The sequence below is a fragment of the Dermochelys coriacea genome, chromosome 9 (genome assembly GCF_009764565.3).
Source record: "Dermochelys coriacea isolate rDerCor1 chromosome 9, rDerCor1.pri.v4, whole genome shotgun sequence".
In the NCBI taxonomy this organism is placed as follows: domain Eukaryota; kingdom Metazoa; phylum Chordata; order Testudines; family Dermochelyidae; genus Dermochelys; species Dermochelys coriacea.
The window spans coordinates 64,483,907-64,628,085 of record NC_050076.1 but is presented as its reverse complement, the minus strand read 5'-3'; the positions used below and the strand labels follow the sequence as shown (position 1 = coordinate 64,628,085).

The following is a 144,179-nucleotide window of genomic DNA, read 5'->3' as shown; positions in this document are numbered from 1 at the left end:
TGCTTGACTTGTACAATCCAACAGAGTTGGCTTTGACTTTTCCACAGCCAGATATTTCTTGGAGTCTTTAATCCTTCTCCTCTCTCAGCCCCTAACTCTATCACTTCCTCTCTTTCCCAGTGATATTGTCCTGCTGCTGGTACAATACCTAGCATTTAACAATCCCAAGATCTTAAAGCATTTTATAAAGCTGTCGGCATCTTTCTTCACATTTAAAGGTGAGGGAAACTGAGGCACAGAGGTGAAGTGATTTGCAGAGGTCACATGGCAAGTTAGTAACCACTGGAAATAAAGCCCAGGTCCTCGGACTTCAGTCCAGTGGCTAAAGCATTGGACTGGCACTGCCTCCCTTACGGAGGATGGGTGGGAGTCAGAAAAGGAGAGCAATCTAGTACCTAACAAATTAAATGTGTGTTGCTGGCCCCCATGCAGTCTGAGCACAGTCATATTGTTTTTCTCCCAGCAATAAGAATAATGTTTTTCTTATCAGTGGCACAAGGTGGTGGGGAGGGGGGGCATTTTAATCTATCCAACATTTCCCTGATCGGCCAATTGCAAACTCTTGCCTAGTCGTCACTCGCTGCAGCATTCCATCATTGCCATAGCGACGGAGATTGCCATTCCCCCAGCATTGTGGGGGAATGCTCCTTGATTACTAGAGACCTGGGAGAGGGGTGGGAAGCAGAGGTGCCAGTGCAGAACATATGCTGACCCCTAGCCTTGGCTCTTTCCTGGGGCTTCCAGTGCCGGCTGATGATTTATCCCACCCCTCCCTTCAAGATGTCATCACCAGCGCCTGACTTAATCAGGACACTTCAGTGTGATAAACAGCCTTCTCCTGACCCCAGCACTTCCACTGCAAATATATATATATAAACCAAGCAGCCCTGTCTCTCTTTGCAGCAGCTTCCTTCTCCTCCTGCCTGTGCTGCACCTGCTGGATAGATTGAGGGACAGTGGGGCAAAGTTTCAGGATCCTCTGTGTATGAGGGTGGAGGGAGCTGGGAATTTGAGGAGGGGGAGAGTTTTCACTTTATTTTCGTTTTGACTCTGCAATTTCTGCCAGTCCCTGGGAGCAGTGGGCATGAATTCCAGACAGCTTAACAGTGTCTTGTTGGGATGGTTTCCTGCAAGGCACGTTTACATAAAGGATCTGCTCTCTGGGGTGGTGTTCATGGGAGGCATTTGGGTGGCTCTTGCATCTGCCCAAATGTCCCCCTACAATGACTCGTTGGGGATGGAGAGATAGCAGGGGAAGTTTGGTCCCCTCCATTCTTTTCCAGCCTGGAAATGCCGCTCTCAGAAGGACCATGCAAATCAGATACAAATGCCTTCTTCCAGGGCTCCTAAATAGCAGTTGAAGGTATCTACTGTAACTTGGGGAGGACTTTGAAGGCAGATATGGAGCATGCAACAGATGGGGCCCTCAAACAGCCCCCATCTCCCACTTGCACAAAACACACTTGTTAGCTCCCTGTTCAATGAAAGGGGGCATCCTGACTAGTTGTGGCTAGTCCAGGGCTTAAGCAGGGAACAAAGAAGGAGTGACAGCTTCCCAACCTCCACCCACTTGAGACACTTCAACAAGATGCCACCCACAGGGGATTGCCCCTCTCCTTTTTTGTGTGCTTCTGTCTGTGATGAAATCACTTACAATGTTGACACTTGTGCATCTTTATTATACTGTAGAGTCAACGGTCCATTGTGGAGAAACTTTGCACCACTCTGAGCTATCAGTTCTGGCTGTCTTTAGAGGCATGAATTGCAGCACTAGTTACACTTGGCGCATGTTGTGAATGCTTTCTTAAGATCAAGAAGGCAGCCTACTGAGCTGTTGCTCTTCTTTGGAGGCTGATACGAGCTGGCCGGTCTGACCCATGATCCATTCCAGGTGGCTGCAGAAATCCAGGTTTGGATTTTCTCCTGAAGTTTTTCCTGACGCCCATTCCAGGTGGGCACAGATATAGAAGGCTGTGAGGAGTGGTTCTTTTGGAAAACCAGGTTCTGCATCCCCATTCATTATCTATGATCGCCCTGCTATGTGCTAGGCCATTTCCAAACACTGAAGAAAGATGCTTCTGCTTTGAAGAGCTCCCAGTCTAAGGACAGGGCAAACACCTAGATAGGGATTAGGGGAAGGGAAACAACCATAGATAATTTATATAAAAGTCAGCTCATTTCACCATAGATTGAACCATTCAAATAGGAATTTAAGAGGAACTTAAACATGGGGAGGATAAGGGCTTTGCGGATCAGTTCAGGGAGATGTGTAGGGTAGGGGCTGTGTGGAAGAAAGCATGGAGGTCATTGTGCAAGAAGCTAGCAAGCAGGTGACAAAGTAGGGAGCAATGACTGAGATCAGAGGATAGGCGTGCAATGCCAAGCTGGGCTCCAGCCCAAGCCTAGACATCTACATGTCTGACAGCTCATATCCCACAAGTCCGAGTCAGCTGATGCAAGCAAGACAATGGGTGTTTAACTGCAGTGCAGACATACCCAATGAGTCCTAGTAATTGAGGCTACTCTAGAGGATTGAGTTCTGGGAGGCAGGTTCCCCCTCAGCCTACCTGTGCTCTAGTGATGTGTCCATCCAGGTTTTGAAAAAACGGTTTCTTCCACCTCCTTTGAATTCCAGGAAGTGAGCTTCATTCCAGCTCCGAGTTTTAGGGAGCAGGCTCTCATGAGGGCCATCCTACTTAGTGGCAGCTGCATTTCTCTTGAGTTGAGCTCTGGCAACTGAGTGTACCCAGGATTTAGTTAAGCTAAAATTTCTCTCAGCACTTATTTGAATGCTGAGGAATGGGTTCCCTGTTCGCCTATTTGAGTCACTTGGATTGGATTCATTTGAGTTCTGGTGGTCAGTGTCCTCCTGGGACCATCTCAAGTGCGGGGAGAATGCATCCTCCTTGAATTCTGGGAAATGGCCTCTTGCATCATCCCTAGTGTTCCCATGAACAGGACCCCATGCAGCTCATTGGAGATGCTGATGTAGCTCTCCTGAAGTTTGAATTGTAGTAATCCTTTCTTCACATCTGGTGAGGGAAGAAGGCAGGGAAGGAGAGTCCAGGTAACAAATATAAAATGTGCTTTTGCAGAGCGCAAGTCTTGATAGGTACTCAAGCCATTCCTTGAAAGTCTCTCTTGGGTGTGAACTTCTTAGGGGAGGGGTATATGGGTGTGAGTAGATCAGTGTAAAAGCATTTACATGTGCTTCTATAACAGCGGCAGTTCATGGGGGCTGGATGCAGGTAACAAAAATCCAGGGACCTGCAGATAAAGCTGTACTATAGCTTGGATGCATCTGAAGAGAGATTGCAGTTTTAACTATGAGGTGATTGCAGCTGATGTGTGACTGATATGAGTACATAGGTACAATACCATACCTTTCCATTCCTTTCTTTCTCTTGCTGTTACCTCTCTTGTATGCTCTCTCTCCTTATACCCTTCTCTATGTCCATCCTCTTCTTCTCTGCCCCCTCTCTCTTCCCATCCTTTTTGTGCCTCCGTTTCTGTGTATGTATCTGTTTAGGTGCTTCCCTCTCTGCTACTCCATTATCTGAATTCCCGCTCGCATTCTCCCTCTCCGTTACACACACACACAGACATTACATCTTGAAATGATTTTTTCAGCTCACAGGCTTGGAAGAGAGCTGCTCTGCACTGCATCAGCACTCCCAGTCTGTTGCTAAGTAACACAGCATCAAATAGAGGTCCCCCCTCCCCGCAATACATATATAATGGTATATTTCCCCATGTCTCCTACAGAGAGGATGCTCCCACACCTTCTCTACATTCAGGACGTGCCAGGTCTGAGCAACGGAGAGCTCTCCTGTCTCTGCCTTTGGAACTGGCCTTGGCCCAGAACACCAAAGGGAGCAGAATGCATTGGCTCTTCATTAAATACACTGCACTCATTCTCTCTTACAAAACAACAGCTCCCACGACCTCCAAAGCCTGGCCAATCACCTCTAAGGTGAGGGGAACATTTGGCACTTGGGAACGCAGGTACTGAAGGGAGTTCCAAATGGCTTGTGCCAGAGCCTCTTAAAGTCACAGTTCTTCACAACAGTCACCACCATGGGCTGTTTCAACTGGCCACTGGAAAATAGAGGGGCAGGGACTAGAGCTAAGATACAAGTGGCTTGATGTTTTATTTATTTTATGGTTTGGCTGAGTTGCACCTGGCTCTGTACTGTTGTGGGGAAAGTAAAGGCAGATGTAAGCCACATTTATGCCCCTGCCCCCAATCCTGGGGTGGGCTAGGGGCTGGCCGAGGCTCAGTTTGTAGCTAATCTAATTTATGCTTCTCTGCCTCCAATCCCCAGGAGACATTTCAGCTGCCAGGGATAAGAAGGGTGACATGTGGCCCTTGTCTCCCATCTATATTGCAGGTCTGGATGGGGGTGTAATAGGGCCATTGTACTGACCCTAAACCCTACTCCCCCAGGGATTCCACTCACAACAGGGGGAATCCTGAAGCACCTGGACCTGCCAGGTTTATACCTGCCCTGGAGTGTTGCAAAGCAGCTGTAATGGAGACCCTAGTCCAACAGCCAAGTATTCTAAAGCCAAAGGACCATATTCTGCTATGGTATACTGGTGTAAATCTGGAATATTTCTGCTGAAACCCATGGAGCTACTCCAGTATAATAGGGAGCTGGACTTGCCCAGTAATGTAGATGTCTCTGGTGGTTAGTTTTCATGGAACAGGGGTTTTCATATGAACCCCCATGAGTCACCCAGACCATTTCTCCCCCTTTTACTCCCAAAGCTTCATATTCTATAATTGTTCTGGTGAAGGACAAGGAGACCTGGATTTAGATCCCTTTAGAAGCCATCTGCTAAATAGATCATTGCTAAAGCCAGTGCCAGAAGCTCCCCCATCCCTCCCTCACCAAAGACCCAGGAAGAGTGGGCAGCCAATCCTGGGTCTTGAGTTCCAGTCCTCAACCCAGTAATTCATTGAACAGACTGACAGGTATAGGGGCTAAGGACTGGTTAGTGTAGGGGCCCAATCCTACAGAACAGCTTATCCATAACCCCTACTGATTTACATGGGACAGTTGGATGCACCTGGCATGAGATTATCAGGCTCCGAGGCCTTCAGAGTAAACACTGACATGACTATCAGAATCCAGGTGTGACCAGAGCTGGTTTGCTGACTGGCTGTCAATGGGGTTGTACCTATTTGAAGAGCACTCAGCAAAGACAGAAGTATCACTGTCTTCATTCCTGCTGTCCTGTTGTCATGCATAAATTCCATTTTGGGAGAACAATCGAAAGTGAAATACAGTACAATTATCTCCCCTCCCACATGTCACTCAGCCTTTGATCTCCTGCTCAGTGGCTATCAGCCAAAGCCAGTTGCAATCATTAGAACTGGGCAAATGCCTCAGAAAAGTGTAAGTGAATCATCACTCAAATAAGAGATTGAATTTGCTTAGACCATACTCACCCCTTGAGTGTTCACCCTCTTCAAATATCCTGGCACATTAGTTACTGGCAGGACTGCTCCCGGAGGCTGCGGATTTTACACACACCATAAAGGATGACTGCAGAAAGCAAATTTCAAATGGGTTGTTTCTGTACTGGAAACCTGACTCGGTGAGTTACACTCATCCAATCAGGGAAATGGAAACATACCATGTAATTTATGGGTTTCAGAGTAGCAGCCGTGTTAGTCTGTATTCGAAGTGAGCTGTAGCTCACAAAAGCTTATGCTCTAATAAATTTGTTAGTCTCTAAGGTGCCACAAGTACTGCTTTTCTTCATGTAATTTATGTGTCAATCAAAACCAAACATCAGAGCTCAAAGTGCAGAGGCTTTATACTCACAAGAAACTGCCTGTAAACAATGCACAGGCCAAGACTGGTTCCAGAAAGTATTCAGCATGTAGTTCTGAATAACACATTTTTGGGGCCAGTTAACCTTTGTTTCAGAAGCTGGTTCAAAGGTGGGGTTGTGGTCTGGCCAGGTGAAAAATGCATACATAGCCTCCTCCCTGGGTCAGATCTTGGGCTGCATTAGAGCAGTTTTCTATTACTCTGCAACCACAAAGGTGCCTAAAGCCAGCTTACTTCTGCCTCTCCAGAGCAGGGAGGTCCTCAGCTGGTGCAAAGTTGCCATCCCAGCACCTCCTCAACTGGTGCAGGGGGCATGGCTGGGGTGGGGGGAGGGTCCTGAAGGATGACACTCCCTCCCAGCTACTATGATTGACATTGTCATGGACCAGGACTCCATTTTACAAACACAACAAATGGGTGATCCCTGCCCCAAAGAGGTTACAATCTCTATGTAACACCCCAAGAGGGCTGTTGGCAAGTGGTGTAAATTAGAGCTTCAGGCTGGTGACTGGACCACAATAATGCAGAGTGGCACCCAGGCAAGCAAATGCTAAGGTGGTGGAAGCCCTATTTGTATCCCACCCTTCCTGGCTGAACCAAGTGTCTCTTGGCTGAAACTGAGGCTCTGGCCCTTTCTTGTGTGGTTGCAGCCAAATCCCTTTGCCAGGCTTTAGAAGATGGTGGCTCCTACTTGCCTACCACTCCTGTCTTTACTTTTCTCTATCCCTCTTCTTTAAGGCTCTTCTCTAGCCACTTTTGCCCCACCCTTTGTATGTCCCCAGGCTCTTTCTTCTCAGTGCCCAGGGGGCATCCTTTCCCAAACTTGGGTTCTAATACTCAGCAAAGAAAACTGCGTAATATATTTTAATTGCTGGGATGAAGCAGAACAATCCCTTGTTTACTGAAGTAAGAGACCAGCACGGTGAATTCTCACGACTGAAGGTCACCCCACGCAACCAATGTCTGTTTGTTCTCACACTTCTTCCATTTTGTGTAGTGACCCTTGAGTAGGTGAACACTTCATTTCCAGCTTTGGAACAATTACATCTCCTGCCTTACTTTGTGTGTTGTAAATACCTGTCACTTACTGGGCACATTCTTCAAAACTTAAATTATGCCTAAAGGGTGGTTGTGTGGTCTAGTGACTAGAGCTCTGCATTGGGAACCTCTACTCCTGGGTTCTAGTCTTGGTGCTGCCATTAACTCACTGTGTGATCTCGGGCAAGTTATTTATTCTCTCTGTGGCTCCGTTTTCCCATTTCAAAACTGGGATACTGCTGCTTACACAGCCTATTGAAATGCCTTGATTTGTATGGAAGAAAAACTCTGTAGAAATGCTAATGTGACAGCTGCCACCTTGGCTAACGCACTGGGGATTGAACCTAGGGACATAGAGCGCTGAAAGTGTGAGCTGTTTGAGCTAAAGAGCCAAGGCTCCGTAGCCAGGGGCTGTAACAGCTCATGTCTTCTACAGAGTGGGATGTGTACTATATTTGCCAGTGTGTGACACTAATATTATTTCATAGTATGATTTTGAAGCAAACCCCTGCAAGAACTAAGCATTCAAAGTGAAGTAGAATTGTTTAGAGTTTCTATTATCTCGTTTATGGTTAAGGGAATGAGGGGAAGCAGCAAGACATTTACATGAGCAGCAAACTACACAGCAGTAACTTATATCTAAACAGACCTTGTGGTGACCTGAAAGCTTCTAGCACCAGCATCCTTCCCTTAAGTCTGGTGACTGCATACTTGCTTCTCTTTCACTAGCTGCAGCCACCGCACTCTTCTAGAAGCCTCCCATTTTCTCAGGCCCTGGGACATCGCTCCCCTGCTGCTGCTCTCTTCTGAACCATCTCACTGGTCCCACATGGATGCCAAATGATTTATTTCATGATCTTAAGGGAAGGAAGGAGTGGGAACAGCGAAATAGAGCTAACAGACTTCAGTCAAGCAGACATTAACAAGGACTGAAAACTTGTAGGTAAGGTCCAATGGGAGGAAAATCGAAGGGAAAAAGGAGTTCTGGAGCGTTGGCAGTTTCTCAAGGAGTCAAATATTAAAAGCACTATTGCTATTAACAAGAAGTGGGAAGGAACACAAGCCAGAATAAGAAAAGAACAGGTTAAAGAATATCATAGTGGCGTGGAAGCATCACTGTAGTTAACGTCGCATCAAAACTTGGTTTAATGGTTGACCATTCTAAACCCTTTAAAATTGACATGCTTAGTCAGATTCTTTTGAAATGTGGTATGCCTTGGGAAAGTTCAGGGCAGGGCTAGTGACACAAATTTGGGGTCAATTGAGCTAAATGCTGTGGAGATATAAGCCACACACTCACACACATGCAAAAAGCTATTTTTCAAAAAGTTTCTAGGGTTTTTCTGCTCAGAATTAAGATCAAACTATCAGTGTGATGCAGGTCAAAATGGTATCAGTCTTTCGAGTTTTACCCAATGTAGTGCATGGCACCCACTAAATCTTTGGGAGACCTCAGCTGAGAATGATATTTAAGAACATGTACCTTTTTAGTGTGTATGTGCCAATACAGAAAAATGGCTACAGAGTTTCCATTCCCAACACTGAATATACTTTAAAGCAGTTCTTTGAATCTGAATTGTTGCTCAGATTGCCTGGAAATTTGGTGTGCCATATTCCAGGAGGTGCAGGGCAGTGTTAGTGATCCAAATTTTGGATAATTTGACTGAGGGAGTTCCCGAGTTACAGAGTCCTCAAAAAACCTGGTTTTCTTCTGCTGCCTTGTACTGTTAACCTGAAAGGTACTAATGACTGACCTGGTTGGAATTGATGGCTGTGAACTCACCCTTCAATTAACATAAATGCAGATAAGTTAATCACAAGCTGCCACCTAAGACAAAATGAGTTTTGGACTGAGTGACTGGAGGTTGGTACAGTTTGTGATTCAGGAGCAGCAATTTTATTTCAGAGGAAATGTATTTAAAGTCTTTGGGGGCGGGGGGGGGGGAAAGCGGGGGGTTTAGGCATGTTAATGATTCCGGGGAGGGGAGGGGTAATTAGGGAGTGGAGAAGTCAGGGAATAGAGGGGAAAGGGGTTTGGGGCTGCAGTGAGGGGAGGAGAGTTATGGGGATGGGTGGTATGGGAGGGGAGAGAGCCTGGGGGCTCAGGTGTGGAGTTAGGGGAATCAAGGGGTGGGACAGTGCGAAGGGGGGATGTGGAAGTGAGTGGCAAGGGGACTGGAGAAAAAATAGGGCTAGAGGCACCTGTCAGCCACACATTCTCCCTTCCCATGGGTGCCCCGCTCTTGCCCCCGTTGGGGCATCTAAGCCCACATATATGAGCTGAGATATGGGGGGCCTTTCCCCTCTGGGGGCATATGAGGCCCTCTCACTTTACCCCATGTGTTGCAGGATCTGGGGGGCCTGTGCCCATCTACAGGAGTTGGACTCCCACTTTACTCCCTAATGTGAGCCAGGTTTGGGGGACTGCCCTTTTGGGAGGATCTCAGGTCCCCTCCCTGCCCCTCATATGAGTCAAGATGTGGCAAAGTCCTGCCCCTTTGGGTGGGGCGCTCAGAAGGGGTATATTTCATGCTATAACAGGCTCTAACGCACACGCAAAGGACAGTAATGAATGGCTGATTGTTAAACTAGTGGGATCCTGAAGGGGTCAGTCCTATGTCTGGTACTATTCAATATTTTTATAAATATCTTGGATAATGGAGTTCAGAGTGTGCTTATAAAATTTGCGAATGACACCAAGCTGGGAGAGGTCACAAGCACTTTGCAGGGTAGGATTAGAATTCAAAATGACCCTGACAAATTGGAGAATTATTCTGAAATCAACAAGACGAAATTCAATAAAGACAAGTGCAAAGTACTTCACTTAAGAAGGAAAAATCAAATGCACAACAACAAAATGGGAATAACTGGTTAGGATAGTACTGCTGAAAAGGATCTAGGGGTTATAATGACTCACAAAGTGAATGAGTCAACAATGTAAGACAGTTGAGAAAAGGGCTAATATCATTTTGGGTGTATTGATGGAAGTGTGGTATGTAAGACACAAGAGGTAATTGTCCTGCTCTATTCAGCATTGGTGAGGCCTCAGCTGGAGTACTGTGTCCAGTTCTGGATGCTACACATTGAGAAAGAGGTGGACAACTTGAAGAGAGTCCAGATGAGAGCAACAAAAATGATCAAAAGTTTAGAAAATCTGACTTAGGAAAAAAGGTTTAAAACAACTTGGCCCATTTAGTCTTGAGAAAAGAATGCTGAGGGGGGACCTGATAACAGGCTTCCCATATGCTCAGGGCTGTTGTCAAGGCTGATTCCCCACTCTGGCACTTCAAGTGCAGAAGGTGGAGGCCCGCAAAGATCTAAAAATTAATACTGACTACTCCAGGCTTGTATTAAACTCCCAAGGTTACAGCTTCTCTCTGACCTTGGATGTGTAGATGCTTCCACCACCCAAATGCAAAACCCCTTGGAACCCAGGAAGGCACACTTGGGAATTCCTTTCTGTGGGATATCCTCAAGACCTTTCACACCCCCCCTCCGGGGAAGAGCTGAGAAAGAAAACAAAGAAAATTAGCTGTGGCCCCCAGCTAATTAAACAACATATGCACGCACCTCTTAGGAAACCAAAAATCCAATCCTGTTTTTAAAAAAAGGTATATTTTATTAAAAACAAAAAGAAAGAAAATACATCTGGAACTTAGGCTTTTGCTAGATTTAAAAAACCCACTTTCAAAAATTAAACATCAAGAATAACCTTCTTGAGGTCCAGCTTAAAGGTTACAAGGAAAACAAAAAAACATTTGTGGTTAGCACAGAGGAGTCCACAAGCCAATAAGAAATAAACAGAAATAAACCTAATCACGTCTTTCTAAACATTCCTGATCTACTTACATATATGGGTTGTTAAATAAATAGTTCTAGATATGATCTGATGATTTTCATATCTGGTCTTCAGCTTCTCACGGCATAACTGCTCCCTGTTCCCCTCTTTCTAGCACACAAAGGGGAAGTTTTTTTTCCAATTTTAAAAAGTTCTAGCCATCCCCTTGGCTCTTTTGGTCAGGTGCCCATTCTCTTTCTTTTACCTAAGCAGGGAGATTTTTTAACCTTTGTGATGGGGCAAGGCCAGATGGCTATGGAAGAGTAGTCTTATTGGGATCCGGGAAGTGGGCGGGCGAAGCCCGTCCCCTGGTAAAGGATCCCCCCCAGCCTAAAAGGGGGATCCACAGGACCTAGATACCCAAAACATTCCGGGGGACAACTAATGAAATAACAGGGACAGGAGTGCAGTCAAAGGGTCAAACGAAGGGAACCAGATGGGGACACTGAGCAGAGAACCCCGGACAGCGCCCACTGCTCCTCAAAGGTGTCAAGGGAGTCAGAGGACGCTGCCCAGAGGAACTCTGCCTGGATACGTGAACGGACCGAGGATTGGAAATAGGCCCTACAGTCACAGGAGACTCCATCGGCCAACCTCCTCACTCTGGTTTTACAGATGGCCGTTTTTGCTAGGGCCAGGAGGAGGTTGACCAGGAGATCCCGTGACTTTGTGGGGCCACGGATAGGGAGTGTATAAATGAGAAGGTGAGGGGAGAAGTGTAACCAAAAACGTAATAAAATATTGGTGAGGAGCCGGAATAGGTGCTGCAGCCTGGCACACTCCAAGTATATATGTGCCAGGGTATCCCTCACGCCGCAAAAGGGGCAGGTGTCTGGGATTGAGGTGAACCGTGCCAAGTACACGCCCGTGCTCACGGCTCCGTGAAGGAGCCGCCAGCTGACATCCCCGGCGGGCCTCGGGACTAAGGTGGAATATAGGCTGGCCCACCGGGGCTCCTCACCTTCCAAAGGTGGCAGCAGGTCCCGCCATTTTGTATCGGGGCGGGACACGAGGGTGCAGGCATGAAGGGTGTGGAGCACGAGCGTGTAGTGATGTTTTCTTGGCACGGTTTGAAAGCAGACTGGCTGCATCTCGTGCTGCCGGCTTCCAGTGAAGGGGTGAAGGGGTCGGTTGGGTCCACGGGGCAGGGGTCCAATTAAAAGGTCCGGCGGGCCTGGGGTAGCAGGTGGGCGGGGCATGCCCTCATGCAGGACCCGGTCGAGATGAACCCGAGCAGCGGGGCTATGGAAGAGTAGTGGGAGATAGATATATTAGCTCCAGGCTAAACAAATCCCTGGTACCAGGATAAGTGAAATGGCAGCTGCTCCAGGTCAATTAAGACACCTGGGGCCAATTAAGAACTTCCCAAAAGGCAGGGAGAAGGCTAGGTTGATTGGGACACCTGAAGCCAATCAGGGGCTGGCTGAAACTAGTTAAAAGCCTCCCAGTTAGTCAGGTGGGTGTGCATGTCAGGAGCTGTGGGAAGAAGTTGTGCGGTTGGAGAGGCTGAGTAGTACACACCATATCAAACACAAGGAAGGAGGCCCTGAGGTAAGGGTGAAGTGGAGCTTGAGGAAGTGAGGGCTGCTGTGGGGGAAGTAGCCCAGGGAATTGTACATGTCATGTTTCCAAAAGGTCAGCTACCATAGCTGATACTATTAGGGTCCATGGGCTGGAGCCTGGAGTAGAGGGTGAGCCCGGGCTCCCCTCCCAACCTTTTCCCCTGATTAATCACTGAGACTGGGAGACAACAGAGACTGTGCAAGAAAGGATAACTTGTCACCTCCCTCGCTGGCTTATGATGAAAATGGCTCAGTAAACTGTGACCCTTGTCTTGAGAGAAAGAAGGGTTACATGGAAGGTCACAGTGAGGCTCTGAGGCTAATAAAATCCTCCAGGAAACGCGGGACCCACAGAGGCAAGGACAGAGCTTTGTCACAACTGGTGTCAGGAGTGGGATTTCGTTCACAGTATGGCGGAAGAAAGAGGTTTTTTTTTAAAAAAAAAATGTGCACCTGAGGTTTGGATTTTTTTTGTTTTGGTTTTTGTTTGTTTGCTTTGTACCACAATGGAGGAGGTGGTAAGAGCTCTGGTACAAGCCACGGCAGCCCAGCAGGAGGCCACCCAGGTTCAGGCAATGGCACAACAGGAGTCTATGCGGCTACAGCAGGAAACCAATCAATTATTGATGAGCCAGGCGACCCAAGATCGGGCTCTCTTGAAAGAGGTGGTGGACCAGCTGAAGATCCTCACCACCCAGGCCCAGGGGTCCGACGGGACGCAAACCCTGAGGACCACTGGTTGTCTGCCAAAGCTGACGTCAATAGATGACGTAGAGGCATATCTCCTCTCATTCGAAAGGTCTGTTCAGCGTGAGGCGTGGCCCCAGGAGCAGTAGGCCAGCATCCTCGCCCCTTTTTTGTGTGGAGAGGCCCAGAAGGCCTACTTGGACTTGCCTGCCATAGATGCCACTGACTATACCCGTCTGAAGGCAGAGATCCTAGCACGAGCAGGGGTAACAGCAGCGGTAAGGGCCCAGAGGTTCCATGAGTGGAAATACCAGGAGAACAAACCCCCGAGGTCCCAGCTATTCACCCTCATACACCTTGCACGGAAGTGGTTACAGCCCGAGGTGTGCAGGCCGGAGGAGATTTTGGAAACCCTGGTCATCGACCATTACATGTGGGGACTGTCGCCAGATTTCCGTAAATGGGTAGGCCAGTACGATCCATCCACGTACGATGAGATGATAACACTGGTAGAAAGACGGATGACAGCCAGGAGACTGACCCGACTACCCAAGGAAAGCCCCTTTTGAAGCAAGTACCTGACCCCAACCCTGGAAGGTTGGGCAGCCAAACCCCTGGGGAGTGATTAAAAGCAATTATAGATGTTATGCATGTGGGGAGTGGGGACACATAGCAGCACAGTGTCCCAGCACCGAGGAACCTATGCAATGTAACTTGGGGGACTGGAAGGTCCCATGCTCCCTTATCCACCTCGCGGGGGTCGCATTAGCCCCGCATATTACACCAGGCCAGTGAGGACAAATGGAGCAGAGACTACAGCGCTTGGGGACTTTAAAAGTGCTATCACCCTCATATCGGGTAAGCTGGTAAAAAATAGTCAGCTGCTACAAACCAAACGCATAGCAGTAACATGCGTGCATGGGGCCATGAGCCATTACCCCACCATCCCAGTGGAGATAGAGGTTCAGGGAAACCCCATTGAGGTGACCATGGGCGTAGTTCCTAAACTCCCATATCCTGTAGTCATTGGGAGGGACTATCCAAGGTTTGATAATTTACTCAATTAAATTGGAGCCTGGAGAGGTTGGAGGGAGGTGGGGACCCTGAGGACAGCGACTCTTCACTGGGGGAATGTCAACCCCCGATGTTCGCTGAAATTTCTCAGGATCTGTTCTCAGCCCCCCGAAAGACCCGGAAGACAAAAAGAGGAGAGGAAGGCCGCAAAGGCCTTGGGAACCCGGATCCTAGCCCAGGTCCAGAAGACATCCCTAGTAGGCAGATGGACGCAAGCAGCCAACAGAGAAACTTTCACCACAGAAGGTGAGCCAGAAGCTGCCCCCAGCCATGACGGCGGAGAGCCATTGGAAGAAGCGGAAGCTGGCCTCTGGGAGCTTGGACAGGTTAGTCCCGGGAGAGAGACTTTTGGGTGGGACCAGGCGGAGGTCCCCAGGTAACGCCAGGAAAGAGGTGGCCGAGATTGATGGGATACCCGTGGATGGGAAGGTCCGGGGTCCCAGACCTTACTTTATAGTGAAGAAAGATCTCCTGTACCGCATGGTGCAAATGCAGGAGCAAGAGATACAACAACTTCTGGTGCCACGAAAACATCAAAAAGCCATATTGAGTCTCACCCACAGTCACCTGTTTGGAGGACACCTAGGGGTAGAAAAAAAGCAGGCAAGGATCCTGCGGAGGTTCTTCTGGCCAGGAGTACATGAAGATGTCCGGCGATACTGCACCTCTTGTCCGGAGTGTCAGTTACATAGCCCTCGCCCGTGCTTGCGGGCTCCTTTGATACCTCTTCCAATAATAGAGGTTCCTTTTGAACGGATAGCCATGGATCTGGTAGGGCCCCTAGAGAAGACAGCTCGGGGCCACCAACATGTGCTTGTTGTACTGGACTATGCAACCCGGTACCCGGAAGCTGTTCCCCTGCGCAACACAGCTTGCAAGACGATAGCTAAGGAGCTAGTACAGATTTTTGCCCGGGTTGGGCTACCCAAGGAGATATTGACTGATCAAGGGACACCTTTCATGTCCAAGTTGATGAAAGATCTCTGTTCATTGCTCCATGTATAAGCCCTACGGACCTCTGTATTCCACCTGCAAACAGATGGCCTTGTGGAAAGTTTCAATAGGACCCTCAAGGCCATGATCAGGAAAGTAATGAGCCGGGATGGGAAAGATTGGGATACTCTATTGCCTTACCTCATGTTCACCATCTGGGAGGTTCCGCAATTCTCTATGGGTTTCTCTCCATTCGAACTACTATATGGGCGCCACCCTCGGGGCATATTGGATATAGCCAGAGAAGCCTGGGAAGAAGAGCCAAATCCTGGAAGGAACATAGTTGAGCATGTACTGCAGATGAGAGATTGGATAGCCCGTGTTATGCCCATTGTACGGGAACACTTAGAGAGAGCACAGGAGACTCAATGAACCCATTATAACCACCAAGCAAAGCTTCGACGGTTCCAACCAGGGGATCGGGTGATGGTACTGGTGCCCGCAGCAGAAAGTAAACTGTTGGCCCAGTGGCAGGGACGCTACGAAATAATCGAAGCCGTGGGAGAGGTGAACTATAAGATGCGGTAGCCAGGCTGCCAGAAATCGGAGCAAATTTATCACATCAATCTTCTAAAACCTTGGCACGATCAAGAGACATGCTTAGTCATGCAGGAGACCCTTCCCCAGGAGGATAACTTACACGAGCAAGTGAGGATATCATCCGACTTGACGCCAACCCAAAAGATCGAGGAAGCCGACATGATTAATTGCAACAGAGATGTGTTCTCTACAAAACCAGGGCAGACAACTGAGACCTATCACCATATCCGCATGATCCCCGGAGCCAAGGTAACATTGAGACCCTACCGAATCCCAGCAGCCAGAAGAGAGGAAATCAAGGCCGAAGTAAAGAAAATGTTAGAATTGGGGTTATTGAAGAATCTTACAGTCAGTGGTCCAGTCTAATTGTTCTAGTGCCTAAACCTGAGATTCTGTAATGACTTTCGCCAACTGAATGAAATATCCCAGTTTGATGCATACCCCATACCACGCATCGACGAATTGGTTGACTGACTGGGTAGTGCCTGATTCTTGACTACACTGGATCTGACAAAAGGGTACTGACCAAAGAAGCTAAAGAAAAGACAGCATTCTCCACCCCGGATGGGCTATTCCAGTACACTGTCCTCCCTTTTGGGCTACATGGGGCCCCAGCCACATTCCAGCGCCTCATGGATAAGCTGCTGTGCCCCCATACTAGTTATGCAGCTGCATACCTAGATGATGTCATCATCCATACGCTAGACTGGGGAACCCACTTGGAGAAAGTGGAGGCAGTACTGCGCACCTTAAGGCGGGCTGACCTCACGGCTAATCCCGCTAAATGCACCATAGGGCTAGCAGAGGCTAGGTACCTGGGATATATTGTGGGAAGGGGCATAGTGAAGCCCCAAACGAATAAGCTAGAGGCAATTCAAAACTGGCTCCGGCCAACCCGAAAGAAGCAGGTCTGTGCATTCCTAGGCGTGGTAGGCTACTACTGATGGTTTATTCCCCACTTCGCCACTAGGGCAAGTCCCCTAACGGACCTGGTGAAGGCCCAAGGTCCAGACATGGTAAAGTGGACCGACGCAGCAAAGGGGGCATTTACAGACCTTTGGACGGCCCTCTGTAATGACCCCGTACTCATACCCCCGGACTTTAACAGGGAATTTGTTTGACAAACTGATGCTTCCGAGGCGGGGTTGGGAGCAGTTCTGTCACAAATGGTGGGAGAAGAGGAACACCAAATGCTCTATCTAAGCAGAAAGCTTTTCCCAAGAGAACAGAAATATGCAGTCGTCGAGAGAGAATGCCTTGCTGTCAAATGGGCTATGGAGACACTGTGTTATTACCTCTTAGGCTGGCGATTTACACTTGTGACGGACCATGCACCCCTCCAGTGGATGCAGCGGAATAAGGAAAAGAATGTAAGGGTCACCAGGTGGTTCTTATCCCTCCAACCATTCCAGTTCCACATACGGCACAGGGCTGGATGCCACCATGGCAACGCTGATGGTCTGTCACGAGCAAACTGCCTGGCGTCCCAAGTTGCCCAACTATATGGTGTTGAGTGGAGGGGGGGGGATATGTGACGGGGCAAGGCCAGATGGCTATGGAAGAGTAGTGGGAGATAGATATATTAGCTCCAGGCTAAACAAATCCCTGGTACCAGGATAAGTGAAATGGCAGCTGCTCCAGGTCAATTAAGACACCTGGGGCCAATTAAGAACTTTCCAGAAGGCAGGGAGAAGGCTAGGTTGATTGGGACACCTGAAGCCAATCAGGGGCTGGCTGAAACTAGTTAAAAGCCTCCCAGTTAGTCAGGTGGGTGTGCATGTCAGGAGCTGTGGGAAGAAGTTGCGCGGTTGGAGAGGCTGAGTAGTACACACCATATCAGGCACAAGGAAGGAGGCCCTGAGGTAAGGGTGAAGTGGAGCTTGAGGAAGTGAGGGCTGCTGTGGGGGAAGTAGCCCAGGGAATTGTACATGTCATGTTTCCAAAAGGTCAGCTACCATAGCTGATACTAGTAGGGTCCCTGGGCTGGAGCCTGGAGTAGAGGGTGGGTCCGGGCTCCCTCCCCCCACCTTTGCCCCCTGATTAATCACTGAGACTGGGAGACAACAGAGACTGTGAAAGAAAGGATAACTTTTCCTCACCTCCCTCGCTGGCTTATGATGAAAATGGCTCAGTAGACTGTGACCCTTGTCTCTAGAGAAATAAGGGTTACGTGGAAGGTCACAGTGAGCCTCTGAGGCTAGCAAAATCCGCCAGGAAACTTGGAGGCAAGGACAGAGCTTTGTCACACCTTTTACAAGTAAAGCAAGCAGAGAACAGCCACCAAGAGAGACTTTATAGCTAACTGGCTGGCTGGGTGTCCATAAAAGGAAGCTACTCCCCCACCTTCATTTATTACAGCTGTTATAAAGAGGATGGTGATCAATTGTTCTCCATGTCCACTGAAGGTAGGACAAGAAACAATTAGCTTAATCTCCACTCAGGGAGATTAGATAGTAGGAAAAGCCCAACTATCAGGATAGTTAAGTACTGGAATAGGCTTCAAAAAGGTGATGTAGAATCCTAAAATATTTAAGAACAGATTAGAGAAAACATTTATCAGAGAAAGTCTAGGTATACTTTTCCTCAGTGCAGGGGGCTGGACTAGATGACCTGTCAAGGTCCCTTCCAGTCCTACATTTCTATGATTTAATTGCAGTTCTACAGTGAAGAGTGATGGCATTTATGACATTTGGGGATTCCCTCTTTCCTCCCTCTCCAGCACAAATGTGCTCAATGTTCAAGCAAAAACAAACCTTTTGCCCAGCAAATTTATCCTGGGATCTGAGAGTCAAGCTGGGCTTTTCCTGGCTCAGGTGGTAAAATTGATGCACTGGGAACTGTTTAACCATTTTGCTGATGATGGTGTGCAAGAAGGACTGGACTCGAGCTCATTCTTGGGGCTATAATGCAGGGTTAGCAGGAGGAAATAGTAAAACATTTTTTTTAACTAATATCAGCAGATCTGACTGGGGCCTGATTGTCTTCCCATGCAAGTAAATTGGGAGTAATTCCACGGAAGACAGTGGAGTTAAACTTGTGTAAAACTGATCTGCGTGAGGGGAGAATCAGTTCAACCAGACCTACTGAATTAGGTGGCACATGTCAGAACCCATCCACATCATAAGCAATAAGGAGCAGGGAGGCATTTCCTGGCATCATAATTGTCTGGAGGGCATTAAGGCCCTTGTCCCTTCCTTGGACCTTTGACCAAGCCAGTCACAATATGATGGGAAATTCCAGTCCCCAAGAAAATTACTGCTATTGCAAACCATGATCATATAAATGCAAAGAGGAAATAAAATAATGATGGTCTGTTATGTGTGAAGTTCAGACCTGAACTGCCCATTGCCACAGATCAGGAGTTCTGCTTACAGCCCGGAAGCCAGATCCTCTAATGGTGTAAGTCAATGCTGCGCCACTGAAATGAGGAGAGCTACACCAATTTACACCAGTGGAAGGTCTGGCCCATGCTATTGCGTAGCAGTTAATGACCTGGGGGAATACAAGAAGAGGGAAGGGTTTAAGTTTGGAAGTTCCTTTAGCATTACCCATAGACACCTGTGGCTGGAAATTGCTTGGGGCCATGAGGCAAATGGATAGGGCCAAAGAAATGTTGATCTTATTCAGTACAATTTTACAAACTTGTAATAAAGAGAACTGCCCTAAATACCGTAAACAAAGTGAATCCAATACTCTGTGATGGGGCAAGGGTCAGACTAGGGCAGCCCTCTGCATGGGCATGTTGGTGCTTGGGGAGGAACAAGGGCTGCTTAAGTATAGTCCCCTGGAATTGCTCACCTCTCCTAAAGGGGCAGGGCCATGGCTGCTTGATGAACCCTAGAAAGGGATGTGGCAGCAGCTGAGCTCCAAGAAGGTGCTGTGTTTCCCTGAAGCACAATGCATCTCAGAGCTCCCGCTACTCTAGTCTGTGCCTCAGTGGCATAGGAACGTGAGAATGGCCATACTGGGTTCTATCAATGGTCCATCTAGCCCAGTATCCTGTGTTCTGACAGTGGCCAGTACCAGGTGCTTCAGAGGGAATGAACAGAACAGGGCAATTATCAAGTGATCCATCCCCTGTCATCCAGTCCCAGTTTCTAGCAGTGAGGGGTTTAGGCACACCCAGAGCAGGGTGTTGCATTCCTGACCATCTTGGCTAATAGCCATTGATGGACCTATCTTCCATGAATTTATCTAATTCTTTTTTGAACCCAGTTATACTTTTGGTTTTCACAACATCCCTTGGCAACGAGTTCCACAGATTGACTGTGCATTGTGTGAAGAAATACTTCCTTAAGTTTGATATTAATAGGCAATCAGGTTTAAAACATTGGGTGACCCCGGGTTCTTGTGTTATGTGAAGGGGTAAATAATACTTTCTCTGCACTAGTCATGATTTTACAGATCTCTATTGTATCCTTCCTCCGTCATCTTTCTTCTAAACTGAACTGTTTCGGCCTTTTTAATTTCTCCTCATATGGAAGCTGTTCCATACCCTGAATCACTTTTGTTGCCCTTCTCTGTATCTTTTCCAATTCTAATATATCTCTTTTGAGATGGGGTAACCAGAACTGCACATAGTGTTCAAGGTCTGGGTGTACCATTGATTTATATAGTGTCATTATGATATTTTCTGTCTTATTATCTATCTCTTTCTTAATTGTTCCTAACATTATGTTATCTTTTTTTTTACTGCTGCTGCATATTGAGCAGATGTTTTCAGAGAACTATACAAAGTGACTCTGAAATATCTTTCTTGAGTGATAACAGCTAGCTTAGACCTCATCATTTTGTGTGCATAGTTGGGATTATGTTTTCTAATGTGCATTACTTTGCATTTATCATCATTGAATATCTGCCATTTGTTGCCCAGTCACCCAGTTCTGTGAGATCCCTTTGTAACTTTTTGCAGTCAGTTACTATCTTGAGTAATTTTGTATCTTCTGCAAACTTTGCCACCTCACTGTTCACCCCCTTTTCCAGATCATTTATGAATATGTTGAATAGTACTGGTCCTAATACAGACCTCTGGGGGATCTTGCTATTTACCTCTCTCCACTGTGAGAACTGACTATTTATTTCCTCCTTTTGTTTCCTGTCTTTTAACTAGTTACTGATCCATGAGAGGACCTTCCCTCCTATCCCATGACTGCCTACTTTACTTAAGAGCCTTTGGTGAGGGACCTTGTCAAAGGCTTTCTGAAAGTCCAAGTACACTATATCAACTTGATCGCTCTTGTCCACATGGCTGTTGACACCCTCAGAGAATTCTATTAGATTGGGGAGGCAAGATTTCCCTTTACAAATGCTGTGTTGTCTCTTCCTCAACATAATGTGTTCATCTATGTGTTTTATAATTTTGTTCTTTACTATCATTTCAACCAATTTGCTGTGTGCTGAAGCTAGCCTTATCAGCCTGTAATTATCACGATTGCCTCTGGAGACTTTTAAAACTTGGTGTTACACTAGTTACCCTCTAGTCATCTGATTATACAGGCTGATTTAAGTGATAGGTTATGTACCACAGTTAGTAGTTTTGCAATTTCATATATAAGTTTCTTCAGAACTCTTGGGTGAATACCACCTGGTCTTGGTAACTTAGTACTATTTAATTTATCAATTTGTTTCAAAGCCTCTTCTTTTGATACCTCAATCTGGGACAGTTCCTTAGATTTGTCTTCTAAAAAGAATGGCTCAGGTGTGGGAACCTCCCTCACATCTTCTGATGCAAAGAATTAAGTTAGCTTCTCCATGAGAACCTTGTGCACTCCTCTAACACCTTGATCATCCAGTGGCCCCACTGATTGATTGGGAGGGTTCCTGCTTCTGATGTACTCCAAAAATTTTTGCTGTTAGTTTCTGTCTTTTGCTAGTTCTTTTTTGGCCTGTCTAATTATATTGTTGTACTTGGCAGAGTTTATGCTCCTTTCTATTTTCCTAGTAGGATTTGACTTCCAATTTTTAAAGGGTGTCTTTTTGCCTCTACCTGCCTCTTTTGCTTTGTTGTTTAGACATAGTGGCATTTTTTTGGTCTTCTTACTTTTTATTTTATTTATTTGGGGTATAAAGTTAGTTTGAGCCTCTATTATGGTGCTTTAAAATAGTTTCCATGTAGTCTGCAGGCATTTCACTCTTGTGACTCTGCCTTTTAATTTCCATTTAAATTGATTTCCTAATTTTTTGCGTAGTTCCCGTTTTTAAAGATAATGCTACAATCATGTGTTTCTTTGGTATTTTGCTCCTACAAGAATGTTAAATTTATTACATTATGGTTGCTATTACCATACGGTTCAGTTGTATTCACCTTTTGGACCAGATCCTGTGAGCCACTTAGGTCTAAATCAAGAGTGGCCCTGAATGGACAGTACATTATTGGAAATAACCATTACTGGTGGTCTAGACTGGTGACTCTCAGCCTTTCTAAACTACTGTATCCCTTTCGGGAGTCTGCTTTGTCTTGCATAACCTCAAGTTTCACCTCACTTAAAAACTACTTGCTTACAAAATCACACATAAAAATACAAAAGTGTCACAGCACACTAGTACTGAAAAATGGTTTACTTTCTCATTTTTACCATATAATTATAAAATAAATCAACTGGAATATAAATATTGTACTTACATTTCAGTGTATAGTATATAGAGCAGTATAAACAACTCATTGTCCGTGTGAAACTTTAGTGTGTACTGACTTTGCTAGTGCTTTTTGTGTAGCCTGTTGTAAAACTAGGCAAATATCTAGATGAGTTGATGGACCCTCTAGAAGACATGTACCCCTGGTTGAGACCCAGTGGTCTAGATGACCTCCTGGTCCCTTATGGCCTTAAAGTTTATTACTCTATCACTTGACCATGTCCTGCTAACTTAAAATGAGGGAGGGGCCAAAGCCATCTTCATCACAGCAGATGTAGGATTTTAGGGGAGATTGAAGACCGGATATCAGGTGGCTTTACAGATTTTGATGGAGGGGTTATGCCAGTATATAAGGAATAGCAAGTGAAGAGATACCTGTGGACAAGTGGGTGATCTGAGAGTTAAGGATCTGGAAATGTTCTCTGGCCTGGTGAAAAGTCCCTTATTTATTCTAATCTGCTGGCTGTGACATATGCCATCTTCCAAACAAAAACAAACCCACTTTCTCAGCGTTTCCTGTTGTACCCATCATCGCGGCATCTAAGTGCTTATGTAATATTGGCTCTTATTTATGATTGTGCTCTTCATTTCTTTTTCACTTGTCCTTGTTCTTGGATGCAGAAACCATTGCTTCTTGAAGATTTCAGCTCTACAAAATTAGCAGGCCCTCTTCTCCTCCCCATGAGTGGAGGATGGGGCGGGGGGATCTTTACCAAGCTTGAGTACAGACATTGAAAGAAAAGTGGCATTTAAATGTTAATTATGTTGGCAAGTTAAACAGCTACTTCTTGTTTACCACTGTGAGATTCTCATGGCCAAAGGTAACTCCTTACAGCTAAGGAGCACTGGTGTATGTTGTATTTCAGATGCCCTCTAGTGATAGCTCCAATTATATTACTTCCTAATGCAGGACATTTCCTATTAGAGTACCTTACCCAGAATCATTTAACTGTCTCTCCGCTTGGTGAGAAAACGTTGGATTATTATCAGCAAATCTAATTGTCTCCATCCTTAGTCTACAGGAATTCACTATACCGCCTTGCTGTCCATGCAAAGCTCCAGGAAAGTGTTGGTTTAGCTTTCCACACCAGTCCCTGCAACTGATTCCTTTCCTCCCTGCAATGACTCTGAAACAGGCGGGAACTCATGCAGAGACACAGAGGAAAGGGAAAAGTGAGACAATCTAGGAAGAAATGTTTATATGACTTCTGTGCCAAAGTGACTCAGATAGGTCGTGGTCTCTGGTCCACAGTACTGAGACCAATGTGCATTATGCCAGGGCTCTTTAGGCTTCAGCACAGAGCAAAGTACAAGTCATGAGCAGCAGCAGTAAGTGTGGGGTCTCTGGCAGGGTAACAAGGCAGAACAGTGAGAAGGGAGCACAAGTGAATAATCTGACAGCAGAGGTCATGGTTTCTGGGCAGCTCTCAGAGCAACAGGCTATAGAAAACCCCCTTTCCCTCCCCCGAGTTTGTCTCTTCAGTGTTCTGACAAACACTGTCTAACAACCCCTCAAGATGAGCTCAGGAACTAGACTGAGCTCCAGAACATCCCATTCCATCTTGTTCTCAGCCAAAAGACAATCACCCCCCAATGCTGTGGAGAGAACTAAGAAAGGAGAATGGGAGCAGACTCTGTGCTTTGAGGGGGCTTCGGGGGATTCTTTCTCTTCCAAAGAAAAAAAAATCACACTATATTGTTCAAAACAGTATTTAATGGCAAAAGTGCATCTGACCTAATGAAAAAAAAAGGAGGACTTGTGGCACCTTAGAGACTAACAAATTTTGAGCATAAGCTTTCATGAGCTACGGCTCACTTCATCGGATGCATTCCCTAATGAGAGTCAGTGGATATGGGCGGATAATTCAGAGCAAATAGTTTGTTCAGTGAATGTGGCCTCTTGCCCAACAGCAGATTACAGTTTCTTTGCATGTATTTGTTATTCCACAACTACAGATGTTATTTAGCCTATGGCTGGATTGTACATATTAGATACCTGAGCTGTGTTCCTTAGTTGTGATTGCATACAGTGTTGTTGTGGCCATGTTGGTCCCAGGATACTAGAGAGCAGGCGAGTGACATCATATCTTTTGTTGGACCAACTTCTTCTGGTGAGAGAGACAAGCTTTCGAACTTACACAGAGCTCTTCTTCAAGTCGCTAGTTGTGAGTGGTCAAGTAAGTCATGTAACACTGTTTTTGTTCCCTAATTGGATGAGCTCATAAGCACAAACACTACCACATGTGAATTTAAACTTTGCTCTCCACCTGTGACTTTGAAATTCACTCCTCACAAACCTTTTGGCCAATCAAATTCAATCGCTTGCATGTTTGCAGAAAAGAGAAATATGAAAGTGGTGTAAAGGTTAGTGGGGCTAGTTCATTTAAAAAAAAAAACAATATTCCCAGCAATGGGGATCTTTTTGGTCTGTTCTCCCAGTGTTTGAAATCTGTGAAATACCGTCCTGTATCAGAGCAGGCAAAACCTAAAGTGCCTATAATAGATCAGCCCACCTGCTTCCTAATTTAAGTGTAGGTGACTGCTTCTATACCAAATCATTTGGATAGCAAATGGAAACCAGCTCCTGTGAAGCTCAAAGCACCTACCTGGCGTGCAATTGAAACCCTCCAGGGTGAAGTACTGATATGAAATAGACAGCAACTGATAAAAACAAAAGAGGTAGTTAATAAAAGCTTTAAGGGGCCAGAGGGCTGAATATTCAGCAGAGGGACAGGAGTGTGCGCATACCTTACTGCAAGGGGTAGAGGAGCAGCTGGGCGGACGAAGCCAGAGAAACCGGTGGTTGTAGGAGCAGGGAATAGAATGCCCACAGTGGAGGGGTAGGAATTAAGACACAATTGTGGGCCTGTCCCAGTGCCAGTGCACTGGTGGGGGGCAGGGCACAAGGATCTCCTTCCAGCAGGGGCAGCCATAAAGTATCTGTCTGTGTTCCCTCAGTACAGGGCTGGGACACAGGGGGGAAGCACTAGTCCTAAAAGGCCCAGAGGGGGCATGTCTGGGTGGGCTGAATGAAGGCCATGGCCCTGCCCCTCCCATAGCCAGAGCTTTAAGGGTGGGCAAGTTACTATGTCATGCCCAATGGTTTAACTGGGGCCACAGGTGAGCAGCTCTCTACAGAGCACCTGTGGACATTGTGGCCGCCCCTGACCTCCTTCCACGGCCCCTGCAGGGGGCACCACATCCCCAGCACTGCTTGGACTCCATTCAGCAGTAGGTGCGTAATGCAGTCAACTGCAGCACATGAGACAAAGAGGCAGACCTAGTCCTTTCACCACTTAAGAACTGGTCTACGTTCCAAAGCAATAGAAAAGGAAACTGATCTAACTTTTGAGGTCGGAACCCTCTACTACTGGGAGCTGGCACTTTCTGTGCTGAGGGCATTCTTTGATTTAGGAGCTAATTGCTTTCATAGGCTTCTTGCTCTCTTCTCATTAAGGCCAAATCTATGTTGTCCTTTCTCCATGGATAACCTGCTTTCTGCTGACACTGAGTTCTACTGATGATCTTACCACCCAGTCATAAAACTCTGTCTGTAGTGTGCTCTAAAGGCCTGGCTAGGAGAAAAGCCTTCGCCCAATCCTCTTTCTGCGTCTGCAAAATGGCAGGCATTAAGGAAGTCTCTAAGTGTTGGACTGTGCCCATAAATACTAAGCAGTGCTGTTGAATGTCTCAAAGTATGGGGCAAGGATGAGAGTCTGCTGGCTGAGGCTCAATCCAGACAGGTTGGAAGTGGTGCTTGCTAGCATGGTGGCGTGTCCTGGAGGATTTGGCATGGATTGTATCTGCCCCTTAATTTAAGGGGGTATGATCACTCTTTGTCATTCATGCTCACCACCTGGGGACGGGCTCAGTTGCATCCCTAGCTGTTGTTAGATGATCATGTAGCAACAATGTACAGCACAGTTATTTTATTTTTTACTTGCATCAAGTCAGCGAGATAGTGAGTGTGTCTTTTGGATATGGGCTTTGCTACTGTAAAAAGAGAACTGCTCTAAAATCAACAAGGTGAAATTCAATACAGACAAATGCAAATTACTTCACTTCAGACAGAAAAATCAAATGCAGAGCTACAAAATGGGTTTCAGAGTAGCAGCCGTGTTAGTCTGTATTCGCAAAAAGAAAAGGAGTACTTGTGGCACCTTAGAGACTAACAAATTTATTTGAGAATAAGCTTTCGTGAGCTACAACTCACTTCATCGGATGCATTCGATGAAGTGAGCTGTAGCTCACGAAAGCTTATGCTCAAATAAATTTGTTAGTCTCTAAGGTGCCACGAGTACTCCTTTTTTTTCTACAAAATAGGGAATAACTGGCTACACAATAGTACCGCAGAAGAGGAGCTAGGGGTTATAATGGATCACAAATTGAATAGGAGTCAACAATGTGATACAGTTGCAAAAAAGGCTAATATAATTCTGAACAGGAGGTATTATCCTGCTCTACTTGGCACTGGTGAGGCCTCAGCTGGAGTACTGTGTCCAGTTCTGGGGGCCACACTTTATGAAAGATGTGGACAAATTGAAGAGTCCACAGAAGAGAAACAAAAATGATAAAGATTTTAGAAAACCTGACCTATAAGGAAAGGTTAAAAGAATTGTGCATGTTTAGTCTTGAGAAAAGAAGACTGAGTGGGGACCTGATGAGGTGTCTTCAAATATGTTAAGGGCTGTTATAAAGAGGACTGTGATCACAGTTCTCCATGTCCACTGAAGGCAGGACAAGAAGTAATGGGCTTAATCTGCAGCAAGGGAGATTTAGGTAAGATATTTGGAAAATTTTTCCAACTATAAGGATAGCTAAACACTGTAATAAGCTACCAAAGGAGGATGTGCAATCCTAGTCATTGGGGGGTTTTAAAAATAGGATAAACACCTGCCAGGATGGTCTCGGTATACTTGGTCCTGCTTTGGCACTGGGGGCTGGATTAGACTACCTCTCGAGGTCCCTTCTAGCCCTATAGTTCTATGATTCAATGCCTATGCCACTTGGAGACAAGATTATGGCAATGTGTGACATGTGGGACTTCCCCTGGAAATGAGGAAAGCTGATGTAGAACACAGCAGCTCGCTTATTAAGTGTGACTTCTGTACTGGGGTCACGTGACCCCAGTGCTCTAGTACCTATTAACTCTGGGAGGAGTTGAAGATGTTGGTTTTGATTAGGGCTGTCAAGTGATTAAAAAAATTAATCTAGATTAATTGTGCAATTAATGGTGCTGTTAAACAATAACAGAATACTATTTATATCAATATTTTTGGATGTTTTCCACATTTTCAAATATATTGATTTCAATTACAACACAGAATATAAAGTATATAGTGCTCACTTTATATTTATTTTTTATTATAAATATTTGCACTGTAAAAATAAAAGAAATCATATTTCTCAATTCACTTAATACAAGTACTGTAGTGCAATCTCTTTAGCATGAAAATTGAACTTACAAATGTAGAATTATGTACAAAAATAACTGCATTCAAAAACAAAACAATGTAAAACTTTAGAGCCAGAAGTCCACTCAGTCCTACTTCTTGTTCAGACAATCACTCAAACAAACAGGATTTCTTTACATTTGCAGGAGATAATGCTGCCCGCTTCTTGTTTACAGTGTCACCTGAAAGTGCAATTAGGCATTCGCATGGCACTGTTGTAGCAGCATTGCAAGATATTTATGTGCCAGATGTGCTAAAGTTTCATATGTCCCTTCATGCTTCAACCACCATTCTAGAGGACATGCATCCAAGCTGATGATGGGTTCCACTCAATAACAATCCAAAGCAGTGCAGACCAACACATGTTTATTTTCATCATCTGAGTCAGATGCCACCAGCAGAAGGCTGATTTTCTTTTATGGTGGTTCGGGTTCTGTAGTTTCTGCACCGGAGTGTTACTCTTTTAAGACTTCTGACAGCATGCTCCAGACCTCATCCCGATCAGATGTTGGAAGGCACTTCAGATTCTTAAACCTTGGGTCGAGTACATTGGTACCTTCTTTGTGTTTTGTCAAATCTGCAGTGAAAGTGTTCTTAAAACAAACAATATGCTAGGTCATCATCTGAGATTGATATAACATGAAATATATGGCCGAATGCGGGTAAAACACAGAGCAGGAGACATATAATTCTCCCCCAAGAAGTTCAGTCACAAAATTAATTAACACATTATTTTTTTGACGAACGTCATCAGCATGGAAGCATGTCCTCTGGAATGGTGGCCGAAACGTGAAAGGGCATACGAATGTTTAGCATGTCTGGCATGTAAATACCTTGCAATGCCAGCTACAAAAGTGCCGTGGGACCGTCTGTTCTCACTTTCAAGTGACATTATAAATAAGAATAGGGCAGCATTATCTCCTGTAATTGTAAACAAACTTGTTTCTCTTAGCAACTGGCTGAACAAGAAGCAGGACTGAGTGGACTTGTAGGCTTTAAAGTTTTACATTGTTTTTGGTTCTGAGTGAAGTTTTATGTAACAAAAAAAAATCTACGTTTGTAAATTGTCCTTTCACAATAAAGAGATTGCAATACAGTACTTGTATGAGGTGAACCGAAAAATACTGTTTCTTTTGTTGATCATTTTTACAGTGCAGATATTTGTAATAAAAATAATATAAAGTGAGTACCCTACACTTTGTATTCCATGTTGTGATTGAAATCAATATTTTTGAAAATGCAGAAAAACATCCAAAATATTTAATAATTTTCAATTGGTATTTTATTGCTTAACAGTGTGATTAAAGCTGCGATTAATCGTGATTAATTTTTTTGAGTTAATTGCATGAGTTAACCATGATTAATTGAGGGTCCTAGTTTTGATCTACTAAGTTATAAATGGCCTGGGAGCTGCCTATTTCTGAGGCCACTTCTTTGTCAGTTTCCCCATCTATCATTTTTTTGTGAAGTGCACTGAGAACTTTAGAGGACAGATGCTCCATAAGGGCTAATCATTGTCACACAGTGTGTCAGGGTTTCCAGTGGGCTGCTAGCTTGTGGGGCTGTGATCTTTGGCAAGTGAACTTCTAATCTCTGTTATGTCCAGATTGTGAACTACACCTGCCACTAGGCCAGTGTGCAACAGCAATGAAGGGGTTAATGAACATATCTGCCCATGGATACAAAATATCTGCACATAGGACATGGTGGATGCTCTTAGAAAGCTCATTCCAGTCTAGAGGTGCCCATTTTTGACTATAGGGAATATGTCCGGATTCAGCCACTGAATGTCAGCACTATTGCCTAAATGAAATATCAACACATGAAGATGGTGGAAAGTGCTTCCTCTGAGGCATCTAGGGGTGGGGGAGAAGCTCCCTGTGAATGTACAGGGCGGGAAAGGAGGAGGAGTGAGGGGAGGTATTCAGGCTCAGCAGGCAGGGGGAAGGAAGGCAGCTTCCAGCGGGAAAGGTGGATTCCTATTCCAGCCCCTCCAGATCCCGCTCCCTGCTCCCAAGTGCCATAGTGGCCTCTATAGCACCTCTGGATTCTCCCACCAGGTATGTAGGTGTATGCGAGGGCAGAGACCCAACAATATTTCCATTGCAGGGGTACTAGTCCCCCTTGCACAAGCCCCCCAGGTCACCACCCCATCTGGTATTGGCCCCTGTAGGAGACAGGACACTGACCTAAAGGGAGCATAATGCTGATCCACTCTGCCAATTCCTGTGTCCCTACTACAGTAGATAAACAGTGCCAGTGTACTTCCTTAGCCATGTTACACCACATGCCTTTAATACAGGTGGGCTTGGAAGGATTACATTTGTATCTGTAAATGTCGATTTCACGGAAGACACACAAACCAACAAAAAATATTTCCATCGATGATAATCAAAATTTACAGACAGGCAAAGTAAGTAAAATGCTACTTGAGAGCTTTTCATTGGAGTGTGATTTAAGGATATTTATTTTGTCCATTTTGACACATGATGTTGGCAGTTTGTCTTTTAACATACCGGTTATGAAGCTTTACCTATTATAATCTCATCGTCTACTGTCATAAAATAATTGTTGACTGATCCCCTGTAATTTCCCACAAGTTTGAAAGTTTAAACCAATAAAAATTGGGAAAAAATGCTAAAGCCCCATAATTCTGTGCAACTGAGAAAATTTAAAAAGATAAAAATAGGAAAAAATGCTTAAAAATAAATATCACTATTATCTGCCAAAGTTATAAAAAAAATTGAATTGTGCCAAGCCTAAATATACAGGCGTTGTCATTATATCATCTGTTGAAGAAATGTGGCTGGCTGGCTGACTTTGGGGCTCATCTATTAAACAGAATGCAAATTCCGGGTGCATACATCCCTGGTGCTAACAATCCGCTTGGCATGTGTCCCATGTAGCTAGGCAAAGGCAGGTTAGGGCTAAAATGCTGCTATATATTTTCATTACTAGCAGTCAGGTTCAATGATCTAGGTTTGACCCATCTCTATGTCTATGGCAGAGAAGTAGGAGAATAGGAGGAGTTTTGGATAGGGGTTGACCATATAGAATTTCCACTCACCTTCCCAATGTGCCTTGGGTGATGCCTGACCTGAAACCGCCCCATGTAACTCCTCTAGAGATTAAATTTCTCCCAGTCATGAGAGAGCCCATTTCTTCGACACACATCCATCTCCTAACCCACTGCCAAGTGTCCCACCGGCTTGTATTCGTCTCAAGTCAGCAGGAGGGATGAATGTCCAGGCTGTGATGGCACAACACAGGGTTGCAATATTACACACTATATCATCACGAGTCTGCATCACGCCGCAGCTGACTCAGCGTTGCAACAGGGAGATGCAGCTCCCGTCGCAATGTCACGGTAGCACCAGGGGATTAAAGCACAGAGAGGGCAGCTCCCCTTCCTCCCCCTGGCCTCCTCCCACCATGCCCCCCGATGTGCGTAGCACTCCCCACAACTCCCAGTCCTTTTCCAATCTCCTTTAATCTCTGTGGGGGACTCTGAAAACCCTTGCCCAGAACAAAGCACACAGAACCCTGAGAGGCTGCCGTTCTTGTCTCACTACCGGTTCTAGCAGGGAGGCTCTGAGCAGGTCTTCCGGGTCCTCCATTCGACCCTTCCCCAATGGCCCAGAAAGCAGGACCCTCTCTCTGCAGGCCAGGTAGAGTCCAGAGAGTGACTTATGCTGACTTATCTCCACACGACCCCCTGAGCATGCTTCACCCTGGCCCCCGGCCTGGAGGAGTAGTCTATTGGGGGACCTTCATTTCCATGGTGTGTTCTGGCCTGAGGCTGCCAGCAAGCCTGCTGATACTGACCACAGGTTTGTAAGTGGCTGTCTTTCTTAGAAAACAGAGATCAGTAGCTCATTTCACACAGATCAGTGAGCCCGCTATCAGGGAAGCAGCTTGCAGTCACTGCTGACCTGGGCTGGATATGAACCAGTGACCTAACAGAGGCTGCGTTACTGGCTATTCAACTGCCAACCCACCCAGTCCCCCAAACCAGCCCTGCCTGGTTTTGGATACCACCTCACCATCAAGGTTTCTTCCTTGTTCCGCCCAGCTCCCGCTGAGGTCCCATCGGTTATACTCCCTGATCACTGGATGTTGTCTGTCTGGAGCGTGGGCTGGACAGAACATAGCGTGGGCTGACAGTGTTGGATCTCTGTTCTGGGAAATGTAAAGCAAGAGGGAAGGGAGTTGCTTGAAAAACAGGAGATGGGATTAATCTTCTCTGCTATGAGGTGGGAAAGGCAGGGGATTCTCTGCCCTGGGGGAAGGAAGAGGGGAAAACTCTTTCTAGCTATCAACAGAGCAACTCTGCAGCAATGTTTTGTCCAACAGAAGAAAATGTATCTGTATGTTCAATCTTCAGCTCCCATGTGCCTGTCCCCAGGACAGAAGCCTGAGGAGCGCTAAGCGTTGGCCAGTTCAGCCATTGTGACAAATGCATTTCCCTTTTGGCCAATGTGAGTTTGGACAGGATATAAACCTGCATGCTTCAGGGCATAAACCAGCCTCTACCTGAGTAGCTTAGGAAGAAACTTCCTACATCCTGTGTTTTGTCCACTGTCCTCTGAGGCAGTTGGTACAGGCCACGGTGAGGGACAAGATACTGGACTAGCTGGCCCCATGGTCTGATCCAACCTGGCAGTTCCTATGCTCTTAAACAGTCCACCCACCTGGCTCTGGAGTCAAGGGCTTGACAGAACTCATACCCTGTTCCCAGGAAAAAAATCCCTCCAGGAAAGTCTGTAGCCGCATATTTTAGCCAGCAGGGCTGGGTTATTGTTTTATTTTATAGGGTTTTATTAGAAAAAGATCCATAGCTGATAAGGAAAGCATCATGAGGATGACTGTTTGCTTTGTGTCATTACTATTTCAGTGGGCAAATCCACAACATAATTAACCGACACTTGGCAGCACTTTCAGATTTCAAACCCCCAAACTTGTGCCTTGTTGGGCCAATAGCTCCGCTCCTGTCTAATTCCAAAAGAAAGAAAGATCCTTTTTCTGGGTCACTGTCTCTCCTTCCTGGGGGAACTCCCGGATTCTCTCCGTCATCTGCCAGAAACCATTAGGAATTCTCCCCAAAGGCTTCCCAGGAATGCTGTCAGGCCTCTTAGCCCCATGGGCTAGAGAGATGCTCTCATGTGCTTTGCCTTCTCCTCCGTGCTCTCTCATTGAAGGAAAAGGTTTGGTTTTGTGACCTCGCCAGTCTATTTCAAATGGCCACAGCAGTGATCTGCTCCATCAACTGAACCATCTCTCCTCCAGACTTATCCTCTCCCCCCAAAACAACATTTCCTCCCCCCCGTCAAAAAAAATCCCCTCTCCCAACCAGCAAGGGTTAATGTTGTCAGCCATGACGTCAGGATTGTAATTTGCCCATAGATTTTTTTTTCCTTCCCCAATCTACAAAAGTCCCTCTCTCCTCCCCTCCCCTTGTGACTTTGCAATGTGCAGCAAAACTCTACAGGAGCTGCAGCAACAGCATTAAGGAGACATGCAGCTCTGCTTTTGAGAGCAATTCTTTCTGCATACAGGGATTTTTTTTTTTGCTTTGTGTTTGTTTTTTAACCCTTTCACAAAATCCATCCAAGTCACCAGCATCAGGGTGCAAGTAAAATAAAATAAAATCGCACCCTTGGGCTTGAAAGCCCCCCTCCTAAAAATAAAATAAAATAAAATAAAATTAAAATAAAAAAGAGGGAGGAGAGCAAACAGATGAGTAAAGGGTAGGTGAAATCCAGAATAAAATTGCATTGCTAGATAACTCTCACCCTCCCCCCCGCACCACACACACACACTTTCTCCTCCTCCTCTTCTCTGAAGGTGGATAACAGGAGCCATGCAACATCTGCAGAACTGGATGGCAAAATAGGAGGGGGAAAATAATCAAAGTGGAGAGTTCAGGGGAGATCCGGTTCTTTTTTCTTTTTTTACCTGTGAGATTTGATTCTACATTTTGCTGAGTCCATTTTGGGGACATTTCATTTTTCTCTCTCTTGGGATTTTTCTCCATTGCCAGAGGATGTCTCTTGTTGAGAAGATGCTGAAAGGAAGAAGAGGCGAATTCTTTGACTGGCACTGAAGGGAGGGGGAATATATATTTCCCCCATATTTTTTTTTACTGACTTGTGCTTTTTTTTTTAATAAAGGAAATTATTTGTTGTTTTCTTCTTCTTCTTCTTCTTCTTTTTTTTTTGGAGGGGGATTTCAGAAGATCTTCCCCTCCGCTCCAAACATTTTTTCCCCTCCATCGTGTTTGTGGAAATGTGGAGATTTCAGGCAGACAGATTGAGTGCATTTGTCTCTGCTTTAGCAGCGCTTTGTCTCGCCTGCTGTGCGCAAAGGTAAGGATTTGATTTCCAGGGTGCAGGGACAGATGGGGAGGCTTGGAGGAGTGGGCTGGGTTTCTTTGGTGGTAGTGGTGGTGGGGGTCTTTCACCCAAATTGCTTTCCTAGTGCCTGCTATTTCTTACTTCCCAGTCAATTGCATTTTAGGGGGAGGAGGGGTGGCTCATGCATGGGATCTAGAGCAAGCTCTCTGCAGACGGAGCTCACCTCGCAGCTCGTTTGCATCAGAGTCTCCTACTGTAAGGGAAACTGACGCGAATTTAGGGGAATTGACAAAATGAAGCCTTGCGCTGGGGAACATTATATCCAGCGAGCAGAGATGGAACTAAACACAAGCACCGGTCTGTATATATACGTGATACCTGCAAAAACAAACATACACCCGGACATAGCCATGTCTGTGTCTGAACACACAGAATGCACATGTATCCACACACACACACGTCCATGCATGTGTGCCTTCACATAGCTATACAGTGTGCATTACAGATGCAGTGCATACATCCATCATGCATACATATTTATTCATTGCATGCACACATGTAAATATAACCATATGTATTTATGTGCAATGCATTCACACATATCTATGCATGTATGCATCCATATATACTCACATGTGTATATTCATGCAGTACATCGTATCACATATACAGTGGACAGTATACTAGATATGCAATGCATGTGTCCAGAGATGTCTACTTAGTAATGTATTGCATACATACATGCAGAGATATGACTATATATATGGACACAAGAGATCCATGCATTCACACATGTACACACATCCATAGTGGACAATGTATGTGGAGGGCATCTATGCATAAATATTTATCCACTGAACATACACATACAGTGTATACGCGCTCATTTTCAGTTCACACATATGTGCATTTACACAGAATGCACTCATCAGTGCATTAAAAGACAGGGTAATTGTGTATTAGATATATACTCATACATCCTTGCATATATAATATTGCATTACATTAAAACATCTACAGGTCCAGGCACAAATATACATCTGTGAAAATACAGAGATCTATGTTCCCTATTTACACAAAAACACAGATGCATATACATATGCACATGTGCAGATCCATGCCCACACACACAACCCTTCCCTCCTACTGTTTAATGCATGACACATACACTGTACACTGAAAAATATACACACTCATGCAAATGCACATGCGCATGTGGATCCTGCCCACTCATATATGCCCATGCACGAGTTTGTTTACACCTGCATAAGCATAGACTCAGGTTCACATACAGTATACACATACCCATTACACACACATGAAACTAAATTCATACACGTAAGGTACATGCACACATCCATGCTCACTAAGCATCTTGCACACACATACAGGACCCAGACATTTGGGTGTGTGCAGAGATGTACAGTGTACATGCACACCTGCTCAGAGTCAGGTGTGCAATATCCAAAGATACAAGTCACACATTGAATGTATATGTATCCTACATGGATACCGACCCATGTTCATAAAGATTTTACACTTAGCTACAGAGGCACACAAATCCTGTGTAACTACACAGATCGTTTGTTCAGAGGAAGATAGATGGCCTTACAGTGCAGGCACAGGATTGAGAGGCAGGAAACCTTGGCCCTATTTTTTCTTTCCTAGGATACAAGTAACTCCCATTGACTTTGGTGGGAGATACTTGTAGTTTGTGGGAAAGAAAGGGACAGCAGGGTTCTAGTTCCAATTCTGCCACAGACTTTCTGTGTGACTTTGGGTATACTGAGTACTCTGTCCCTGCCTTAGTTTCCCTGTCTGTAAAATGGAGGTAATGATACTTTCTAACCTCATGGCTTGTTGTGGGGATAAATAAATGTTTGTAAATTCCATTGAGGAACGCATTCTATAAGCCTGAAGCATTTTGATTATCATATACATATATGAAAACTCATGCACCTAGTTGTGCACATGCACACACGTACAGCTAAATGTGCATGTATCCAGAGTGTGCACATATACATACTTATACAGATTCCTGAAATACATATACACATACACGCACAAATACATGCACAGACACACATAAATCCACATGTGCATGTGGTACATACTTATCTACGCAAATGTTCATAACCTATGTAAGCACAGACTTGTGTATGAGAATATACACGTCTGCATTTTCCTGTACACTTGTGTAAAGACATACCTAAACAATTTGGGCACATGTATAAAAACCCAGATCATATACACACGGCCATCATCATATTCACTGAACAGTTTATCCATGTGCCTAGATTGTGCCAAGATAAATATGTTGGTTTATGTTCACACATACACATTCTGATTGAAGGTGTATGCATTGAAAATCCAGGCACACACACAGGCTCATGCACCCAGATCAATAACACACGCACACACCGGTGAATTTATCCACACTCATACGCTAATATCCATACACCTGTACTCACAGATTCATGCACCTATACATATATATGTAATACACGTGTACGTATCTGGGCACCCAGATTTACAGCATGCATACATAGATCTATATTTTTACCCAGACTCAGCCATCCATATGCTGATCCATGCACTCAGATCGAGTTGCATGAGGACCAGGTCCATACACACACCTGTGTATACAGATCTCAGCACATACATCACACACACTGACTCGAGTACTCATGTGCATGTAGATCCATGTTCACATACAGTAAATCCATAAGCATAAATCACATCCAGATGTGTACAAAGACATGTGCATGCACCCCCTAGAGCATGTGGACATGTCAGCACAATCCCCCAGCTTCAGGCAGACACCAAGGTTGGCTGGAAGGGGTAATATTGTGTTGCAGCTTTACATCCTAGGCGGATCTGCTGTGGAGGGAAAGATGGCCTGAAAGATGTGTCTTTTTCATGGGATTTGGAATTTAACCTAGGATTGCAAAGAATGTTGTTTGATGATGGCACGTGTACACAAGCTCTATGGAAAACAAGTCTTATTTCTTGGACAGAGCTGGGACTATGGTTGGGTTTGGGGGTCACTCAAGTGGAAACAATCTGCACTTACCTATATTTTGGAGCTTCATTCTTGTAGCTTCTTCCTCCCTTCCTAATGTTCCACCAGCACTTTCCTTGCCTCTAGGACTATTTATATCAGGAGATCCCTCTCGTTCATATGGCTGGAAGGAATTGGAACTCCAGTAGCAATGGAGGCTACCAAACCTTCAAATGGAAAACACAAGGCTTGGTAGGGAAAATATCATTATCTAGGCATACCGAGCCAAAGATGGACTCTTCCTCTCTCTCGTTCTCTCCAGGTCTTTGTTGCTAAGAAGATATTAGAAGCTGCTGTGTAATATTTATTCTCAGAGGTCAAAGATCATAGATCTATGTGTGTAGGAGGGAGCGTGGCTAACACAAGAGAGTGCCTGGGTGCACAGAATGTGAAAGGGAGATTGCATAGATGAATGTGTTTGGGCAGGGGGTGAATATCATTGGGAGTTCAATGTGTATTAGGTGTGAGAAGTCTAGCTTTATATATAGTGTGTGTGAGAGACAGAAAGTGCCTACTGTGTTGAAGATGAAGTGTGTGTGCAGGGTGAGATGGAGGCAGCGCATGGAGGTCTGTATGTAACAGGGAGGGCAAATTTGTGTACACTGTGTGTTTGACAGAGATACAGTGAGTGTGTGTGACTAGAGTGAGGAAGCCCTGTGTGTGTGTATGGTAGAGGATGCAGATTTGTGTACAGTGTGTGAGAGTGAGTGCGTGTACAGTATGAGAGAACACAAGGGGCATGTGAGTGAGAAGGAAGTTGAAAGGCTGTGGAGTGTGACGAAGATGGAGGCTGTGTATGTATAGTGTATGTGACAGGATGTATGTGGGTGTATGTGACAGGGACAGTAAATGGGGAAGAGTGTGTGTGTGCAGTGGTAGAAAGAGAATGAGTTCTACAGTGCCCATTTAAGAGCCCCTGTGTGCCACCCCCTCCAGGGATTGGTTCATAGACTTTTTAGACTGCTTGGATTTCCCAAAGGTATGGGATCCCCAGCAGCCTCCAGCTGGGCTTGTATTTAACAGGGCATGTGCAGTGTGAAGAGTGCGAGGATAGCTGTGTGCGTGCAAGACAGTGAATGTGTGTGTGTGTGTGTGAGAAGAGGGCTACGACTGGGAGAGAGATAGAGAGGGGGTGTTTGTGAGAGGAAAAGCTCGTGTGTGAGGCAGGGAGCATGTGTGCATGCACACCGGGGTTCAGCCTGCAATCCAGGGAACGTGTCTGCCTTTTGCCTAGGCCCTCATGTGGCTCTCCTTTGTGGGGACGATGATAAGGATTTCTTTTTCTTCTCTGTTTCAGCCAATCCACTGGGAATATTTCTGTGGTGAAAGAGATTGTGGACAAATTGCTGAAGGGGTATGACGTCCGCCTCAGACCCGACTTCGGAGGTACGATGAGCCACATTCTCTCTCGCGCTGGGGTAGTTTGCAATTCGAGGAAATGCAGCAGAGGCACTAGAAGCCAACTGCTCCATATGTCAATGCTACCTGTTCAGCTGCCAGCAACATGAATCAACCTGTGAGATTTTCCCTTCTCCATGCTCCCTCTCTCTCTTCCTCTGCTGTTTCTCTGCCCTCCCCCCTTCCTACTCTCTCTCTCTCCTTGTGCTTCCTTTGCCCTCTCTCATGCAGTTTTCTTTCTCTGTCTGTCATTCTCTCTTTTGATCCTTCCTTGTGCTCTCCCTGGCCTCCTCCTCATTTCCTTTCTCTCTCAGATCCCTGCTCCCCCTGCCCCTGTCTCTCATTTGCTCTCTCCCTTGCTCTTTCTCTACCAGTATGTGTGTTCCAGTGTTTGGCATTCTCGGATTGTTTGCTGGCTGTTGACCCCTGTAACAGGCTGTCTGGAAGTTGGATAAACTGTGTTGCTCTGGGTTTAACCTCACTCATGGGCTGCCGAAAGCTCAAGAAAAACCCCAACAACCCTACAGTCTGTATCCCATGGACTCTGGCATTTCTGTAGATGCTTCACTGTGACATTGGCTCACCGGATATCTCCCTCTGCCCCCTTCGCCACACGGTACAATGCTGTAGCTATCCTTCCCCCTGGGTACAGAGAGTTTTGCAGTTTGTCCCCCAGTTGGTCAGACCGTCCGCTGGCCAGGCTGATGGTTTGTCAGGATACTAATTGATGAGGTGGTACGAGAAGTACCAGGAAGTTAGTGTGGTCTCTCTGGAATGCTCCGTGCCTCCTGCTATGGATGCAGAATGAAATATTCCTTCCAGAGATGGCAATCTCACTGCTATTTGGAAGGAGACATTCTTGTCTGCTGATCCCCACGGGCAGGGCTTTACAGCCCCCCAGGCATCAAAGAAAAAGAAGAGAGAAAGGAAGGTTCTTTACTTTTTTGGGTGGGGTGGGGAAATAATTACAGGGCTGTGAAGCCCCATCGGTGGGTATTTATTGGCACCCACTTAATAGTAGGAACTAGACTATGATGTGAGTGTCGGGGCACTTTCTCTTTGGCTTTCCTTGATTTGGTATTTTTGGCCTTAGTTGGGTGGTGCTTTCCCTTTGTCTGTAGGTAGGAGTTTATCTCAGAAGTTCTGGGAGTTGCAGAGGACTGAGTGGCCTTTCTGGAGACAACTGCTGAAAAGCAGATTCATGTCCTTGGTTTCAAGGGGAAAATGTGCCAATGATGGTGTGGGACAGAGGTCTCCCATTACAGGCCTGATCCAAAGGCCACTGAAGTTGATGGGAAGATTCCCACTGAGTTCCAGGAGCTTTGAATCAGTCCTTAAGTATCCCAGTTTCTCTCTGCTCCATAAACTAGCTATGATCTCTCTATTTATCCATCATCTCAGACTTCCCTTCACCTCACACAAACCTGCCTGTATTTGCCCATGGTTAAGGCTCTCTCCCCACCCTCTTTCCACCCCACTCTCATGTCACATCACTGCTGGTGGAATGGGATTTTCAGAAGGGCAGGAGCAGTATAATCAGCTGCTGAAATGCAGACTCTAAGGAGGGCTTGAGGTGGGGAAAGACTCTCCCATGTAAAATGACTCCTCCATGGTGCAAAGTGGTACATCCTGAAATTCGCTTCAATGGACACAGCTTCGGGAGGGTAGCAGCACTCAGCAAGCGAGCAGGAGGTAATGGAATTTCTTTGAATCTGGAATACAGGAAGGCTTGATGAAAAGGGTTTATCAGGGAAACACGAAGCTGGCTGGCACCAGTCACAGAAGTTGGTGCAGTCACATTTTATGGGTGGAGAACTTCAGAGATGCCATAAAAATGGCAAGAAAACCGCCTAGTAAGCCTTTGGGATTATTAGGATACAGTAAAACACAGTAGGTGATCCAGCTCTGTGCAGGGGCAACATGAACTGACGGAGGGTGAGGGCAGTAGTGACTTTGGGGAATTGGCTATCCTGTCTCCCCATGGAGCCTGGCTCAGGGCTCCAGAGCAGGCAGGGAGTCATGCATGATCAGTTGAAAGTGCTTTGTCTCACTTGAGTGCCCATCCAGCAGAGCAGCCCCATGACACACACTGTCCCTCTTTAGCTGGTTTGAAAGAATAGACCTGGGATTGATGCAGGAATTGCTGGGTGACGATCTGTGACCAGTGCAATGAAGGTGGTCAGAACGATGGCTCATAACAGCCCCTTCTGACCTTAAAACCTATGAGAAGATCTCTAATTTTCCACCTACATTTGCAAAGTGCTCATTGGATCTCCATAATAAAAGCAGAGAGAGAGAGAGGGAGAGAGAGAGAGCCCCCGACCCCCGTGTTTAATTGTTGCTTTCCCAACTTTATTAAAAAAGGCTCAGTTCTTCTCTTTCCCCTATTTTGAAGGGTTCAATAGCACAAGAGACTAGCCCCACGGGGCTCCGAGTCTGAGCAGGCAGTGCAAGCTTCTCCCACATGATGCCATTGACACTCTCGGATTGAAAGGGGCTTTCAGCCTCTCTGGATGGTTCGGTCCTCTGTCTCTGTCCCTGCACAGCCTGAAATAAGAGAATTGATTGTAGCGGTAGGACCATGAACCCCAGGACCATGTAAGGGTCCCCTAACAGTCAGGAGATGGCGACACATCTCGGTCATCGTTAAACTAGTGAGCTGGAGGTGAAAGTCTACATGTACCAATACCAGTCACCACAGTTATCTGAGTCCCCGAGACTTTGAGCCAAATCTGTCCCTGAGGCAATTCTACTGAGGCCAGTACTGTCACACCAGGGGATGAATGTGGCTCACTGTGTTTACTACCTCATTCATATCCCTGCCATTGAGGGGTTGAGGTTTCCACCCTATCCCGTAAATAGTCGATAAAGCTAGAAAATCTTGGGTAAGACCCAGGAAGCTTTCTGGGAGCAAGGCTCCCTTCTCCCAGGGATATGTAGGAGCCAGGAAAGTACCTCAGAACTCAGGCCCACAAGCAACCAGAGGGGTTAGGCTGGCTCCCAGCAGGGACCTATGGGTATCTGTGCTTGCTCTGACTCCACGCCCCACCCTCGTGCCAAAGATCAGGGAGGCACAAAGGCCTTGAACCTCAGCAATATTTAGGTACCTCACAACCACTGAGCTAGGTGCCTAAATACCTTAGAGGATCCGGGCCTAAGTACAGTTCCTCCTCACAACCAGAGCTCTCCTGGCAGGTCTCATGCACAGAGCTGCTGTGGCTGGCCAAGCTGCACTCTAGAGTTGTCAGTGATATCAGTTTGTCATCCCTGTGGTATTATCTGTTAGTGTGCGTCCACCCCCACTACGCTCCCACACACCATTGCTGCACTTTGACCTGGCAATAGGGAACTGCCAGAGCACCCCTTTCCAAAGAGTCCCGGTGCTTTTCTCTGGCCCAGTAGCATCCTGCCCTCCCCTTATTACAGTCCAGTTCTCCTAGCTCCTGCTCCCTCTTTCTCATACACACAATTTTATCTCACTTTCCATGGCACAGTACTCCAAACAGATCTCTGTATCCCTGTCCATCCCAGGGATGATAGAGCTGCTCCTGTTCACACCCTCTGCCCTTAGGAGCCCCAAGTTACAGACCCAAATTCCTCTCCCTCCCACACACACTTGCATGCCCTTTCTCACTACAAGCCCAAATTCTCCCTCCCTCCCTCACACACACACACACACACTATCTCTCTCTCTCCGCTACCTGTATCCCATGTTTTATCTTCTCTGCATCCCCTCCATGCTGCTCTATTGATGTAAGGTAAATGGGTGGCCAGAGAGGTTAGAAACCAGCCAATCAGTGATAGTTCCCCTCTGCCCCCCCACAAGTGAAAACACCCTACAAAGAGAATCTCTCCTGGGGCCCTGACTTCACTGAAAGGCCCCCCACACACCTTTCCTAAGACAAAGGCCCTCCCTATCCCAGTATCCCTCTGTACTACCCAGGACACAGTGCTGCAACAGATCTGAATGCCGCTTACTGTTCCCCAGCTCCCTGAGATAGAAAGAGAACTCCAACTAATGCCAAAAGGAGGACAGGCCTACTGGGGATTGCAGTTCACTTTTTAATTTTGAGATGCCTCGTTAGCTCCAGGCCGAGCTGAGCAGCTGAGAAGCGTCAGCCACTCACTTCCCCCTTTGAAGCTCATTAGACCGATGAGCAGGTTGGCTCTCAGGGGTGGCACCATGGCGGAGGGAGTGTCGTGTTCATCAGTTCAGCTGAACCATGACTGGGATGGAGAGGGGCTCCTGACAAATCTTGGCCCACCTTCCCCAGCCAAACAGCCAGAGTCGGATCATGGTGTCCAGAGGTTGCTAGCTGTGGAGATGGAGCTTGGGTGATGGGGGAGTGTGGAGGGTGACTCAGTGGACTCATCAGTGGCATCACATCTTAGGAGCTCAGGTGCTAAATCTTACTAGCTTGAGTGACAGATTCATTGAGTTGGATGATCGCGGTCTAGTTCTTAGCTGGCACCTGGCTTCTTCTGGGAATAGGTGCTAGCATATCTGCTCAGGAGGTAGTCTGGGATACCAAAGGGGCATTGAGCACGGGGGTGGGGGGTGGGGAGCCTTGTGGGAATAGCTGGGATAGCATGGGGTGTCCAAGATGCCTTGACAGCACTAGGAGATGGCCTACGACTGGAATAGCAAGGCGTTGTTGCAGAGCAGCCTGAGAGGCTTGTCATAATTGGGGGGAGTCCCCATACTGGAATAGAAGGGGGTGCTACAGGGGAGAAGTAAGATATATTGGCAGAGTTGTCAGTCTGTGGGGAGGGGAGATCTCAGTACTGAAATAGCAAGAACAGGGTAGGGGAGAGGGCAGGAGTAGGGTGCTTTGGCTGAGCTGAGGGGGCGGGCGAGTTCCCAGCACTGGACCAGCAGGGGAAGCATGCATCAGGAATTCAGTTGTGTGGGATCCAGCAGGCTATGTCTGGGGCACACTGATAGAGCGGTGCACAGGCCTTGTTTCTTAGAAGAGAAGGTGTGACAGCGTGGTTGGAGGGAGGGCAGGAAGCTTTCACAGCAGCATCCTGCACAGTGCCTGGCTCTAGTTAGCGCTCTTAGCCTCTCACTTTTGGAAGCATTAGCTCCAAAGCAAAAGAAAGCAAATTAAGAAGGTATTGCCCCAGGTCAGAGAAGGAGATGCAGGAAATGGCGCGAGGAACCCTGTTAAGCGCAGTGACTCAGCTGCTCTCAGTTGGTGCATCGATGCCCAAAACTTCACAAGAGTTTCAAGGAGATGGCCCTGCTTCCAGAGAACAGAGGAAGGGGGAGCCCTTCCTGGCTTTCCCAGCATCAGCTACATTTTGCTGAAGCCAGGGGGAGCAAGATCTTCTCCATGTCCCCCTTCCACCCACAAAGCCAGGGGCTCTTGAGTTTTCCACTCCAGGGAATTTACATACTGTGTTTGGAAATATCAGGTGAAGAGGGAATGACTGGGTTTCCTTAAGGAACAAATACAAATTCCTACACTGCAGAGCATGGAGGTCCAGCAGCCTCTCCTGCTCCGATCTGTCTTTACACTTCCTTAGGGAGAATTAGTTACAGTTTATGGGGTCCTGGTTTTCAAAGACGTCAGAATGCCCATCTATGCTCCCTTTCACATTCCCCTCATTACAAACGCAAACTGCCCTCCAGCACACACTTACACACACCTGTCCTCACCCCTCTCATCAAAGATGCTTGTTCCCCACTCCCTCAGATACACACACCTGTCCTCGCCCCTCTCATTACAGATCCCCATTCCCCTCCCTCAGATACACACACCTGTCCCTTTCCTCTCATCAGAGATTCCCTGCTCCCCTCCTCAAATACACACACCTGTCCTCATCCCTCTCATTACAGATTCCCATTGCCCCTCCCTCAGATATACACACCCGTCCTTGCCCCCATCACAGATCCCTGCTCCCCTTCTCACACAGACACACCTGTTTTCAACCCTCTCATCACAGATCCCGTTGCCCCTTCCTCAGATACACACCCCGTCCACTTTCCGCTCCTCGCAGATCCCCACTCCCTTTCCTCAGATACACACACGTGTCCTCACCCCTCTCATCAGAGATCCATGATTCCCTCCCTCAGATACCCACACCTGTCCTCATGCCTCTCATCCCAATTCCCCCTTCCCTTTCCTCACACAGACAAACCTGTTTTCAACCCTCTCATCACAGATCCCATTGCCCCTCCTTCACAGACACACACGTGTTCCCTTTCCTCTCATCACAGATCCCTGCTCTCTTCCCTCATATACACTCATCCTTCCTCACCCCTCTCATCACAGATTCCCATTGCCCCTCCCTCAGATACACACACCTGTCCTTTCCCCTCTAATCACAGATCCCCCGCTCACCTCTCTCAGATACACAGACACGTCCTCACCCCTCTAGTCACAGATCCCAGGTCTCCTCCCTCATATGCACACACCTGTCCCCTCCCCTCTCATCACAGATCCCCATTCCCACTCCCTCAGATACACACATCTGTCCTCACATCTCTCATCACATGCCCCCATTGCCCTTCCTCACACAGACACACCTGTTTCCAAGCCTCTCATCACCGTTGCCTCTCCCTGAGACACACACACCTGACCTCAGCCCTTTCATCACAGGTCCCTGCTCTCCTTCCTCAGACACACACACCTGTCCTCACCTCTCTCATCACAGATCCCTGCTCCCCTTCCTCACACAGACACAGCTGTTTTTAACCCTCTCATCACAGAGGGTTGCTCCCCCCTCAGATGCACACATCTGTCCCCTTTCATCTCATCACAGATCCCTGCTCTCTTCCCTCAGATACACACACCGGTCCTCTCCCACATTCCATGATACACACCTGTCGTCACCCCTCTCATCACAGAACCCCGCTCCCCTACCTCAGATACCCACACCTGTCCTCACCCCTTTCATCACAGATCCCCTGTTCCCTCCTTCAGATACACACACCTGTCCTATCCCTTCTCATCACAGATCCCCCGTTCCCCTCCCTCAGATACACACACCTGTCCTCGCCCCTCTCATCACAAAACCCCTATTCCCCTCCCTCAGATACACACACCTGTCCTCGCCCCTCTCATCACAAAACCCCTATTCCCCTCCCTCAGATACACACACCTGTCTCCAATTCTCTGCTCATAGATCCCCCATTCCCATGTCTCAGATTCACATGCCTGTCTCCACCTCTCTGCTTACAGATCCTTCTTCCCCTTCCTCAGATGGGCACAACTGTCTCCACCCCTCTCCTCACCGATCCAGATTCCCTTCACAGACATGCACGGACAAACACATGCACACCTATCCTCCCCGTCTCATTACAAACCCAAATTCCCCTCCCTCCCCCATCACAGCCTCCTACACTTGTCCTCACCCACTCCGAGTACAGACCCAAATTCCCCTCCCTCACACACACACTTCTCTATTCTTCCTCTCTCCTGCCGCTCGGTACAGATACTTATTCTTCTCCATTTCACATATCTACCCCTTGCTGCTCCTTCTCACCTCCCAGTGTGCCCCACCAACCACGTCCCTCACCGCCACTCCCTCCTCCCTCTCACCTGCCCCTTATTACAGCCCCAAACTCCCCTCTGTGTAACACACACATGCTCATACTTTCTCCTCAGGTGATGAGCGGGAAGGATGGAGTTGAGTGGAATTAGCAACTCTGCAACATCGACACTTGCAATCCCAAATAATAAACATAAATTATTGCTGATGCATAAAGTGTTGCAGTGAAGCATCATCAGTAGTCCAGGATTCCTGAAGTGACTGTGCTGGAAGGCTGAGCCACCATGTTGGCTGAAGGGAATGCAGCAGGAGCAGGAGCAGGGAGAGAGACAGCAGATCTAGCCCTCAGTGCCCTGAGTTTGACTACTGGAAAATGTTTTGCTGTAGTGGTGTTGTAGTGTAAGGAATTAGGCATATTGTAATAAGTTAATGCCAAGGTACCTGAGACCGCTTCCTTTGTCCATCCTGGGATAATGCTTGGGACTTCTCTAGCATGGTGTAGGTGTTCATGGATTCAGTCTCCTTAGAAGGCAAATATTGTTATCTCCATTTCACAGGGGAGAAGCTTGGGCATCGAAAGTTTAAAGTAATTTTAGGTCGCTTACACCCAGGCAGAGTCCTGCTCTCCTGCCTCCCAGCCTGGCTCTTGTACTACTAGGTCTTGGCCAGGGGAATGGTGTTTTCAGGTCTCACATGTATGTGCTATTACACCCTTGTGGGCTGTAGCCAGGCCTATGTTGGAGTCTCACATGCCAAGCCATTGTGGGGAACATGGTGAGTTATGTGCAAGGAAAACCCTGGCGATTGAGGAAGTTGGGTTGGTGATTCTATAGGTGGCACTTCCCTACTATGTAGCTAGGGGGTATGTAAGAGGCGCATCTGCTGGATTAGACATAACACTGAGGTCCTAAATGCTTGGGGTCATCAATGAGCCCAATACCCTTTTTACGGCAGTAGGAAAAGATGTTTGTTTTCTGGCTCTGGCCAAATTCTATTTTGAGTAATTGCATTCCACCTCCCTAAACTCGCCTGATGCTTTCCTCTTCACTTCCTGTCTGAAACAGTTGGGTACCATGGCTTTATTCTGTTATATTGCTACTTCATTCCAACCCTGGGTGGCTGCATTTCAGTGGTGGTTTAATTGATTCTTGTTTACCTGTGCTGTAGTTTATAAAGTGCCTTGGGATCCTTTTGGATAGATGGATGTCTATAAATGGGTAAGACATTATGATAATTACTATTATTAGTATCACCTGACTCAAAAATTTGAAACATAAGCCTTTGTCTATACTGAATATATAGTTCCATTCAGAGTGAGGTGAATAATTTTTAACATAGCATTTCTTCCATGAATTTTGCCTTTTTTTTTCTGTTCACAAGCTATTTATGAACAATTTGTGATTTAATAACATTTATTCATTACTAAAGGTTTTTGGCTGAAAGATTCTTGGTCTGTAGATTGGTCATAAGCAATTTGTTGTGATTATTCAGTATGCAAAATATGAGCTGTTTTGAGTGGCCTCATGGGTCAGATGGTGTTGTTCTGTTCCCTGATTGGGTGAGTGACATTCTTAGACTCAGATTTCTGGTTTGAATGCTCCCAATTACAATTTTAAATTCACTTTCCACAAATATTCTCTAATATCTGCTTAAAAATCACTGTTTCCATGCACATTCCTGCCAGCAAGCTCACCTACCAGAGTATTCCCAGAAAGCTAATGCAGAAGGAGTGCAAAAAACCAGCTAAAGTGAATTCATTTAAAAATTGAAAAGTGTTAATGAAAAATATTCACCCACCTCTTTATCAGAGTATCTCAAAGCACTTTGCAATTCTTAATTTACTAAAACCTCACAACCCGCCTATGAGGTAAATCAATATTTTTACCTCCATTCTGCTGCTGGGGAAACTGAGATACAGAGACTTTATTTATATATGTAACACATTGGCTAAGTATGTCATTTCTCTTTCTAGAGGCTGGTTCACATAGTGAATCAGACACTACTAATGTAATGTAATGTAGTTCCTTTAGGTCAAGGGCTAAAGCTTGATGCAGAAAGTCAGAGATTCAATCTTTGCTTATAACCCACGAGAGGGGGTGTAATTAGCTATGTACACACATATAGACAGTTCATGTGAAAGCTTGTATATTTGCATGCACCTGTTAAAAACTGTATACGAAAACGGCTGAGTGCTTTTAAACAAATGCTGCACTCGACAGTGGCATAAAACCCATTAAAGGAATTAACTCCATGTGCGTAAAAGGTGAAATACATTAGAAGCAGAGCCCAGTAGCCAGCATAGAGCTGTTCCGCGAATCGGTATTCCATAGCTCAAACCCACTGTTCCTGTTCCCATTGTACATAAGACAACAGAGCTCTTCAAGGCAGTCCTCTTTACAGGTCTGCAAGAGAATCAGAGTTTGCTGTAAGCAGGCTATGCATTTCATGGTGGTTAAGATGTCACTACAGTGTTATTCAGATACAAAAGGGTTATTCTTCTGTGTTCAGCATTTTTTCCTTCCCTTGTGTGTAGGAGATGAGAAATCTCTTTCTTTGACCTTTTTTTTCATACTCTGTCCCTTTCCCCTTGCACTGACACTAGAATATTGCTGTTAACTGATTGTGCAATCACAGATATCTGTGCTTGTGGCAGGGGCAAGGCCCAGAGGACCTTGTGTGGCTTTGGTTTCAGACCCCTTAGTTCAAGTCTGGGATGGCTTGAAGTGTGGTTATGGTTGGAAAAGAGCCTCTGAAAAAAGGCATCTTCTTTTTCCATATTTATTCTCCCTCAGCGACTTCCATGTCAAATTTGCTCAGTTTACCAGTCAAAACAAGATATTTCTACCTGCCAGCGCAACAAGCTCAGCCTGGGATCTGGAAATCAAGCTGTGTTCTCTCTGCTTTGGACATCATCACCAAGCAAAAAGATTCTGGAATCAGGGTTTAACTGGATATAATCTTTTGATTGTGTGAATGTAATTTGCTCTTCTGTAGCATTATTGGCTCTGTGTGACAGAGAGGAGTAAAGATGGTGTGCTGTGCAAACATTGACTAATGGATCCTCTCAACTGCCCTATGAGGTGGGGGAGTATTCCCAACCCTATTTTACACTTTGGGAAGCTAGGGTGTACAGAGATTAAGAGATTTGTTCAAGATCAGGCAACAGGCCAGTGGCAGAGCCAGGATTAGACCCAAGAAGTTCTTCCTCCCTTAACTGTAAGAGTAGAAGGCAGGAGTGCCCAGGTTTCCAGGCCACTAAACCATACTCCTTCTCTAGTTAGGGTTAGTCGGTGAACTCAGCAAGGGGAGCAGATAGGGGCCTTTCTGACATAGCTTTAAAGTACACTGTATCACAGTTTATTCACTGATAATTTATTTTCTGATTGATGGGGGGAGGGAGAGGGGAATTGCAAATAATTTAATTCACAAATATTATTTGACTATCCCAGAACTGATTGAATAATGAAAAACTATATATGTAAATAATGTAGTAAGAAAAATGAGCAGGATGTAATTCTCCACCAACTTTGACCTTTACATTTCATAACTTTGTATAACAAATCCCACCATAAGCTGTCAGTAACTACTGACTTTAGGTCCTTCAGCACCAAAGCACAGGCCTCTACTACTTGAGCTAACAGAGTAACTTCAACAGCCAATAGCAGTATTAGACTTTTATCCACTACGTGGAGCAGCCTCTAGAGGGAGAAATGACCTTTAGCTAGTATGTGACATGTTCTTTCCATGATACATTATTATCAAAAGCATTTGGATTTAAAGGAAGGTTTCCTGTCATGGCCAGTCTGTCTTACCCAGCTGAGAAATGATCATGCTGAATTGTCATTTTAATTTCCATTGGAGCAGACTATGATGTCACAACTGCGGCTATGCCATGGGCCCAGGTCAGAGCAGGTCTGGGAAGGAAATGCACATCTCTCCAGTAATAGCAAAGAGAATTACTAGCCCATTCATTGCTGTCGTTTAAATGGTATATTTGTTTATAAGTTTTCTCCAGTGAGAAAATCCTTTAAATCTCCTTCTTCATGGAGGTTTGCTGGGTGTTGGTTAGGCTGATTCCTCACTAAATCCAGGGAAAGGTGATTGCTCCAGGTCATACTGAGGGGTCCATTAATGAAGCAGTGCAAGGGGGAAGGCCAGGACTCAAAGGAGAATGGATTCCCCTTTTGCACCAGTCCATGTCAGGGAGTTCACTGATAAGATAGTGTGAGGGGATCCTCAGCAATAAATGAAACATGGAGATTGCAGTCTTAATCCTGCAAGTTCATTACAGTTCTGGGTGTCCGTTTGAGCTCTGAATTCCCCAGAAGCGGGTGAGCCCTCATGGTTATGGCTGGGAGTCCATTAATGAGGCAGTGCTCAGTGAAGCTCAGGACTGAATGAACATGGAGACTGAATTCCCCTCTTCCTACTGGGGAGGGTGGTCCCGCTTGTGGTGCCCAGGGAGTGAGTCACATCACCTGTAGACATCAGACTGGAAATGGCTCCAGAAGGGATTTTCAAAAGCATTCAACATTAGCCTAACTCTGATCCCATTGGAGTCAAGAGTAAAATTCCCATTGGCTTCAGTGGCAGCAGAGTTAGGCCAATGCGTAATGCTTTTAATAACCTCACCCTATATTGGATCAGTCCTGCAAAGCCTCACACACATGAGTAGCCCACGCTCATTGACAGCAGTGGTTCCGCTCATGTGAATAAGACCTGCTTGCCCAAGGCTTGGCAGAACAGGGTCTCAAATTACCTGTGCTCCTTGTGCTAGAAAAGTGTTGATAGTGGTTTGGAGAAAGGCACACAATAGGCACTTCCAGTTAGCTGGAGACTAGAGGCCCATAAAAGTAAATGGAAAATCTCCTGTTGACTACAGTGAGCTCTGAATCAGATCTTTGGTGAGAACAAAGGGGGGAAGGGGAGGACTAATATTGCCTATTGCCATCCAGAATCTGAGCCGGAGTTCCTTTAATTCCAGAGTCTGATGTCAGCAGAAATATTAAAAGGGGAATACAATTAATCACTGAAGTGAACAGCTCCTTTGGTGTTTACCAGAAATGAGAGGAGCTCGGCAGAATTGTCTCAGCCTAGGAAGGAAGTTTTGGGGATTGGGGGAGATTTGATGACAGAAGTAGGACGTAAAACAGGAGTTTTCCATATGTGTTTCTGGTTTTTGCACTCTGTTAACTCAGTGCCATTTTTTGAAGTTGGAGCAGAATTTGACAGGCACCTGGATTAATAGTGTGTGCTAATCACTTTGATGAATTGTAGAAGATGCCTACATATATCTGCCTTACAAAACCCTAATCACCCATGCACCCCAGGCAAGTAATTCTTTTGATGGGCAAGTGACATACCGTTAGTTGCTTTTGTTATCATCAGTTGTGGTGGCAAAGGCTGGGCAAGTGGATTTTATGAAAAGGCTGTTCAATTTTCAGGACATTTATGTAAGGCAAATCTCTGCTGAAATGACCATAATACCAGCACACTGGGGGGTGGATGCTTTCAAAAGAGACTAAAGATTCTGGGTGCCCATCCTGAATCCCCTTCACTGTTACCTACTCTTGTGATTTTAGCACAAGTCACATAATCTTTGGTGTTTTTCTTGAAGCCCCAGGTCCTGTAGTCAAGTGATTAGGGGTGAACTGCCACTTTCATTAAAATAAGTTTATAGATTGTAGAGAAAAGGTGGAAAATATGAGCTGAGTTCACCCTAAAGGTTCAGACATCAGAAGGCGAAGAAAAATAATCCCAAATTTATTATTCTTTTTAAAAAATCTGATGATTTCTAAGATAATCTCTTATCTTATTTTATAAGATTATCTCTTATAAGATAATTAAAAAATGATTTTTAAACCAGTTTCATGATTTTTTCAGGCCTGGCTCATGATTTTTGAATGTTCAGGGTTGGCAATACTGCATCTTAAAGGGGCCTGACAGTTCTGAGGTGCAGACACACACACAATCCAGCGCCCTATTTCAGGTCTCTGGCCAACTGGTGAGTCAAGTGACCAATGATCATGTGATAGCTCAGAGGTAGTGCACCCTATAAGTGGGAGCCTGCTCAGTTAGAAAGGAAAATGCGGGGTTAGTGGAAGGACCTACGAAGGGTTCCCTGTCTCAGTCAGGTAGACGGTGTGGTAGGAGATAACTGTAGAGAGCAGGTGTAATGGGGAAAGGCCAGGAGCAGGTGCTGGGTTTCAGGAAGGAGCTATAGAATCCATGCATGATTTAACTGAGTTAATAATGTTAAATAATGATAACCCTGAAGAAAGGGACTGAAATTCTGCCACTCTTGGGAGCTTTATCCGACAGTGAGTTGGCCCATTGGCTTACGCTGACTTTCAGGGGTTGGGGTTTAACACTTTCTGAAAATCAGCTCTCTTGACGGTATCTCAGTTTAGCAAACACCACAATTGGAGCCCCCCAAATCACTACCAATTCCTGAAAATCCAGGCCCACATGTCTATATTTGTAGAAAACTGGCATGTTCTCAGCCGTCAAGTTGTGCTACTGTTCCGTGCTGCATGTGCTGGATTGGAATAAATGTATGAGCTGGAGCTAGTGGTATCCTGTAAAACAGAAGAGTGAATGAACGATGAATAGGAAGTGAGATTTCTTCATTAAAAATTTTAAAAAGGAAAAAATACCTTCCCATTGCCCCTTTGATAAATATGACAAGTCAACAAATTTTCTTGTTACAAATATTTGCAGTGTTTCATAATGGGGTAATGGATTTGATATCAACAAAAGTGTTTGCATTAACCTATTTAAATTAATTTGGTTCAGCTCACTTTGCATTAAGGGATTGGATGGCTCAGGGCTTGGTAATATGCACAAATGTTCTCCCACCAATAGGTCCTGGGTTCAAATCCAGCCCTGATCTACAGTGAATGACAACTGTTAATTGATTAATAGTTGCTGGTTGATATCAGGTATCGATTGGCTCATGTTTGGTATCGACTGGCTCCTTTGTTGACAATCTGAGGAAATAAGTTAAGGAATGAATCAATCACATAGACCAACTTTCCCTATGACCGTTAAAGGTAACCATAAGACTAAGGCATGTTGACGGGGCAATATGGGGGCAGATTTTACAGCTGCTGTCCATTCTGTGGCTAAATAGATGAATTCAGTCTCTAGGGCTCTTCATCCAGCACTAAATTATCTTAAAGTAAAGTTTTTCTGTGAATTTTTAAAAAAATAAATACTTTTTATGTTGGATTAAACAATAAGGAATGATTCAACATGCTTGCATGAAAATATGTTAAGACATAGTCAGGGCTGATAAGTAGACCCATTGGCCTTGGTTTGCTTTGCAGACTTGGACATGCATGTCACCTGAGTACATGTGCTTTTCATCAGACACATTTCCCTCATCTGCAGTTTCATTCTTGTGGGTAGTGTAATCCACAAGAGCCCTGCTCGCACAGGAGCCAGATGAAGGAAGGATGGTCTTGTGGATTTCACTTCCTGCTGCTGCCCCAGACTTCTTGTGTGACTGTGGGCAAGTCACAGAGGGCCTGATTGATTTCAAAAGGTTGGATCAGGGTGTGAATCTCCTTATGCCTGTGTTCGCTGTGTATAATGTGCGGACAGCCACCCTGCCTTCCTCTCACCCATTATCTATCTTGTCTATTTAAACTGTAAATTCTTGAGGCCAGGGACTGCCTCATATGTTTGTACAGCACCTAGCACAATAAGGCTTTGATCTAAGCACTCTGCATCCTTCCTGTGTGATCAGATGTCATTTAGAGCACAAGCAAAGCCCTGCCATCCTGTCTGTCCTGGGCTGCTGTTTGCATGTCCTCTATGTTAAGTTCCTTAAATTTTCCCTCTCTGGGCACCGTTCAACAGAGAGATTCTTTTGGTCAGCTGCTTTTGTGTGCCCCTCCAGTTGCCCAGTGGCATGCCTGTTATGGCAAATGCTCTGGCTTCATTCTTAACATGTGTCCCAGACATTTCCACCTTCTTTTTTGAATAACTTTGGAGAGAATGGGGTTGTTGATGGCTCTTAGTGTTTGTTAGATTCTATCTAATAACGAGTATTTTTCTGAGGCATTTGCTTTCGAAGACATTTAGACGTCCGTCTGTCCCTTGGCTGGTTTTCCAGTTTTCACACCCATGTGGGAAGACGGAAATAACATTGGAGTGGAACATTCATTGTTTGGTCTTTAAGTTGAAGATTTTCTAAATCTAAACCTTGTTTCAGCTGGTGAATGCAGCTGCCATCTTGCCAATTGGTGACATTCTCTCCTTCTGGATAGCTAGGCACTGCAGTGATATAAATAATTATAATAAGGGACACAAGAGCCTGAAAATAAACCCAGCACTCAACTGTGAGATGAGTTGCTAATCCATGATGGAGACCCAGGTTCAAGACTGCTCCCGTTGCTGTCTTCCCCATGCTGACCTAAGGTGGACATGGGGCAGGTGGTGTAACACAGTTCCCTGTCGTCGTCTTCTTTCCCTTATCCCATCATCTGGATTTGGATTTTTGTGCCAGCATCCGTGATCTTCATCTGTCCAAGGAGTCACACAGTCCCCTGTATTGTGATGGATGAGTGACATAAAGGAGGAGGGAACATCATGGAGGGATAGCTGCCCTTGTGAAATGCCCTTGTTTACTGTTCTGCCCCTCCTTGGGAGCGCGGCAGAGCCTCCCATAGAAATGAGGGCCAGGTTTCCAAAGGAACTCAGCTCAGCACCCGCAGCTGGGGCCAAATTGACAGAATAGATCAGCTCCCATTTAGGCCCTAGCTACTTGTGCCCAATGGGCTGAGCTCTTTTGAAAATCTGGCCCTTATTTAGGTGCAGAAATGAGAACTGAGCTGTGCTGGAAATCTGACGCTCAATGCCTTTTGACTCAGCCAGTGATACCCAAAGAGCACAGCAAAGGGTGCATTACATAACAGACGGCCGATAATGATCCAATTGATCAACAGCACCCTGTGATCCAAAGGAAAACTTCTCCAGTCCTCTGGATGCTGGAAGGACATACTCCCGTAATGCTTATAATTTAATCGAGCCCTAGGAAATGTGCTAGAACAGTGGTATATTTGCCTGTATTTTACCTGCATGGAGGGTGAAGCCCTGGGCCCTTATTGAAAATTTGAGGGACAACTTTTCTCAGTATACACAGCATGACCTTAAATGGGAGTTAGGTGTGTAAACTGCTTAGGCCCTTTTGAAAATCCTGCTAGGTGCCTCACCACATCTTTAGGTGTCTAAATACCTTTGTACACCTGGCCCAAAGTACTTAGGCACATGCCTAACTTTAAACATGTTAATAGGCCCAGTGAAATCAATGGGATGGCATGTTACAATGAGGCACGTGCTTAGGTACTTTGCTGAATGAGTGCCTGGATGACCTGGGGGCTTGCAAAGAAATTCCCCAGAGTAAATTTGCTTTCTGCTGCTTTTCATTCTCTGTTTTAAGCCTGCACAATTGATATCTTGTTTTTATTCAGCTCAGGTATTTGCCTACCACCATCTTTTAAAATCAACCTTGATCTAGCTTCCTCTATAATCCATCAATACCCCCGAGATGGCTTTTGTAGTCTATTGCAGCCAATTGATTGTTCTTTCTAACTTCCAAATTTCCATGGGATAGTCACAATATCCCACTTTAATCCCCACTAATCCATTAAAAATGCCCATGGGATAGCCTCTGTAATCCACTGTGCTTCACGGACGGCATTCTCTAGTTTCCAGCTTTCCCTGGAACATTAACAAAATAATGATTGTTAGATTTATACCAGGATGGCACCTCGTCTTCTGAAGGATCCCACAGCAGTGCCTTGCAAACTAATATGGGGCTCACTTCACCCACAACTGCAATGCTACCCTCTCTGAGGTGAAACTTAGCAGCTGTTCAACAGTGCACAGCAACACTTGAGGGCAGGAAATGAAAAATAGTGTATCTATTCAAATCTGCAGGGGAAATTTAGGTCAACAGCTTGTTGGAATTTGGCCATCACAACAAGGTTAACACTTGTCCACTTGGAAAGAGTGCAAGGGGATATTAATGAGTACAAGTGGTCAGTTTTATGTCTCAGCTCAAAGGTGGCACAGCCAGCCGTGCAGTGCCTCCTGTCTCCATGCTGAGCAATTGGTTCAATGCATGTACACTCAGTTTTCCACAGAAATCTTCTTCTGTATGAGTACCCAGCTAACCCAAGCCTCTGTTAGCTTGTGAGACCAGAGAGGACTGCAGCAAAAACATGGCACTATTATATACAGAAGATGCCGTTTTGTTATGTGATTCCTAATTACTCCCTCAGACCCCATGCAATACTCCACTGTATCTTGGAAACGGCTCACTCTAACTTTCCATTTCCCATGGGACATCCCTAATATTCCTCCTTATTAAATGAGTTGTGCAAATTGAGCAATCTGATTGGCTACTGGCCAAAAGCCATGCTGTTAAGAGAGTAGAACAGCACCAGTTGGAACTCATCATTAGCCTCATCACTCAGGGCTATACTGTGCTTAGTCTGACAGAAGTGTGACTAGATGGGAGTGGGTGCAAGGAGACACCCTATCCCAATAAGGATCAGCAGGACTCAAACGCAGGTCAGCAGAGTTATCAGGCAGTAGACACTGCCACACTGCAGTAGCTATAACCCTGTGTTTTTGGAGCTGAAACAACAGGCACCTGGCCCTGGCTCCCCAGGAAGAGGTGTGAATTTAGATAGTAATTGGATGGGCTTTTCTGCAACATGTGGATTCATTACCCTGCCCTTCCCCAAATCCATGGGGTTTCTACCACCACTGTCAACATGGGAGTTCTGTTGTTTGGCCCATGAGCACAAAGACTGTGGCTCTGATTTGGATTCTGACCCTTTGCTTAGAATCCCGAACCAAGTTCTGACCTCTGGTATTGACATCGGCACGGAAATCTGACCATGACAAACTCTTCATGTGTGCCAGGCTACTCTTTCAGCTCCAAAAACACGTTTTTAGCACTTGAGCTAAAAGAGAATTTCCTTAGGTAGTTGCAGTAGTAAGTCCCTCATCCTGTCTCTGCCCCCAGCCATTTGAAGGCAACACTACATTCACTCCTACACATACAAAGCCAGGACATTACAGCAAGACAAGGATGGGGCAATCTTCCTTTCCCCCCCCACCCCATCTCCCTGCTCTGGGCCTTCTCACCCCCCACCTGGCAATGTGCAATCTAAACCTGCAATCTAGCCCCCATCTGCTGATTCACAGGTATTTTTTGCCCTGTGCCCAGACCAGTGTAGTGTGGGGTAAGGCCTGGCCTGTTAGGAACAGGGGCAGACTCTGACAGGAATGCTGGAGGGAGTGCTTTGATATCAACCTCTGTAAATGTTTGATGTTTCTGGCTGTTGCGCTGGTACGACAAGCTAACTGTGTGCTTTGCGATAGGCTGGGGGGATGGTGGCGAGGTCGGCTGTGAGTCACACAAATGCAGAGGGAATAAAAACAGGTGAAAAGGGGTTGGGGATGTTTAATGTGTATTTAAAGTTTGATTGTGTTGGCAAGATTTAAGCAGATGCTTAAGTGACCCAGCTGAACTCATTGCTTCTAAACTTCACCACAAATCAGAAAGACACAGGATGAAATCAGTTCCCAAAACACTTTGCTTCTACTTTCCTGGCACATGGTCAGCTATCCTGCTCCACAACCAATAATAACGCCTTCTGATGCTCAGGCACCTCTGCCCCAAATGCTAAGCCATAAAACTATTTTGGGGGCATGTCAAGCATTTCTGAACTAACTCTATGTTGTCTGTCTGTTACTGTTGGTTGTCTGTGGGGAAGAGACCAGTCTTTTAATAAATGTTCATCTTGCACCTAGCATGAGGGAGCCCTGATCTGGATTGGGGCTGCTAGGCACCACCATGATACAGGTAAATGGCATTAATTAACAATCCCCTTTATTACAGCCATCCCATATTATAAAAGCAAAAACCCATCACTCTCACAGATCTTGGGAGACAGGCCAATCCTTGCTTACAGACAGCCCCCCAATCTGAAGCAAATACTCACCAGCAACCACACACCACACAACAGAACCACTAACCCAGGAACCTATCCTTGCAACAAAGCCCGTTGCCAACTCTGTCCACATATCTATTCAGGGGATACCATCATAGGGCCTAATCACATCAGCCACACTATCAGAGGCTCGTTCACCTGCGCATCTACCAATGTGATATATGCCATCATGTGCCAGCAATGCCCCTCTGCCATGTACATTGGCCAAACTGGTCAGTCTCTACGTAAAAGAATGAATGGATACAAATCAGACGTCAAGAATTATAACATTCAAAAACCAGTTGGAGAACACTTCAATCTCTCTGTTCACTCGATTACAGACGTGAGAGTGGCTATCCTTCAACAAAAAAGCTTCAAAAACAGACTCCAACGAGAGACTGCTGAATTGGAATTAATTTGCAAACTGGATACAATTAATTTAGGCTTGAATAGAGACTGGGAATGGATGAGTCATTACACAAAGTAAAACTATTTCCCCATGTTATTTCTCCCCCCCACCCCACCCCCCACTGTTCCTCAGATATTCTTGTTAACTGCTGGAATTAGCCTACCTTGCTTGTCACCATGAAAGGTTTTCCTCCTTCCCCCCCCCCCCCCCGCCCGCTGCTGGTGATGGCTTATCTTAAGTGATCACTCTCCTTACAGTGTGTATGATAAACCCATTGTTTCATGTTCTCTGTGTGTGTATATAAATCTCCCCTCTGTTTTTTCCACCAAGTGCATCCGATGAAGTGAGCTGTAGCTCACGAAAGCTTATGCTCTAATAAATTTGTTAGTCTCTAAGGTGCCACAAGTACTCCTTTTCTTTTTGCGAATACAGACTAACACGGCTGCTACTATGAAACCTGTCAAAGTGCCCATTATTAGGCTGGTAGTATAGCATTCCTTTGTTATAAGATACGCTCAGCCCATGACCTTTTCAGCCAGGTTCTGTAATAGTGGTGAGTGTTATAGTCATTGGACCCTAATGGAGATCAGCACTAGTGACACTTCATTCATTCATAATATAGTGCTGAATGTGAGCCATGCTCTGTAATCTATGATTACCTTTGGAATATTGTCTCTAATATACTGGTACCTGTCTGCACACAGTCAGAGTGGCTCAGGGAAATTTTTCTATTTCCACATATAAAGAGCAAAGCATACACCATGCATCTAACATAACGGTTATGTACGATTATGGAAAATAATGGCGAGAAAGAACCAAAGTAAAGTATCCATGAGTGAGTGAGAGAGAGAGAGAGAAAGAGAGTGCAGTGTGTGCATCTCCTCTGCAACAGGCTGCAGAAACTCCAAGAACAAAATAGCAGCTGTCTCTGAACAGAGGCAGGGTACTTATAAATGTAAAGGTACAAGTGCAAAGAAAAAGGGCATCTCAGTTTCATAGCTGCATGCACCACAAGGTGTGTGGGGCCAGAAGAGAAATGCAAAGAGTTGCACCAACTGGTATGACCTTTCACAAGGTGCAGCCTGCATTCCACTGGTACAGCTTTGCCAGCCATTTGGGAGTGGGACATGATCCTGATTTGGCCCCAGGCTGTTTCCGGAGCCCCGTGTCAGGCTCCTTGAATCTTGAGCATTTGGAACAAAGATTGTTATTCTGGATAGTTACCCTGAGGAACCTGGGGAGAAACTACTTGTGTCTATGTCCCCTTCAGGGCTAGGCACAGTCTTCTCCTATATATAGGTCCAGTGGCCCCAGACAGGCTGAACACTCTGCCTGAGAAAAGGAGGGGATGGCAAAGAGAAGTAAACCTACCCTTGAGAGTGGGAGCCCATCATGGTCTAAGCCAAACTGGTCTGATTAGAAAGCTAGCCTTTGATGTAGCTACTGAGGGACTCTACCAGACTTGCGCATGGAGGAAGTTCCATAGGCAGGATCCCTGAGCAGAAAATGCCTTGGTCCAATTCAGAACTGTGCTGAAAAATCCTAACCACCAGGTAAAGAAGCACAACATCACATTGTCTCCTTTCTTTTCTGTGCAAGGCTCTAATGCTGTGCAAGACAGCCCAGAGGGCAAAATCCTTCATTCATCTACAGGCCAGTTACAGCACTGGAAGGCCTGTGCTGCCCTATCAACATGTGCTACTTCCTGTCTGAAGGGAGAAGCTTGAGGAGCCAGGGGATGATCAGTCCCATAGGTTCTTCGCTGTGCCTCCCTCAGTGTGAGGTAGATCACGTGCTCTAGGAAATTTAGAAACCAACCAAACTCAGTATTGCCAACCGCACATGTTTGTAAAGCCTGAGCCAGGCCCCCCAAAATCACAAAATTGACTTTAAAAAATCATGAGATTTCAATAAATAATCCAACATGAGTTCTTTTTCATTTGCCTTCTGGTTCCTGAACCTTTCAGGGACACATGTTCAAGCTTTTCTCTGCAACAGTAAGGTCTAGAAACTTTTTTTTTAATGAAATACCAGATTCTCATATAATCACAAGACTCCAGGAGCTGAGGCTTTAAAAAAAATCAAATATTGTGAGAGTCACAATATAATTGTGAGTTTTGGCAATGCTACTAATTTGCTGTCACATAAGTCACTGGATAGCTGTCATAGAGTAAGAATATTTTGTCACTATAAAATCCCTTTTTTGCCAGTTTCATTTGTTCTGGTTTTGCCTTGAATTTTAGTTTTTCAGAGTCTTTTTCTCCCTTCCCCCCAATATAGTTGTCACAGGCAATAAGCTGCTTTTGCTGCAAAACAGCTGAGATTTCTCCACTGATGATGGGAAGTGGGGAATTTTTCCCCTGGAAGCAATTGTGGGGAAATTTGCAATTTGTCCCTGGTAAGGAACTTGGCTATCCTTCATCGTGGAAAAGATGCTACTCACTGGTGAAAAATGGCATCACCTCAATTTCTACCATGTGGATGGAATCCTTTTTCATGTGGAAACATTTCCCCTTATTAAAAATGGCACAGATCAGAGAGCATCATAACATCCACAAATGCCATGAATATTGGGTCTGCCTCCACCACCCAAACTCAAATAAAGTAGGCCAGGGACCTCCCTATTAGCCAAAAAGTGACACAGATAATGTTTTTTTAAAATCCTTTACCATTTGTATTAATCCCACCTGAGATTATGAACATTGGTGGAGCTGTATTTATTGTCCACAATGGATGTCCTTTGTTTATTTTTGTTCTTTTGCACTTCATTCAAAACTTGGACATTGAAGATAGATAGAAGATGAAATGAGCCAATTTACAGTCACATCTGGTGGCTCTAGCAGAGACTGGTCCCCATTGTGCTTGGTGCAGCACAAATATATAGTGAGAAATAGTACCTGCCCTGACAAAATTGAAACCTAAAGAGGTAAGTTCTGAAAAGGCCAGGACAGGAACCCCAGGAACAGAGAAAGTGAAATGACTTCACCATGGCCACACCAGGGATTGACCACAGCTTCCTGAGTAACAGACCGCTGCCCTGCCAACTGGACCTCACTGTCCTTTGCCACCTCACTGACACACCAGCCTCTCCTGGCTTCTTCCATGCCCTAGTGTTGAGGGGAGTAATTTGTTGCCAGACTTTACCAATAGTCCATTACCCTCATACGAGCTCAGCTGTGCTGAATGGTGCACTAAGAGGAGGGCAAGGCAAGGCTGCACTCATTCCCCACCCCACCCCTGCCACTCCCTCATGAGGGGCTGGAGTGAGTGGGTACTTAGCGCTGTGTGCTAGTCTTAAGGTGCAGGTAGCTCGTTCAGGGATGTGAGAGGGATTCTCATTCTCCTGCCTGGGTGTATCATCCACTTCACAATAAGCACCTGAGTAATCCCATAGGGGCAAATTCTGATGTTGAATAATATCTTGGTGTACGAATAGCCAATGGCTTGTCATGTGGGTTAAGGGGCTACTGAACGAAAGCAAGGGTATCAGGATCATATCTTTAGCCACTTTGTAACCCCCTGCTTCTGGCAGCTCCCCTCCACCCCTTGCCCGCTCTGATATGACTCAGGCATGCTTTCCATGCACAGACTTCACACTTGCTTCCCAAACCCCCTAAGAGACAGAACCCGTAAACCTTCATCTTGTATTTTCAAAGGAGGATGCAGGCTTCTTAAACTGTTGGGTCTGCAAGCTGGTGGCCTCAAGCAATTAGTGATGTCTCCCACTTGGCATTCCAGTGACCAGGCTGGATGGTCTTTGCAGCCACTCAGACCGGTGTGAGCCGGAGATCTCTTTGTGATTGAGCAAATAGAAGCTGTGCTAAGCTCAGCTCAGTTGGAAGTGGCACTTTGTGGATCTTAAATCCGTCACTTGTCTTTCTTAGAGCAGGGATTTGGGAGTCAGGAGTCCTGGATTCTATTCATGGCTTTGACACTGAGTCACTGCGTGACCTCAGGCTCTCAGATACCATGGTGATGAGCGTGGCATAAATGCCTAGACAGATAGATTAGATTAGATAGACTTTGTGCGTTTGACAGCTCTTTGTGTAGCATCATTGTCAGTTTGCCCTTATAGTCAGTCAATTTCCTTTGTTGTTTCTGTGGGTCTTTCATGTGGCAACATAAGAGAGAAACATATATATATTTTTAGATGGCAAAAACTTGGTTGTAAAACCACAAAAATTGTCAGTGTGTATGTGGGAGTGGAAGGGGAAGGGGAAGGAAGACGGGGTTCTTGGTGGCAGTAGTAGGACCTTTGGAGGGAGAAGAAGCATAGACTCATAGATTCCATGGCCAGAAGGGACCATTGCGATCATCTAGTCTGACCTCCTGTATAACCCAGGCCAGAGAGCTGCCCACAATAATTCCCAGAGCAGATCTTTTAGAAAAACATCCACGCTTGATTTAAAAATTACCACTGATGGAGAATCCACCATGACCCTTGGTAAATTGTTCCAGTGGTTAATTACTCTCATCATTAAAAATTTACACCTTATTTCCAATCTGAATTTGTCTAGCTTTAGCTTTCAGCCTTTGGATTGTGTTAGACTTTTCTCTGCTAGATTTAAGCAGCATAATCCATTGGATGGCACATAAGACTAGGGACTCAGAAAACCTGGCCATCTATTCCTGGCTTTGCCACACACCTGCTGTGTGACCTTTGGCTACTCTCTGGGCTCTCTCCCACCCTTTGTCTATTTATATGGTAAGCTCTAGGGGCAGGGACTATGTCTTGCTATGCAAATGTATAACCACTAGCACAGTAAGGCCCTGATTTTAGCTGGTGCTCTCATAATAAAAAATAGTGTCAGGAAACTGATAAGAGAATGATTTTTTTTCTTATAAAGCCTTTCCTTGTGCTCCTAATAGCACCTGTGTGATTAAGACTGAAAGGGTTTTAAAAATTCATATGGCTTGTCTCTGCTGAGGCCGGCTACACCTTTCACACTTCACTCAGCTTGAAAGGTGAGGCTGGCAGGTCAGCTCTGTGCTTGCCAACCACGGGCTGGCCAGTTAGTGCCCCCCTGTGGTGTTGATTTTCTGAGTTGGGCAAACATCAGACTGAGAACCCATCCACTCATTTCAGACAAACGGCCATCAGTCTACTGTCTGTATACTTTAAAGTCCAGCACTGCGGCGTGAATGGCTGCTCCCTGCTGCAGAATGTCCAACAAGCTCTCTGAGTCAGTGAAGAAAAAAATATTGCACTGTCTCTTTAAGCAGATTTGCATAGGAGGTCCTAACTACAGTAGTTATTGATTCTGATGTTTTAAGTGTTATTCATATCCCATTAAAGGATAATGTCTAATTTACAGGTATAGGATCTCAGTAACAGTACACCCAATCACAAGCAAGCCTTAAATGACACTACTTTCCTATTTCTGGTAACACACAATTAATACATCATTTCATTTCCAGTTTAGATGGGTCCCCCCCATTTCTAATTATTTTTTTAGTAATTTTGTGATTATCTGTAAATATTTCAGCACTTGGAGCTGCTAATGACTTGAAGGAAAAGTCAGCATGGTGTGTGGCAAAATTTCCTGCCCCTCCTCTTCTGGAATCGTGCAACAAATCACTCAGTAAAACACACACAAGAAGAGGAGATTGATTTCTTAGGGATGGTGCCCACCCAGAGGGGTGTGGATGGAGGTGGAGACTAGAACCCACTAAAACTTTGATCACCTAACAGACAGATGGTCTCCTCTAGCTGGCCACAGTTAGAGTAGCAGGGTCTTTTTTCTCTCTTTAGGCCTAGCTAGTAGCCAGCAACATCACATTTACTCACTTATAGGCACAAATCCATGTGTTAGAAGCATTGTCCTTACAGAGAGCACTAAGGTATTGGGTTAAAGCACTGCAGTTTGAAATCCTGCCATATGGGGTTAGCAGTGTAGAATATAGTAGGACATTTATTTTGTATATGGTAACAAGGGGTTATGTACCAGGGGAAAGGACATTTTTGCAATCCTGGGAAAGTTAGGCTCTTTGTCACACCCCCATTCCATACTTTCCAGTCAGGCTTTGGCTCTTTATCCACAGGTGAGGGTGGCTTGGCCACTGAAGCCTCCTGGGGAAGGGGATATCCCAATTAACCACTTAGTCAGCAAAAACACATCAGAAGGTGTCCACACAGCTCATTGGCCATGAGGGCAGAGCAAGACGGTACCTTGTTGCCAAGCAGATTAAGTTTGACGATGAACTGAAGTGCAGTTCTGCCCGCAGATGTGACTGTGAAAAACGGCATCAGCTTCCTCCACAGGTCTGCTCCCTGTGTGTCCAGAGGCCTGTCTGTGGTCTGCATAACCTACGATTTAAAAATGGTTAGCATTGCAGAGCCGACTCCGCGAAGAGGGAATGAGCTAGAGTCTAGTCCCTCTTGTGCCGCAGCAGCAGGCTTGTTTGCTACATTCCACTTACATGGGCCAATCAGTTGCACCTATGCAAGTCTGTGGCTGAGCGTGGGATGCTACAGGTGTCACTGGGGGCAGCACTGGAAGGCAGTGGGGTTACACAGGTGTCAGTGAGCGCATCATTTGGTCTGCAGAAGTGAATTAGTAGTGATGAAGGAAAGAATCCAGCTTCTCTCTCAGTTCCCAGGGTGAGTTTGCAGGGCGGGCAGTTAGAAAAATCTACCTTTTCTCTAGTAAATTGGGTACTGTTGATGTGGAAAGCCTTTCAACCCAGTGGACTTTGTACCTTCACTTTCCATTGGTAACTTCATTGCCCAGTAAGCTGCACTGCGGCTTGGGGGTAGTGCAACTGGAGCTCTGTACTGTTCTAACCTGGGCCCTTTATGTTTCAGGTAACCCTGTTACAGTGGGAATGAGCATCCATATCTCCAGCATTGACCAGATTTCAGAAGTCAACATGGTAAGTCCAAAAAGAAGCAAAAAGCCCACAAACTTTACCTATTTTCTGGTGAGAGAGAAATCGAAAGCCGTGGCTACTCAGAGTCATTAGAGCGACAGGAGTAATTTTTTTTTGTAAGAGTTTGGGGGCTAACATAGGAGGGGTGGCTAAATTCCAGTGTGTGTAATTAAGTTTGGCTTCCCTGCATTCCTTCTGCAGCTATTCTTCATTTCTCCTACCAAAATGGTGTTGTATTATTGGTGGTGCAGAATGTCTTTCATGTTCCACTCCAGAGGTAGTTGCATTTCTGTGGCAGGTGCGGGATATGCAGAGTAAAGTGATTAAAGTTCTTCCTGGATAAAATGTAAAGTGTTCCTCTGTCATTGCTGTGTATGTAGCAGGAACAAAACAAAGAATGGGGGTGGAGTGGGAGGGGGTCAGGCAAGGGTAAGGATATCTAACATCCCTTCCAAAGGAACGTGTTCCTATCACAGTATGACACTTGTAGTGGTTTTCTTCTGTGTGCCTCACTCCTCATTCCCCCTGATTCATGATTCCAGCAGACCTGTGCCACTGAGAATGCACATGACATTTGCTGTCCAGCTTCAGCCAGATTGCAAGATGATGCTGAAATAAACCTATATTCCAAAATTTGAGGGAACTCTGGCATGTATGTACACCCCATTCTTGATAGTGGATTTTGCCTCTGCAGTGTCTCAGATCATTGGGTGAATGCAAGTAAAACGGCTAGGTTTCTGCTAAAGTTCTACTACCTATATGAACACCTCTATTCTGGCTGGATATCTGTGCAGCACTGAGCCCTGATTTACACTACAGAGTTAGATCAATATAAAGCAGCTTATGTTGACCTAACTCTGCAAGCTTCTACACTAAAATGTAGCTCCCACCGATGTAACTTGCCCACTACACCGACCAAGAGGCATAGTGCATGGGCTGATGTAGTTAGGTCAGTGCAGTGTCAGTATAGACACTGCGTTTTGACATCAGCTGTTGCTGCCTTTCAGAAGCCGTGCCACAGTGCCCCCACGCTGGCAGATAAATTGATGCAGGCGTTCCTGGTGAAGCCAGGCACCGCTGACACAAGGAGCGTAGTGTGGATGTGCAAAACCAATTCAATTACTTTGATGACTGTGCATTGACATAACTTAGATTGACTTAATTTTGTAGAGTAGACTTGCTAAAACTCTGTGAGTTCTTTGCTACTGTCTGTTAGGGCTCTTAGATGGAGAATCTCTGAGAATGGCTGCTGGTTTAATTATATCAAATGCTCCATCAAGAGCATGGCAGGGGACCTTTCCTGGGCATTGTAGACATTTCTGCTAGCCTTTAGTGATTAGACCTCCAAAGAGCAGATGTGTCTGTTTGCTGCTCTTTTCCAGCATCACAGGGCCAGCGGTGGCATTATAAATCAGCATGTGTCCAATGACTGCTGCTTCAAACACTTGCCTTATGGTAAAAAAAAAAAAAGGAGTACTTGTGGCACCTTAGAGACTAACAAATGTATTTGATGCCACAAGTCCTCCTTTTCTTTTTGCGGATACAGACTAACACGGCTGCTACTCTGAAACTTGCCTTATGGTGTTTCAGAAACTGTCTGGAAACAAGAATATGCTGCCAGAGATGAAGATGCCTGTGCTGAGATGGGCTGGGCGGGTTTAACATCAGACTAATGGGTTGGTGCGTCTCTCCCTGTTCAGGAAAGAGATTCCTGACCCCAGATGAGCTGATCCGGGGGGGGGGGGGGTCAATAGAGTGAATGTGGGAGGCATGTATCTCCCCCATGTTTTCTTCTCCACATGCTGGAATTTGGAACTGGTGACTGTCTAGCAATGGGATGGCTGAGCATCCAGGCCTGTGGGCATTCAACAGAGGACAACTAATTGCTGAGTTAGGAGGAAAAAGGCCCCTCTTTCTGCCCTGAGGTCACCCCCAGGAAGCTTTTCTTCTGGATCTGCTGCTTTTGAAAGGCTGTGTTTGGTGGAAGGGTGAAGGAGACATTCATTGGAGGTTGTTCTTTTGTTCTCTCAGTCTGAACTATGTAGAAGAACCCCAGCCTTACCTAGAGCTCCCTGGCCAGTGAAAAGAATTAAAACCTTTGTGTCCCAATGCTCCTATCCTGTTTCTCTGTGTCCGGACACTCCTGTCTGATTGCAGTGCCCACCAGTGCTTCTGCTCTTGGTTTGTGTGTGGGAGGTGGGATTTTTAGAAGTAGAGGGGGGACACTTTTGTTTCAAATCTTCTCTATACTTGGAACAGTTTGGGCCAAATTCAGCTCTGTTGAGTTGAGTGGGAATTGCACTCATCTGCATCAGGGCTGAATTTAGCTCATGGTGTGTCCATGTTCTAAGATGAAACGATTTGCATTGCAAGTTCTTGCACAGTAAAGCCTTGGAGTGCTGCATTGAGGTCTGAGTTTTCCATGGATCTGTCTAGGACAGGTTAGATTTCCCTGCAGTTCAACCCTCAGCCTTCCAAGTGGCACATACGCTTTTCATTGCACTTCTAACAGCTTGTCTTGTGGGACAAACTCACAATTCTAGTATAGATTTCTGACCCCCAATACTGTAGTATCTGAGCACCTCACAGTCTTTAATGTATGTCTCCTCACAACCCTCCTGTGAGATAGGGATGGTACTATCACCCCACTGTTAGGTGGGGAATGGAGGCACTGAAAGTTAGGCGCCAAAGTGCCTTTGAGAATCTGGGCCTGCATGATTTGCCCTACATCTATGGCAGGAAATTGAATCTAGGCCTTCTGCATCTGGATCACTGGACCATTCTTTCTCCCACTGTGCTAACACCACTCCTCAACCCGATGCAGTCATCCTGCCAAATACAGTCAGCTCAGCCCACTCCTGGAGAGCAGGCCTTCCACCCCTGTGCCATGTCTGTAGCGTCTCCACTGGCAGACTGGCACTGATCACATCTGTGCTGAGTCCACATGAGAGGGCTCTCCACCTATCCATGCTGGCTATGGCCGGTCCATACCAGGATGGATGGGGGCTGTCTGCTTCCCACCTTGGGTACATTGAGCCCTTCTTAGGAGAACTGTCCTACCTGCCTTGATGGGTATGTTGTGTCCTCGCTGGAGGGGCATTTCTCTCTCCCATGCAGGGTGTGATAGGATCTGACTCCTGCCCATTCCGCGTAGCTCATGTGCTGTGTCCTAGGAGTGTGTCCTGCCTGCCTGTACATGATATTCTGCAGGACTGGTCTCCTACCTGTGCCTGATGAACGACTCAGACTCTCTTCTCAGAGTGTGGCTTTCTCCTGTGACTTCTCCATATGTGTGTATGGAGGAGGGGGACCTTTGCTGAGAAATGTTGTGTCTGTCCATGCTGGGGATGCCTGGTTCTGCTGGGGAAGCTCACTGGCAGAGATTTCTTCCCCCCTGTGCTGGCTCTATAAGACTCACTGGACTGACGTTCTTCCAAGCTGTGACTATTATGTCACGTTCTCAATGTGGGAGCTTTCTCCCTGGCTATGCTGGGGGCTCAGGTTCTTATTGGGTTTAGTGTGGTACCCTTGACTGACACACTAAGTATGCTCAGTAAGGAGATGGTCTGGTCCAGTGGGCAGGGCACCAGAAGTCCAGGGTGTTACGCCTGTCTCTGCCACCCACCGGCAGAGTAACCTTGGTCAAGTCACTTTCCTGAGCCACTGTTTTCCCCTCCCACCCTTTGGCTTGTCAATTTGGACTATAAGCGGGGTGGGCAGCATCTCTTGGATACATATCTGTAAAGGGTCTGGCATGATGGGATCCTAATTGACATGAGGACCTTGAAGTGCCACTGTAACTTAAAGAATGAGAAGGGGAGAGGCAGCTCTAAAAGGGGTTGAAGACTGGAGCTGTCTTAACAAGAAAACATTAAGGGAGCCAGGGGTAGTTTTATTCCCTGTGTGATGTGAGCTTCTGCACTGAGCAGGTTTTGACTTCTTGCTCTCCGCGCTGGGTAGCAAATCCCCCTGGGGAAAGATCAGTGTCTCACCCTGGGTTCGGGTACAAGGATATCTGCAAGAAAAACAAGGCATTTCTCAGGACACTGAGATCAGGAAATAACTGTTCAAGGAATAAATTAAAGGTGCACAAGCGGGACTCGGTTGCCATGGAAACCAGATAGCTTCTATTGTTACACAACGAGCGCTGTTCATTACTGCCCCTTGTAGGATAATTAATTAATCCCCAAATATCCCTTTCTGGCACAATGGGTGCTGCTGCTGTGATCAAAGTGCCCCCTCACCTGCCAGGTCCCTTTGCTGTGTTTACCCTCTCTTGGGGCTGCAGGTTGCGGCAGACCGGGCACAGAGTGAAATAAATACTGGAGGTTACTGGTGGTAAATACTGGAGGTTACTGGATGCTGTGCTGTATTACACAAGAAGTTAGATTTCATTGAGATTCCAGCCAGATACAATGCTGCAAGATAATGCAGCTCTTTCCTACAGCGATACAGTAGTTTTCTGAGTGTTGTAATACAGAGGAGATGATGCAGTAATATCTCAGAATGGGGGTGGAGTTTCCTATGTGCTCTAATGTAGCAGAGGCAATGCAGTTGTGTCTCAGGGTTGGAGGCTCCCAGGTGCTGATTTGATAGAGCAGATGAAGTTGTGTGTTGATGCTGGAGGTTCCTAGATGCTGTGCTATATTGTAGCAGAAGTGATGGAGTCATGCCTTAGTGCAAGAGGTGCTTGGATGTAGTGCTGGAATTGTAATGTCTTCTCAGTGACATTATAATTAAAGGGCACTTCTCTGAAAAATGACTGTGGAAAAAATAACCCCTTCCTGCTCACCAGAACTGCTCCCTGCATGTATTCAGACTCCTATCTTCTGACTTTACTCACCAAAGTAATGTTTTATTCCTACATACTCCCCCTAGCCATGAAGAGCCAACTCTGCTAAGGCTGAGCAGGAGCTTATTCTGCCTTCTTCTTCGTTTAACAGGATAGTTTGCTAAGTTCCAACCATTTACACTGATGTAAACACCGGTCCTGGATTCCATGTGCCAAACCAGGCAGGTATTGATTAAGGTTCTGCCAGCCAAATGCAGCCTTCATTACAGGTGACAATGCAAAGGAAAGAGTCTAGTTTGACCCCTCTCAGATCTCCAGATGGATTTGCAAGGCTGAAAAATAAAATCATATAAAATTACCACACTTGATCTAGAAATCATTGAAAACAGAGCTGGGCAAATAATGGAAACCCAGTGCCTGTGAATATTGATAAAGGAAATTTGCTCTATAAATTATCTGCCAGATGTTATCCAACCAGCTGTGACTAAGAGACAATGAACATGGAGCTCAATAATGCCATTTCTGTGGAGTCATTTTGTGGAGTATGGCAGAAGTGTAATATGGCATTAGGAAACCTAGAAATTGCCAGACTGGATCAGTCCATGAGTCCATTTAGTCTGCTATCATCTGATAGTGGCCAGTACCAGCTGCTTCAGAGGGATTTGGAAAAACCCTAAGTCAACAGTTATGGAATAATCTATCTATGGTAGAATTTCTCTCCTAACTCCCATCAGTTAGAGGCTGGCGCTAGCTCTTTCTCTGAAGGTTACTTTTGGAGATGAAATTCCTCCCACGTGTTCTCATGCTGCAGTTCAGTTAATCAGGAAGTTAATAAAAATCCCTTCAGCCATTCATATGTTATCTGAACATGGGAGTCGGTAAGGGTGGGAACCCCAAACCAGCTGTCAGTGCTTAAAAAAAGAAAATACAGTTACCAATGTGACTTTTCTACTGGATCTCCTGCTCTGAAGTATACAAAAATGTGAAGCTTAATGTTACAACAAACCCAAAAAGCAATATATAAACACCATGGACAGCACTGTTTCTGTATTCAGCTGCTTTCCCTGTATTGCATCTTCTTGTGGCTCCCATAATTTATTCATCCCAGGATGCACTCCTACATCTGCAATATCATTGTTTGAGTTTTTGTTATACCATTAGCTTTAAAATTTTATAAACCTTGATGCAGGTGACAAATTGAAAAGTTACAGGAGGGTTATTGTTGCAGGGGAAAGGGTCAGGATGGAGCTTCCTTGTGGAAAAATTTCCCAGCGATGTGCATGAAGATGGTGCGATGTATAGGATATTTATAGTACATTTGCTTGATGGAGGTGTGCAGTAAAATCAATTAGAATGTAGGAGGGGCAAGGTGCCATGCAGGACTGAACCTGAAGGCAGGGAATATGGTCTGACTGCCTTCTCTTATAACTGCTCAATGCTACACTCCGCTATCTGTGTGCATGTTCATGAGAGCGACTGCATCGCGGAAGGCACACTGCGCTACGTTGATCTGAATTAAGGAAGTTAACATATTGTGCCTGCTATTTTCCAAGCTGTAGAAACTTATTTGAAAGCCACATTTCTTCCTATGAGGCAAAGGCAACAATCTCTATGCAGGCAATATGCAGCGCGTGCCCAGTGCAAGTTATAAACAGAGCTGCTTTTGAGCTAACTGAGTGCACAATACTGAGCCTTATTTTAACGTGGGAGATGAAGGTGCACACGGAACATGAGGGTTCTCAGGACCTTGAAGGACCAGGCCTACAGTTTCTTGATCCTTCACAAACAGGGATAATCCTTTATCTTTAGTATGAGTTATCTGTCTATCTCTATTTCAAATGTGCCTTTCTCTGTGGTAGCATCTGCCCACATTAAGCTTGGGAGTATTTTGTATTCTCACTGGAATGTGCATATACACTTGCTCTTTGTTTTTTTATTATTATTATTTATTATTATTTTCACTTTAACTTTTGTGTGTGGGTTACTGCTGATGTGCCGGATGAGCCTGGGGAGATGTTGACGCTATAAGGAGTGGAGCTATTAGACTCCATAGCTGAGAGGTATTTGATCCATGCACAAAAAGCCAATTGCATGGGCTCAGTCCTATGGCCAGGCAGGAGCCAGGATTTCATCTTCTATATTTAAAGTTACCAATGACAGAAAACACCATCATTGCTACAAGGATTCACCAATGGTAGTGATGACCTAACGAAGATTGAGAGTCTACAGTTCCCTCTGTCCTTTTCAAAGATATAGTTATGGGGTTTTTATTCACCTCTTTAACTCTTAAAATAGGTTTTCCTCCAGAAAAGCCCAACTAGGGAAATTACATGCAGTAATTTACTAGAAGTAATGTGAGTTAGTCTCTCTGTTCACTGCTTCTTGATGCCCAAAGGTTTTAGAACATAGAGGAGATGAAGCATTTATGTCTTGGTGTTGGAATTTTTTAGTGGTCTACTATCTTATTCCAGGATACAAGTGTTCTCATAGCATTCAGGAATTTCTAGCACTGTGACATGACTGCATTACCTGCAATATATTACAGCACAGCATTTGGGAATTTCTTGCCCGGAATATTAAGCATTCTGCTGTAGTATAATGCAGTCGTATGCTAGAAGTTATGAGCTGTAATATACTGCAGGTGATGCAGTCATGTCACAGTGCTGCAGGTTCCTGAATATGGTAGTGTTGCAATATAGCAGATGCAATATACTGCCCTATCTTGGTGCTGGGGAGGGATTCAAGGTAGCTGGCTTGTGACATAACAGAGGTGATGCGGATATGTCTCTGGGGAATTCCCAGATGCTGTGCTGTGATACAGCAGAGGTAGTGCTGGGGGTTACCAGATGCAGAGATGTAATGGGATATTGCAGACATATCTCAGTGCTGGGGGTTTCCAGACACTGTGCTGTAATATAATGCATCACAGCTGGTATTTCTCTTTGCTTTCTACTGCCAAAGAGCTCACTGTAGTACAGCTTAGGTCATGTAGTTATTGTCACTGGTTCAAGTTCTTCAGTGCCATGCTGTAATTTACTGTTTGCTTGTGGACGTTTACTTGTGAAGCCAAACAGTGGCTATTTTGCATACATGTAGCCATACCTCTCCCAAAAGAGAGGGCTGACAGAGAATGAAAAGGCTGATCCTGAACAAAGCTTGCTTCCTTACACAGTTGTCAATCCTGCATGCTACACCATCACGAGCACAGCATGCTTACACTCCTGCCATCATTCTCGCATCTCAGTTTATTTTGCTTCTTCTGTACTATGATGACTAATTAAACATCCCCAGCTCTTATCTTCTCCAGCAGTAGGGAGCAGCCGGAGCATGGTGGATAACATCAACAGGGCCACCTGACTACTAGGAGAAATGGGATCTATATGTTTTCCCCAAACCAAAAGGAAGGTTGGAGAAATAGGAGGTGGGGAAAACATTCAACTGATTTCTAGACATAGCATCTTAGTGCAGTCTGCCAGGGATCAGAGCATCTTTCTTCAGCATGAGTGCAGTCTTAAAAGCTAAGGGCTAGATGCTGATACCGTTAATCACATCGAATCATAGGTGCTGGAACTAGGGGTGTGTGTGTGGGAGACAGCTGCCGCACCCCTGGCTTGAAGTGGATTCCATCATATATAGGGTTTACAGTTTGGTTCAATGGCTCTCAGCATCCCCACTATACAAATTGTTCCAGCACCCCTGTATTGAATAGTGCCTTACTCTACTAACAATGATTTCAATGAGCCTTCTCATGGAGTAAGGTACTACACAATGTGAGAAAAGAATCTGGCCCAATGAATGCAACGTAAGTCCATTGTTGGAGCAATGTGGAGGAAGCTCAGGTTTGAACAAACACCATGACTAAATTGCCTTGTCCACTCTGGGACGGGTGATCCTTCTGTACTAGAGTTAGAGTCTTGTGTGGATGGAGCAGGGCGATAGTGCTCTCATTATTAATAAAGCGAACAGTTGTGCGGCATTCTGTAGTGCTCCTAATTCACTGGTCTGAAATTGATTATCACACACAAATGTTGATTACATAGAGACGCCTCTGGTTTAGAAATTGGAAAATAGGTCAGTGTTACTGAATGATTAGAGAGACCAAGCTGGCATTTCCATATTCCTGACCATTTGAAAAAGGCAGAAAAAGAGTTGGTTATCTGTAACAGATTTTCAGAGTAAATCAACTCAATTTCCAGACCCATGCCAAGAGTCTTTTTCCTTCTGTATTTCTGTTTTCTTCTCTTTCATTTCTTTAATTATTGTTCATCTACTTGTCTGTCTAATCCCCAGGTTCTTACACAATACCCATCACCATAGTACCTATGTAATACTGCTCAGATATTGTCCTCCTGTGTCTCTTCAGATTCCTCCAAATGTCGAACATTTTGGTTTGGCTAAAGGAAGCACCCACAAAGTTTGGATGCTTTATCTGAACATCGTGGGTATGCAAAATTAAGGGTTTGGCTTTAATGTCATTGGGAGTTGCAGGTGGTCCATATTCCTCATGATCCCATGGTCACGCTCTTAGACTGGAATTCTGTCATGGGCAGTGCAATATTTTGTTCCTTATGCATGTGATCCCAGCTAGAACCAGGAAAAACAAACTTGTGTGAAAATGTAAAGCAACAGGGCTGAAAGTTACCAGAACTTTTCTGAAGTCCTTAATAAGTTGGTTCATATTCTGGACAAGACTTCAGGGGAGAATCATATTTTACTCAAAATGGCGCTTATACTCTACATCATGAGTCACAAATAGGTATCTCCCCATGTTCAGTCCTTAGTGGATCACAGGAGACATTTCAAAGAAAAAAACGTGTGGCCCTTTATTTTTCTCTGAATTGGAAATTCATCACACCTTTTGCTTCTCTGCATCCTGCAGGAATTTATTGCAAAAAGCAAAGATTGGTATTGGGATTAGTATATGATTATAGAGTTATACATGTGCATGAACACAGAGAAGGATATGGCCCAACAATCTTAAAATATAAACCAGAGAAAGCACAGTACAACAATTCAAGTGAATGAAAGCATGAATCAATGGTAAAGGGACCATGGTAGGAAATAGGAAATATGCCTGGAAGAAGAACTGGGCTTGGAAGAGGAGAGGGAGACAAGAAGTCGGGTACTGGTCTAAGTATAAGAAGCTGCTTGAATGGATGCACTAAGCCAAGAGTGGGGCATGGTGACCAAGGGCTGTTGGTGAGGAAGGGACAAAAAATGCATTGTCAGCCACTACCATCCTGGCTCTCTGCAGCATCCCCTCTCGGAGGATGATCTGAGAACTGGAGAAAAGGATCAGTACTTTTACAGTAGCAGCTGGATTTCAAAGGGTCCTAGAGAGACTGAGCACACCAAGTTAGGGGTGGTATTGCCTTATTCCCAATAGAAAACCATGCAGCTTCTCTCTGCGAGCTGCTGAGTATCCGGAGCTTTAAATCAGGGTTTCCATTGCTCTTTGACTAGCTGTGCCTCCTTTGCTCAAAGTTTAAGCAAAGGGGAAACCCCTCTGGAAGATGCACAAATCTGGCTCCTTGCCCCCTTTCCTGTGGGTGAGCTCCACATGCCTCTTTAGGGCTGAGCAAGGAACAGTTTTGTATTAGACTCAGAGTAAACATCTGCCCACCACCACCTCCACACTGGAAACACTGATAACTCTGGTATGAGAATATAGCCTCTGTGCCCTGCTCCCAGTTCTAACCCCCAGAAATAGCCAGGGATACCTACCAAACTATGGATACCTGGTAGAGGAGAAGCCTGGTACAGGACTTAGTTAGCTATGGAGCATATCAGATGATTCCACTCCATCGCATAGAACTGAAATTCCTATAGCAACAGTGCCAGCTTCATCACCTGGGCCATCAAGACCCAGGCATGTCTGCCTGGAGTAGGGCTGCAGCTGCACAAGAGACATGGAATCCTAAAGACAGCTGGTACAGTACCAAAATGGGTAAGATTGGCCTGGGAAAGGGGCACTGTTTCAGCACCCCTGCCAGGCAGACACCTCCCGCCAGGTACTAGGAGACCTGGCTGTCCTCCCACCAGAGGAGAGTTACAGAAGTCCCACCAATGCCTTCCCCTGGGGTGGGGGCCCACACCCTCCTGTGAAACTGCTTCCATCCTCCCACATCCCTGGAAGTGAATGTGGCCAAAGATTCTCTATCCCCAGTGGGGTATCTTAATGCTCTCCATGTTACAAGAAAGCTCTGTCTGTATATATGTAAATAGTTAATGGAGAAGGTTCTCAAGAACTTGTAGCACCATTCCCAAGTTGTGTAGGCCCAATAAAATGTTGCTCACTTCAAATGGCGTCCTCCGTTCATCTCTTTGCCTGGAGCTCTTAGCATTAAGCACTAGCTTTGAAAACCCCCAGGTCGCCTGGAACCACAAGTCCAACCCCTGGTAGGATTGAGTCAGCCCTTGTTCATTCCAGTGCTGATAACCAGGAGTTCCATGCATCTTCCTAGTATGGTGGCCTCCCAAGTGAGAGCATCCTGAGTTCACATTAAACTATCCCCTGATCCTCAGAGTGAGAGTTTACCTAGGATTCCTTAGCCAAGATTTTTCTTCCTCACACTATGTGCTGAAGCCAGCTGCGTTTTGGGAGTGCTATAGTATAGAGATAAATGCTTTGGGATAAATGTTGCTATATAAAATATTACAACTATCTATCTGCTTCTGTACAAAATGGCTCATCTTTAGATCAGCACATACTGCAGTATTTTATAGTAACAGTACAAACTACTGCAGTTCACAATAGCATATTCCTACAGTATTTGGAAACGTTGCAGAGTACTGTACGTACCTGGGTCAAAAGCTTATAGTAGCTTCTCAGTTTGTTCTCAGTCCTTAGACAGGCAAAACTCTGAATGCCTTTTTATTGAAAAAACTATATTCTAAAGCAGTGCTCCACATCTCTACCTCTTTCAATAACAGTGCTGCAGTGTATTGAAGGAATACTGTAGAATGCTCAAATATTTTCGTGACGTTGGTGAAAGTTTCATCTGGATATGGACTGCCTGAAAATTGATTGAGATCTCCAGGCTCTGGCCTCTAGACGTCCCAGGATATATACATTGAAAGCATGCAGCTATGGAGTGTGGGTGTGGGTATGTGCACGAGCCTCTCAATATAGAAACCAGATCTGAATCCAAACGTGTGGGGGGGGGGGTTGCAATTTGAATATGTAAATAAATAAGGATATATATAGCTCTATACATTATGTACATGCTAAGTGATGATGGCAGATAAAAACCTTGCTTCTTCCAAAGGCTGGAACAAGGCTCCCTGTATATTCCCATGATTCCCAGACCCCCTCCCTTCTGCTATCACATTTGCAGGCCTCTGGAGGAGGGGGCGTAGTTGACATTCTGAGTCTGTGCTATCTTGCTAGGCAACAGAGAAGAATGACTGTTCAAGTCAGAAGAATGGTAGGAAAGGGAGAGGAACTAATGAGATGTTGGAGGTCCAGACAGGCCCTCCGGTCAGATAAAAGGAATCAAGACAAAATGGGTTGCGGGATAGCGTGCATGTGTGTCTGTGTGCAGAACAGGGATTAGGCAAACCCTGCTGCTCTGCTCTGAGCAGTGATCCCAGGAAGCGCCCACAGATTAAAGGGGAGACCCTCGGCTTACAGGCCAGATTCTCAGTCCCTCCCAAGTCCCCCTTGAGGCAGCAAAAGAGGAGAATCTTTAAGAGGGGTAGGGCTGCCCTGTACTGCTTATCACTGGCTTTGGGGGACAGTTGGGCAAGAGAGTGCCCCTCTTGTATTCTCCCCCCATCAGGAATATGTTGCATTTGAGCCAGTGTCCAGAAACTGCCCAACTCAGAGCAGCCATTATGGGTCCCAGTTGCATAGGAGTTGGGGAACATGGCTCACGCAGGCTCAGCAACTCGCAGGCTTGACCCCATTTCCTCTTCCAGCTGCAGGGGAGAAAACAATTTGCCACCACCTTGGGCTCCCCGTAGCAGGACTGGAAGGGGAAATGTGTTGTGTCCTGGTTTCCCCTACTCCTACTCTTGTTTAGAGCCTGTCTAGGCACATATTTGGCCTCCTTTGGTGCACACACATGGATGTTTTACCCTCACCGTACCTTCCGGAGGTAGAGAATGATCCTTTTTCCTATTTTACAGATGGAGAACTGAGGTATAGAGGTTTGCACTGTGTCAGAGCAGGGAATTAAACCCAGATCTTCTCAGTCCCAGGCCCATACTTTAACTACAAAGGCCATTCTCCCTCTTGTCCATCTGTCTGCATGATCACAATGGTGGACCTGCGTGAAGCGGGTCAGTCTGGGAGCAACAGGGCATAGCATTCTTCTGTGACAACCCCTCCTTTAATTGCAGCACTGTGCCCATTGGCAGCTCCTGCTCCTATCCCTCCACAGGCTTTTGTCCCCTCTCAGTATTGTCAGTTGTATCAAAGACCTCGGAAAAATTACACAGCGCCTTTGGGTATTTTTATTATCTGGATACTTTATTTACCGAGTTCGCATGGGCTCTTTGCCAATAACTTTGAGCCAACTCTGCAAATATAATTCCCTGGCTCTGGGATTGTTGGTCCTGAGCACTGCAGAGAGCACTTGCTCACCACGGACGGGCACTGCAGATCGGTATCTCTTCCTTCAGCTTGGAGTTGCATTCAGCTGCCCATAAATTCAAAGCATTTGACACCTGCCTGTGGACTTTCTGGGCTTGCTGAAATCTCCATTTTTTTGCATGCACAATGTACTAAGCCAGGAGAATCAGGGAGATCCTCATATGGATCTAACCTAAGTGCTATTGTCAGTCATTCACCTTACACCTGTCAGTGATACTTATGAAGCTTATGTGCATCTGAAGAAGTGGTTTTTTACCCATGAAAGCTTATGCCCAAATAAATCTGTTAGTCTTTAAGGTGCCACCAGGCTCCTTGTTCCTTATGAAGCTGAAACTTGAATTGCTCAGCTGGGAGGAGGGTACCACAGGTCATATTTTGCACTCATTTATGCTCAGGTAAATCTGGAGTGGTTCCGTTGGCTTTAATAGAGATTCTCAGGGTTGACACTGGTGCAACTGAGAGCAGAATCTGGTCCACAATTAGAACCCGAGATAGACTATACCTATGATGTCATGCCATTATCTTACCAATCCTTCTGACAATGCAGAATGTTCTCTAGAATATATTCTGCAGTGCAGAGTCCAGCCTAGCTTTAAGAGGCTTGATTCTCAAAAATAAGCATATACTACTGAGTTTGCTGACTTTGTGGGTATGCAAGGTGTTTGTACATATAGGGGGCCAGTTAGATGCATAACTGGAGTTGTTTGCACATGCAGCTCATTATATTTGTAAGTGCAAACTGGGCACACACAATTGCGTGGGCTTGCCGAAGAAAACCAGGCCCTAAATTTATCAAGCAACAGGGTTTCCATCACTTCTCTTGGCAGACTCTTCCATGGTCCAATGGATGTTACCATTGGGAGTATGTCCTGCTATTCACCCAACATTTTTCCTGTCCTTAATTTTATCTCATTATACCCTTGCATCCCAAGCCATCCTAAATAGTCCCTCTCTATGTTCAGACCCAACAGATCCTTACACAATCTTAGAACCTTCCTTGGTATTCATTTAGTAAAACTATGCTGTGCATAGCTAGTTATTTTAATCATCCTGCGTACTGTACACCAGTCCTTTCACCCCATTAATCAGTTTTGTTGTTTTTCCCTTGGACCCTCCTGTTTGTTAATGTCCTTCTAGTATCTTCCTGAATTGTCTCATCATCCTGTTCCTCTCCCCTCCTTTAAATCTCTCCTGAAAACACACGATAGGGACATTATCTGTAGAGCACCAGGCACATTCCTATTGCTGTAGAAATTCTAATGGTTTTGGTGTGCAGAACTGTGTGTGCAGGATTCCACTGTACACCCCAAGCAGAGAAGTACTATCACCACCCTGATGTGTGACATGATACCACTACCTATGCAGCCCAAACTGCATCGTCCTTTTGGACTGCCACAGTGAATTACAAGTTCTATTTAATTTTCTGCCAAGGAGGAAAAAATAGCCTCCAATGTGTATTATATACACTTACCACTTGTCTATAGATCCAAGGACACCAAAGTGCTTTATGAAGGTGAGTTGATATCATTATCTCCATGTTATAGAGCAGGGGCAGGAGGCAATGAGGCATATGTAAGGTGCCCCAGGACACCCAGCGAGTTAGCAGTGGATGAGCTGGGAATAAATTTCAGGGATAAACTTTTCAAAACATCTTAGAGTATGTCTACACTGCAAAACAAAGAAACCCCTTCGCAGTGACTCTTACAGACTCAGGCTCACCATATGGCCTGGGGAGGGGCATGGATCTCTGAGCCCAAGCCGGCATGTCTACAGAGCTATTTTTAGCACTGTAGCATGAGCCCTGCGAGCCCGAGGCTATAGACTTGGGCTCTGGGACTCGTTGCAGTGTAGACTTACCCTGTGTGACTTAAGCCGAGGTCCAGATCCCCAAAGGAAGTTAGGTGCCTAACGCCCATTGATTTCAATGGAAGGTAGGTGCCTTAATACCTATGAGGATCTAGGTCCTATGCCATAAGTATCATGCTTCTGAATATTTTACTCCAAATCTCTTGGGTTTTATTTCCGTGTTCTTTCCATTGGGCCATGCATACAGAGACAACTCCACAACATTTCCTCTGCAATGGAGAGGTGCAACTGGATTTATGTATTTAAGATCCTTGAAAAGATCTCTAGAGGGATCTTTTTATACCCTAAAGCAAACATGCTAGGGGGAAAAATGCACCAGGAATGTCCATTCAGAAAAGACATTTTCCTTCCCTGCCATATTGCTGGGCACAGCAGCACAGTGATGGGCCAAGAGGAGGTAGCCTTGTTCAGAATCCTCCTGCTATAAAATCAGGACATTTGCTTCTTGCTTGCTGCGACTGCTGCTGCTGGCTCATTTCAAGAAAGTGACTGCGAGGCAAAATTCAATTGGTGACTGCATGCCTCATGAGAGGCAGTGATGTTTGCTCTTTGGATGGGGCCATGTAGGAAAACCCCAAAGTTATCCTGTGCCCTGGTAGGATCCCACATTCTCTCCTCCCCCATCATCATAAGAGAGGCTGTAGAGAACCAGTAGCTGTGCCGGTCACACTTTAAGTGTCTCATATTCAGAGTTAATTGAGATTTAACAGGAGAGTTGTTGCATGTTAATTAAATACAAAGTGATTATTAAAAACATATTTTTTGAGGTTTAACAGCTGTGTAATAAGAGACGTGTCTGTTACGTATACAGCAGGCCATTGGCAACTGCGAATTAGAGAAAAATTGAGGGGTTCTGGTGTGCCGTAAACCTGGAGAGGAAAACTCTGGAGAATGGGCTGGATTGTAAACACCAAGATGTGTTCATATCCATGGCAACAAGTGTATAGTGGACAGAGATACCATAGGCTAGGTCAGCAGCTGCATTGGATATCAGCTTGGTACAGCTCTGTTAGGGGAAACTAAGACAGAGGTGCGGGGAGAGAAATTAAATGGTTTAATCAAGGTTCTCCCATGCAAACATGGTAGGGGTTGGTCTGTTGGGTCTGAAGAGTTGGGTAAGGCCCTTTACAAGCATAAGATGCACTCAAAGCCTCCTGGGAGATCTGTGGAAATGAGATCCCCACACTGATAGGGTGGGAGAACTCTCTCACCGCCTGGCCTATTGTTGAGCCGCCCAGGGCTTTTTTATGGCCCTGAATGTGGAGGCAGTTCAGAGCTACACTGCCACAGCAGCAGCGCTGGGAAGGACTGTGCCTTCAGCCTGGCAGGTGGTGGGTGGGGATCACATTGAACCATCCCGTCAGGTGGCTCAGCATACCCCACTCTTTGCATTCAGCCAGCTCTGTGAGCCAGTGCTGAGGGGAATCACACAGAAACCGGTTTGCGTGGTTGAGCTTCAGGTAGATCATGTACCATAAGTGATGGTTCTGGGAAGCACGCTCTATGGGCGAGGCCACCATTACGTACAGATTCACATTACATAGGCTGTTCCTCTCCCATTCCCACTCCAGTGTTGGCTGCTTCTCCTTTTGTCTTGTGAGTTTCTAGTTTGACAGGGGGCTAAAGCAGGAGCCACTCGGTGCTGCCCTCTGGTCAGATGTATCCTCCAAGGGCTGAGCCAAGAGAGGGCAGGGGATAGAAAGTCAGTTCCATTAGGGCACCTTCTCTTGGTTCATGCCAGTCCTGTTGGTATAGCGCCCCGGGTGCTGGGGTAGTAGTGGGGAGGAGGGCGAGACACAGTGAATTTTTATACTCAAAGCCCCAGTGCGGGATATGGCTGATTTATCTGTCCCATGCACTGGACACATGTACAGCAATTACAAACCTGCAGATTAAAACAAACCTAGACTGACAACAAATCAATGAGGGAAGTTCTCTAGGAAAACTACTCCCCAGGCGACATAAGAAACTCAAGCCCCTCAAAGCAAAGCCCTGTTGCACAGAGAGGCCTCACGGCATGGCCTGGAGATTGGTCAATTCCCATCCCCTTGGAACAATGTTGGAAATGGATTCCAGAGTCCAAGGGGCTTGCCCCAAGACTGACCCTCACCCCAGCATTCAAATTGAGAGAGAGACAGATGGCCAAGCTCATCTCAGCTGTTGGGCTAAGCTGAGGGAGAGGGGCAGTCTCTAAAGTAGCAGTGCCTGAACCATGCAGGACTTTATAGGTCATAATCAACTCCCAGACTTGCATCGGGAAAAAAATTAGAAGTCAGTGCAGTCTACACAGATGTGAGCAAATCCCTCTGAGAAGTACTGCCTCCATCTGCCCTAACTGAAGCTGATGAGTAATTTTGTAGGACATGAAGAGCTGAAAAAACCCTCGTCCTGCCTCTGCTATGTCAGAGTAACCGGTGCTGTTCCTGGCTTTCAGAACAAAGAAGTGCTTAAAGTGGGCCAGGAAGGCCACAGGCTCGGCGAAAAAAAATAAAAATTGAGCCAGGTCACTGTGGGGTGCACTTAAATTACTGTCCTACCAAAGACGCTGCTCCCAGATCATGACAGCTCCCCCCAACTCCAGGCCCACCTTTTTCAGACCACTGTAAGCACTGGCATAAAGCACTTGGCTAGTCCAGAACCTCTTTTTCATTGTATCCAGAATGAAGCAAATAACCCCTTGGGGGGCTAAACTGGATTCCTTGTTTAGCAAACTCACATAAAAACTGCCACCGTCTTACTTTCCCTCTGTCTCCCAGTGTCCTCTCATAAATATCACTCATTCCTGCTCTAGTCAGCTGGCTGTAGACATAACCCATTCTTCCCTTAAAAACAAGAATTAACATTACATCCAACTGAGGAATATTTTGTCCTTTAGGTTCTCTCTCAGAAATGACAGGAATAAAAGCTGGTGTCTCATTATTGAAGCCAACAAGCCATTCATTAGTTTCATTCATTGGCAGCTGAATTCCCACCAGCTAGGAAACGTTCCATTCTCTCTACCGTCTTCCAAAGTAGCAGTTTCCTTGATGTTCTTTATGACCACAGGTTCAAAGCACTGCAGTGTTCTTTGCTTACATGGGATGGGATTTTTATTCAGTCCCTTTCCCCTGAAAATAGAGGTGCTTTAGCAAAGTCTATAGAATCAGGTGGAACAGCTGGTGTGGCAGGTAAGCTGTAAAATGTCCTTTGTCCTTATGTCACAAGCAGTGCAGCAGCAAGAGCTCTCTCTCTCCCTCTCTCTCTCTCTCTCTTTCTCTCTCTCCCTGCCAAAAAGTTATCACTCCTAGTAGCTTCCACGTGCTCTGTGAAATATAACATCTACAGGGGGCTGAGAATAACTGTCTCTCCAGGGGGAACTAGAGGAAGCAATGATCTCTGAGTCATTTTGAGAATAAAAATGGACTCAGCTGAGATCCACATCACCAGAAATGTATTCTGAGTGGAGATCTGATCCACTGATTCAACATGTGCTACTTATCCCCCTCCCGTGGCTGGTCCTCAGAAGATAAGAGCCTACTACAGCTCCCTGCTAATACAAATACTCCTTTAGCTCAATGGTTAAGTATTTTGCTGGCGGTCACGTTCTGATAGGAAAAAGGAATTGACAGACTTTATCAGACCAATAGTCCATCTTGTCCAATATCCTGCCATGCACAATAGTCATTACCCGTTAATTCAGGGGAAGATACAAGGAACCGTGCAGTAGGCACATCTGGAATAGCCTGCCCAGAAGGAATGTTTCCTCCTAAACCCCTTAGTTAAAGATTGGGGCTTGTGCCCTGAAGCAGGAGGGTTTATATCCCTCCTGAAACTCTTATTTACTGTTTTAATATTACCTATTCTAACTCTGGATGTTCTTTTTCTCCATGTAAATGCCCAGTTCTTTTTCAGTCCTGATAAGCTATTGGTCTCAATGACATCTTGTGGCAGCAAGTTCCACAGGCTCATTGGACACTGAATGAAAAAGTATTGCCATTCATCTGGTTTGAATCAGTTCCCCAGTGACGACCCTCTGAAAAAAGCAGACGGGGAACTGCAGTCACTAGAATTAACCTGGACTCTGTATTTAAGCAAACTCACCCCATGCAACAACTGTCCTCCTTTGGGCACATGATGTATGTTGGATGTGACATGCAGGTGGGGAATGAGCTGTTTTGGGTGTGTCAGACATGAGGGCAAAGTGAGATTTCAGGGGGGTTGAGATGGGCAGCAAGAAAAAGTGGGAGAAGCACTCACAGACTGGAGAGGCGCTCCCCATTTGTTCACAGTGAGCAGAAATGGATGTGGTGTTCTTTTATCATGGGAATGTATCCCTGGCCATCCTAATCCTGTAAAGGGTAGCAACATGTAACGTACACAGAAATTGCCATAGACACAAGGTAGCATCCTGGCCTATGTGCTCCTAAGGGCAGGGATTATGTTGAAGCCATACCCAACACAGCTGGGCCCTGATCCCAGCTGCGACCTTGGAGCTCTATTGCAGTGCAAACAAATACATTGTACTCTGGGGTGGGCCAGTTGGTGGTAACTGAGCCACGTGGAAATGTCACAGGGGCAATGACACAGAAGTGCAGGGAATTTACTTAGTGGTCCCAGGAGGATGCAGCCTGGGTGGGTAAGAGAGAGCTCTGTGTGTGAGTCTATGGCAGAGGTCCAGAGCTCTCCTCCCAACCCCCCAGGCTAGAGAGCTTTGGGACTGATGCAAAGCTCATTGGAGTCAATGGACTGCCAGGCCCAGATCGTCAAAGGTATTTAGATGCCCGGCTCTCACTAAGCAATGGGAGTTAGGTGCCAAAATACCTTTGAGGATCTGGGCTGCATTGCCATCAACGGGCTATGGATCAGGCCTGTAGCATATGACCGTAAACCTGGAGCCAAGGGTCCCTGAGTCATCAGCACTGAGTGACTTCTTCGGCTGTGTTGTGCTTTTGGGTAGATGGGATTGTGGCAGGAGGGAGCTTCTGTTTTAGAAGAGTAAGGAAGAAACTGACCTCTGGTATGTTAACGGCTCCTGCTCCAGTTGCCATGTGTTTTGGCTGAGCTCTAAGCATTTGCTGAACTCCTCCCTTTCACCAGCCCCTTCGCAACCCTTTTCTCCCCCACCTCCCCTCCCTATCCCAAGCTGTTCTTACTGCCCCCATTACTCTATGCCCATTCCTGGGAGAGAGGACAGCTGCCTGCTCCATGCTAGAGTTCAAGATGTTTCTTCTCCACTCCCCTGCAATTTGCTCCATGTCAGCAAGCAAAGAACCAAGAACCCAGTGGATAGATAGGAGCCCAGCCCTGTGCATTTGGCTCATTTGATTGCTAATTCAGCCTTTTATTTACAAGGACATGGAGCCCAATCTCCTGTTGCTGACCTCTGGGATTACAGGGGCGGGGGCGGGGGGTGGCGGAGGAGTTCTTAGAGCACAGGGACTGGGACCTGCATGTTCTCCCCCCATGTAATGGGGAAGGCTCCCTGGGACAATGAAAATATTTATCCATTGATATGTATATTGGTGGCGGTGGTGTTTCTGATTCCACTGCTCTTCCCCTTCTACCAGCTGCACCTAAGAGCCTAGTCTCATGTGCTTGGGATGGGGATCTGACAGCTGTGGCGTCATGGTAAAGAATCAGCCGGTATTATGGACTTATAGATTTTAAGGTCAGAAGGGACCATTATGATCATCTAGTCTGACCTCCTGCACAACGCAGGCCACAGAATCTCACCCACCCACTCCTATAACAAACCCCTAACCTATGTCTGAGCTACCAAAGTCCTCAAATCATGGTTTAAAGACTTAAAAGTGCAGAGAATCCTCCAGCAAGTGATCCGTGCCCCACGCTGCAGAAGAAGACGAAAAACCCCCAGGGCCCCTGCCAATCTACCCTGGAGGAAAATTCCTTCCCGACCCCAAATATGGCGATCAGCTAAACCCTAAGTATGTGGGCAAGACTTACCAGCCAGACATCCAGGAAAGAATTCTCTGTAGTAACTCAGATCCCACCCCATCTAATATCCCATCACAGGCCATTGGGCATATCTACCACTAATAGTCAAAGATCAATTAATTGCCAAAATTAGGCTGTCCCATCATATCATCCCTTCCATAAACTTATCAAGCTTATTCTTGAAGCCAGATATGTCTTTTGCCCCCACTGCTTCCCTTGGAAGGCTATTATAGAACTTCACTCCTCTGATGGTTAGAAACCTTTGTCTAATTTAAGTCTAAACTTCCTGATGGCCAGTTTATATCCATTTGTTCTTGTGTCCACATTGGTACGGAGCTTAAATAATTCTTCTCCCTCCGTGATATTTATCCCAATGATATATTTATAGAGGAAAATCATATCTCCTCTCAGCCTTCTTTTGGTTAGGCTAAACAAGCCAAGCTCTTTGAGTCTCCTTTCATAAGACCAGCTTTCTATTCCTCGGATCATCCTAGTAGGCCTTCTCTGTACCTATTCCAGTTTGAATTCATATTTCTTAAACATGGGAGACCAGAACTGCACACAATATTCCAGATGAGGTCTCACCAATGCCTCGTATAACGGTACTAACATCTCCTTATCTCTACTGGAAATACCTCGCCTGACGCATCCCAAGACCGCATTAGCTTTTTTCATGGCGATATCACATTGGCAACTCATAGTCATCCTGTGATCAACTAATACTCCAAGGTCTGTCTCCTCCTCTGTTACTTCCAAGTGATGCGTCCCCAGTTTATTACAAAAAGTCTTGTTATTAATCCCTAAATGCATGACCTTGCACTTTTCACTATTAAATTTCATCCTATTGCTATTACTCCAGTTTACAAGGTCATCCAGATCTTCCTGTATGATATCCCGGTCCTTCTCTGTATTGGCAATACCTCCCAGCTTTGTGTCATCCGCAAACTTTATTAGCACATTCCCGTTTTTTGTGCCAAGGTCAGTAATAAAAAGATTAAATAAGATTGGTCCCAAAACCGATCCCTGAGGAACTCCACTGGTAACCTCCTTCCAGCCTGACAGTTCACCTTTCAGTGTGACCTATTGTAGTCTTCCCTTTAACCAGTTCCTTATCCACCTTTCAGTTTTCATATTGATCCTCATCTTTTCCAATTTAGCTAATAATTCCCCATGTGGAGCCGTATCAAATTCCTTACTGAAATTGAGGTAAATTAGATCCACTCCGTTTCCTTTGTCTAAAAAATCTGTTAACTTCTCAAAGAAGGAGATCATGTTGGTTTGACACAATCTACCTTTTGCAAAACCATGTTGTATTTTGTCCCAGTTACAATTGACCTCAATGTCCTTAACTACTTTCTCCTTCAAAATTTTTTCGAAGACCTTGCATACTACAGATGTCAAACTAACAGGGCTGTAGTTACCCAGATCGCATTTTTCCTCTTTCTTAAAAATAGAGACTGTGTTAACAATTCTCCAGTTATATGGTACAGCCCCTGGGTTTACAGATTCATTAAAAATTTTTGCTAATGGGCTTTCAATTTCATGTGCCAGTTCCTTTAATATTCTTGGATGAAGATTATCTGGGCCCCCCGATTTAGTCCCATCAAGCTGTTCGAGTTTGGCTTCTACCTCAGATGGGGGTAATATCTACCTCCATATCCTCATTCCCATTTGCATCCTACCATTATCCCTAAGCTCCTCATTAGCCTCATTAAAGACTAAGGCAAAGTATTTGTTTAGATATTTATATATATTGGGCCATACCTAGATTATCCTTAACCTCCACTCCATCCTCATTGTTTAGCGGTCCCACTTCTTCTTTCTTTGTTTTCTTCTTATTTATACGGCTATAGAATCTTTTACTATTGGTTTTAATCCCCTTTGCAAGGTCCAACTCTACATGGCTTTTGGCCTTTCTCATTTTATCCCTACATGTTCTGACCTCAACAAGGTAGTTTTCCTTGATAATTCCTCCCATCTTCCATTCCTTGTAGGCTGTCTGCTTTTTCTTAATCACCTCTCTGAGATGCTTGCTCATCCAGCTTGATCTACAACTCCTACCTATTAATTTTTTCCCCTTTCTTGGGATGCAGGCTTCTGAAGTTTCTGCAACTTTGACTTGAAATAATTCCAGGCCTCCTCCGCCTTTAGATCCACAAGTTCTTTAATCCAATCCACTTCCCTAACTAATTTCCTTAATTTTTTAAATTAGCCCTTTTGAAATAAAAAACCCTAGTCACAGACCTATTTTTGTTTATCCTTCCATTTAGTTTGAACTGAATTTGCTCATGATCGCTCGAACCAAGGTTGTCCCCGACAATCATTTCTTCTATGAGGTCCTCACTACTCATCAAAACCAAATCTAAAATGGCATCCCCTCTTGTCGGTTCAGCAACTACTTGGTGAAGGAATCCATCAGCTATCGCATCCAGGAAAATCTGAGCCCTATTATTATTATTAGCACTTGTCCTCCAGTCTATATCTGGGAAGTTAGTCTCCCATGATCACACAATTCCCATTAGTATTTACTTCATTAAAAACATTAAAGAGGTTTCTATCCATATCAAAATCAGATCCCGGCAGTCTATAGCACACCCCAAGCACTATCCCAGGGGAGGCTCTAGTAGCTTTCTTCCCCAATGTGATTTTTGCCCAGATAGACTCTGTCTTATCCATTCCATCACTTCTTATTTCTCTACAGTCTACCTCATCATTGATATACAATGCTACTCCACCACCATTGCCTTTATTTCTGTCCTTCCTAAACAAAACATACCCTTCAATACCTGTAGTCCAGTCATGACTACTATTCCACCATGTTTCTGTTATCCCTATAATATCTGGTTTCACTTCCTGCACCAGTAGCTCTAGTTCCTCCATTTTGTTACCTAGGCTCCTCGCCTTAGTGTACAAACATCTTAACTTTTGCATCTTACATTTCCCTTCCCCTAAGCGCTATATGCTTTGTTACAATGTCCATTGGTGGGTCCAGGAACATCTCAGCATGTCACTCTGCTGCATTAGTTCTCCCTGTGGAGCATCTTGCCATGCTCCTTGGCCCGTTCATGGGTCTGGTGCCCCTAGATGAGTTTCAACATGCTCTGTGGCATGTAAACAGCCTGCAGTGCCCCCAAGTGTTCTCTGGCTCATCTGTAGGTCCTGGCACCTCCTGGCTTTCCCAGTGCCTCAGTGAGAATCCTTGTGCTCTGCAGAGTATCCACAGGTCACCTCCAGGGCTGTCCTATGATTCTGTCTGGCACTCTGAGGAGTCTTTTAGCTTCATTCCAACATGCTCCTTGGTTCATCCTGGACGCACATGTCTCAACACTAGAACTCACCTGACTGTTTGTGTTTCACTGGTGAATTCCTTTCTGTCTGCCCACAGCCCAGCTGGTTCTCATTCTTTAGGGATACACACCAATGTCCTCAGTGAACAGTTCTCCATCCACAGCACATTCTGAGTGTTCACCCATTGCATTGTGTGGGTTACTTACACGAGTCGTGTGGCATTGTTTCTCTTCCCTGATTGGATGGTTTATGTAACCGACGAACACAGCAACATATTGTGATTTATAATATACAAGTTGAAGTTTGCTCCTGATGGATATTCGAGCTTAGAATTTGTTTCTCACAAGTGTGCATGGATAGGGAAGCTTGAGGGCTCTGATAGCTGAGGAAAGCAAACACAAGTGGTGTCACGAACATGACCCAATGAAAATTTGGTCAGAAATTTAAATTAATACATGTGAACAATTTATTTATTTATTTATTTATTTATTTTTTGCTGCTGTTCCCTCAGGTTTATCCAGCATGCCCCCTAGGACATTGGAGGTTCCCAGTACCTTGAAGAGCATCCTAGTGTATCCAGTATCAACCTAAGCCCATTCCCTCTTGCATTCTGCAGGGCCACATTCCCCTTGGTGCATTCCTAGCCTAATACTGGATGCTTCACCATGCTCCCTGGATCACTTCCTTAGGGGCCCTTAGATGGTGTGAAAAGGGACCCTGCTGAGATGCACCAGACACTGAGATAATTAATGAGGTCCCAACTGTCGGACTCCCCCAGATATGGCTGCCTAATGCAGGAGGAGGCTAGTACTGCCTTCAGCAGCTGGGAGAAGGCACAAGTGGCCTGCAAGCAGGCTCCTGATTTCAGTGTCACAGCAGGCCATTGCTAGCCTCTAAGTAAGCATTCCTCAGCAGAGAGGGGCAGCTCTTGAATCTGAATGGCTGTCTGACCCCTGGGGTGTTCTTACCTTTCTTCTTTGTGTGCCAGGAGGAGGGGAGGGGAGAGGGGAAAAAAACCCTCCACCAAACCGGAGACTAGGGGGCGAGGGAGGAGAGGAGGACTGGAGCTGACAGCTCGGAAAGAGCCAGTGGCTTAGTGATGAGGAGGGAATGGCAGTAACGTAGGGGGATCCCAAAGGGATCCTGAAATGACGGTCATGCTCGGAAAGCCTTCCAGCAGGCTCAGGTGCCGTGTCTGCTCCAGGAGGGGGTGAACGGGAGGCGCAGCGCTGAGCAGGGCCTGTCACGCAGCTGGGCTCCCAGGGCTGCCTCTTTGATGAAAAAAATGGGACAATAAATAAAAAAACCCTAGAGCAGTAGCTGGAGAGCCAGAGACCAGCAAGCCAACACGGCCTCTCCACATCTCTCCCACAGCAACCAGGTGAAGGGGGATTTGGAGAGGAGAAGCTCCCCATCTAGAGAGAGCCCAGGACACATGCTTTTTCTCCCATTACTGTGATAGACATGCAACTGTCTTCCAGCTGAGCAAGACTTAACCCAGCTGCTCCCACTTGGGCCAGAAGGAGCTGTTCCCTCAGCTGCCTGTTGCCCACGGAGTACTTCAGCTCCCCGTGGTGGGGCTGGGGCACTGTGCATGTGAGGCACAGACAAGTCACAGCAAGTCTAGCCACGACAGCCAAGTTCAGCTGGAGTTAGGCTGCGGCGGCCCATGTAACTGTGTGTGTCTTTGCAAGAGCACAGTGTCCCACGGAGTTAAACGAGCCAGGTGTGGGGTCGCCCCCAAATCAGGGTAATCCTAGACAATACAAGCCATGTGGCACTCCCACACAGTGTCCCGCTACCAGCTGGCATCTGTATCACAAATGGTAGGCTTCAGTGGAACCTGGATTTGGCCCTCATGGCAAAGTTTTAAAGGGTAAAGCAGAAATGCAATGGCAGTACTCTCAAAACCACACAGCCACTGCGCCTGCAGAATCCCAATATTTGGGCATGCAGGTCGAGTAACTGTTCATGGAGACTAGGTGCTAAGGTATAGTTCAGGGGACCCAGACATGTAATTAGGCTCCTGGTTAGTGTACCTCATCAAGGCATATCGATGTCACTCAGATCCACCCCTGCTGGAAGATTTTCTCCATCAGGCCAGTTTGGTTGTGGTCAATGGTTATTTATTTGGAATTGAACCTAGTCAGTTTTGTTTTTTAATTCTTTTCCCAGGACTCCATTGTGCAGCTTGCACCAACCCTCTAGCAAGGGGGGGGGGGTCACAGCCACCTCCAGCCCCCAGCAAGCACCAGCAAGCCACTTAGGACTTTCCAGCATGCACTCTCCTGCTCACTCCCCAGCATGCACTCCCCTATTCCCCTTGTGGGACACAGCATACTCTGCCACCTTGCAGCCCGTCATCTCTCTTGGCTGAGGCATTGTGGGGCTTGTGGGCGTGAACTTCAATTCCACCCCCTCCAGTCCCCTTTGGGGTGCTGTGCGCCCCCAGGGAAGTGGGAAGGGATCAGCGTCTGCCCCCTCATTAGTGCAGAGAACGGAATTCTGCCTGGCCATTGTTTGGGCCATGCAACCCTCCCCTCCCACTGCATATTCCTGTAAGAACCCAGTGGGCTCTCCTGGCTCTGAGTGAATGCATGCTGCTGAAAAGGTGCTGAACTGAGAGTTCTACCCACCTTGTCTGGATTAGGAAATGTGTAAGCAATTTTGCCCAGACACATTTCCACCAGTGCTACCCAAAGGGGTAGCTGCAGCATAGAGAGGATGGATTACTGTACACGTTGCATCAGTCTGGTTACTGTGCGCCGAAAGGATGGTGTCACCCTCAGTTATGATGTTATCCGTGTCTGAAGGGGAGGCTTCCGCTGTAATCTTTTCTAATAGGTTTGTAGCCTTGCGACTCTCATTGAACATATCAACAGCTCTAGATCTAGTCATCCATCCTTCTCTGCATATTTTTTCATCTGTCTATCATCAGTTTAATATTAAGAAGATACAGGTGAGCTGGATAGAGCTCATGGGGTCCCTATTTCCTCCATGGGATACAGCATCTATCAAACATAGTACATGATTGGCATGCGGGGCCTGTTTCCTCTGTGATACAGTCTCTCTTGCATGCTGTAGGGTAACTTATCAGTGCCATCCCCTGTGGCATGGACTCTGTTATGGTGCACTCTCCTTCAGATGTGATAAGGTACTTTTTATGTGTGTTGCACTCTGTTAGCAGCTCCCAGAGAGCACGCTCCATTCTCGAAGTCTCCCCTCCCTGTGCTTTGGAGCTGCAGCCCATTAATACGTCAGTGTCACCTCTTCTCCTGAAGAGAACTCTGACCTCTGAATATTGGATGCCTGCCTGGCTCTTTCACGTCTGTCCAGCAATCACGCACATCACTCAGCAGAGATTGGCACTGGGCTAGGAGAGGAAGGGAAGATACTGAGAAATGGAGCGAGAAAGATGTATGGGAAAGAGGAGGAGGAGAGAAAAATCAAAATGGAGAAAGTAAAGGAGGAGATGCAGGGGGGAACAGAAAGAGAAAGAGGAGGAGTGAGAGGGAAAGAGAGCCAGAGAGGGGGAGAGTCCATGAGAAGCACTAAACACTAGGTGGACTGTAGTGCTTTGTAAAAGATAAGGGGGGTTATCTGGAAATGCAGATTCATGGCATGGCACAGAAATGTTTGGCTATGAGATGGAGGGAAAGGAAGCACACAGGAGCAGCCAGGGAACCTGGGAAAGAACTGGACCCAGAGGCAAAGGAATATTTGCTCTTCCACTTCCCAGAAAGCTCTCCGTAGCTCACCAGTGCTGCCGGCTAGATGGCTGGTTTATAAAACAAGTAGGGAAATAGTATGCTGATTCAGAAGGTTAATACCTTAGGTTTTAACCCCCAGATCCTTCCATTCCAGCCCTGATCAGATCACAAAAGCCATGAGTTTTATATTCTCTCATTGTGGTCCGTACTGATCATTTGCTCTCTAATGTGGTACTTGACTTTAAAGACAGGGTAGATAGGTTTGGGTGTGGGGGGGTGGGAACAGTTACCCTAGGTATCCAGGGTAAGCAGATGAAGGAGAGAAAAATAATTACAGCAATTATTTGGAGAGAGGAAAATGGTCTTGGGATTAGCAGTACACTAGATTAGGAACCAAGACTGTTTGTACGGATATTCACCATGTAAACAGAAAGCAATGGTGTGCCAGCACTCCATCACCAGTGTTACGGTAACTCGGGCTACCATAATCTCCTTGCTTCCTAAATATGGCACCATTGCACATAAGTTGACCACGCATATAAGCTTCAGGAGAAAGAACCAATTTTCACAAACCCATCTTGAATACTGACAAGGGCAGCTGAATTGCAGGATGCAAAAAATCCTGAATTGAGAACAAGATGGAATGAGCCAAACTCTGCCTCCTCCAGACCCATCAGCGTGTCACAAGATGAGAGGAGGTTGCTCACACACAGGGTCATGAGATCACAACGCTCATTCCAGGCTGCTCTGAAGCTGAAGCAGGATAGTTGGGAATGGCAAGCAGCCGCTCTGTATAGGCATTGTGTAGTTACTATGCCTACCATCTAGGACTATTCTTATAAGGTGACAGAGTCATGGTGGAATGGGCTGAGGGATTTAGCAGCAATTATTTGCACAGTAATCAAGCCCCCCCCCCCCATTTGCCTTGTCTTAATGTTTTCTCATGGAAATTCAAGCTCCATTCACTTGGCTGAGGTTTGCCTATTTTCAGACACCCAGGGAGGGCTTGCTACACATGCAGGATCATTTCATTATTTTGGGCTTTTAGCTGGATTTAGTGCTAGACTGACAGCCCTAGAGAGCGAAGTCCTCTGCTAATCCCCAGAACAAGTGCAGCATGGGCAATGGCAGTGCAAGCTGCTCCCCGCCATCCTGTCAACATGCCCCATCCCTTACATAGACAGGTCAGCTCCATGGGGAACAAGATCTCAGCCTCCCTGCCTCATTACATAGTCAGCCTCTCTGCTAAGCCATAGGACTATTAATGTCCCCTTCTGATTGTGGTTTTCAATACATGCTTCCTTGCCTACTTAGAACTTCAATGAAGCCCCCAATTCACTTCATATAGTGAATCTAGAGATAATGGCTTTCGGTCATTGCTGAAAGAAAAGGAGTACTTGTGGCACCTTAGAGACTAACAAATTTATTAGAGCATAAGCTTTCGTGAGCTACAGCTCACTTCATCGGATGCAAGTGAGCTGTAGCTCACGAAAGCTTATGCTCTAATAAATTTGTTAGTCTCTAAGGTGCCACAAGTACTCCTTTTCTTTTTGCGAATACAGACTAACACGGCTGCTACTCTGAAACCGGTCATTGCTGAGCTAGCCTGACTTTGAACCCCTGGCTAGAGGTGCCACTGCTGCTTCTTTGCAACAAACATTGCTGAGCCAGCCAGAAATCCCATCCCTGCCTCACGCCCTCACAGATTCCTGGGATATATTTTCTTCATATTTATGTATATATTGATATATATAATTTCCTCTTTTTGGTGGCTAAAATGCAGTGCTGTATAAGAGAGAGAATTATGATCCAGTAGGCAGGGAGAGTGAGGAGACCTGTCATCTATTCCTAGCTCTGCCACTGACCCATCAGGTGAGCTTGGGGAAGTCACTTCTATCTGTGCCTCTGTTTCCCTTTCTACCCGATGTGTATCTCGTCTATTTCGATTGTAAACTCTGCAAGGATTGTCTTTTACTAATTGTTTGTGCAGCACCCAGCACAATGGGTCCCTGATCATGGTTGGAGCCTTTATGTGCTACTGCAGGACACGTAATAATAATTATACCTGGAACAGATTTCCTTCTAGAGGTCCAGCCGCTAGAGGTGGTGAGTGAAGCTTGATGTGCCAGCACTCCATCAACACTGTGGTGATGAGAGCCATAGACATGACCATTAATATGATTGATGAATGAATCTGGGATATACCCAAACCCCAGCCTGATCCCCAACAGTTTTGGGTTCTTCATAGAATTACAGAAATGCAGGCCTGGAAGGGACCTCGGGAAGTCATCAAGTCTATCCCCTGTGCTGAAGCTGGACAAAATAAATCTAGACCAGCCCTGACAGGTGTTTGTCCAACCTGTTCTTAAAAATCTCCAATGACAGAGATTCCACAACCTCCCTTTGGAAGCCTATTTCAGAACTTAACTAACCTTATAATTAGAAAATTTTCCTAATATCTAACCTAAATCTCCCTAGCTGCCAATTAAGCCCATTACTTCTTGTCCTACCTTCAGTGGACATGGAGAACAATTAATCACCATCCTCTTTATAACAGCCCTTAACTTATTTGAAGACTGTTGCCAGGTCCCCCTTCAGTCTTCTTTTTTCAAGACTAAATATGCCCAATTTTGTTTAAACTTATCCCCATAGGTCAGGTTTTCTAAAACTATGATCATTTCTGTTGCTCTCCTCTGGACTCTCTCCAAGTTGTCCACTTCTTTCCCAATGTGTAGTGCCCACAACTGGACACAGTACTCCAGCTGAGGCCTCATGAATGCTGAATAGAACAGGACAATTACCTTCCATGTCTTACAACACTCCTGTTAATATACCCCAGACTGATATTAGCCTTTTTCTCAACTGCCATCACTTGTTGACTCCTTGAGTTTGTGATCTACTCTAAACACCAGATCCTTTTCAGCAGTACTACCACCTTGCCAGTTATTCCCCATTTTATAGTTGTGCATTTGATTTTTCCTTCTTAAGTGAAGTACTTTGCACTTGTCTGTATTGAATTTCATCTTGTTGGTTTCAGACCAATTCTCTAATTTATCAAGATTGTTTTGGATTCTAATCCTGTACTCCAAAGTGTTTGCAACCCCTCCCATCTTGGTGTCATCTGCAAATTTCACAAGAATACTCTCCGCTCCATTATAAAAGTCGTTAATGAAAATATTGAATAATGCCAGACCCAGGACTGACCCCAGTCAGACCCTGCTTGATACATCCTCCCGGTTTGACAACGAACCATTCATAACCACTCTTTGAGTACAGACTTTCAACAAGTGCATCACCTTATAGTAATTTCATCTGGACCACATTTCCATAGTTTGCTTATGAGACTGTCATGTGGGACTGTCTGAAAAGCCTTACTAAAATCAAGACATATCACATCTGCTGCTTTCCTCCCATTCACTACTCCAGTAACCCTATCCCCGCTCCTCCCCTGCCCTCCCAGTGCCTCCTGCACACTGCTGAACAGCTGTTCTGCAGTGTGTAGGAGGCACTGGGAGGGAGGAGTTGATCAGTGGGGCCAGCAGCCCTGGACCTGACTTGCAGACCCTCTGGAATACCCATGCGGACCCCAGTTTGAGAACCACTGCCCTAGGATGAATTTCAGCAAGCCCTGCTGACTTGAATACATCTAATTTATCTAAATATTCTTTAACTGATTCTTTCCCTATTTTGGCTTGCATTCCTTCCTCCTTGCTGTTAATATCAGTTATGTTGAGTATCTGGTCACTATTAACCTTTTCAGTGAAGGCTGAATCAAAACAGGCATTAAACACCTCATTCTTCTTGGTGTCATCAATTATTCTCTCTCCTTTCCCACTACACTTATCTTCATCTTTCTCTTGCTTCTAATATATGTAAAGAATCTCTTCTTATTGCCTTTTGTGTCCATTGCCAGGTGTAACTCATTTTGTGCCTGGGCCTTTCTGATTTTGTCCCTATATGCTTGTGCTGTTCTTTTGGTCTCCTCCTTAGCAATTCTTCCGTGTTTCTACTTTTTGTAGGATTCCTTTTGGATGTTCAGGTCATTAAAGAGCTCCTGATGGAGCCATATTGGCATCTTAGTATTCTTCCTATCTTTCCTTCTCATCAGAATAGTTTGCAGTTGTGCCTTTAATCTTGTCTCTTTGAGAAACTGCCAGCTCTCCTGAACTCCTTTATCCCTTAGATTTTCCTCCCATGGGACCTTGCCAACCAGTTCTACTGATGGGGCCTCTGCCATTCAAAAAAATGTAGCCAACTTTGCATGTATTCTGTTGTCTCCCTGATCTCAGACGCACGCCACCACACTGTGACTCTGGCGTTAAGGAGCAGTGGGCAGAATGTGGAGCAGGGAAGAGGTGGCTGAACTGCAACAAGTTCTCTCGAGTGTTGAATCAGTGACAAGTCAAGCCAATTCCTCCCCTTAGAAAGCTCAGTCCAGTGCCCTGTAGCTTTACTCATCCAAAAGAAGGCACAGTTCCTATAACACACCATGTGGGGAATGAATAACCTGGGTGCAAAAGCTTTGGAGATGCGTCAGGCATCTCAGTGGCAGCAGGAGTAAGACAAGGGGCCAGGGTGTCTCCCATGGGACAGCCTGACGGTTATGTGTTTTCTCTCCCAGGACTACACCATCACAATGTATTTTCAGCAGAGTTGGCGGGACAAACGCCTAGCGTACAGTGACCTTCCTCTTAACCTGACCCTGGACAACCGGGTGGCTGACCAGTTGTGGCTTCCTGACACCTATTTCCTGAATGACAAGAAGTCCTTCCTGCATGGGGTGACAGTGAAGAATCGCATGATTCGGCTCCATCCAGATGGGACCGTGCTGTATGGCTTGAGGTAAGCGTGGAAGGAGTTTTCATTACTTGTATGTTCTTGAATGACATTGCTGTCCCATCATCCAACTCTTTGGCCATACACAGAGCAGCCCTCAAAATCCGTCTTTAAAGAAAGCACAGCCAGGCCAAGAAACATTTGCTCAAGATTTGCTTACTTCTAAGTGGTCTAATATCGCATTCCACCCCCAGAAGTGGTTGCATTTCAGTGGTGGGCAAAGTGATCCCTGAACTGGGATAGACCAATATTAGGGGAGAGGAGTAATTGAGGTTGCATAGTGTTTCAGGTTGCTATAGTTCAAGTTGCATGTTTCCGTTTCAAATGCCCCTTTCAAAAGTGCCTAGTGTGGCCTAGAAGATAGACCAGTGGGATGGGACTCAGGAGAGCAGGGTCCTATTCCCAGCTCTGCCGTTGGCCTGATGGGTGACCTGGGGCAAGTCATTTCCCTGCCCTGTGCCTCAGTTTCCCCATCTGTCAAATGGGGATAATGATACCCACCTCCTCTGTAAAGTTCTTTGAGCTCTACTGATAAAAAGTACGATCTAACAGCTTAATGTTTTAATAATACATTAATGAAAACTTTCTGCAAGTTTGGGTAATAGAGATGAAATTTTCCAGGCCTACTCTCTGCCCAAGGGTGAAAATTTTGTAGAAAGTTTGAGGCAAATCAAATCAGCTGTTTCTTAATATGAGACAGTATAAATATGTACTTTCCCCAGTATAAAATAAATAATTTCTTGCAGCTTTTTCTTTTCTGTCTGGCACTGGTGCCAGAATGGTTGGGATAGAAAGTTTGATATTTAGCAGGGAAACAGTGCCCAAGTTTACATCCAGCTCTTAGACCTGCCTCCAACAGTCACAAATAAATAAGAGAGCCACACTGTGCTTACTTCCCAGCCCAGCAAAGGGGAAGGAGACATCTCCATTTGGAATGGACTGCACCGATGTGCATACTACCATACACAGCACCAGCCCCTTTGATGCTGCATGTTTTGGGGGAATTTCCATCTCGTACATCCTGTAATGATTCCTTCCTACTTAACTGCTGGTGCCACAGCTAGAAAGAGCTCAGAACTACCCTGGACAGGCCACCTTCAGGGGTCAGACAAGAGGCCTGGTATTTGGGCTAAGGAGGAAGAGGATGACTGAGGTATTTGCCCCTGTTACCTACAGGCTCCTGTTAAGATCTGTTTTTAAATAAAACACTGGCTGTTTGGTTGCCTGGAGGCTGCTCCCTTGATATGGCAGAGCACAATGAAACCCACCACAAAAATCATGAGAGGTTCAGAGTCTGCAAGTCCTGTTGCGTTCAGTGGGAGTTCCCGATGTTCATCGCAGGTCAGAAGTCTTGCATGGAATAGCATCTCTTAATGTGATGAAACTGCAGTCTTCTGAGGGACACTTTAAAAAGTCCATCTATCATGTGCATAGAGGTTTGAGGCAACATATTCTTAGGGGCCTTTTATTTTGCACCTGCATTTTTGCTGACACAAATAACGGCAAGGTGCAATTTTGCGGCCACAAATAATTTCTAGCACATTCAGCATGTAGATACCTGACCGGCAGGTGCAATTGGGTAGCTAAATACTGAAGTTGCATCCGATTAAGTGAGCTGTAGCTCACGAAAGCTTATGCTCAAACAAATTTGTTAGTCTCTAAGGTGCCACAAGTACTCCTGTTCTTTTTGTAAATAATGAAGTGTTATCACAGGGTTCTTCTGAACATCAGGTCCTTTCTGTATTTTGGTGCTAGATCTGTTGGGTTCTGTGGCATGTGGGGGTTTTGCTGAAAGGGCAGTCTTTCAAACAGAGCTTCCAGAGTGGAGAAAATTGACACACAGTGCTAACCAAGGTGATTTTGTTTCTGTCTTGTGTTTTTCATAGTTTTCTTGGCCTTTTTTACTAGGTACTGTAGCTATGTTTGTTTCTTCATGTGCCACCTTCTAGTCCCATCTTCTCCTTCAAGTTGAACTTGCAGTGAAGTTATTCTCTGTTGCTGTGGCATCTCAGTCATTTTCTTTGCAACAGACTGTGATGTTGTAAATGCAGAGGCATTCAGAAAATTACCAATCAAGGGCTTTAAGCACACACTTAAGTGCTTTGCTGTAGCAGGGCCAGAAGCTCAGCACCTTGCAGGATAGAGCCTCCAGGGTTCAATTAAGCCCCACTGAAGTCAATGGGAGCTTGGCTGTTAATGTCAATGAGAACAAGATCAAACTCTGAGTAATTTGTTTTCATGGACAAATGAGGCCTTTTTCTTCTTCCCCTTCGCTCTGTTGTGACAGTCCCTCTTTTGGGGAGAAGCACATATGCTTGTTTTTGATAGAGTTAGCAGATAAGTGGATGAAAGGAATGCAGCAGATGTAATATTGCTTTGTCTTGGGGATGTGTTTGATACACAATGTCTGATAAAAGCTTATTCCACAGCTAATTCGTATTGGCTTGGACTGAGAGCTAGTTGGAGGGCCATAAACAAATGGGACCTCTAATCTGTAATGCCAGGAATCCTGGAGGAGTCATACACCAGGGCAGGAAATAACCAGACCTGATTCAATTTAGAGGAAAAAATGCAAATATGTAGGGAAGGTAACCCAAAACTCCGGGGCGAGGAGTCTGGGAAGTTGTGGTGTGGGAAGAGACATGGGCGTGACATCTCTAATGCCCATGGTCCCATGAAAAAGGAAAAAGCCAAAATAACTTGGCTGGAACCTGGGGCAAATGTTCTGCAAATGTCCATTATGAGCTACTGTGAAAAAGGCTCTTGCTTTTGGGGTTCAAGAGCCATTGGGTAAACTTTGGCTCCCCCAGTGAAAAAGGGAGAGATACCTGGAAGATATCATAAGCAAAATAGAAGTTTAATCAAGCCACAAGTGCTGAATAAGCAACTGCATCTTCTTGCCGGGCATTGTGAAGGCCAGTACTATATAAGCTACTTTCCACCATACACAGTAGCTCTGACAGTGCTCCTTAGTCCCTACATTTGACCTTGGGCTATTCCAGTCCCAGTCCCAGGCACCGCACAGTGCTGTCCGTGTACTTCAGTCTAGATCTGTTGCACCCCCAGGATTTAAAACTTGCCTTCTCCCCCACAATTTTGTCAACTCACCTCAATCCTGATCTGCATCACCCCCTTGCTATTCCATTTCCAGACCCGGGCAATGTCCCTCAATCCTGAGAAGTGGTTGCTGATCAGGTGGCGACTTTGTAATCGAACAAAGCGGCTGAGTAGAAAACAAACTCTTTCAGCTTTGTGGCTGGAGACGTTTGAGGCTGTGCACTCCAGCCATGAATAGCAGCTTGTGTTAACTTGCTGCACCACCATAGTAAGGGAAGAATAGGGATTCACCAGGGATTTGTAAACCACTCAGGGCCTTCAGAAGTTGTGTTCACTGCCAGGCAAAAAGCAACATTTGCCAGGATATTTTTCTGAGAGCATTTGAAAGGTTAAAGTTTTGAGATTTTTCTCATTGAGCAATTAATAATTTTGCCTCTATAAGTCCCATTAAAGTCAGTAGGAGTCCAAATGGGCATGTCTACATTGCAAGAGGAAGTGAGTTTGCCAGCCTGGATCGACAGAGTCATGCTAGCGAGGCTCGGGCTAGTGTGCTAAAAACAGCAGTGTGGACATTGTGGCTCAGGCAGCAGCTGAGAAGTTGCTGTCAAGAGGTAACGAGACAAAACATAATTTTTTTTCTTGATATCGACTGCGTGTGTTTTAGGGTTTGTACCAATACTTACCTACTTCATACACTGAAATAAATTAGCAAACCAAGAGCTGGCTCCATCTCCACTCACTTGCAGGAACTGGCAATTGTGTACTGTGTTCCTCTCTCTCATTCACAACCATGGACGGACTTTCTGAAGATAAGGCAGAGTTCATGGTGTCACAGTGTCAGGCTTTGCAATGATGAGGAAAACTGAGGAGGATAGGAACCTCATTCTACTAGGGAAGACCTCAAAGGAGGGAAATTCCCTCCTGTGCTCATACGTTTGCAAACACACACACACCACATTAAGAATCTGCTCCTACTTCTTTTGAAGGCAATGGAAGTTTTGATGAAGTGCTTGCTGCTTTACTGTGCCAGCTGATGAGTGTTCTTCCCCTGCCCCCTTTAATGAAGGGACTGAGGGCAAATGGATGGTGAGAGGCCAAAAAGTGCTTGAATGAACTGAATGGAGAAGTTTGATAGAGGGAGCGGCTATCATCAGGGGAGGAACACAAGGCACAGGGATAACAAGTGAGACAGACAACTGGGAAAAAGCAGGATGAAGGGAAATCCAAATCCAAAAGCAGGTCCAGCTGGGGCCGTTGTCAGGACCAGGTGCCCAAGAATGCTGGAACTGATCTACAGGCTTCGCAGCATGGTCAGAGACTTGCATATGGCAGGTTTTTAATAGCAGCTCTGAGCTCTTTCCCTCCGTGTCTGCGATCTTATGTAATCACTCTACATAAGACAGAAGAAGCCATTAATAAACAAACAGCAATGAGGAGGATCAGAGAAGGAAACAAAATGGCTGATATTGTGTCTGTCTGAGCTGGAACACTTAGGCAGGGGGAAAAGACAGATTCTCTTGGGAGAGGGCAGCCCCTAGCATGAGACACGTTAAGATTCAGGAGTCCTGCCAGAGCTACGAGCAAGGTGAGGCAGGATAAAGCCCCCTGGTCCCTCTCAACTCATGATGATAAGCAGAAGTATTAGGAGCTTGAATTGACTCTTCACGCCCCTTCACATACACACAGCCTAATAATTCTCTGCCTACGTCAGCGATGGAAAAACCCCAATGGTTCCATTTGATGTGTCCCAGTAGTTAAGATGCTTCTCACAGCTGTGTCCAGACCTCTGATCAGGCTGTACATCTCATGAGAACAGTGTCCCCTTTACCATTGCCAGGAATAGATGGACGAGTTTCTCTGAATTCAGTGGGAGATTGGGGTGCCTGGCAGCTCATAGTGAGAGAACAGCCTCCTTCTGCTGCTGTCCAGATGTGGAAATGAGAAGATTATGTTAAGTGGGTATTCCTGTAAGGTTTGGTTCATGCTCCAGTTGCAGCTTGGGATCCATTCATCTTGTTACAAATCGAAAGCCAACTTAGAACTTCATGCCTGTTTCATCCTGGCATTTCACAACTACTCAGAGCTTCATGGTGGCAACTGCCAAGGCACATACCACTACTACTTGTGTTGAAGGAGAATCTCCGTTAGCTGCTAGCAGTATGGTGTCTATGACACACAGTCAGCTCTGTTTCCATCCCCTAGAGGGCAGTGGGGACACATGCATCAGCCACAGATTTAATCCAAAGTGCTTTGTGTATCCCTGGGCTAGATTCCTCCTTTAAAAAGATTTCCAGAGTTGTCCTAGCTTCCATCTTCCATCAAATGAAAGCTGTCTTGTTCACCAGCAATGCAGAGAAATAACATCTCTGTTTGACTTCTTCTGCCTGTCTGAACTGAGCAGAAATGAGTCACATGGAAGGGCAGAATCCTCTTGGGGAGGGATGTGAGGGGAGGAAATTGTGATTTCAAGGAAAGTGGGGGTGGGGCGAGAGTAGTAGGGGTGATTGTGTCTAAGCCGCAGGGGGCTAGCCAGCATTTGTGGTCAGTGGGAGGCCATGAAATCAGGCCACTGCACTGAATACTGCATGCAAGAGGCTGGCGAGTCTATCCCTCTGATGGGCAACGTCTCTACGAATTCCCATCAAAGCAGGCAAAATTTCACACCACACAAATTTTGAATTAAAAAATAATTAAATAAATTATACAATCTGGCGGTATTCCAATGTCTAATTCTAATGTCAAAGAGAATGTAACATCCTTCCCTTTTGTCCCCGCCCCCAGCCATTCTCTCCCTTTCTCTTTTGTCTTTTCCCCTGGAGGCAGTGCGCTCTGTCGGTAACTGTTTACCATGGCATAGTTTGTTCTCTGTCTCTTCACCTCCCTTCTCACAGGGGGAGACTCCACTCCTCCTCTGCTTTTTGTCTTTTAACCTCTCATTCTTCTCCTGCCATCCCTCTCCTGTCTCCTTCCCCTCAGTGCCTCTCTGGATCCCCATCGGTTCCTGTCTTCTCTCCCCTATTTGCCTCCTGTGCTTTATCAGCTGCTCTGTTATCTCACCTCTCCTCCATCCTCCCTGTCATTCCTCGCGCTCTCATCTCTCCTGCCCCTCTTCCCATTTTCTCTTTCTTACATCCCCTCTTCCTGATTGCTCTCCTAATAAGGGTCAGCTGTCCAACAGTCCATATTATATAATGAACAGATCTAACTATCCTCCCATGTGGATTTGTTACATGTGCCCAATGGATATATCATTTTAATAGTCACCATAGTGCATGTGGTAGATGCTGGCCTGACCACCTTGGAGACTAATAGGCTTTATGCACAGAGCAGGTACAGCATGGTCAGTGGCAGAACAAACCCTTCACTGACATGCCCTAGCGTTGCTCTGGACCATCTTGGCAGCTCTGGTTTTTGTGATATAGGCACCGGCTAGACTGAGTCCTACCAGCTCCTGTCGCATAGGCCACCGACAAGCTGGTTGATGGTCATGGCTTTCAGTCACTGCCAAATGAGCCATGTCAGACCTATAGTTCCTTGAACATGCCACACAATAGAGCAGGCAAAATGGAAGGTTGAGCCACATGGGCTACCTATGTAACCACCTAGGCAGAGACCATGGGCTGCCAAAGCATTGGATCAGGCCCTAACAGCATAAACACACTTCCTGGGGTGGAGTTCAACCACATGCCTGCATTGTCTCTGGGCAGCAGAGGGCACATGGCCAGTCTTATCCGTGCCATATCTGAGGCATGAAGGCAGCTGGTGTAGACGCTTACCTTTCTCCGTGCCATTACTGACTTTAATCCAGGAGAGGAGTAAGGCAGAATTCTTGGAGTCCAGGTGATACAGATAGAGGAGATCCCAGCACATGAAAGTTGAAAAAGCAGCAGGCTCACCACCAGCTTCTGGGGCAGCTTCATCCCTCCATGCTCCTGTTCGATCCCGTGGGTAACATCACAACATGCAAAGGGAGGAGGGCATGTAACCAGGCATGCACGGCACATGCTGCTGGCCAGCCAGTGGGCTGTAGTTTAATTTGGAGGGGAAGAGGGCAATTTATCTGATTCTCTGGGGCCAATATAATCTCAATCCTGTTTATTGCACAAGAATGATCATCCCTAACTGGTGGTTGTATTTGCTCTAAAATGCATGGAGCCATATCCTGCTCTTAGTTACGCTGCTGTAAATTGTAGTAAACCCACTGAAAGCCAGATTTACGCCTAGAATGGAATTGGCCTTTGGAGTGTTGCATCCATAGCATGACGTGTCGTGCTCTGGATCTGAAGCCAGCACTGCAGGTGATGGCAGAGTCCTGCTGGGAGGCCAGAGGGTCACTTGAAAATCAGGGCAGCCCTCCCCTAATCGTCCTTGGTTCGGCACAGTTAGGACAGAGGCTCTGGGAAGGTTTTAGCCCACCAGGATCCCGCAAATGGGGTGGAAAATGTTCATTTAATACATTTTTGCATCTTGCACTTCAGGGAAAATCAGAGAATGCATTTGTAGATGCTATTTCCCACAGGTGTGGCATAATATGTACAGCATGTGCTGTGTGCGGCATAGGGCATGAGTCATGCACATTTGCACTCGTCGGTCCTGGTGCACGCCTGCATTTGCCGCTGTGCTGACTGCAAAGTCTGTCTTGAGTAGGGATAGATGCCCCATGGAAACCTCATCTCTGCCCCTCTGAGATATTTCCTGACCACAGCGAGACTGCTGAGAAGAGACGGGACAGGCATTGCCTTTCCAGCTTTCCAGTTGGAGGTGCAAAGTTTGACAGCTGCTAAAGCAATAAATGAAATACACAGTCATTTGTGATCAGTTTTAGGCAGCTCATTTTCCCCCTCTGCTGTGTCCAGCATTCAGATTAACAGGTTAATTTTCCCTTTCCACCCTGGCCCTTTCCTCTGACAAAGGGCAGTTGCAATGTTGTATCTAGACCCTGTGAGGATATATATAAATTCCCTCCATCTCTTCAGATCTATTTATAGCATGGCAGGCAGTGGCAAAGGCTCTCCTCAAGGCTTCATCTCCTACAAACAGTCTTCACAGACAGCAGAGAGATAAATTTAGCACGCAAGATTTCTTAAAGAGACAGCTGCTCAGTGATGCGCTCTCTCGCTCTGAGTGCATCTCTGGCTCAGCTGAGTGCTCTCTCTCCATTTCTTTTCTCTGTCCTCCCGCCTTTATCTCTATGTACCCCCCCATCACACACACACACACACACACACACACACACTCTGGCTTTCTATCTCTTCCTTCCTCATTGATTCTTTTGCTTGATCTGAGTCTCATTCTCTCTGACTCTCTGTCTTCTCATTCTTTATCACCCTTTCTTTCTCTCCCTTCCTCTCTCCACCTCCCAGGCCACAGGGCTCAGAAGATAACAAAGCTTCCCGGTTAACAGTTCACTGGTTATGCCTGCATCCTAAAATATGCGTTGCTTGATTAATGCCTTCCAGATGGTTAATTGAAAGGGGTGCGGGGGAACCAACCCTTCCCCCTCACCTCCAGCTACACACACACACATACTGCACAGAAAGGAGATTACATTCAAAGGAGATTGGGCAGTCAGGTGAGGGGAGCAAAGCCAGCATGTCTGAGGGGCAGCGCACTCTGAGGACAGTGCGGTGTTGCCAGGCTGGTTAACTAGACACTTATTTGCTCTATCCCCCCTCAGCTGCCCCCCTGCCATCCGAAGTGCATGAAGGCCACATGCAAAAAGAGTGCAGCAGAGAGAACACCTCCCCCCATCTTTCTTTCACCTGCTGCTCCCCCTCTTTCACACATATGACACACGCAGTCCCACTCCTCACAAACATAAAGGCACATATCTCCACATTCACCCCCCCCCATGCACACAGCACATCGCATACAAATGTGCACAGCCCCATCCACGCACTCTCACACCCCCACATCAGAGCTGTGTGAGATACTGTGTGTGAACACACACATGCATATCTTTTGCAACCCAACCCGTTTGTGCTATGCCCCATACGTTAACATCATTGAGAGTTGATAGACAAGGGGACATGCAATTCATTAGAAAGGGAGGTTCAAAGAAGTGGGATTTGGATAATCAGATTCAGTGATAGAAAGATTAGATGGAGGGGTACAGGTGGTGATAGACAAATGTCATGGTGACTGGGAGAAGCTGGCTGGCTGGCTGGCTGAATAGACAGATAATCAGATAAATTATTCTTCCTTATGCCCCAATGCAGAGCAATTTAATCAACACACGTTTTCTCTTTTATAGGCATGGGTGTCCTCGTTCTCTCTCTGTCACAGACAAAATGTCTCTCTTCCTCCCTCATTTCGAAATCCTGCCCCTCTCAGTGTCTTTGTCTCTCTCTCACGTATATACAGAGGGAACACAGCCCCCCCCCGTACCTCCCTCCTTCTTTAATAAAGATGCAGCCTGGCTGACGTGAGTCACGAAAGACTTAAGCCATGCAGTTGAGGGTGAGCTTCATTCAGTTCCCCCTCCCCACATACTTCCCTCCCCACCATGGCGCTCCCTGGTTACCATAGAGACAGCGGTTCCTCATGCTGCCTGACTTTCATGTCTTCCTTTATTATTTTTTTTCCTTTTCAGAATCACCACCACAGCTGCTTGCATGATGGATCTGAGGAGATACCCTCTGGACCAGCAGAACTGCACGTTAGAAATTGAGAGCTGTGCGTATGCCTCGTGCCTTCCCCTGCCTCCCGTAGGACTAGCATTGCACATGTCATAAGAAGAGGGAAAGCAGGGGGTCCCTGCATGTTATTTCCCCTTCCAGTCTGTATTGTTTTCCACTGACTGCTGCTGGGGATCTGCCTTCTTCTCTCTCTCTCTCCCCACTAGTGCAGTGCACACACTCTCCCCCTGACTGGGTGCTGTGACTTCCATACTCATTTGTCTCTATTGTGGCTGGGTTGGGGCATATGGAGGAGTCTGGCCTGGCCTCTCGGTCTCCCTTTTGAAGGGTAGGAGCCACTCAGATGAACCTCCAGCAATGGAGAGTCAGGAAAGAGGATACCGGGGCACCAGCATCTGCGTGAGATCAAAAATCTTACTCACTGTGGCAAGGGTTTTAGAAGCTGCTGTTAGCACCAGCAGCATTTTCTGGCCTACTGAATATTTGCAGGAGGGGAAAGATGAAAATGCAGTATCCTACAGGACCGGTCTAAAGCCACAGCTCTCACAATAGTAAAGATGAAGTGTCTGGAGTTTTTCCTTTTTCATAAGGAATGTCCCCACTATGTCTACAGTCTGCAGTGTCCATGTTGCCTTCATAATGCTTCATGCGCCGGGCAGCCTAAGTTCCAGCAATAGTTTTGATTTGGTTAGGGCAAACTGCAAATTGCAGCCCTTGGCATGGTGCATAATGGAATGTAAATTAAGTCCTGATGGAGGCAGTAATGACATGTCATAGCTGGTGTCTCTTAGTATATTGAGCGTAGTTTAAAGTAGAACCAAGAAAACAGAAGGCAGCCCACAGCTCCCCATCTTGTGATTGTGGTTTTAGTGGGATACATTCAAGCTAATTTGTTAGCATCAGAGCTATGTTTCCTTGCAGTATGTAAAAGACCGATGCAGAGGAGGGTTTATTTCTTTAATGCTTTTGTCTTTTATATATTTGCCGCATCTGAAGCTAGCACAGCTCCATTTTGTTTCCTTTCTTATTTGTGTGCCAGCATTGCCAATGGTGTCAGCAGCACAGCTTTGGAATAGAAGCATTGCTGTGGTCTTACCTAAATATGTTTTAATCAAAACCCACCAAAACACCCCTTTCACAGTGACAGGGTTATGGATTTATGAAACAGCAGTGGACAGTTAGAATCCAGAAGACGTTCTCCTCTGGCACATCAGCTTATGGCAGTTGCAAGATAGATCAAATCTGGGACAAAAATAGTGTGATGATGTTTGTGTGAATCCAACAGTGAGCCAGTTCTCAGATACAAGGGATTAAGGAGGCTTGGACTAATTGCATGGAGCAGCGGTGTGAGGGGACATCTCTGTAGTGTATTGCTCCGAGGATTCTATTGGGCCTGGGGCCAGATCGATAGTTCTGCCCTGAATCTCATCAGCAACTGTAGCCCCTTTAGCTCTTTTCTTCTGCTTCAAACAACAAGGGCTATGTTAGTATAGGCTGGTTTCAGAGTCATAAGGTTTAAAGCCAGAAGAGAACCCTAGATCATGTAATCTGACCTCTGCATATCACAGACCACTGAACACCACCAACCATCTCCATGCCAAATAACAACCAGAATTAGGCCAAAGCATTACAGACCTGAGGGGACTAAAGTGTTGTGTGCCACAGGCAGAGAACAGGAGGGACCGAGGTGCACCAATGCCTGAGGCCTCTGCAATGGCAGGGAATTGAGTAAGGGCTTGTCTAGATGAATAGTTAGTCTGTGGCAGGCTGGGATGGAAATCTATCCCACAGTAGCCTGCAATGTGCTAACTGTCCATGTGGATCCTGATGCCGTGCACTAGAAGTTTCCTAACACACTGACCTATCCCCCTTTGAAATGGGAGTAGATCAAAATCCACTATGGAACTTTCAGAGCACGGCAGCAGGGACCACACAGACAGTTAGTGCATGGTAGATTTTCCCCCAGTTTGCTGCATGTTGTATGTCTAGGCAAGCCCCGTGTGAGGTATACCTAGATGATTAGTACCCAAATGGTGTGGGAAGATCAAGCTGGAGGAGGGGAGGGATGTCATATAAAACTCACAGTAGAGTTTGTCATAAAGAGATGAGGCTACATTTTCATAACCTTGTGAGCTGAGAGCTTGCATCCTGAAAGGTAGCTTCTTCTTCACGTGCCCCTCCTGACTGCTGTGCCAATATTCAAGAAGGGCAAGAGGGATGACATTTGTAACTATTAGACAGTTAACCTGGCATCAATCCTGGGCAAAGTAACGGAAAAGCTGATCTGGGATTCAAGCAATAAAGAATAGGAATATAACTAATACAGTTAATGTGGTTTCACGGAAAATAGTCAAACCAACCTGATTTCATTCTTTGACAGATTACAAGTTTGGTGGTTAGATGTAATATACTTAGACTTTTGTAAGGCATTTGACTCAGTACCACGTGACATTCTGATTAAAAAGAAATAGCACTATACAGTATCCACAGAGCACACGTTAAATAGATAAAAACTGGCTAACTGACAGATCTCAAAAAGTCATTGTCAATGGGTAATCATCACTGAATGAGGGGATTTCTATTAGAGTTCCTCAGGGATTAGCACTAGGCCCAACACTATTCAACGATTCAATGATCTTGGAGGAAATATAAAATCGCTGCTGATAAAATTTGTGGGTGACACAAAGAGAGTCAGGATGGTAAATAATGATAAGGACAAAGCAATGCAGATCACTTGGTAAACTGGGCCCCTACAAACAACATGTGTATTAATCCCGCCAAATGCATAGATATGCATCTAGGAACAAGGAATGTAGGCCAGACCTACAGAATGGGGGACTGTACCCTGGAGAGCAGTGACTCTGAAAAGGATTGAAGGGTCATAGTGGAAAAGCAACTGAACATCAGCTCCCAGTGCAATGCTGAGGCAAAAAGGGCTAATGTGATCTTTGGATGTCTGAACACGGGGATAGCGAGTGAATAGGGAAGGGATTTTTACCTGTACACGGTGTTGGTGACACGGATACTACAATGCTGCATCCGGGACTGGTGTCCACAGTTAAAGTGGAGTGGATGCAGAAAAGAGTCATAGAAATGATTCAAGAGCTGGAGAAAATGCTTTACAGAGAGAGACTTAAAGAGCTTGATCTGTTTGGCTTATCAAAAAGAAGATTAAGAGCTGACTTGATTATAGTGTATAAGTATCTTGATGAGGAGAAAATACTGGCCTCTTTATCCTAATGGAGAAAGGCAGGACAAGAGCCAATGGCTGGAAGGTGAAGCCAGACAAATTCAATTTAAAAATTAAGCCCAATTTTATAACAGCAAGGGGGATTCAACATTGGAAGAAACTCCCAAGGGAAGTAGTGGATTCTCCATTTCTTGATGCCTTCAAATCAAGACTGGCTACCTTTCTGACAGAGATGCTTTAGCCAAACAAACACAAGATCCTGGGCTCAATACAGGGGTCAAAGGGTGGAATTTAATGGCCTGTGATATACAGGAGCTTGGACCAGATGATCTAATAATCCTTTTGGCCTTAAACACTATGAGTCTGTGTGGGCTTATGACCTGTCTCTGTCCTTTAGCCGATGGCAGTTTTACCAGTGACTTTAGTGGGAGCAGGAGCATGGTCGCCCTAGGACCTGGATCAGCCACATCTCAAGTGTCGTGCAGATCTTCTCCTCCCAAAATAGGGAAGAACGGGCTGAGCTTGAGCCTCCAACCCAATGCACAGAAGCAGTGAGCTTTCATGGGCCAGATCCTCAGCTGGTGGAACTTGGGTTTGCTTTATTAAGTCAATGGACTTATGTTGTTTTAACCAGCTGTGGAACTGGTCCAATGTTTGGGGATGTTTTTTAAAGCAGCTTTGAATAAATGCAATGATGTCTAAGGTTAAGTGTCTCACTGTTTATCTACAGGGCAGGTACAGAGACAGTGCAAGCTTTGCCACCATACTTTGCCTCAACTCTGTTCTGGAGGGACTATGCTCCTCTAGGGCCCTATAGGTCTCTATAGTCCTTTTAATTCTTGGCCTCTCTGTGGATATCACTGACAATCGATACCAGTTGTGATGTTGGCTATATGCTATGGACACCTTCCCACTAAGAACTGCCAGTCCCTTCCACACGAACTAGCAAAATGCCTTGATGTTGCAAGTACTTGCATGTTCTGAGGGCTGTTGTGCTGCAGTGTGTTGGTCACATGAACAGAGGCTAGTCTCAGATGCAAGTTAGGTTGAACCACTGGGTGGAGTCTTCTGCAATGAGAAATAATAAACCCGTTGCATACTTACTCTCAGGGTATAAGGTAAAAACAGGCCAGGGAATGGGTGTGTGATCACTATGCCAATGAGACACTTAGCTGCATGTGTCCTTTGTTGGCTTCACTCCTGCTACTGGACAGGAGTAGTTTGGCAGCTGCTCAGCAATGCATTAATTGGGCTCCCCTGCACACCCAGTCCTGCCCAGCATTTGTTACCTTGTGATGGTATGTGCAGATTCCCACATTTGTACAGTGCAGGACCAAACCCAAAGGGGGATTTGCATTAGGTAATGATGGACCAGGCTTGCATTTCAACTAGTTATGCTGAAATGAAAGACTTGATATCTCATTATTATCTTCCAGAGCCATCCAGCCCTCTCTCCCACTAAAGCTCTTCTAAATGGCGGCTTAATGAAGGCATTTGCCTATCAAAGAGGCTCACATTTTGACCTAGGTGAAAATGTTGAGAGTCTGGAGGGGAAAGGACCAAATGTTTTTTGGGTTTTTTTTGTTAGTGCTGCTGTTCATAATCCACCACCCTGTTGCTCTTGTATTTTGTAAACAGATAGGCACCATTTTCATGGGCCACACCAAAAAAGCATTGTGTGATCTCCCCCTGCTGGCATGCAGAAATAGTTCACCAAGGAAAAGCTGTGTATATTGCTTGTGAGAGAGGTTTCTGATGTACAAATCCCCTCTAAGCAAACCAAGAATTGTGTGGCTGTCTTAGGGGTCAGCTCCCACCTTCACCTTCCACTTCTTAGTCTTCATAAGGAGTCTTGGCCATTTGTTTCTTTCTCCAGGTAGCTGTTCTATCAAGTTGGGCTAAGGAGTGAAGGTTAATCAAGAGGTGGGGAATGGCTGCTATGCCCTGATAAATGGACTCCATTTGAGTCCCATTGGAAAAGTCTTCATGGAGATGGAGGTGCTGATTTCCAGGACTTGTTAACTCTGAGTGTACTGTGCTTCCTCACCCCACAGATGGCTACACAGTCGATGACATTGTGTTTTTCTGGCAAGGAAACAACTCGGCCGTCACGGGGATGGAGATGCTGGAGCTGCCCCAGTTCACCATCATTGAGCAGAGACTGGTCACCAGAGAAGTGGTCTTCACCACAGGTGGGGCTCCGTGCAAAGGGGTTTGGGGAACATATAAAGGATTCTCTTTGCAAGTCAATGCAGCTGCTTCTCTAACTTAGATGCGGAAGCACTTGTCTAGGATGTTTGAGGACCTGGGTTCTAATCTTGCAGTGCCACTTTGGAAAATTGGTCTCTCTTCCATTCCTACCAACCCTGCTTTTTCAGATCCGTGCCCTCAGACAGCAAGAGGTGAATGGTGCAATTTTTTGCAGATATCCTCAAGATTGCCAGGCCAAAATGCTGACTTCCCTCAAACAGGGCTTCATTGGTAGGTTCCCACCTTTACCACTCTTTCCATGTGATTTCCAGGGGCTCTTGAAGCTCCAGTAAAAATAACAATATGAAGAAAAACATTTCCATAAAAACAAGTGTGCAACCTATGAACAAGAAGCAAACCTGCCTATGTGTCATGGGGAAAGGAGCTGGTAAGACTGGACATCTGACGGTTTATTTGTTGCCAGCTGAAAATTTGCTGTGATTGGTGACAGACTTCATTTTATCTAGAATGTGTGCACGGCCGAAAAACAAACCACAAACATTGGCTCTTAAGACCTTCTGAATTACATGAGACCACTGCCAAGATCATCAGTTGTTATTACAGTATTGCCTGAAGGCTCTAACCAAGCTGGGTGCCCCATTGGCTTGGGCACTGGGCAATCACATAGTGAAAGACAGTCTCTGCCCCCAAGAGCCTACAGTATCAGACAGACAAAAAATGGGAGGGGAACAAAGGTACTGAGAGGTGAAGTGACTTGTCCAAGGAGACAAAAGACGATTGCTGAGAACAGACCCCGGGTCTCTTTCTTCCTAGTCTAGTGCCCTAACTATTAAACTAGACTGCCTGCCCAGTTAAGATGATTGCCAACCTTGAGGGTCCCTTTGTCATAACACATCATCCCCCACTACAAGAAGGATGTGGAAAAATTGGAAAGAATCCAGCGGAGGGAAACAAAAATGATTAGGGGACTGGAGCACATGATTTATGAGGAGAGGCTGAGGGAACTGGGATTATTTAATCTGCAGAAGAGAAGAATGAGGGGGGGATTTGATAGCTGCTTTCAACTACCTGAAAGGGGGTTCCAAAGAGGATGGAACTAGACTGTTCTCAGTGGTACCAGATGACAGAACAAGGAGTAATGACCTCAAGTTGCAGTGGGGGAGGTTTAGGTTGGATATTAGGAAATCTTTTTCACGAGGAGGGTGGTGAAGCACTGGAATGCGTTACCTAGGGAGGTGGTAGAATCTCCTTCCTTGGAGGTTTTTAAGGTCAGGCTTGACAAAGCCCTGGCTGGGATTATTTAGTTGGGGATTGGTCCTGCTCTGAGTAGGGGGTTGCACTGGATGACCTCCTGAGGTCCCTTCCAACCCTGATATTCTATGATTCTATGATCCCCTTCCTCAGCTGTTAAGATAGCAGTTGAGGAAGGGGGACCTCTTGTATTTTCAGCTTCATAGCAAAGAGGAGAGTTACAGAAGGATGAGTTCTTACTGGAGTCCTCTACAGACTTGCACAGTTAAGCTATTTGAATTTGCCCAGTTTGCACACACCTTTATGGTACCTGCATGGGGAAAATAAGATTCACAGTGGCACGTGCATTTTATGGAAGAGCTTGCACATGAAACTGGAAGTTTTATCTGAGCAGTGAGGCTGAACAGGAACCTTGTGGTTGGGACAGACCTGAGTTTTCCCAGCAGCTGCCTAATACACTGCCTTCAGATATTTAGAAGTAAATGTTCTTATTTTTGTGAGTGAGCACATGGTATCTAGCAGAAGAGATCCTCTGTCTTCTCCAACTGCAGCTGCTTATGGGAGAATCTGTTCCCATTTAATGCTCAGAAAGCCTGGGCTCCTTACCACTCAAGGTGGTTAAAGATCCAAGACAGTGGGTCCAATTGACCAGGCTCCAAAGAGGCTCTTCCTGAAGGTGATAAATTTATGCCATCAATGGAAACGCAGAATAGCGGGATTACCTCCTCTGACCCTCCCCAGCATTACTTCTAAAGAGGGAGAGATATGAGTGATTCCCAAGTGATTCCCCTTCCTGTTCCTGTCCCCTTATCACACCTGCAACCCTGGCCTTCCACAAATGACAGCTCCTTTTGGTATCTGATTGACAGGCTCTTATCTCCGCTTATCCCTGAGTTTCCGGATCAAGAGGAACATTGGTTACTTCATCCTCCAGACTTACATGCCTTCCATCCTCATCACCATCCTGTCCTGGGTCTCCTTCTGGATCAATTATGATGCCTCTGCTGCCCGGGTGGCATTGGGTAGGTCCTTTTTCACTTTACACTCCATAAGGACTTCCTTTGGGGAGGGGAGTGGGCTGGGATTGTTTGAAAAAGAAAAGGAGAACACAGTGGTTAAAAGAGTGATAGAGATTGCATGGCAAAGTAAATACACATTGCACCTTTTGTTTTCTCCCAAGAGGGTCAAACTTGAAGAGATCACAACACATCTGGTGAGATGCAGTTCAAACATGCAGAGATCCAGGTATACAGACCTCTGTGCAGTTATTGTAGTGATCAGCTGTGTGCTATGTAGCAATCAAACAGACATGCAAACAAATGCACAGGTGACACATCTAATCGCTGGAATCAGTGCACCGGCTTGTATTTCCATGAGGCTTCACGTTCAAGCATACAGGTGTTCTGCTTGGAAACATACTAAGGGTGAAGTGGCACCTTCAGCCACCCCTAGTCAGGGGCAGTGCTTGGCTATGCTGTCCCAAAAGCAGAGGTTGTAGGTGTTTTGAAAATAGTGAGTCTCTGAATCATAAATCAGGGCCTGCTACTCTCTCACTGCGGGCCGGAAGTAAACTCTGCCAGCCCTTTCCCTGGTGCACCTTATTTCCCCTGTCAGGCAGGCTCAGCTGTGCTGATCAGAACATTATGGAGGATAGAGCCAAATCTTCATCTACTCCCCACCCTGGTATGCCCAGTCCCTGCCTGTCTGCCCAGTTGCAGCTGCTCCCCTCCTTTGTATGGTTGAGCAGTGCAGGTAACCTGTGCAGGGAAGGAAGGAGGACTTTTAAGGAGCCCTTATCGGAAGCATGTGCAATGCACATGTTCATTAAGGTGTTTGCAAAACACCTGTATCCTGCTCATCCATTGAAGTCATTTTTTCAGATCTGTCAGAGATTTGTTGCCAGAGGACTAAGTTCATGGCGACTTAGTTTCAGGATTCAGCTCTTGAGGAGTTACCCCAGTATATAAAAGCACCTGATTAAATGATTAGGGGTCTAGAGCACATGACTTATGAGGAGAGGCTGAGGGAGCTGGGATTGTTTAGTCTGCAGAAGAGAAGAATGAGAGGGGATTTGATAGCTGCTTTCAACTACCTGAAAGGGGGTTTCAAAGAGGATGGCTCTAGACTGTTCTCAATGGTAGCAGATGACAGAACGAGGAGTAATGGTCTCAAGTTGCAATGGGGGAGGTTTAGATTGGATATTAGGAAAAACTTTTTCACTAAGAGGGTGGTGAAACACTGGAATGCGTTACCTAGGGAGGTGGTAGAATCTCCTTCCTTAGAGGTTTTTAAGGTCAGGCTTGACAAAGCCCTGGCTGGGATGATTTAACTGGGACTTGGTCCTGCTTTGAGCAGGGGGTTGGACTAGATGACCTTCTGGGGTCCCTTCCAACCCTGATATTCTATGATTCTATGATTCTATGAATATCTTTTAATGTGTGAAAACCACCAGTTCTCTGCTCAAGTAACACACAAAACAAGACAAACAGACTCTGGCAGACTTTGCAAGATAAACTCACAGTTTTTCTGAGAACAAGCTAGAGAGTTTTCAGCTCAAAGAGGCATTTGTCCCATCAGATAGGTCTATGTCTTAAGAGTCTGATCCCACATCATGAGCATTGCCATGAACTTCAGCGGCATCAAAATGAGACTCTAAAATGGGGGGTTAAATGAACATGCCTCCTTTGACATAACCATGTTATCTTTTAGATGGCATTTCTTTCACTGTGTGTGTGTATATGCGCGCACTCGCGCTGGTGTGTGTGTCTGTCTGTCGATTGACTGGGAGGCAGATAAAACAGTTAGGTTAGGTGGATAGATAGGCACTGTGGGTGGATCGATGGATGGACAGACAGATGATGTATGAATGACTATGGGCACAGGGGGAATATTTGCAGTGTTACAAATTTCCATGGTATTTTACAAACTCTAGTAAAGACACATTTCCTGCCCTGAAGAGCTCACACTCTTAAGTAAATACAAGACAAATCCAGGAGAATAAATTTAGGCCCTCAGTTTAGGAACTGAGGTGTCTGTAGATGTAGGTGGAAGAGAGAGAAAAAGCATGGCAAAATGTCTCTCCCTTTTATCATATCCTTTCTTCCCTCTTGGCTTTGCCCCACCTCTACCTTCAAAGTCAGGTGAGCATTACCTCATCGCAGTTCCAAACTGACCAAAGAGAGTCTAACAGATTCTTTTGTTGCTGCCTAGGCCAGTGTCCTTTGTTCCTCTGAGGCTGGGCTGGGTTTGTCCCATACCTGCCCTGATGAGGTGTAAACTGCCTCTCTGTTCTTGGAGGATACATTTTCAGCCTCATAACTATATACATGAAATTATAACCTATAACCTCACTATAGCATTACTGTAACAATTACTATAACATCACTATAACAACCATGCTCAGTGCATCTTGAGCCTTCTGAAGACACCCAACATGACAAACTTGGCATTGGATACCACACAATCATTTTATAAAGATGAACATGGGGATATAGGGTGTTCCCCTGAGGTACAGAGCATCATAGGTAGAGAGAGGGGCTTGGGACTGAGAACCACTGTAGTAGAGATTGTAGTTGAAACCACAGGCACAGTTAAGGTCACAGAGAAAAGGAGAATGAGAGAGCAGAGGACAGAATCATGGGGATTGCCAACAGCCAGGAGAGGAGGTTGAGGATCATTAGAAGAGACACTGACAGGGTGATCAACAAGGTACATGGAGAACTGAGCTGTGAAAGCTAAGGGGGGCAGAGTGCTTCCCTGCCTCAAAGGCAGCAGAGTGGTCAAGGAGAGCCTTTTAGCTGTGAGAAGGCTGTCAGCAACCTTGTGCAAGGCAGTGCCAAGAGACTGGAGCGTGGGGAAAACAAAGTGGCAGAGGCAGTGGAAGGAGCTGGTGGAGAGGTAATCAAAGCCGTGAAAATGAACAAGACACTTCAGGATTCCGGGGACAGAGTGGATGAGGAAGACAAGATCTGAGGGACGTTTACTTCCAGATGGGTGGAACACGAGTGGGCTGGACGGGGAGGGAAATGAGCTGGGGAGAGAATGAGTGGGAAAGGAAAGGGAGGGAATTAGCGAGTCAAGCAGAGAGGAAGGAATGGAGTTAGGTGGAAAAAGGACAGAGATGAGAAGGGAGACTTTGGAGTCAGAGAAGAGAGGGAGGGGGAGGAGAAGAAAGCAGAGCTGGGTGTTCTCTACCATCCTGAGTAGAGGAGGAAGGGGACGAAGAGGTGGAGCAGAGCCAGAGCGGATTGATACAGATCATCTTGCTAAAGCACAGTTTATACCCTCCTCTCGCACTACGCCTCCTGGCTCTTCCCTACAGTGACTCCTGTTGGGAGGTGGGGATCAGAACAGGTATTGTCTCTCTCAGCAATGCTGCTTATCCCTCTCTGCAACCACAACTGCTGGGAGAGAATGGGGCTGGGAGTGTCCAAGAGCCCTGGCCTCCTTTCACTCCCTACACTGATCTATCCCCTTCCTTGCATTGCTCAGATGGAGGGGAGAATGAGTGAGTGCCGTGCTGTGGCACCGCCCCGTGTCGGTAACGGAGCACGTGCACTCTCATTGCAGGGGTCACCACAGTGCTCACGATGACCACTATCAACACCCACCTGCGGGAGACCCTCCCAAAGATTCCATACGTCAAGGCCATCGACGTCTATCTCATGGGCTGCTTCGTCTTCGTGTTCCTGGCGCTCCTGGAATATGCTTTTGTCAATTACATTTTCTTTGGGCGGGGCCCTCGCCAGCAGAAGAAGCAGAGTGAGCGGCTCAGCAAGGCAAACAATGAGCGCCAACGATATGAGGAGAAGAGGATGAGGGAGCAGGTTTGTCCCCTTCCTACCTTCTAGCAGGAGAATTCAGATACTTCACCTTCGTTCAGTCCAGGAGCGCCCTGGAGGGGCTGTTCTCCCCTTGGTGACAGTCCCCGTGTTCAGTATATACTAGACTAAAGCGTACACTCTCCACAAACGGATGCCCACGAGGACCAAATACTCCTGAGGTTAGAGTGCTCATTGAGTCCTCACCCTTCACCCTGCCCCATTAGGGCCATCCTCTTCTGAGAGGATGAGGATGTGATACAGGTGTAATGAGCGCTAACAGAGTGGGACTTTGTCCCCCTCTCATGGTGGAATCACGTACAGCGCTTTAAAGAGTCAGCCCCTGCCTTTAAGATGATGGAGCGTGTTCTTCAGCTACAGCAATAGCACCCCTTTCTTTTAGATCACAAGGCCATTGTTCAGTCTGTAGATGACCCAACCTGGGGCATTGTTGTTACCCAGACAATAGTCCAAAACCGTCCCTGAGGTCAGTGGAATGATGCAAGAAATAAATCTGGCCCCAGGTATGCTCTGCTCAGACTATAACTGCCATCTTTCTCTCTCTTCTCCATTCCAGGTTGACCCTTATGGCAACATCCTCCTCAGCACCCTGGAGATGAACAACGAGCTGCTGGCCACGGACATGATGAGCAGCGTCGGCGACTCTCGAAACTCTGTCCTGTCCTTCGAAGGCTCAGGAATCCAGTTCCGCAAGCAGCTGGCCTCTCGGGATGGCTTTGGCCACCACCCCACCTTAGACCGCCATGTCCCACTGACCCACCATGCTGCTGTCCGCAACCGTGCCAACTGCCGCCTCCGCCGGCGGTCCTCTAAGCTGAAGCTCAAAATCCCGGACCTGGCAGACGTCAGCACCATTGACAAGTGGTCACGGATCATATTTCCAATCACCTTTGGATTCTTCAACCTCATTTACTGGTTGTACTATGTAAATTGATGCCTGCGGCCTCCAGGAGCAATAGGGACAGACACTCAGACAATGACAACACAGGAGCGCTGTGGTCTTTTGGGTTTGGGTTTACTCTTTTCTCTTATTATCATTTCCTCCTTTGGTTGGTAGGTTCATTCTAAGCTTACTTTCTCTTTTCAGCACATTACAAACACGGAGCATGGGGAGGTGGGACAGGGGGGTCGGGTCGGGGTCTCAGGTTTCAGGAGGATTGGCCTCATCTTGATTTCGGTTTTGTGCCGAAGAACTTCACCATTGTAAAAAAAAACCCAAAATCAAAAACACAGAAAAGTTTAAAAAAAAAGAAGAAGAAAAGTTTTAATGAAACTGAGTCGAAAACAGGGATGGAGGAACAAGCTATCTTTAAATGTGCTCACTGATGCGCTGCCCACACCTCCATTTTACCACTGAAGTCTCATCTCTTTGTTCTTCTTGATATTATTTTTTTAATCTTTCACCCATTTTCACTCTTAGCCCCTTCTCATTTATTCCCACCTGGAGTCACTGAGATCGGGGACTTCCATTCTCACACTGCATGGTCTTTCTTTTCTTTCTGTCTCTGTCTCTTGCTTACAGGTGTAAAAGAATCTTTTAAACAAACAAAAAGAATATTTATTTTGGAACAGCTGGGGGAGGGCATTGGGAATTACTTGGGGAGGGGAGATGTAGGGAGGCAGGGTGGGGGGGAGGGTGCATTTCAAAAACAAAGGCACATTTGCAAGTTGCCTTTTTCCACCTTCAGGAGTTTGCAAGCTGTTTTTCCAGTGTGAGCATGCGAGCGTGTGTGCGTGTGTGCACGCGTGCATGTTTTCTGGGGTGGGGAGGGGGGTTTTTGTAATTTTTTTTGTAGAAGGAGGACACAGGTCACGTTTAACCATTGGTATTTCCAGGGGAATAGCAGGGTTTTGTGTGCATATTACAACTGCAGGAAATGTTGGGGAGGGAGTCCCAGCCTGGAATGATCACACAGTGAGGTACACAAATATTAAGGAGAGGGGAGGTCTAAGATTGGCCAGGAAACTTGTGCCACTATCCGGAGTCGGCATTTGATCTCTTCTTGACTAACCTTGAGTCAGCCCAGTAATGAGAGGGACAGAGATCAGTGTTCCAAACATTTCCCACCTTCCATCCCAGCGTGCTGAGATTTGGGAGAGAACCAGTCATAGGAGTCTAAAACCTAACCCTTTTCCTCCTCCACCTGCTCTCTGTGTACAACTTTCTGGACTCCAAACCACTAGATGACTTCTGATCACTCCAGTGTGGTTTTTGTCTTTCTAGACTTCTGGGTAGAGAAATCTGTGAGCGGCAATTGGGCCCTTTCATAAAAGCAGTAGAAGCAAGGGGCAGGCTGGGGCATTCTGACACATACTTCTTAAGCCAGGCCTTGTTGCAGATCCATTAATGCAGCTAAAGTGTAGAAGGGAACACACCACTTCCCTTCTTGCAGAAGGTGTATTAACTATATGTCAGAGTTCCACTGAGCTAGGGAAACATCATTCTGAAAGGCTATGATCTCCAAAGGCTGAGTAGGCAGGAGGTTGAAATGGAAACACTGATCCCTTTGGTGCTTGTGGAAGCCCTAGGTTCTTGGTGGCCTCCAACCATTAGCACTTGTTAATGGTACACAAAAGTAACTTGTCCTGGGATGTTAAAGCCAACATTTTCCAAAGCAGTCAGTGATTTCAGGTTCCTCCATTGCTGGCCCCCAAAATCACAGGCCAATTCAGGAAATGTTGGCCTAGAATATTTCCAGTACAATTGTATGCCAATAAAAGCCATGAAAAAAATAAATTCACAAGTGCAAAACTTTAAACCTAGGATCATTCTCCATTATGCCTTCCAGACATGGAGCAGTCATGGAGAACCTTGCTTGTGTACATTCAAGGTTATAAGTGCAATAGGCACACATTGCTGTTAGTGTAAATGTCCCTTTTATTGCTCTCTAGCATTCTCTTCCTTTCTCCCGCTCCATCCTTGGTTCCCATTGGCTAAGAAAGCTCAGAGCTTCTGACACCAGTGGATGCTCCATATCCCCAGTGACACATACACCTATTGTATATTGATTTATTCACTAATTTGTGTCTGTACAGTGCTTTGAAAATGTAAAGCACGATAGACTTGATCTGGCACCGCTGAAGGCAAGGAGAATGTTTACCATTGACATGAGTGGGTGCAGGATCTATTCCTATATGAGTAATAAGTATTGTTATTTTCATATGAGCAATGTGTCTTATACATTTTCTACTAATAGGATCCTAGACACACAAATAGAGGATACATCCATCTCAGCCGTCACCTATGTATCTCTCTTGCACTAATATACTTGCACATGCACACATACCCTGCCTCCGCAATTCTTAAATCGTGCTCATGTTTCCGACTACGCTGCAAAACAAGATTCATGTTTTATTCATATCAGAGGACAATGCTGTAGTAAGCGGGTTTCCCCAATGCTGTTTCACTTGTGGTGCAGATGGGATTTTAGTGTAACCACTTTCCCATATGGCAGAGCATGAGAGAAGGGTCTGGGGTTTGAGTGCAGCATGAGCATAGCATTAGAACTGTACTGGTGAACCATGACCATATGGTACAGTGCGGGATCACACTAATGTGGCAGGCAAGAAAGTAAATTGCACTTTATACTAAGTTTCCATTTATCAATGGTTTAAAAAGGGTTACAAACATTTAGTAGAAGTATAGCATGTTCCAGACACAAGTGGCATGTGTTATAGAAAGTTATAAACACATCAGAAGATGTTATTAGTGGTTATAAGCCATGGTTATATGCTACCTATTGACATGCTGGATTTTCATAAGTGTCAATAACAATTAATTGGCTGTTTATTAAAACAGCCAATTGCTGTTTATTAATTCCATCTAAATGGATCCTTACTATGAAGTGTGGCCAAAATAAATAAAAGGCAGCTAGAGCACATGATGCCTTCAAATGGTAGATAAGGAACAAAGGCAAAGGGCCAAATTATAGAGGAGATGATGTTGTGGAATATTGTTCAGGAGCTACAGTCATTAACTTTGCAAGGATGGGGAAAGCCTGGCTAATCCTTACTGGTTGGGAGAGCCCAGGCCTCAGGGACTAAATGTTTTGAGTTTCAGCTAATACTGATGCCTGGCAATGATAGAGATACTTGGAGGATGGAGCTGTCATCAAAGTTATTTGCCATCTGAGCACCGTGGCCTCTACCAGCCACTGACTGAAATCAGCCCCATAATTACTCGCCAGAGCCTTTTGCAGCTGGAGAGTGAATGCAAAGTCCTGTACTTTCTATTTAAGGCTTCAAACAGGGATTGAGCCCAGAGTGCCATAGTTCCATTCAGAGGCTCCAGCAGTCAGGGATTAAGCCATGGTCCACTGGTAATGCAGCCATCTGGGAGTTTGATTCAGCCTCCTTTGTTATTGTCTTGGTTCTCTGTCAGCTGGGTTCTCTTTCTTATCAGGAGTTGTCCTACTTTCTTTCTTTGAATGTTTCTGACCTGTCATTACTAGGTCAGGTTTGCTTGATAGAATCAGTCTTAGTATTTCCAGACAAACTGATGACTTGGTTCTACACTATCATCTTGCTAAAGTGTGTGTGGTCAGGACTTTTCACACCAGCCAGGGACAGCCTCCTAATTTCTGCTGACAGGATAGACTGCTGGGGAACAAAAGAGCCCTGTAAATCAATTGATTAATAGAGCTCTCTCTTGTTTTATTGTATGGGGGAGAGGGGATAAATGCAGGAGGACCCTCAAAACACCTCCCTCCAGGGAAAAAGCTGTACTCTTTCCACTCCACAGCTGTTTAGCAAAGGAGATGAATCATAGTGTTACTATAGGGGACTAGTGATTCCAGAAAGATCTTTTGAAGGAGGCTGCAGATAGGGGAAAGAACCTTAAATCTGCGAACAATGCTCTTACAACGCACAGGTTTGACGCTCCCATAAGAGTGCAGAAAAAGGTTGACATGGCCTATAGAAAAGTAAATTAAAGGCAAGTTCCATTGGAGGTATGGGGGGAAAGCAACACTCACTTTTCATAGCTGCTGTCCCAATCCTGCCTCCGCTGTCTTCAGATCAGCAGACAAATCCGGCTGCTCATACATGTTCAACAACTACTGTTTCTTCAGCAGCTCATATCTCATTTCCCCCATCTCTCTTTTTGCTATTCTTTTCCCGAAAAGATGGTGAGCGTTTCCCCTCTATAGTGCTTGCTTTCAGTGCTGTTGGCCCTTATGGCAATTCACACTGGCATAGATCCCACACACGCTGCCCCCACCCATGTCACAGTTTCAGGGTGACTGCACCTGTATTCCCCTCCTTGGTGCACCAAGGGCACCCACTTTAGGCTTCAGGCTCCCAGTCCTCATCTCTTCTGGGCAGAGTCTCACTCCCTCACTGGTGGTTTTAAGGCTGCACAGCTTCTTAATTTACACAGTGATATTTCTGGTAAACCAGACTATCTGCCAGCACCTGCATTTTGCCTTCTCTCTGAGGGCTATGTGCAGGACATGGCTCACAGGTACGAGTTACCACCCAGCTCCTTTTAAGCAAGCACAGTTATTCTTACGGTGAAAGCATTACAGAGAAAACACATTAGAAACAATAAAAGAACGTGCACACATGCTAAAAATCTTCCCAGAGGTCATCCAAACTCTGACCTAGGGCTCTGGTGGATCTTGGTCCTTCAGAATCCAGAACTGGGTTTTCTGTTTGGTTACAAATTCATCTGTCTTAGATCCACAACAAAAGCCCTGAGTCAGTTTAAACTCAGGCTATTTATTCAAAAGTCCTTTCTTTCTCTGTTGCCTCTGGACTAGTAGATGTGAGCCTCCCACACAGGTGGTATCTGTCTGGGTCAGGGGTTCAGCTTGGCTGATTTGCCTTAATATCACCACCCACTCTTTTTAGTTCCTGGAGGAGCTGTGCTAGCCCTCCCACACTGAGTAGAACACAACCATACATAAATCTTTCATTTAAAACAGTGGACCCCAAAGGTACTACTTGGGGTAGAAATATTGGTCACAGCTCCAACCCATCCATTTTGTTTTTGTGAAGCTAGGGCAGTGGGAAAGAAAGGAACGGACCTTACACCTCTTTATCAAAGCTTCTGGTTTTATCTCCGAGGTTGCCTCTTTGCGTCAGTGGTGAAGGTGATCCAGGCCTCTGTATGGGGTGCTTTAATCTCAGATCGGGACAGGATTACTGTCCGTTGCATTAATTACCTGGTAGTGATTTCCTTCACATCCAGGAGAGAAGCCCCATGTGGCATGTGGTCATCAAAATGGGGTGGGGGGAGACAAGTGCTTGTTCTTTCCCAGAAAGTTCAAGAAGGGGAAAGAGGAGGAGGAAAAGGAAGAGAAATAGAATTGGAAATTCTCTCAGGATAAACATGGCCAGTTTACCCCAGTTGTTTCATTTTCTGACACTAGTGTAGGACTGTCACTCAGGGACCTTTAGGAACTGGGACCTTGGGACTATATCCTACTTGTCCCCTTCCAATCTCTTTCCTTCAAGCTAGAGACATAAGAATTGAGGGTTGGGAGACAGAGAGGAAAAATGAGAGTCCATGTAGCAAGCCTCTGCTATTCCATGGGAGACTGAAGCCTTGGTTACTAAGAGAACAGGAAAATATATGCCTTTGTATTCATGTTTTCAACCATAACCCTACCCGTAGTGTATATAGGATAAGTTCACAGTGCATGAAACAAACAGGACTGTAGGTCTTAAGTGGCATCCAGCTTTCTTGCTAACGCATGCACATCTGACACCGCACCAGCAGCTTATGTCTTGCAAATAAGTGGGGAACCTGCCAAAACTTGTCATGTCCTCTACCAAGGGACAGCGCCATACACTTCCCAGAAACAGAATCATCTGGGTCACTGATCAAGCTGGTCTATTCGACTAGCTTTCCTCCAGAGGCCTTGGGGTTGCGGGGTGGGGAGAAAAGAGATTTTGTCTCTTATAGTCATTATCAGGCAAAACAGTAGAAACCTCTGGAGCTGCAGGCCAAAGGTCACTGGTCAGAGGGAAGGCGGCTGCTGAAAAGTTAGTGATGAGCTAGAGATGGTTATGGCATCAGGAAGATGTGCAATTCCAATGGGCTTGAAGGGATTGGGGGCACTGGACACTGAAGACCTCTGTTGATCCAAATAGACTGGGTACAGCTGCAGGCAGCCATAAATTAAACTGGCCTCGTGAGTTTTAACCCTAACCTGCAGAGACCATAGTCTCTGGAAGAAAATTGGGTCAGGAGACAGCCTTAGTCCATTCCCTCCCCTATCTATACATTAGAGCTGGGAGGTGTGATTCTCAGCTCATGTAGACATATGCACACTAGCTGGATAGCCAGGGTGGCGTGGATGGCAACTTGGGCTAGCTGCCTGAGTACATACCCATCCAGATTCCCTGGGGAAGGGTTCTGGCCATTATCCTGAGCCGCTGCCCCTGCTACCCCAGCCACACAGCTACTTTTAGCATGTTAGCTGCAGCACAGCTAACATGGGTATGTCTGCGTGAGCTGGGAATCACGCTTCCCAGCTCAAATGTAGACGGAGCCTCAGAGGTGATCTGGCCCCTGTACTAGCTCAGTTCCTTTAGACTGGGACAATCATTTACATCCTGACAATTTGCAGGAGCTGGGTTTGGACAAGTGACTGGAGGGGAGGTCACCCAATGCCAAGATCAAAGGCTGAGCTCAACCCTAGTTCCAGATGTCAAAGCCAAACACATGAGTTGCCAAATGCTTCTGTGAAGATGGGGGTGGGGGCTACCAAGGGGTGGGAGCATTTAGGAGTCTGGAAAGATGGGATGTGGGCAGAGGGAGAGAATTCCAGCAGATGTGTTGAAAACAGGTCCTATTGCAGAGACCATGTGGGTGGGGAGGGGTGGGGAGACAGGTTGTACATAGTGGGTTTTTAAAATAAAATTGTTTGATTTATAATGTCTTGTTGTAAACCAAATAAAAGTGGTTCTGTGCATTCAGAAGAGAAGTGAAACAACTGAAAGGTGACAAATGTGATAAATGTTCTATGGCTCAGCCTTCTGACACCCCTTCCCAAAACCTTTCCAAGGGGGGGAGCCGGGTGTGTGTGCAAAGACACAGCTGCCTGTGGTGACGAGCTGAGTGGCTGGCACTGGCTGATTCCTCTGAGCCAGAGTAAATTAGAGGTGGGAGGAAGAGAAGTGAGATGATGGTGCATGGGTGGCTTTTCAAAGCAGGATTCCACCATCATTGATTCCACTGGAATCAATGAGTGAAACTCTGCCTTACCATATCTTAGGATGTAGGATTGAGGGGCAAGGAGCATCATAAGGGAGGAACTACCTGCAGAAACCTTGAGCAATGATTCAGATGATATGAAGGCAATGTCAGTCTGAGTCCTCTCTGAAGGGAAGCTGCTGCTGAGCTCTTCCTCATAGTGTTTTGAGGATGCAGGGGGTGATGAGGTCTAGGAGATGCCCAGGCACTCAGCAGAATTATTGAGAAAACTTTCCAGCTGAAAAGACATTTTAAGACTCTCTCTAATTTAATTCACCTTCATCTGTAGGTTTGTTTCTTATGGGGATGGGAGAAGGAGCAGGTACCTAACACTAGAGTTAGTTGCCTCTTTTAGTGGCTGTTAGCGTTGCTGAACTGCTTGTAAAACCTCATGCAAAGCTGCATCTTTGGTTTTCTGGGGCTCTCTAGGTCAGTAGTGTGGGCAAATGGGTTCAAGTGCAGGGAATTGTCAGCATTCAGATGGATGGGGACCTAATTTCTGTGCTGGCTTCTATCCTGGCTCAGCGCTGTTGAAGGCAGAGATGATGGGGTGTGGACTAGGGTGGTGGAAGAGGGCATAAGAACCTTGGTATTTTTCTGCATCCAGTGGGAGGAGAATGGCCATGTAGGCATAAATGCAACTACCCATCAAGTGACAGTCACATCTTTCTTTATGTGTGGGAGATTTGGTGGGTGAAAACTACAAAGTCCTGGCATTGCTAAGGCATTGCTTGTCTATCTCATCTTTAAATTGCTTTTGGTTAGTAGTGGGCAGTCTAGCTGGGCATGGAGAAGTGGCAGAGAACCTGTGGAAAGGTGGGCTCAACAGCTGGTCAGTGAATGTTGTATTATGTGTGCATGAAAAATTTGAAAGGGGGCGGGATCTTGATCCTAGGCTCTTAGGAATGGTCATTCTTAAACAGCAAAATCTCTCTCCACTGCAGTGACAATGGCATCTACTCAGCCTAGGGTGTACCCATATTTGCCCATATCACACGGCCCTCAAACTATATGGAACAGGTGTCAGATTCTGCTCATGAGAGGCCCAAAATTGAATAGCAGGGAGGAAAGGATGGTCCGTTACAGGTCATTTGCAAAACTGAACTAGGAGGAGTTGTTCTGAATAGCAGGGAGGTTCATTAGCAGCACGGCTTAAGAGAAGTTTATATCTACCCATCTGCAGATGCTGCTGCCTGTCCCACATCAGAACCTGTCGGTAGCATTTTCAAAAGCACCTAGGTGATTTAAGAGCACACATTCTATTGAATGTCAACAGGAGCTTTGCACCTGCATTGTTGTGGTTAGTATTAACTATTTGTATTGTGACAGAACCTACAAGCCCCAGTCTTGGACTAGGACTTCATTGTGCTAGGTGCTGTAACCATCCCAGATCCAAAAGACAGGCTGTGCTCCAAAGATATTACAGTCTAAACCAGCTAGGTACTTTTGAAAGTCCCAACCCAAGTGTGCCAAATTTGCATACTTCCCGCTCCCACTCTTGTAGCAGGAGAGTGATTGGTTGCCTGCCCTCTGTAAGATTGGGCAAGCTGGTTGCATAACCCTTGTGTAGAAGGTGCTTGAGTAGAAGGAGTTTCCTCGAGTGATATTGAGTGTGTGTACAGGGAGACAGAGAGAAATATATGGTAGACACACCCATTGAATACATTCATATTTCAAAGCCTGCATGGGGAGATGGAGTTTATACTGGGCAAGCCACAGTCCTGGAAAGTGTTATTGAAAAAGTTCCTGACAGTGTGATGTTGCCTTCTGATTATCACTGTGTAACCAGGAGGGCAATTGTTTCCGCCCTCCAATATCAATATATGTTATGGGTGTTCTCTTCACAATACCCTTATTGCCCTCATTTTGCTGCAGCTTCAGCAGTTACCTTCTACTGAGGCTCCTCTCTCTTAGCTAGGCCATTCCAGCCAGCCAGCTGGATGACGTGTGGCAGGCCAAGGGTTAAATACTATACTCAGTCACATTCTGTTTCCAGATTCTATTTGGTGGCCCTGTCCAGGGGACAGCCCACCCAAGATGTAGGACTGGTGATGGCTTCCCTGTTCCAAGTGCCCTGGCAAGATCCATCGTTAGCTGGACCAGGTCAGCTGGCTGCTCCATCGGGTTGGTTGTTGCGCTCAGGTGTGTTTTGCTAGTGTTGGCTGTGGTTAGGCAGAGAATGAGCCAAGAGCTGGCTCTCCTTCTGGGCTCTTGGGAGACCGAAAGGGTGTGAGAAGCAGAGTAAACATAGCTTGTGCTTGGAACTGGAGTCTGGGGAGCTATTAATAAAGGCGAAAAGAAAACATGGCTTCACTTGCTAACGTGCAGATATTGCCTGGGCAGTTGAGAGGGGGACTCACCCATTCGCAGGGGTTTTTGCTAGAGGAATTCACTAACTCCTTCTTCAATTAGAAAAGACATTCCTCTCTTTGATCTCTAGGGTCTCCTCTGCCCCACACTGGGAAGGGCTTGCTCTGTCCTTCTCACATCCAGATATGGTCCTTTTTATTTCACTTTTTATTTCACTTCTGCCTCTCTCTGTGCCCACCTTGCAAGGCCCTGCCAGCACGCCCCATGTTGCAATGCCGTAGGCGTGAATGGATAGTTGGAGAGCTGTGGATTTTGTTAAGTGTCTATTTGCCATCCTTGTCCTCCTCTTGCTGTCAGCAGGGCTGTGAAGTCCTTGCATGTGAAGAGCTGAATGTTGCTGAGAGAATGGCTGTTCCTAAGGAGGGTAATCTCCAGTGCTAATGCACTGAGGATGGGGTGCAAATGGAAAGCCTCTTGCTGTAACAATGACCAGCCCTAGTGACATGTTAACTTCTGACCGCCTCACTGAAAGCCTCATGCCATATCATGACGTCACGCAGGAGCTGCGTGGCCATCGTAATGAAATGCTCCTGGTCAAGAGCTGAGGCTCTGACATAGTTGCCAACATTTAGAGCATTTTTCCTGGGACAACAGTTTGGAAGAGCTGGAGTTCTGGAGAGCCTTGGGTCACCGGTCATAGGATACTTGTATGGATCCTAGTTATTTATTTATTTTTTTTACAGGAATATCTTCCTCATCAGGTCCTGAAAACAGACAGCATCTCCTAAGCCATCAAGAATCCCCATGGCAGGATGCCCTGAACACAGGGGTTGAAGTAAGAGGTGAGGGGACACTCTAGCTGACACTCTGCCAGAAGAAGAGGGACCTCTCCCCTTTTCTCTTTCAACCTACTTCAACCCCTGTCGGCTGTTACATCATAACAACATTGCATCAGCACAATGATATATATTCACCACAGCATGATGCTACCAAGCCACAGGCAGCACCACTGCCAGCATAGCAGGAGTAGGTGGACAACCACCAGAGGGAGAGGCCCTGGGCTTCAGATTTTGGATGAGTCTAAGGGTGAAACCCAGTTTTAACGTTGACTACAATAGGGTTGGGATTTCATCCTGAGTGCTTCTCTGAACCGAGAGTCTCACAGCAGGTCCTGGGACCTTCTCCAGCACAGTCAGCCCTTGTCTAAGCTAGCTTGGCTTCTCCCTATCTGTCTCCATTGTACTGGGTCAAGCCCTAATGGCAAACAGCCCTGTTGGGTGTGTTGGGGAATGTCTAGGACACTGCTCCCTCCTGTTAGCATCCTCACAGGGCAGATTGCAGGCTTAGACCCCATCCCAATAACTTCATGAGTCACTTCTCCCTCTTCCACCTTCCTCCCTTCAGTCCCTGCGTGGGACCTTCCTTCTACCCTTCCTGCCATCTTTTATCACACCTTCTCCCTCCCTCCCCACTGGGGTGTGTCTGCTTCTTCTGCCCCACAGGATCTGCGACATCTCCTCCCAATGCTACCCCCACTCTGTGGCGTTTTCCCTTCCTTTCCTTCCCCCCCATTTCCCTAGGTGCCTCCTTACTCTCTATCTCTCCACCCCCACCCCCTGGGGAAAACTGCCACCATTGGTGATGGTGAGGGGTGGTGGGGGATGAGGGACAATGAGGTGGCTGGTGTGACGGTGGTTGTCTCTTCTTCCTCCCAGCTCCCCCATCAGGCTGATACCTGCCCCATACTGCAGTAGGAAAGGACTCAGCATGGGGAGCTGATGGGGGAGCCTAAAAGCAGTAAGCACTGCACCCTACAAAGTGCAGAGCATTCCGTCCCTGATCTGGCAAACCACGTAAGCACATGCTTAGCTTCAAGCATGGGGCAGTGCCACTGCTTTCGACTGGGCTACACTTAAAATTAATCATGGGCTTAAGTGTTTTGCTGGATCGGAGCCAGAATGCTCAGCATATTGCAGATTCAAGCCCCAAGAGAGGCAATTATGAGCAACCCCAGAAGCCATCACAACAACGTCCCCTACAGGGGTTCAGCAGATGTGACGGTGTTAGGTGCAGTGTAAATGCACAGACATACCGAGAGATATGCTGGAAGAAAAAACTGTAATCAAATATATTAAGCCCTGCTGTCTGAGTGACTCAGGACAAAGGGTAGGTTCAGGAGTATAGCAGGAAAATCAGACCAGCTGGCAAGTATGTATGACTCTCCTGGTGTGGATATTGGAGGCCATTGCACACTTCATGGTAACAACTTTCCATTGCCTGACATGTCATGATATTGTATCATTGTGTAAAAATCACACCATTTTGCAGAAGTTAAAATGGGTCACCACTCCCATTGGCCCATGCTGCCCTTCACTTCTAAACAAGGACAAATGTCCAGTCGGGGCTGTGCTCGCTATGTGGAGATACCTTCCTCCAGGATGTACAAACAAAACACGGAAAGATTTGCCACAGTGGTGGCATCAGTTGTTCTTCGGACTGTATGAGGCTGGGACATCCTTCAAAAAAATCTATAGGTCTCGCATGCCAATGTGTCAACCTCTCAGACTCCACCCATCCATCTTCCTCTCAAAGCTAGAGAAGAAGCAACATTATGTGTAACTGGGAGACATCCTGTGTGGTCAGAAATTCAGGCAAACAAAATCTAACACCACCACCAACAAAAAGACAGGGAGACCAATGGTGTAGTCATGACATATCAGTGTATATTAACGCAGGGACTGCTATGGACCATCGATACCTACTCTGCGTGGCTGCGTTGCATCCTGTACAGTGTTGAAAAAAAAAAAACTAAAAAAAAATTTTAAAAATACTAAAAAACCAAAAAAAAAACCCCTAACAAAACAACTAAAAAGGAAACTCAACACCCATTTTTATCTTTAATTTGCATTTTCTGCATGAAATGAGACCTTGATCCTTGTCTTTTTTTCCACAAAAGTGAATTCTGCTTTAACAAATGTAAAAGAAACAAAAGGGAAAAAGGAAAATAACGTTTCTAGGAAGTGATTTAGATGTAGAAATTTTTGTAAAAAAAAGGGGAAAAAAGGAGGAAAAAAAGGGAAAAAACAAGAACAAAGAAATAAAATAAAATGACCTAAAGAGCCATCTTTGTCTATTCTACAGGTGTGACAGCACGATTGGTGGGCGGGCACTCCCTGTCTTCAGGCAGGCATTTCCTGTGTTGTACTGCCAAAAAAAATCCATATTCTGCAGAATGAAACTACTTTGTAAGGAAGGGCATGCTCACCAATCACTTCCTGTGTGTCCTTTCAAAAACTGTCTCCGTTTTTTTTCCCCAGGGCGGATGGGTTGTGTTTGGTTTTTGCTTTGTTCCAGTTTTTTCTTCTAAAGTGACAGTTTTTGAAAGCTGACAATGAACAAAAGTTTAAAAAAAAAAACTTGAAAATAGTTTACAGTTTTGTACAAACCATGATAAATATTAACAAAAATGTTTTTAAAAATGATAATAGTGCCAAAATTATGTAACGTGTACATTAATTTCTTCTCTTTTTTGAAAAAAAGTGTTAAAACACTAAAAAAATATTCTTTTTTTAAACAAAATGACAATGTATGTGGACATAACTGTACTTGAAAGTTGTTAATTATTAATTGGTTAGGAATCTTTCTTGTTTTTTTTTTTCCCCCTTACCGAGACCAGAAATAACACTTTTAAAATATAGCCTTGAAAGGAGAAATGTTCCATTTTTGGTTTGAATGCAGGTTTCGGTTTGCAGACTCTGTCTTTAGGCCAGATTTGCAATAAAAGCCTTAATTCAGCAAACCACCTCTATTCAGCAAAGCTCTTAAGCACATGCTTAACTTTAAGCACGTCCCATTAACTCAACTTTAAACAGGTGTTTAAGTCCTACTGACTCACTGGGACTTAAACACATTCTTAAAGTTATACACATGATTAACTGCTTTGCTGAAATGGAGCCAGAGTCCAGAACTGGAAACTGGGGATTAGGAAAACATATTTCTAAATTGCCCTAGCATGGAGAAGAGATGTGATTAGAGTAAAACCTGGGGCCCAATTCTTCCACTATAGTTTGCAAGTAAGTAGCATTGACTTTTGGGGAAGGCTGTTAGTGATACAATTTTCAAAAGCACCTAAATCCTATTTTCAAAAGTGACTGACACTACGGCCCAGATTTTCAAAGGTATTCAGGTGGCTAATTCCCACTGAAAGTCAAAGGGCCTGATGGTTCCTAAGTCACTTAGGAGTTTTTTGAAAATTTTACTCTCAGGCCCCAGTATAGCAAAGAGAGATAGCTGCAGAGAGAACAGCTGTGGTGCGAGAGGAAATGGTATTGCAGCATAATTTAGAGAACAGTGATGCGGAGACAGAGAGGGTTGCTTCTCTCTGTAAGTTGCCTGCAAGATGTGACTCATGGCCAACCACACAACTAAGACAAGCTACTACACCTGGATCTTTGGGGTCAGTGGTGAAATCTTAGGTATTCAGGGTCCAATTTCTCTAGAGGTTCTAAGTGACTCAGACTACCAGGATTGCTCCTCAAATCCCTCACTTCTGGCAGCCATGGGTCTGGATGTGCAGACCTCTTACATTCTGATTTCTTCCTCTGCCCTACTGGCAGTTTGGGGCACTTCAAATCATAATGTCAGCATTGAGTGACAATTGTAAAGCACCAGAAACAGCGCAATCAGGAAAGCAGGTCTCACCAGTGACTAGAGGTTTGGAAAGAAGCTGACAGTGCACTTGGGTGATTGAAGTTCCCCTCTAGCTGGAGATACAGTCCTTGCTTCTTGAGAGCTTAGGAAATTGCAAGGCCACAGATTACAGGCTAAACTGGCAGAGCAGAAGTGTCTACTATACACAGCACGCTTCTGATTCAGGGAGACACCAGGTGGGTGGGGATCCTGCCCTCAGTCATGCTCTGAGCGGGCCCAGTTATCAGCACAGATAAAAAGCTGGGAAAGAATCACACTAGAAGCTACATTCAAAACACACAATGTAAAATATAGTTCTTGCTCTTCTATTAAGCACTGACTAATACTTGGAAATGCTTTTTCATTCAGCAAATGGTGTGTATAATTCTTTTGGGGAAGGTTTTGGGGTTTGTTCCCCCACCCTTTGGTTGGATTTTTCACTGAGTACAAATTCTGTAATATAGTCATTACCTTATTTTTTTCAAATGTGACAATTAAACTTTTGCATTTCTTCATGAGCTGCTAGAAAATCTGCATATTTAAAGGCATCAAAATCCTGCTGTTTATTGGGAGAATAATTTGGGGCTGAAAGGGCACACCAACTACTATGCTGACATCTGTCTGACAGATTAGCCACGCATGTGCTTTCCTTCTGTCTGTCTCTTTATGTGCCTCCCTCTCTCTTTTTCTCTGCCTCTTGCACACGCAAACACCCTGACACTCCCACAATCTTATTGCATAAGGTTGAGATTTTTCAAAGCCATCCAGGGGACTTAGATGTCCAACTCCCATTACATTTACTGGGAAATTGTCCTCCAAACATTTTAGGCAGTATTGAAAATCTCATCCCCACAAGACCATCTGGTACATGCCCTAGAAGGACGATTCAAGCTAAAGGGATATTTGCAACCTGGTGGAGGATTAGAAAAATAAGGCAATATTTGGTTGCCTTAAAATATGGTAACTGCATAGTATCTGCCAGAAGCATGATGTGAAAAATGGTTTCATTTCTTGCACTGGAGGAGAACAAGGAGAGGAAAACTGCAGTTGTAAAGTCCCTTGTTGCTTTGACTTTCAGTTATGATTCCTGCTAAATAGTCACTTGTTAGAGCCCCTGGGATGCTTTGGTGATGCTTTACTTCAGGGGTGCCCAACCTGTGGCTCCGGAGCCTCATGCGGCTCTTCAGAAGTTAATATGCGGCTCCTTGTATAGACACCGACTCCAGGGCTGGAGCTACAGGTGCCAACTTTCCAATGTGCTGGGCAGTGCTCACTGCTCACCCCTGGCTCTGCCACAAGCCCTGTCCCCACTCCACCCCTTCTCCTGAGCCTGCCGTACCCTCGCTCCTCCCACTCCCCCCCCCCACGAAACAGATGATCAGGAGCTGTTGGGAGGGAGGGAGGAGGTGCTGATGGCGGGGCTGTCAGTGGGTGGTAGGCACTAGGAGCAGGGTGGGGGAGTGGCTCTTTGTTAATGTACATTGGTAAATTCTGGCTCCTTCTCAGGTTCAGGTTGGCCACCCCTATTCTAGTTTCTCCCCCTGCCTTTAGATGATTTTAGAGGGATAAATTGGTGTGAATTTAACTCTAACAGACCTCCCACTTACTTCAACTCTCTCCACTGCTCAGTCTTCAAATTCATTCTTTCCCACTTGCTGTGTGATGTAATTATCACATATCACTGGGTCGCCCTCAAACTCGGGACAATCAGTAGCAGGGGGAGACTGGGAGGTGTGGAATATCTAGACAGGGAGGTCAATGGTGACCTAGCTCCGACTGACAGTTTTTCAGAGGAAACACCATGGCCTCTGTAGCCCTTTGGCAACCTCAGACACCTCAAAGTTCATTTTCTACTGGGGTTGGATCAATTCTGGATGCCAAATGGTGGAAAGTTCACACTAACACCCAAGTCTGATGGTCACATTTCATAGACCGTGTAGGCCCTGGTCTTGAAATGAGCTCCACCTGGGAGACTTCATTGGAACTCCACAAAGGTGCAGAGCTTATTGAAGGATTGGAGCCTTTGATATAATGGTAATGAATATTAGATAGATATATAGATTAGACAGATTTTGATCCATGGCTTCTCAGCTTGAGGTTGACACTGAAAGGGCTTCAAATAGATTTGAAGGGGTTACCATCATCGTCCCCTTACTTATGACAAAGGCGAGGGGGCTCCTATAGGACTTCTCTGGTATAACATGAGGTCATGATGTGGAAAAGTTTAGGACCAATGGATTAGAGAGATGAGAAAAATGGGGGAGAGAAGAAAGGAGTGAATCTTCATTTCAATTTAAAAGGGAAGAGGATGGTTAAGGTTTTGGATGGAATATAAAACCAATGTTCCAATAAACTATTATTAATGACACTTTTTGGAAGAGTAGGGGGATTAGCTCCAGTGTTCTGGGCCTGTTGCAGCTAAACCTGCTAACTAGTCTAAAAGTGGTTGTAAAACGGAAATTTCATCCTGTAGGAACTTCTGATGTTTCAAAATTTGTTCTCATTCTGAATCAGAATGAAAGACAAAATTTCAAAATGTATCACAGAATTGAAATAAATAAAATTCAGAAACATCGAAGTATTTCATGCTGATGTCAAATGGTTTTATTCTGATAATGTCAAATCATAAAAATGTTACAAATAAGATTAAAATATTAATTATTTTTAATATTGCATATGATAAAAAGTTTAAATACAATTAAGGGAAATGATGAAGTTGAAACAAAATGGTTTTACCTCATCAAAACAAAGCATTTTGACATTACTGAAGTGAAATGAGAAAGTCAAAATGATTCGTTTCAACACTTCCCAGTTGAAAACGTTAGTGAAATTGACACCTTCCTGTGAAACATTTTGATTTTGATGTAACTCCATTTTCCAGTGGAAAACTCTATCTAAAAATCTTTGACCAGTTCTAGCACCAACCTCTCATCACCTTTCACTTTCTCTTGGATATAGGATTTGTCTTCATTTTCAGTCAAACTGTAGCATACTTGCTGTACACTGCTTTAACAGCTATTTCATTCCCCTCCCAGATGTTAGTGCATTTCAGTGGCAGATGAAATGACTCTTTGTATACTTTATGGGGGAGATTTTCAAAGGTAGAAATCAGACTTCGGCACCTGATGTCCACTGATTTTCACTGGGAGCCAGGCACATTACTATCCTTTGCACCCTTTCACATGCTCCTCTATATCTAAATCTATTTTTCATTTGTAAAGTGCTTTGGGACCCTTCACTACCTACGTTTTTATTTGACTTAGTTCTTCACCAAGAGGGAAGGCTAGCCTCTGGCTCTCGCCCAGTGGGTGGTGAGTCAGTGGTAGCTTATCAGACAAAGCATGACAGATTATGCCAGACCCACACAAAGATTTCGCCATCAATCAACACCTCATTCCTCACAGCATCCCTTTGTTCTTCAAGGAGGAACAAAAGAATTACACAGACAACTTCAATTTAGAAGTTTCTGCCTAAATTGTGCATGTGCATCCCACATTTACACACAGACAAGCTTTTGCCTGCTTTGTGCACATACGAGTCAATTTGCATGCATGCATGAGGGATTGGCGTGGGCAATTCAGGCTGCTGCTTTTGAAAGTTCAGCCCTACTTCTTTCCCTTCCTTCCTTGTGTCTGCAACAAGCAAAGTCCTGCAAACTGTCACCCTTCTCATTCACAGAATGGTGGTTGGAAGAGCAGCACTGACAGAAGTTTATGACCTACACTTCTTGGAGAGTGTCTGGGATAAATCTTACTTTATTGGCTAAGCTGAAGAAGAACCTACATTCTGGATGAGAAGGAACCTGGCTGATGTTAATTACTAGATATGTTTCTTCTTATTAAGTGTCTAACACTTCATAAAATCCATTAATAGTGGTGCTGAGGCATGGATTTTTTGTCTGGGTGGCTCTTGATCTGCAAGGAAGTCCCTCTGGGATTTGCCATGATGATGATTATGCACAAGCTTATCACTTTCCTTGGAAGACTGTTGTGCAGAACAATCACCCTCTCCATAAAGAAGCCCCCCAAGCTACTTCCTTAGCTTCACACCATGCTCATGTGTTTCCAAGCCGGTTACCTTCTCACACTATTTTGTAACATTGGTCTTTAAGATCCCTGAGAACTGTACACACCACAGCCATGTCCCCTCTTGCTCTCCTGTCTACTGGTGAACATAAATCTAGTCTCTTCTCATGGCTATAAGTGAGACTCCTATTAGTCTCCTTCTCCTGTCCTGCTTCCAGTTCCTTCACATCCTTGGTGTCTCAAATTGTACACAATATTCTAAATGTGATCTTGCTAGATTTTGTATGGATGCTTATCAGACTCTTCTGCATGGTGGTCTAGACTTCATGTCATCATCTCATTTGCTTCCCTATTCACTGCTGTCTTTTGCATTGTGTCCATTTAAAATGGAAACTTTTTTACTCATTGCAAGACTCCTCTGTTTGAGCAGGACTTTCCCTAGTAATGGAATAGTGCTACAGACCATCCACATTTTCTCCTGGAAGAACAACCACCACAAATGATCCCACTTCAGAAGGCATCTTAAAACGGGGAAGAGATTTAGATCAATTATTGGACAGCTGAACATGACCCTTAACTTTATACGTGACACTTAGATACTACAATGATGTGAAGATAGACATATTAGATATACCTCATGTCATGCCATCTACTTATCTGCACAACTGCAAGTATATTCCATCTTCCAGGCCATTAGTGGATTGTGAGAGCAGAGCAGGGTCCAACATCAATACCTGTATCACTCCCAGTCATAGATTCATAGATAGATTCATATATACTAAGATCAGAAGGGACCATTCTGATCATCTAGTCTGACCTCCTGCACAGTGCAGGCCACAGAATCTCACCCACCCACTCCTATGAAAAACCTCACCCATGTCTGAGCTATTGAAGTCCTTAAATCATGGTTTAAAGACTTGAAGGAGCAGAGAAGCCTCCCTCAAGTCAACCATGCCCCATGCTACAGAGGAAGGCGAAAAACCTCCAGGGCCTCTCCAATCTACCCTGGAGGAAAATTCCTTCCCGACCCCAAATATGGCAATCAGCTAAACCCTGAGCATATGGGCAAGATTCACCAGCCACATACTACAGAAAATTTTTTCCTGGGTGACTCAGATCCCATCCATCTAATATCCCATCTCAGGGGATTTGGCCTATTTACCCTGAATAATTAAAGATCAATTACTTACCAAAATCCCATTATCCCATCATACCATCTCCTCCATATACTTATCAAGTAGAATCTTAAAACCAGATAGATCTTTTGCCCCCACTGCTTCCCTTGGAAGGCTATTCCAAAACTTCACTCCTCTGATGGTTAAAAACCTTCGTCTGATTTCAAGTCTAAACTTCCTGGTGGCCAGTTTATACCCATTTGTTCTTGTGTCCACATTGGTGCTGAGCTTAAATAATTCCTCTCCCTCTCCTGTATTTATCCCTCTGATATATTTATAGAGAGCAATCATATCTCCCCTCAACCTTCTTTTAGTTAGGCTAAACAAGCCAAGCTCCTTAAGTCTCCTTTCATAAGACAAGTTTTCCATTCCTCGGATCATCCTAGTAGCCCTTCTCTGTACCTGCTCCAGCTTGAATTCATCCTTTTTAAACATGGGAGACCAGAACTGCACACAGTATTCTAGGTGAGGTCTCACCAGTGCCTTGTATAACGGTACTAAAACTTCCTTATCCCTACTGGAAATGCCTCTCCTGATGCATCCCAAAACCGCATTAGCTTTTTTCACAGCCATATCACATTGGCAGCTCATAGTCATCCTATGATCAACCAATACTCCAAGGTCCTTCTCCTCTTCCGTTACTTCTAATGGATGCGTCCCCAACTTGTAACTAAAATTCTTGTTATTAATCCCTAAATGCATAACCTTACACCTCTCACTATTAAATTTCATCCTATTACTATTACTCCAGTTTACAAGGTCATCCAGATCCTCCTGTATAATATCCCGATCCTTCTCTGAATTGGCAATACCTCCCAGCTTTGTATCATCTGCAAACTTTATTAGCACACTCCCACTTTTTGTGCCAAGGTCAGTAATAAAAAGATTAAATAAGATTGGTCCCAAAACCGATCCCTGAGGAACTCCACTGGTAACCTCCCTCTAGCCTGACAGTTCGCCTTTCAGTAGGACCCGTTGCAGTCTCCCCTTTAACCAATTCCTTATCCACCTTTTGATGTTCATATTGATCCCCATCTTCTCCAATTTAACTAATAATTCCCCAGGTGGCACGGTATCAAATGCCTTACTGAAATCTAGGTAAATTAGATCCACTGCATTTCCTTTATCTAAAAAATCTGTAACCTTTTCAAAAAAGGAGATTAGGTTGGTTTGGCACGATCTACCTTTTGTAAAACCATGTTGTATTTTGTCCCATTTACCATTGACTTCAATGTCCTTAACTAATTTCTCCTTCAAAATTTTTTCCAGGACCTTGCATACTACAGATGTCAAACTAACTGGCCTGTAGTTACCTGGATCACTTTTTTTCCTTTCTTAAAAATAGGAACTATATTAGCAATTTATCATCATTCGGTACTACTCCTGAGTTTACAGATTCATTAAAAATTCTTGCTAATGGGCTTACAATTTCAGGTGCCAATTCCTTTAATATTCTTGGATGAAGATTATCTGGGCCCCCTGATTTAGTCCCATTAAGCTGTTTCAGTTTCGCTTCTACCTCAGATATGGTAATATCTACCTCTATATCCTCATTCCCATTTGTCATGCTACCATTATCCCTAAGATTCTCTTTAGCCTTATTAAAGACTGAGGCAAAATATTTGTTTAGATATTGGGCCATGCCTAGATTATCTTTAACCTCCACTCCATCCTCAGTGTTTAGCGGCCCCACTTCTTCTTTCTTAGTTTTCTTCTTATTTATATGGCTATAGAACCTTTTACTATTGGTTTTAATTCCCTTTGCAAGGTCCAACTCTACTCGACTTTTAGCCTGTCTCACTTGATCCCTACATGTTCTGACCTCAATTAGGTAGCTTTCCTTGCTGATCCCTCCCATCTTCCACTCCCTGTATGCTTTCTGCTTCTTCTTAATCACCTCTCTGAGATGCTTGCTCATCCAGCTTGGTCTACAACTCCTTCCTATGAACTTTTTCCCCTTTCTTGGGATACAGGCTTCCCGATAGCTTCTGCAGCTTTGATTTAAAGTAATCCCAGGCCTCCTCTACCTTTAGATCCATAAATTCTTCAGTCCAATCCACTTCCCTAACTAATTTCCTTAATTTTTGAAAGTCAGCCCTTTTGAAATCAAAAACCTTAGTTGCAGATTTATTTTTGTTAATCCTTCCATTTAGTTTGAACTGAATTAGCTCATGATCACTTGAGCCAAGATTGTCCCCTGCAACCATTTCTTCTACGAGGTCCTCGCTACTCACCAAAATTAAATCTAAAATGGCATCCCCTCTAGTCGGTTCAGCAACTACTTGATGAAGGAATCCATCAGCTATCGCATCTAGGAAAATCTGAGCCCTATTATTATTACTAGCACTGGTCCTCCAGTCTATATCTGGGAAGTTAAAGTCTCCCATGATCACGCAGTTTCCATTAGTATTTACTTTATTAAAGACATTAAAAAGGGCTCTATCCATACCCAAATTAGATCCCAGAGGTCTATAGCACACCCCAAGCACTATCGTAGGAGAGACTTTACTAGTTTTCTTCCCCAATGTAATTTTTGCCCAGACGGACTCTGTCTTATCCATTGCATCGCTTCTTATTTCTTTACATTCTACCTCATCATCGATATACAATGCTACTCCACCACGTTTACCTTTGTTTCTGTCTTTCCTAAACAGCACATACCCTTCAATACCTGTAGTCCAGTCATGACTACTATTCCACCATATTTCTGTTATCCCTATAATATCTGGTTTCACTTCCTGCACCAGTAGCTCTAGTTCCTCCATTTTGTTACCTAGGCTCCTCGCATTGGTGTATAAACATCTTAATTTTTGCTGTTTGGCCTCGCTCACATTTTGTACCCTATTAGGCACAGTCATTCTACAGCCAGTATAACCTATTAGACTAGTATCCACACCGCCCTCGCTCCTTATATACATTCTCCTACACACAGCTGTATCCTTTCTTACTTCGTCTTCTTCCCTCTCAAAGCTAAAATCTGGCGTGGAGATTTCCTGGACATCTCCCATCCATCTCCCCCTAATTCCTAGTTTAAAGCTCTCTTTATCAGTTGTGCCAGCCTTGATCCTAGAAGTCTATTTCCTTCCCTACTCAGATGAAGTCCATCCCGAGAGAACTGTCCTCTGTCCGTGAATGCCTCCCAGTGGCCATACATCCCAAAGCCCTCCTTATAGCACCAATGCCTAAGCCATCTGTTGACAGTCATAATCTTGTCATACCTTTGTTGCCCTTCTCTAGGAACAGGAAGGATCCCGCTAAAGATCACCTGAGCCTCAATTTCCTTAAGCGTCTTCCCCAGCCTAGCATAGTCTCCTTAATACTTTCCAGCGAGAATCTAGCCGTATCATTTGTTCCCACATGAAGGATAATTAGGGGATTCAATAGGAGTTAAGCACCTAAATACCTTTGAGGATCTAGGCCCCAGTGCAGATCCCAGAACGGGGTCACGTACTGTCAGAAATATTTACTGCTCACTGAGCAGGCTCCCACCTTCTGCACCAGCTTTGGTTTCTGGTTTGATTTAAGGTGTAGCCCCACGTTAAGCACATTACGGTGACAAAGGTATGAATCATGGCCGCAAGGCCCACATCCAAAAGAAACTGTTGCAGTCCCCGAGCCAGACAGAGACAAAAAGCCTTCCTTGCCACTGCTGCTTTATGATCCTCTAACTGCAGCTGCAGATCCAACACTACTCCCTGGCTGCAAACTCAATTGGTGGAAAAACACCCTCAGTTAAACTGCTGCCTTGTCTTCTGGTCACGTCCACTATATCATCTCAATGTTCTCCAGACTGAGTTTCAGCCAGCTAGCTGTTAGCCAGGCCCAGTCTCTATCAAATACTGGATAAGACCATCCGTGGGGAAAATTTCCAGTAGCCCCAACTCCAATCCCAACCCACACAATAGATCTGTCTGAAGTTCACCAGCAACCACCTGGGATAAACCATGGCCATCATGATGGCCTTGATACCCAGCACTGTCTCAGAAGAATTGTAATCAGTGTAGATATTAAAGTCACCACGCACTGTCTGCCTTTGCACCACTGCCCTGCATTCAGTGCCCCACCTAGATCATGCAGGGATTCTGCAGTGCAGTGGTACAATCGTCATGCTAACACTAGTCTCATCCCAACTCCATCCTTAGACTCTGATAAGGAATGGACATGCTGAATTCAGTCTAGTTTTGCAGTGGGGGGCAATCTCCTACATTTGAGGATGGATTCACATAGCATTATTATGCATAATCTCACACACCTGCTAGTACCCCTTTGATTTATACTGTACTGAATGGCCTCTTTTGGCTTCAGCCAGG

The 144,179-nt window shown here is 45.6% G+C and overlaps 1 protein-coding gene across 1 annotated transcript; it reads left to right on the top strand.

Annotated features, from left to right (window-relative positions):
- Positions 1-32,852: 32,852 nt before the first annotated feature.
- GABRQ (gamma-aminobutyric acid type A receptor subunit theta) lies at positions 32,853-121,112 on the top strand. Its single transcript, XM_038416233.2, has 9 exons — positions 32,853-34,026; positions 38,373-38,461; positions 65,196-65,263; positions 98,068-98,288; positions 107,932-108,014; positions 113,222-113,359; positions 115,499-115,651; positions 119,199-119,455; positions 120,027-121,112. Exons 1-9 carry the CDS (start codon positions 33,947-33,949, stop codon positions 120,402-120,404), a joined length of 1,467 nt encoding a protein of 488 aa, XP_038272161.1. The 5' UTR covers positions 32,853-33,946; the 3' UTR covers positions 120,405-121,112.
- Positions 121,113-144,179: the final 23,067 nt, after the last annotated feature.

Excerpts from the sequence above, each read along its gene's own strand:
- GABRQ (XM_038416233.2), top strand. The coding sequence starts at position 33,947 with ATGTGGAGATTTCAGGCAGACAGATTGAGTGCATTTGTCTCTGCTTTA. Across the intron at positions 65,264-98,067 it reads AGATTTCAGAAGTCAACATG|GACTACACCATCACAATGTA; the intron begins GTAAGTCCAAAA and ends TTTCTCTCCCAG. Across the intron at positions 108,015-113,221 it reads CACGTTAGAAATTGAGAGCT|ATGGCTACACAGTCGATGAC; the intron begins GTGCGTATGCCT and ends CTCACCCCACAG.